This window comes from Zootoca vivipara, chromosome 5 (genome assembly GCF_965207765.1).
Source record: "Zootoca vivipara chromosome 5, rZooViv2.hap1.1, whole genome shotgun sequence".
NCBI lineage: Eukaryota > Metazoa > Chordata > Lepidosauria > Squamata > Lacertidae > Zootoca > Zootoca vivipara.
This window is the reverse complement of record NC_142588.1, coordinates 73,515,190-73,659,368: the sequence shown is the minus strand read 5'-3', so window position 1 is coordinate 73,659,368 and position 144,179 is coordinate 73,515,190. Positions and strand designations below refer to the sequence as shown.

General features: G+C 43.5%; 2 protein-coding genes and 4 long non-coding RNA genes across 10 annotated transcripts; 2 read left to right on the top strand and 4 right to left on the bottom strand.

The window, feature by feature from the left end:
* Positions 1-10,910: 10,910 nt before the first annotated feature.
* Positions 10,911-17,200, bottom strand: LOC148685733 (uncharacterized). The gene is made up of 2 exons (XR_015950027.1): positions 17,040-17,200; positions 10,911-12,287 (listed from the first exon to the last, which is right to left on the bottom strand). It is a non-coding gene; the product is annotated as an uncharacterized LOC148685733 (long non-coding RNA).
* Positions 17,201-62,603: 45,403 nt separating this feature from the next.
* Positions 62,604-80,161, bottom strand: LOC148685731 (uncharacterized). The gene is made up of 3 exons (XR_015950024.1): positions 80,060-80,161; positions 64,789-64,896; positions 62,604-63,521 (listed from the first exon to the last, which is right to left on the bottom strand). It is a non-coding gene; the product is annotated as an uncharacterized LOC148685731 (long non-coding RNA).
* On the bottom strand, positions 75,153-79,935 carry LOC148685732 (uncharacterized). Its single transcript, XR_015950025.1, has 2 exons — positions 78,427-79,935; positions 75,153-75,857 (listed from the first exon to the last, which is right to left on the bottom strand). It is a non-coding gene; the product is annotated as an uncharacterized LOC148685732 (long non-coding RNA).
* Positions 80,162-80,655: 494 nt separating the features above from the next.
* PFN2 (profilin 2) lies at positions 80,656-87,609 on the top strand. Its single transcript, XM_035133937.3, has 3 exons — positions 80,656-80,987; positions 83,942-84,134; positions 85,582-87,609. The coding sequence occupies exons 1-3, from the start codon at positions 80,856-80,858 to the stop codon at positions 85,677-85,679; spliced, it is 423 nt and encodes a 140-aa protein (XP_034989828.1). The 5' UTR covers positions 80,656-80,855; the 3' UTR covers positions 85,680-87,609.
* Positions 87,610-95,282: 7,673 nt separating this feature from the next.
* Positions 95,283-143,812, bottom strand: RNF13 (ring finger protein 13). Of its 5 annotated transcripts, XM_088669791.1 has the most exons (11): positions 143,667-143,812; positions 133,599-133,700; positions 129,471-129,597; positions 126,181-126,261; positions 122,120-122,245; positions 115,406-115,493; positions 113,385-113,472; positions 112,776-112,881; positions 108,467-108,560; positions 98,367-98,447; positions 95,283-96,751 (listed from the first exon to the last, which is right to left on the bottom strand). In XM_088669791.1, the coding sequence occupies exons 2-11, from the start codon at positions 133,688-133,690 to the stop codon at positions 96,381-96,383; spliced, it is 1,254 nt and encodes a 417-aa protein (XP_088525917.1). In that variant the 5' UTR covers positions 133,691-133,700; positions 143,667-143,812; the 3' UTR covers positions 95,283-96,380. The 5 variants fall into 5 exon arrangements, with proteins under 5 accessions (XP_088525917.1, XP_088525920.1, XP_088525919.1 ...); XM_088669794.1 differs by lacking the exon at positions 133,599-133,700 and having other exon boundaries at positions 143,205-143,812; XM_088669793.1 differs by lacking the exon at positions 133,599-133,700 and having other exon boundaries at positions 143,376-143,812.
* Positions 98,779-106,967, top strand: LOC148685730 (uncharacterized). The gene is made up of 4 exons (XR_015950026.1): positions 98,779-98,890; positions 103,837-103,935; positions 104,822-104,860; positions 106,475-106,967. It is a non-coding gene; the product is annotated as an uncharacterized LOC148685730 (long non-coding RNA).
* Positions 143,813-144,179: the final 367 nt, after the last annotated feature.

Genomic DNA, 144,179 nt, shown 5'->3' with positions numbered 1-144,179 from the left:
CCGCCCCCATCAGAGTTCTATGCCAGTCAGGCTGGAGGTGGGTTAACTCTTTGCCAGCTGGGCAGAAATAAACATTTTAAAAGTGCTTCAATTTGTCACATATCTCCCCCACCACAAAGACATTGCGTCGGCTTGCTCTTAACTAACTAGAGCAATGCCAAAGCAATGGGCTTGGGGTTAAAAATACTTCAAAGCATTCTATAACATTCATATTACAAAGTCAACTAAATTAACATCTCATAAACTTGTACACAGATAAACCATGTTTGGCATGTGTCAGACTATAATGCCTAAGCACAAATGTTCTGCTAGGGTTATTACCGTTTCATATAATAATTTGCACCATCCTATACCTCTCAAAAATACCTGGATAAGGCGTCCGCTATGATGTTTTCCTTCCCACTTATGTGCTTACCCTGTGTCTATTTTATGAGTTGCTAGGCTGATCCTCCCTGGGATGTTTGAGAAGATCTGAGCAAACTGAGCAAGGACTAATTTTAACTGCTCCTTTTGCTCTGGGGTCAGACTTTCATCGAATGACACCTCTGCTAGAGTTGTGCCCTTACTCAGCACTCCCCACCCAGTTAAATGAATTCCTTGTGTCACCTTCCCCTTTACTTGCAACACCAACTTATTTCGGTCAAAATAAGGCTTAAGTAAATTTACATGAAAGTTTTTACATCGGTTCCCTTCCCCATCTAACTCTACCAAATAGTTCACCGCCGATATCCTCTCGACCACTTTGAAGGGACCGTCCCACGACATCTCCAACTTCTTTCGACGTCTTGTTCTTAACACGAGCACACTGTCACCGGGCTGAAAAGATCTGTCTCTTGCGTGTGCATCATACCACTGCTTCTGTCGACGCTGTGCCTGCTGCAAGTTGTGAGCAGCTTGCTCCCGTAGCTCTTGAAGGTCGCTCTGCAGCTCCTGTAGATACGTCACAACATCAGGGCTGTCGATCTGCTCCTCCCCTGACCACGCTGCTTTCATCAAGTCTAGGGGTCCTCGTGGCTGTCGACCAAATAGGAGTTCAAAAGGACTGAACCCTGTGCTCTCCTGCGGCACTTCGCGATAACCAAATAGGAAGTGTTGCAGCCTCTCATCCCAGTCGTTAGGATGATTGATGGAATAGGTTTTTAGCATCCGGCTCAGGGTCGAATTAAATTTCTCCTTCAAGCCATTCGACTGTGGATGATAAGCCGTAGTTTTAACATGCTTAATCCCACAAAGGGTTAAAAGCTCTTCCATGGTCTTGGACGTGAAGGATGTCCCTAAATCTGTTATAATTTCCTTGGGGAATCCCAGCCTTAAGAACACCGACATGAGGGCTTTTGCTACAGTCTTTGAGTCAATGTCCTCTAGAGGTATTGCTTCTGGATAGCGCGTAGCATAATCCACTAGGCATAAAATAAACTTATTCCCCCTTTTTGTAACTCTGGAGATAGGCCCGAGGATGTCCACTCCTACTCTGGAAAAGGGCTCAGTAATTACGGGAATAGACTGTAACAAGCCTCGCGTTTTGTCCGCTCTTTTGCCTGCTTTTTGGCAGATCACACAGGACTTGCAATACTCTTTGATGTCCTTGCCCATCCCAGGCCAGTAAAATCTTACTTGGATTCTATCACTAGTCTTTCTAATGCCTAGATGCGCTGCTGAGGGTGTGTCGTGTGCCATTTGTAGCACTTGCAACCGGTAAGCTCTTGGCAACACTAACTGTTTCTTCCTTTCCCAAACAGCAGCAGTTTTCCTCCTCCTAGAAATTCTATACAGTCTTCCCTCAATGGTGGTAAATAAGCAGGGGTTCTCCACAGTTACTTCGGCATTAGGACTTTGTGCTTTACCCCACAGCTCTTTTATAGTTTCATCCTCTTTTTGATCACTCAAGAATTGGGCACCGTGCTCCTGGACCACTGGCACGCTAATCAGCCCTTCATCCTCACCAGGCTCTATGGGTGTCTCTATAACTGCAGGAGGATTACTCTCAGTGACTTGAGACTGTGACCTAGTTATCACTTGAATACGGTGCTTCTGACTAGCTAGGTCATTCCCTATTAAAAAGGGTACCTCCAATTCATTTAGGATTCCTACTCTCCACTTGCCACAAAATCCTTTGTAGGTAATATCAACTTCAGCTAATGGTACTTCAAAATGTGGGCCCCATATGCCTTTTAAACTATAGGACTGACCCTTGAGGTACTGCTCCTTTGGAACAAATTGTGATTTGACAAGTGAGACTTCTGCTCCTGTGTCCCTCAAACCTAAACAAGACTGACCATTTAATTCAATTGGCTCCATGTAATCTTGGTTGCACTCCTGCTCAGCCCTCCAGACCTGTAAGACCTTAGAAGTAGTCTCAGCTGGACTGTCCGCTTTCTCTGAGCCTTCTGTCTGAGGCGAGCTATTTTCCTGAGACTGCATTACCAGTTTTACTTGTTTAGCTGCAGAAGGTGTAGTTTGCGACTTAACCAGCAGGGGGCACCTGGCACGTACATGGCCCTCACGATTACAGAAAAAACAAGTGATTTTCTTAGAACCTGTCTTGTCAGAAACTGATTCCCTGACAGGAAAATTTTCTTGCCTGTCTTTATTTTCTCTGTTTCTCCATGGATTACCCTTCTGTGAGTGTTTTGGGAATGCTATTTCATTGAAATCTCCTTGTAGTTCGTCTAAGACCTCAGCAACCCGTGCCACAGTTTTCAGTTTTTTATCCCTCAAGAACCAACGTAAATTGCTAGGGATTTGCTTAAAAAATTGTTCTAAACAAATTAATTGTTTTAACTCATCAAAGTCCTTCACTCCACTCCCTTGAATCCATCTGTCAAGTAATTTATCTAAGCGGCTAGCTAGTTGGGCATAAGTCTCTTTATGTTCCTTTTTTGCCTCACGAAAAGCCTTTCTGCTTTGTTCAGCCGTGAGTCCACATCGAACCCTGACCCTTTGCTTAAATACTTGGTAACTTGACAGCTCTTCTTCCCTCAGGTCAGCATAAATTTCACTTAGTATCCCACAAATTTGAGGTCTTAAATAAAGCATCCAGTTCTCCTCAGGTATTTGAAATTCCACACAAACGCGTTCGAAGGTAAATAGAAACGATTCGACATTATCGTCTTTTCCAAATTTGGGAACCTTTTTAAATTAATTGCGATACTATCATTATTAACTGGGCTACTAGTTAATTCTGATCGCAAACGTATCTCTTCAAGCTTCATTCTGTCCTGTTCTAATTGAACCCTTAACCTCTCGGACTGCATTCTCTCCTCAGCTTCCATTCTAGCTTTTTCCCTCTCACTTTCAGCTTCAATCCTAGCTCTTTCTCTCTCACTTTCAATTCTAGCTTTTTCCCTCTCACTTTCAGCTTCAATCCTAGCTTTTTCTCTCTCACTTTCAATTCTAGCTTTTTCCCTCTCACTTTCAGCTGCTATCTTTTCCCTCTCAGCTTCAATTCGGGCCATCTCAATTCGTAGTTTCATCAGTTCTACCTCAGAACCTGGGCTTCCCTCAGCCCCTTCCGTTCTTTCATCTCCTTTTGCCTCTCTGGGTTTTCTTACGTGAGTCATTTTCCTCACAGGAAAATCCTGACAGACTCAAACCAAACTAGGCGCGTGAGCTTTGAATTTCGATCACGACGCTGCCACCAAAAATGTGACGACCCGTGTCCCACTCTACCTTACTATCACTGCGACACAGGAATCCAGAGGGGAAAACACCCACCCTCTGCTCCTGCCGCCTCAAAAATCAACCCCTTTTACTGATGGGTTTCTTAGTAAGGAGAGCCTTCCAGCTTGCGTGACCTGGTACCTTAAGAAACTCTAGGCTGTCCCACGGAATAACCCCTTTGCCTCCAGTAAAGGGTCTCCCTCAGTTGGATTCCCCCACTGTAGAAGTTTGCCCTAGGCACTCTGGCAACTTCTTGGCACCTCAGGTTACCCTTCTAAGCCTCCTCCGTGTAACTTCAGGACACAAACCACCACCTCCCTGCCTGAGGTGAAGTTGGCCCTCTCTTGAGTCACCACGGCTGTGAGTCCTGGTACCTCACTGGAAAAATACAGACGGACCTCTTGTTGGCAAAAACAGAGATGAAGTTTTATTGTGTTAAAAACATAAGTGATTCTTTAACGTGTCATTTATTAATTAGCTTTGTTCCAGTTGTACAAAATAAACTCAGTCAAACATTTAACTTTAAGTTTTCCTAGCCTCTTAACTGTCTTCATACAAGCCACCACATAACATCACACCACACCTTCCTCCCTTTCCCTCCTAACTCACCAAACCGACACTCCCTCCTTTCAAACCGGGCACAGTCCCGCCCCCATCAGAGTTCTATGCCAGTCAGGCTGGAGGTGGGTTAACTCTTTGCCAGCTGGGCAGAAATAAACATTTTAAAAGTGCTTCAATTTGTCACACTTGCTAAAACTTAAGTTACTAGCGTTGTCACTCTCCCGTGCTGAGTTGCATTCTTCAGGGTTTTATATCCCCATCCAGGGTCTCTAGAAGTTAAATCCCTGAGATATATCTTGTGTCTAGCAGAGATCCAGGTAAATGCATTCGCATAAACACTAAGGTATCCTGCAGTGCACGGCCTAACATTTCCCACACTGCAGCTGCTGAGGCAGAGTCCAACCTGCGGATAACATATTGTAAGGCAATTACGGTCACGGTCGTCCGTCCCCCCCCCCCCCCCGCTCACATTTCTCTTAAACCCAAAGATCAAGCACTCTTGCTCAGTTTTAAATCAATGGTGGGCGAGTGACAGGCACAGCCAATATAACACAATTGCCAGAGCAGTGCATTCAGCAATGTGTAACAAGGGAAGGGGGTGCAAAGATACCCCATGGTGATTCTGAGGTTGCTTCCAGTTTATTGAGCATTCATCCCGACTTGTTTGCAGAAAAGTTAGGTGATGTTGCGTTCAGAGGCATCTTTCCCATAGGGCCTAGTGGCTCGTTGCGCCAGGGCGCTGGCCTCTCGGGTGCCCCAGCGAGTGGGGGAGCTGCGTAGCTTTGCCGGTGGCCTCCCCTTTCCCTGCATGCCGCCAGATGGTTGGCGGGGCACAACAAGCCACTAAGCGCTATGGCTCCGCCACCTCCTCCTCTCTTTTGGCTGCAGGAATCCCCTCAACCGCTGCCCGCCGAGCCGCTGTCATCTGAGGGAGCAGCGGTGGCGGGAGTGGCTCCTGAGGGGCCTCCTCCACGTCACCGGTGCCCGCTGCCCCACCACCAGCACTCCCCGTGGCACAGGCGGCAGCGTGGCAACCGCCTCCTGCTCCTCGGGCTGCTGGGCATCAGCGAGAGCACTGGCAGCAGGCTGTCATTGTCAGGCAGTGGAGGAGGAGGCACCCCGGAGCTCCAGTGGTCTGGCCAGCTGCACAGCGACCACCACATTGGCGGCATCTTCTGTTTGCGGTGTCTCCCAGGGCTTCGAGGTGGTCCGTGAGTTCTAAATTTGGGGAAAGGGAGGGGGCGCCGGAGGGATCTTTGCACCACGGTGCTAGATGTGCTTAAGACGGCCCTGGTTGCGTCAAAGCAAGTGTCATCCAGCACTTCTCAAGCATTTCCCTTATCAGGAAAAGTCTGATGTTCTGGGAAAGCAGGCTTGTTATGCAAGAACTCCCAATCCACTATCACTGGGCAACCTGCGTTCCCTGGTGCATGCTTGAATCCTACCCCAAAATAGCAGGAAGCTGGAGGCACTCTTGATGTGCAAACCGAAGTATTATAGGTATCTCAATAATTTCATCTGTAAAAATGTTAGGCACTCTCTCTCCCCCCCCCCTGTTCCACACCCCATTTTTTGCTTTTGTGTTTTAAATTTACCACTCTCTTCTAAGTGCTGGAAACTCACTGAGAGTTTAGCTTGTCATGGTGATATTTGGAGAGGATAAAAGAAGGCAGATAATTAATAAAAGAAAGCTGGGCAAAAATGAGACGGTAGATGAACATGTTGAAAAACAAGCACTACGATATATCTGACACTTAGTGATTGCTTAGTATTGAATATGGTGGAACAGCTTACAAAAAAAAGGCTACAGTATTAATGGATTTTGTTGTTGTTAAAATGTATTATTGCCCAGGGTCAGGTAGAAGGCAGCATGGGTGGAGCAAAATTAATAAATCCATAGGTTGGTATCTGATACTAGCTGCTTTCACACAGCAGTTTATTCAGTTTCCCCGACTTTTCCATAACTCTTAATTTCTGCATTATACAGGCAACTCCCCATTTAAGAGTTCAAGCCACCTGCAAATGTGCACATACACATTGCCGCAAACCCAGAATTGGCTTAAAAAAATGGGCAAAAACGGCCCTTAAAGAGCATGAAAATTGCAAAAATAGCATGGAAGCATCATCTAGGAATCCTGCCAGCCTTTGCAAGTGCAATTCCAGGAGCCCTTGCACCAATCTTTGAGGCCTGTGGAGAGCTGGTATTTGAGCAAGAGGGTTTGGAGGCAGAAATTGTGGCATTTGCAGGCTTTTTCAATGGTGTTCCCAATATATGTGATTTCACTTAAACCTTGGAATGTAACCGCCACGTAATTGGGGAGTTGCCTGTATTTGAGCTTTCACACAATGTAAAAGCCACTTCTGGAACTCTAGTAGAACTTATCGGAAGTTTAGTACTCATTTCCATGTTGATTGCTTCCAGAAAAATCTGTTCACCCAGCAACATTTATTGTTCAATGGCCCATCTGCTGGCGTGAATGAAATTTAGCATGATATGCAGGTATATTGGACAAACAGCCACAGTTATTTAATGCAACAGGTACTGAACTTGGAAAGGTATGTTAGAAATCAGGACACAAGGGCTAGCGATGTAAGTGGGAGAACAATATTCCCCATGTCTGAATGCACCCTCAGTTATACTCAGATTAGACTCACTGAAATAAATGCATTTAGATTTGCCACGATTCTATCACATATAAGGGTGTGTGTGTGTGTGTGTGTGTATATATATATATATATATATATATATATATATATATATATAAACAAACACAATTTTTTATTATTAAAAAAACCCTATGCAAGCAGCAGTTGCATCCCCCTGCCCCCAGATTCTGAACATTAAAAAAAAAATACAGAAAGTGACTCCAGCAACACTATGATGACCTCGGCTCGGAACAAAGGAGGGTGTCCATCAAAGTGTTTGATGAGCCATCAGCTGTTCTTCTCCAGCAAGGGCTTATGAACTTGGGAGTTGAAATGTATACCCAAAGCTAAAATTACACACCGGTCCCTCTCGGAAAGCCTTTGAAAATTTAGTATGACATAGATTAATCTGTTTTGAAAAAGGTTGCCCGTTTCTAGAGAGGAAAGCCACTGGATATGAATCGACATGCCATCAGCTATCTCTGTGATTACCAAACTACAGGATTCTACTAAATATAGATTTAACCCAGTGCTGTTGTCAAGTTTGTTTCCTTCCTACAAAAGCAGGTGCTGCCCGGATAGAGGCAAGTTTCCTGTTTCTTTTTGTCACCACTTTCTCATGTGGTCCTTGCAGCTGCTGCAGATTAAAGGGTAGCGCAGATTGGCTTATGTGGCACAATTGCGCAGAGCCAGTTTACTGTAGCACACAAGAAGGGCTTGTTGAAAAGGAGGCTTTTCTTAATCTAATTTGAAAAAAGGGAGAGAGGGAGGGAAAAAATGTTAAGGAAGTAGAAGAAGTGAAAATGTCGGTTGCTAACTAGACTAGCCATAACACAACAAAGGAATAGACCAGAGCTGAGATCAATAACATTATATCTACTCAGGAATATATCTTTGGGCATGTGCCTAGATTCTGATACTTTCTGGGGAGGCCCTTCTGCCACCTTCACAGGCACACTTGGTAGGGACATGGGAGAGACTTTTGGAACTCCCTCCCTAGAGAAGTTAGATGGGCTCCCTCCTTGTCGTCCTTCCAGCGGCAAGTGAAGACCTTGCTCCAACAGGTTTTGGGGAACCGATTGCTTTAAATGAGGAGGTTGGTGCTGTGCTGTTTTTCTTGCCATTGCCTGTATGTTTTTTAATACCTCATATATAGCTATTAATGTTTATTTATTTTTTAAATGACCTTTTGTCTATATTTTTAGCTGTTCTTATTTCATCTCTAAGCCGCCTTGAGTCCCTATGAGGGGGAAAAGTGGGGTATAAATAAATATAAACATATAATAATAGTAATAGTAATGCAATAGTAATGATTGCAAGAAGAAGACTGGGAGTGAATGTGCTACCTTAGCTCGGCTCATCCCCACCCTGATTTACTTGTGTGGCCTTCCTGCATGACTTAGAACCCTGGAAGAACAGGGTTCTAAGTCACGCATAGAGACCACACCACTTAAAAATGTTGCCTGTTGCAGAAGCCACCTCTCCAGCTGATGGAAGCCGATGGGACTAGCAATGGACAGTCATATAGTCAAATATGTACGCTTCCTTTTTACATGACAGATTAGATTGATTGAAGAGGTTTTAAGTTCCCTAGCTTTCTGCAGCAAAGTTAAGGATATGCTTAAATCGCTTCTACAGAGGAACAATGCAACGGAAAAAGCACTTAACTATGCCTGGAGCATGAGATGGAATATATAAATTGTGGGAACCCACAAAATGCCCTCCTCGTGTGGGTCCTCTGCTAGCAAAGGCCACGCTGACCAGGGTCACAGGTGGTGGGGAGGGAAGGAGCAGCTGCTACCATCACGGCTATATCTCCTCTGCAACATTTCCCTTTGCTCCAAGGGAATAAATGGCAGCCATTCACTTTCCTGGGAGAAAAAAAGCTGGATACGCTTGAGAACAGTATCAGGATGGGGGCAAAACACGTCCTGTGGAGCCCTGATATCTAATTTGACCTTGGGAACCACAGCATCATGGGCTCCCATGCAAGGGTTCTAAAAGGGTGAATGATTTGTTCACAAAGCTACTCTTCCCTTTGGGTTTCATATTGAAATTCCATGGTTAGCCTACAGTTACATTTTCAAAATTAAAATTAAAACAAATAAATCAAAGTAGCAGAAACTATTAAAACAGGAGTCCATATATGTGGGGCCGTGGGAGCCGAGCACACATCCATTTTCAATGAAAGGTCAGGCCCCCCTCCAAGCTCTGCAGCCGCTGGCAGGCACACCGCAGAGCATCCACGCAACACGTCCGCATGCCCTGCAATTTGTGCGAGTGATGTCAGCACAGCGCAGGACATGGCGATGTCATGCACGCACATAGTGGGAGGGGGTGGCACATGCCGTGATGATGTCGTGCGACCCCAGGGCCCCTCAATCACCGGGGGGGGGGGGAAGGCCTGTATTGAAATATCAGGTTTTGCCAAGTAAGCAGCAGGCCTAGGTAAAGGGTAAAGGGACCCCTGACCATTAGGTCCAGTCGTGTCCGACTCTGGGGTTGCAGCGCTCATCTCGCATTATTGGCCAAGGGAGCCAGCGTACAGCTTCCAGGTCATGTGGCCAGCATGACAAAGCCACTTCTGGCGAACCAGAACAGCACACGGAAACCCCGTATACCTTTCCGCTGTAGCGGTACCTATTTATCTACTTGCACTTTGATGTGCTTTCGAACTGCTAGGTTGGCAGGAGCAGGGACCGAGCAACGGGACCTCACCCCATCGCAGGGATTCGAACCGCTGACCTTCTGATCGGCAAGCCCTAGGCTCAGTGGTTTAACCCACAGCACCACCTGCATCCCAGCAGCAGGCCTATTCTTCAGTTATTAATGTCATGGTGTCATGGGACAACTGACAATGTTTGACCAATCTACTGGCAATATTTTGATTAGTCAGTTAACCGGTGTACCAATTCCATCCATAATACCCAGTAAAAGTTACCCAGAGCTCTTTCAGGTGAGCTGCTTATTCATACTAAATGTGGTTGTTATCCTGCCATTATCTAGTGCCATTATCTTGTCTGTCCACAGAGATGTCTGCCCGCGATGCATGTTGTTGTGTGTGGTATGCATTTCTCTACAACTGGAGAGATTATTTCGATTTAGAAGCACCTCTGATCTTATTCACAGCGTTATTTATATACTGCAATTCTGCTAAACGATTACCTGAAGTGGCTGTCAAGAAATAACTAAAAACAAGAAAAAAAATTCAGTAATGGAATATTATCCACTAAGACTGTTCTTATCTTAAAGGAACCAGATTTTTATTTATTTTGTTTTGAACCACGAGAGCATGATTTAGATTGAACTGAATAACCTAATGCAGGCTTTCAAACAAAAAATATCTGTGAAGAATCTGCTTTCTTCCAGCCTGATCAGCAATTTGATCTTGCCTGCCATATCTGGGCTTCAGGCTGCTGCTTCCTGGGGCTTGGAATCTGTGTGTCTGGCTACATGGCTATGACTCATTTGGAAGGAATGAGACTGTTCATCTCCTATGTTTCACAGATGAGCCTTAATGCTTCAGGGTTCAGTCTGCTTCATAAGGCATTGATCCCACAACTGATTCTTCTTACTCTTATTGCTGTGGCCAGACAATTTTACATAGCATTTATTATTACTGTGTTTATTGCGACTATGGGGTTGCGGCGCTCATCTCGCTTTCAGGCTGAGGGAGCCAGTGTTTGTCCACAGACAGTTTTCCGGGTCATGTGGCCAGCATGACTAAACCACTACTGGCACAAGGAGGACCGTGACGAGTGCCAGAGCACATGGAAACGCTATTTACCTTCCCACCGCAGCAGTTCCTATTTATCTACTTGCACTGGCATGCTTTCGAACTGCTAGGTTGGCAGGAGCTGGGACAGAGCAACGGGAGCTCACCCCCCATCATGGGGATTCAAACCACCAACCTTCCGATCAGCAAGCCCAAGAGGCTCAGTGGTTTAGACCACAGCGCCACCCACGTCCCTGATAACAGTATTACATATTATGCTATTACATATCAATATCACATATTAATATTTCACACACACACACACTTATTTTTTTATTTTTTTGTTATAATATAATTTTATTAAAGTTTTCAATCACAAAATTTACAACAAATACATTGGGGAAAAATGAAAATAAAATAAAGATGAAACTTACATTCATTGTATGTTGCATTATTTCTTATATACCTTTTATACTTAATCTTAATGTACAATAGCTAAATAAGCTGTTAAGCTAATTTATTTTTGATAATTGGATAGAAAAAGTAAAGAATAGACATTGAAAATTTAAAAAATCATAGAGTAAAAAGAAAGAAAAAAGGTAATAATTTAGAAAAGACAAGTAAGAGGTATAGAAAAAAAGAAAGAGAAAAAATAAAAATAAAAATAATTAACAGCAAGCTTCTTTAAATCCTAGAACACTTCCACCGCTTTTGGCACAGTAATTTTATATTTTACTGTTTCTTTATACTGTCTCATAATAATATACTATCTTATATCGATAATAAGTAATCTGAAATTTTTTTATCTCTTGTGTTTCTTGTCCTGCAGGGTTATTCCAAACATAGCCATGTTTTATTTCCCAAGCCTATTTTCTTTAAGTAATTATTTAAGCATTCCCATTGTTTCTTAGTCTTGTCTTTCGGTTTTTGCCGTATTAAGTCTGTTAATTTAGCTAGCTCCAGGTATTCACATAGTCTATCCACACACTTTAAAAAAAAACAACCCAGTTTCTATATTTTTAGCTGTTCCTATTTTATCTGTAAGCAGCCTTGAAAAAGGTGGGCAATAATAAGTATATAATAAGTATATTGTATTTGAGACAACAAAAGGTTGACATCCAGACCACTGGGTCAATTCTACACAATAGGCTTTTATCTGCATTTGTTCCCTCAGCTTTCGGATGTAACTGCATTACTGTTAAATGTGAAAAACAATGATCTAAATAGCAGCCTCTCCCAATTTCAGGGCCACAGACATTGTTGGACTTCAACCCCCATCATTCTCAGCCAGCGTGGTCAATGGCAGCTGCATGATGGGAGCTGTAGTCCAACATTTGTCTTGTGGGCTTCTTAGAGGCATCTGATTGACCACTTTGGAAAAGTAGGTGCTGGAGTAGATGGGCCAGAAGATCATGCAGATAGTTCCTACTGACTTCAGTGAAATTTTGTTGGCATCCATCTGTTTTGGGAGACAATGAAAGTGTGCACCTTTGGGGGTGAAGTCAAACTGATGGACTGTTACAGCACTTGCCCTGGCCGCTGAGGCAGACATGGGAGAGACATGTTTTGTTGCAGCTGGGACAGGTGAAGGCATCCGGTTGTGCTGCTGCAAGTTTCTTCTCTCTGCTCTACCAGTGGTCATTCCTCTTCTGGTCACTGCTACGGATGCATGGCGTGACTGTCTGTCTCCAGGCACCGTGGTTGTCTGCAAGGGAACACAGTGGGGTTGATGTTGCCAACCTTCATGTCATGTCACGTTTGCAGCATAGCTGCCAATTACCCCGTTTCCCCCGGGAAACCCCTGTTTTTACTTACCTTTTCCCGGTGGCACCCTGTATCACTTCGTCTCCCGTTTTTTGCCATTATTTTCTCCTGCTGGTGGCCTTTTTTTTCTGATTTGCCATTCTATGGGCACAAAAAATGGCCGCCGCCGGCTTCAAAAGTCACATCTACGCATGACCGGAAGTGCATAGACGCGACTTCCGGTGTCGGCCATTTTTGGTGCCCATAGATGGGCGGGGCGACACCGGAAGTTGCGCCGACACACTTCTGGTCATGTGTAGAAGCTACTTTTGAAGCTGGCGGCGGCCATTTTTGGTGCCCATAGAAGGGCAAAGCGACACCGGAAGTTACGTCGACGCAACTTCCGGTGTCACACGGCTGCCGGTCCCAGATTCTGCAGTCCGGGACTTTGAAGGTAAGGTTTGCAGACATCTTTGTAATGCAGAGTTGGTCTGTCAACGGGCCTAGTACCTGAAGCCAGCTCCCTGTAGAGCATGTCCTTGGAGAGCCTGCCATCTTCCATCCTGTGGACATGACCAAGCTAGCGTAGATGTCACTGAGAAAGGAGTGCAAACACACTCGGAATGTAGACTTGGGAGAGCATATCTTTGGGACTCTGTCCTGCCATGTGATTCCCTAAATCCTCTGACGTAGCACATGTAGAAGATGTTGAGGCACCACTCCTGTCTGGTGTAAGTTGCCCATGTCTCACCACCATAAAGCAGAGTGCTCAGCACGCAAGCCTGATAGACATTCATTGCCAGAACATTAGCACCACATTCTCCCATACCCATTTGGAGATGCGAGCCATTGCTGTAGCTCCCAGGCAGCTGGGAGCCACCATTTTTATTTTCCACAATAACCCAGTGAGATAATTGCTGCAGAATTCCCATGCAAAGGCTCAGAAACATTACAGAGGCAGCACCATTTTATCCAGAAACTGATAGACTAACTTTGCCCAGCTTCTACATTCTGTGTCATCTATGAGCCAGAAATGTATTTTATCAGCCTTTCCCCCTTTACAATAGTTATACCGGTATAATAAAATATTCAGATACATTCATGCACACACAACCAACACAGATATGTAGCTCGGAAATATGATATATTATCTCAGTTTCTCACACCCTTTTGAAAACTACTTTTATTTTCTAACAAGTGAAAATATTGATAACAAATACCCCCACACTTTGGTTTGGTGTGTCTACAGAGGAGAGGGGGAAGGGGATTGCTTTATAGGATTTACTTGACTTGCAGAATTTTACTTGGCCATAGATGCTATAGATCAGGGGTCCCCAAACTACGGCCCCCGGGCCGGATGCAGCCCAATCGGCCTCCCAATCCGACCCGCGACGACCCCCGCTGCCGCCGCCCGCTCTTACGGCGCGCGGCGCGGCGACGATTTTAAAAATCGGCAAATAATCGCCGAAAATCCTTTGTGCGCATGCGTATGGGCCTCTCCCGACCCAGAAGAGGTCATTTCCGATGCACTTCCGGGTCGGGGGAGGCCCATACGCATGCGCACAAGCGATTTTCGGCGATTTTTCCCCGACCGTGTGCGTGTGCGCATGCACACGGGCGCGCACTCCCCCGCCCTCCGGCCCGCTGCGCGGTAAGTCTGGGGACCCCTGCTATAGATAATAGCTATAGGTATGCATCCCTGTCCTCTTTCTCACATCACAGAACTCATGTGGTATATTCAATTATTTGTTCCCCATAGCACCCCCAAGCTGGGAGACACCATTTTTACTTTTCAAAATAACCCAGAAGTAGAATTGCTCTGTGACATTGTGTTAAGTTAAAATGGTTGTTTCTAGACTCAGCTATGTGGAGGAGTCTAGAAACCACAATTTTAACTTAACATAATGTCACAGAGCAATGCTACTTCAGGGTTATTTTGAAAAGCAAAAATGGTGTCTCCTAGCTGCTGCCACCATCAGGTAACCTCACCACGACCCAATAATAATAATAATAATAATAGAAGAAGAAGAAGAAGAAGAAGAAGAAGAAGAAGAAGAAGAAGAAGAGGAGTTTGGATTTGATATCCCGCTTTATCACTACCCGAAGGAGTCTCAAAGCAGCTAACAATCTCCTTTTCCCTCCCTCCTTCACAACAAACACTCTGTGAGGTGAGTGGGGCTGAGAGACTTCAGAGAAGTGTGACTAGCCCAAGGTCACCCAGCAGCTGCATGTGGAGGAGCGGAGACGTGAACCTGGTTCCCCAGATTACAAGTCTACCGCTCTTAACCACTACACCACACTGGCTGGGATTCCCAATGACAAAAGAAGTTGAAGGAGGTAGGGATATGAGAAGCACTTTGCCACAGGCCCCCCATAAACTCATAGTTGAGCCTGAACCCACCCTTTAGTTCTTGTACTTGTCAGATGGTTGACCTTTGCAGTTGAACTTCTTGGTTTCTCTCATGGTAAGCTGGTCATGTCAGCTGGAGAACTATAAATCACTTGTATCTGTTCCTTTGTTGATATAACTGAGGGGAGGTGACATTTTGCTGCCATTACTGACAAGACAGAACAGCTTCAGCTTTTCCACTTCTCATAGCAACTCTTTCTTTTGCAGCCTAAATAATCCCTCCAAACAATTTGAGATTTATCTACCTAGTGACATTCAACATATGTTGTCTTGGAAAGTGCAAGATGTTGAGCAATAATGTGCCATTAAACACACACACACACACACACACACACACACACACACTTTCTCTTATCTCAGCTGCATTCATAGTTAACACACTCAATCCATGCAGTTGTATGGTCTCACAACTCTGCATTAAATTATGGTCTGCCATTTCCACTGCTGTGACTCCCAACCTGGGAAGCAGATTGGAGTCCAGACTAAATGAGGAGGAGGGAGCTAGATCAAAAGAACCAACAGCAAAAACCACAGAAGAACTAGACGCTGGGCTAAGCCAGAGCCTGTCTACCAAGAAATCCTCAAACAATTATCCCCAGAGACTCATGAATTCACTGCCTCCTCACCTGAGGCCTCAGCACCAACATAGGAAATGAGCCAGGGGGGGAACAATAGGCAGGAGATGGAGTGCTAGGCTCCAGCCCTTTTAAAGCTCATCTTTCTCTGGGGAAGAGACAATCCTTAAAAGAATAGAGTGGGCTGAGAGGGATAAACGGCTTCCTTTGGAGTCCAGGCCTTGTCAGAGCAAGTTGCTTCCTTGGAGCTCTCCAAGGTGCTGCTAGACTGCGGTGTCCACAGGAGACCTTGTGTACCCTGTAGAGTCCTGTTAAAAGCGAGGATTTAATGGCCACTAATCTGTGTAACTACTCCGGCCTTTCCCTGGTGGGTGTCTACATAAGATTACAAGAAATCTCACTAAAACAGAGATAGGAGCCATGATAGCGCCATGCTGTCCATCGCTGCACTTAAGGAAGAGAGTTCAGGGAGGTAATTGAACAATCCACCGAGGAATTCTCCCTACACAACCCCAATGAAATGAACAGAAGCTGTAGCTCTACAAAAAGGGTTTGTTTGTTTTTTACATACTGTGAAACTAAATCCAGAGAGAGTCTTCAGCTTTCACAAGAGGTTCCACATCTTCCTTTGCAGAGCACCATAAGGACTTCTTCCCTTCCACCCACAGTTCTTTGCACAATCTAGAGTTCTTTCCACTCCAACCTTTTGTCATCCATTAGTCACTGAATCATGAACTCTGGTTATTTATTTGGTTCATTACATTTGTATCCCACCTTTCCTCCAAGTAGCTAAATGGATCTATAAGCTCTTCCCGCCCTGCCCCCTGTTCACATTTTCCCCTCACAACAGCCCTGTGAGGTAGGTTAGGCTGAGAGATAGAGACTTGCTCACGGCCACACAGTGAGCTTGATGACTGAGCAGGGATTTGAACCTGGGCCTTTAGTTTACTGCAGTTTGAGCAAACTCTGTTATACAGAAGAACTAAGAGGTCACCACAATCATGGGCGTAGGCAGGGGGGCAGGAGGGGGCAGTTCCCCCCCTAGAAGCAGGGCCGCTGGCCAGCCTGCCCCACTGCCCGGTGATGTCTCCCTTCTCCCTGGCTGGCTGTGGGGCAGGTGGAGGGAAAGCCCCAGAGCCGCGCAAAATCTTTCTAAAAAGAAAATCTCCTCGCCCAACTGTACAGATTGTTTTAAATTTGATAGTAACAGGTTCTACGCAGCTTTTAAAAATACAAGGAGACTAATTAGCAGTCTGGAAAGCCAGAGTTTGCACCCAGATTTAATTCTGAGCTAGAAATATCTTTGCCGCATATTGCTCCGAATCCACAAACATCTTGCTTGTTAAAACTGAGCAGGTTTTGTTTTTGTTTTGCTCTGAAGTTAATTTACAATACCATGCTAGGATGCCAGCCTTCATTGCCTAATCAGATTCACATGAATCCTGCAGTCTTCTTATCTCTTTCTAGGCAAATACTCCCAGAAGATTCTCTCTCAATTAGATACAGGTCAGGTAGCATGAACTTCCTCCCACAGGACAAGCAGATCTTCCTGGAGGCGGTTGCTAAGAAATTCCACCTGGACTCTGCAGTCTTATCTTCACAAAGATATTTCTGCTAAGAGAAATCTTGTTGACCTAATGAGGAAGCAAACCTAATGAGCAAGCAAAAGAGCCTCGGTGTTTTTTGGGGTAGGTGGGAGGCGGAATATGCATGCTTCTTCTTTCTTTACCTGATAGCTGATGTCTTTGTATGATGATCTCGCATTTGCTGATCATTGCTCGGTGCCAGTGGGAATTCCTCAGCCTTGGCGAAGATCTGAGAGCAGCGTCAACCCCCCTCGATGTTGCACGCAGGTGAGAAGCACGTGATGCTCTTGTTACCAGGAAACGGCTTGAGGAAAGAAATAGCACCTGTTATTCGAAGCAGGTATTGTGATGCATCTGAAAGGTGTCTAAAGCTAGTCCACTGCCAACACTGAGCACCTGAACTTCAAAGTAACCCACCCACCCACATACAAAATCAATGGGCAAACACATAAAACAGATAGATGATTATATGTGTAACCAGCTACTATACCAGGCTGCTAACATATACTGTATGCTATAGCATATACCAAGTTATTGGAGCCCACGTGAACCAGAGGATGTCTCTAATTTGCATTATTTTATGTTGCACTGAATAAACATATTTTCACATAAAATATTATTTGTAACACGAATGCTTACGTCACTAGAGGAAAGTTGTGACCTTCTGAATGCTGATTACAATGCCCATCATTCTTGATCGTTGGCCATGCTGGTAGGGGCTGGCGGAAATTGCAACCCAGCAACGCCTGGGGAACCAGAGGTTCAAATATCTAAGAACTGTGATGTAGTCATTACACGTAGACTCACATAATAGGAAGGAACCTCAATGTTCGTCTACTCTGACCCCTACGACTGGGGAGCCTCAAGCTCTCCCCAGCTGATCCTGACTCAAGCACATAGCAAAACAAAACAAGAGAACAAGGCGAAAACAAGAGAGCCTCAGATCCAATCCAACAGGCGCTATTTTGCAAGATAGCATGATATAAAGCAGGCATCCCCAAACTTTGGCCCTCCAGATGTTTTGGACTACAATTCCCATCATCCCTGACCACTGGTCCTGTTAGCTAGGGTTCATGGGAGCTGTAGGCCAAAACATCTGGAGGGCCGCAGTTTGGGGATGCCTGATATAAAGCTTCTGGGTGGTAGGTCCCTTTTTTGTAGAATGCCCTCCCAAATGAAGTACATCTCTTTCCCTACATATTAACATTCAGGGTGAATTTTAAAGCATTCCTGTTCATTTGATTAAAGTTGTCCACTATGAGAGTATGTGACGTTTTGCATGTTTTTAAATGTTCTGAATATGTTTTGTTTTGGTTTTTTTTTAATTCTGTTGTTTTAGAACTTTTGCTTTTGCTGCCCTAGGCTACTTTGTCAGAAAGGCTGGATATCATTTTAATAAGTACATACATAAAATAACAGGGGTTTTTGCGGGGGGAAGTGCTTTTAGCTCCCATTTGAAAAATTCTGTGTTGGCAACCTTGGATAATCAAATTTTGCTTTTTGTCCTCACTGAACACTAGATGTCGCTCTGTTTTCATCTTTCCCCCATCCATTAGCGCATGGGTCTAATTATTATGCCAACACCTGCTACCACTGTTTCCTGCTCTGCTTGTCTCTTAAAGAATTCAATCCCCGGGGCTGTCAGCTTGACATATTTGGTGTCGCTATGTTCACTGCAAATTCCAAAGGAAATATGTTGATTCAGAGCATATTGCACGTCTTCCAACTGGATGTATTCCTGAAGGTTCTATTACATGACGTAATGGGTTTAGAGACCCAGCTACTGACATTCATTCAGTTAACGCAACTCTGTACAATCGTGGGTTCCAGGAGCTAGGAAGGCATGAAAGCAAGAACAAGATCAATGAGATGCTTTATTTCTTAATCACAGGATAAGTCGTTTGGATTTTCCTTCCTGGTTGCTTGCAGCATTCATTCTGCGCTGCTGGAGATTCTGTATAGTATCAGAGAATAAATAGCTCTCCGTCCTAAGCAGTTATTGAAATATGCTCTTGGTTTCAATTAATCAAGGTCAAAATGAATTATATTTATACATAGTATTGCCAGTATGCTCAAGGCAGTTTACATCAAACTGGCAAGAAATTAACAATAATATAAAAGCAACAAAAGCAGTCACTCCACAATGTATAGAACAACACAAGATGCAATTCATAGTCATATGTAAACACCAGGATATTAAACAACACTCCATTAAACCCTTGTTCAAAATATAAATTAAGCAAAAATGAAAAAAGTCAATCATATAACAAATCAGTTCATATTATTAGGTCATAATATTTCCCCAAACAAACAACTCTGCCCTAAACTCACTCACTGTGCAATCCTATAGATGTATACTCATAAATAAATTCCACTGAATGTATTTAGGCTTTGCTCATTTATTTATTTTTAGGTTGCATTTTGTCTTCTTTGTAGAAAGGTAGGGTATTTTGCCAACACCCAAAGTGGGAGAAGGGATCACCTGTCTCCTCTGGGATGTGACGTAAGAAATCTCTCTCTACACTAAGAATGGAGGAGAAATATGGTTCAGCTTCAATTTCAACGAGATTATCCCTAATTCAAACTTTACGAAAAAAAGAAGTGAAGCCAAACACAGCTACCCTTCGAAACTCACGCTTATCTGAATTTTGTCATGTGGTTCTTCAACCAAATAATGTGTACATAAATGTGTCTTTCAGGGGACCGTGTACCTAAGATGCACACAGTAGTGAAAATAATATACACCAAAAAATTATATTAGTGAAAGCTGTGTGCCAAAATATGCATATTTGGAGAAATCTGCATTAAAATGCTGGTGAATTTTTGTGAAGATTTGAAAAAAATCAACAAACTGATGCAGAAATGTGGAGAAAAGAACACTGGAAAAAATGATATGCCAAAATTGGCAGATGCATCTATCCTACACCATATGCTTAAGTGTATGCATTGTGAGAACACTGTAAAAATCAGAGAGAAGAGGAAATGCACCTTTTTTGTTGATGATTCCAAATGTCCACGCGTTGACTTTCTACCACAGCTGCTGTCGGGTAACTTTCATGCCAAACCCATCTTTTGCCAATCAGTTCCAGGGAAGGGAATAACATGAGCCATGCAGAGCTCTGTGTCTGCCTTTCCCCTGCAAAGCCTTCAGGGACTGAAGGAAAGTCCCAGGCTTCCCACCATGCAAGAAATAATTCAATTACTATTATTTGATGTACATCTTAATGCCCACAAGGATCATTAGCTTTCCATTTGATTTTCTGCACATTGTGACCATCATTCAGCTATTCAACCACCTAATTATTAAACTTTGCATATTAAAGAAAGGCACGCATCACCAGAGATGAGTATCATGGCTGAGCATGTATAGATTTCCATTTGTTTGTCGGGTGTGTCTCTTTATTTTTATTTATTTGATAAGGTTTGTGAGTCACTACCTTGCTAAAAAAAACAAAAACACCAACACACTAGTGTAATTCCCATAATGCATATAAAACATAAAAGAACAACATTAAACTGCCAATATCATAATGCCATTATATCCGTGGTGCAACCACATTTGGAAGTACAGTTCTGGTTGACTCACCTTCGAAAGGATATTGTAGAGTACCTGAAGGAATGTCTCCACCCCCATCGTTCTGCCTGGACACTGAGGTCCAGCACCTAGCGCCTTCTGGCAGTTCCCTTATTGCGAGAAGTGAGGTTACAGGGAACCAGGCAGAGGGCCTTCTTGGTAGTGGCACTCGCCCTGTGGAACACCCTCCCATCAGATGTCAAGGAAATAAACAACTATCTGACTTTTAGAAGACATCTAAAGGCAGCCCTGTTTAGTGAAGTTTTAAAAGTTTGATGTTCTATTGTGTTTTTAATATTCTGTTGGGAGCCGCCCAGAGTGGCTGGGGAAACCCAGCCAGATGGGCAGGGTATAAAATAAAATAGTAGTAGTAATAATAATAATAATAATAATAATAATAATAATAATAATAAAGGGGATTGAGCAACTCCCCTGTGAAGAAAGGTTGGAACATCTGAGGTGCTTCAGAAAATGCAGGTTAGAGGATATACAGTGGTACATCTGGTTAAGAACTTAATTTGTTCCAGAGGTCCGTTCTTAACCTGAAACTGTTCTTAACCTGAAGCACTTTAGCTAATGGGTGCTGCTGCTGCGCCGCCGGAGCACGATTTCGGTTCTCATCCTGAAGCAAAGTTGTTAACCTGAGGTACTATTTCTGGGTTAGCGGAGTTTGTAACCTGAAGCGTTTGTAACGTGAAGCGTTTGTAACCCGAGGTACCACTGTACAATGAAAGAGGTGTACAGTATAAACTTAAGAATGATGTGGAGAAAGTAGCTAGAACAATGCTTTCCTCACTCCATCATAACACTAGAACATGGGGACATCCAAGAAAGTTGAATTTTGGAAGATTCAGGAAAGGCAAAAGAAAGAACTTCTTATGCACACAGTGCATAAATAAACTTCCACAAGAGGCAGTAATGGCCACCAACTTGGATTACTTTAAAAGAGGAATATATACATACTGTACATTGTTTTATTTATATGCCCCCAAACTTTGCTAATTCCCCTCAGCTGGCTTTGCTCAACCATTTCCTGATAGATAACACAAACCTAACAAATTAATGCTTGCAAAGATTTGGGAACAAAAGGACACATTTACAATGGATTGGTTATGCCTTTATTTATGAAGAGAGCTACAAAGGATGCAGCAGAACCACAAAATTTCCAACTAACGTAGTTTTAAAAGACAATATGTTTATTTGTTTCCATAAGTGACTGGAATTTGTGTTGATCTAAGGGGTGCTAGCCTCAATCTCACCTTTTGGGGAACAGAGCAGGACGTTTTGCTTGTCTTGCTGCTCTTTGATGATCAGTAAAATGAAAATTATGGTGCTGGAGGAGACTCTTAAGAGTCCCATGGACTGCAAGAAGATCAAACCTATCCATTCTGAAGGAAATCAGCCCTGAGTGCTCACTGGAAGGACAGATCCTGAAGCTGAGGCTCCAATACTTTGGCCACCTCATGAGAAGAGAAGACTCCCTGGAAAAGACCCTGATGTTGGGAAAGATTGAGGGGACGACAGAGGACGAGGTGGTTGGACAGTGTTCTCGAAGCTACGGTACCAACATGAGTCTGACCAAACTGTGGGAGGCAGTGGAATACAGGCGTGCCTGGCATGCTCACGAAGAAAAAATTAAAAAAAAGTAATATATGGCCCCTCTTCTCTCCCCCACCTGTCTGCATGCTAAGCATTTTTACCTCTTGTTAATAAAAAATTGACTGGGCTGGAGAGCCAGCATAGGGCAAGATCAGTGGTGTGACTCCAGGCATTGGGACCAGGGTTTCCTGGAGTAGCTGTGGAGACTCACCCTTTGCCTCCAGCACAAAGGCAGGGGCTGCACACTCTGGCAGTATCAAAATGACACCCACGTTAGCCCCCAAACTATTTTTAAAAATTGCAAAATAAATCTTTTTAAAATTAACTTTTAAAATAACCACCATTATTAAAGCCATCCTTTATTTTACAAAGCACACCTCACTCATTTTAGACATAAAACGTTGGCACAACGTGCTAATCTTAAAAGAGCAGTTCATCTTACAACAATGGGGGGGGGAGGTAAAGAAAACAGACCTTTGAGGTTCTGGCACATCTTTAAGTGCCTTGTTCAGCCCAGAGGCATTCAACCCCAGAGCTTCAGCAACACTAAATAAAGGTATGTCACAATCTTTCGTCAGATCTCTCCTTCATTATATTTTACCAAAGATCACCTGACAGCAGCATGCAGACATGAAAGTCAAACTACGGTTGTAGGATAGATTTCGGAGGAAGTTGCCTGTGCCAACAAGCCAGGAGTTGGCCCACATTTCCACGCCAAAGTTAAATAATTAGAGGCCCTAAGGAGAGGAACTTTTTCCCCCTCCACATGAGCATATGGCAGGGATGCCACCCAAGAAGTAGCAATGCACTCCTGATACAAACTGGGCCAGCTAGTTTATCGCTGCTCTGTTGTTGCTATTTTGAGAGCTACAAAGAACTGGAAGGCCTCAGGAGTCTCTGTGCACGCTTTTGCAGAGTCGAAGGAGGATCCTTGAAAGATAGATCTGCAATAACCCCAGGGAGAAACTTGAACTGTAATGTGGGAAGAGCAGACTCCTGCAGGCCTGAAGCAGGGCAGGTGGCGCTAGTAAGAAAGATGGAAGCAGTATGCGAAGGCGATCAATACTACTCAGCAAAGAATAAGTGGAGAGCTAAAAAACAAAGGCACAAACTCGTGCTGCCGTTATGTGGGAGGGATGTCTCTTGCATACCTTTTAGCTTCCAAATTCTCTTTGGTTGTATACACACCATATGTGATTTAAGGCACCCTGGAAGCAAATGCAGAACTGCAATTCCCAGCTCACAGAACTACAATTCCCAGCTCTGTGAGGGGTAAACTACAGATCCCAGGAGTCTTTGGGGGGAGTCGTGCACTTTGAATGTGCGGTGTGTATGCAGTATAGAAAGAGTGGGGGGGGGAAAGCACAATCATAAGTAATCTTATGGTTTGTTTGGTTTTTAAAGTGCTTTTTATTGAATTTTTGTGACGACACATAAACACTCAAAACGTAAACAAAAAGAAAAGGAAAAACAAACTAAAAAGAAAACACACACAAAAAGAAATTACAAACATATACAGTGGTGCCTCGCTAGACGAATTTAATTCGTTCCACAGGTCTTTTCTTATAACGAAAAATTCGTCTAGTGAATCCCATAGGAATGCATTGAATTTTTTTGAATTTTTTTTGCCCATAGGAACGCATTAATTGAATTTCAATGCATTCCTATGGGAAACCGCGATTCGCTAGACAAATTTTTCATAAAACGCAACCTCCGCTAGAAAAAGCCTTTCATTAAGCGGAAATTTCGTTAAGCAGGGCATTCGTTAAGCGAGGCACCACTGTAACCATAAATCTGAAAGATCTTACAAACGGACGCATGTTATCTTCTTTTCTATTCCCGATTCTTATTCTGTTCTTATAGACTTCCTTCCTCATCTATGTGGTTCTACTCTTCCTTTCTTGATAAATTGCTTCTTTCTCTTATCATTACTATCTTTCTCCATATAATGTACTTGTAACCCTTATTTTGTTTTGCAAAAATTACTCAAAGCAAGTCCAGGTTTTTATTTGAGGACACTGCTTTTTAAGATACTCTTTATATATCACTCACTCTTTTTGGAATTTTAACTAAGACTGTCCCCTAATTGTATCTGTCATAAGTCATCTTATGGTTGTGAGGAAGGCTGGTGCTGGATTTCATAGTCACACCCATGACATGCATTTAAAGCACATGGCTTCTTCCCCTCCCCCAACTACTGGGAACAGTAGTTTACCACTCACAGAACTACAATTCCCAGCACCCTTAACAAACTAAACACCCCAGGATTCTTTGGAGGAAGCCATGTGTGTTAAATGCACGAGGGCTGACCTTATTCCGTGTTTCTTTTCTGCCTTCAAAAACCACTAATTTAGCACAATACATGATATAATGCCCATTCATATAATTTGCTTTCTATTTTATTTATTTGTAAATTTTGTTACCCTCTTTGCAATCCAGCCCACAGAGGGATCTCTGCTGGAGTGAACCGGCCCAGGTGAGGTAAACCTTGCCGACCCCTGAACCTTATGAGGAAGATGGGAAGATACATGGAGTAGCAGCAGTTCTATCTCCCATAACATCTCTTTCCACTCAAAAGGGAGAGCATAAGACCAGCCTAAGACTTTTTGTCGCTTGAGGCAGAGCAGAAAATCACACACACAAACACAAACACAGGCACACCGCATCCAAGGTCAGCCAAGTTATTTTGGCACTTAACACAGGAAATCTCTCAAGCTTCTCTCCTCCTCCCTGGCAGTAAATATACAGTAATAGTAAATAAATGACAATTTGCTGCCCTTTCAAGACAGCCAAAATCAACTGCCTGGGACAGTCTCCTCAGTCTGTCAAATGGAGGGGCTGGCTGTGTCTGGAATGAAGAACCAACACTGATATGATATGAAAGTCCTATAGCTGGACTTTCTACTTTTAAAGCAACTGTGAATCTGGGGAACAGCATTGAGGGAAAACAGTTTTCCCCAAATGTCATTTCTTTGCTTTTAATTGGCCATTGAAGCAGCTCTTAGCCTCACAGGGGGATGGTGGTGATAGAAGCACGTTTCCCCCCTTGGGAAGCTAATAACAGCTTTATTTTCGGTCAGGAAAACAGTGTGGGAGGAAAGGCTTGGGCAACCTCTCCTTCGTGCCAGATGCTTTTTTTCTTGTCATTGTTGTCATCATTTTCAAAGTATTATGGATCTCCCAAGCATGTCTCTTCTGGTTTTCAGCATATCTGTTAGTGTGATTGAACACACACCTAGCAAAAGTAGAACGAAGGTAAAGAAACCCACGTATCTTCCTGAGATCTATGGCTGACTGACCCTGGCATATGCAGCTAACTTAGATGCGTCAGATATACCATATAAAGGGTGATTCACAGCTCCGTTTCTAAGCACAGTTCTTCACTCCGATACGGAGAGCTGACAAGAGATAACGCTCTGAGATCAGCCGGAAGATAAAGTGTGATAAAAGGAGATAATGCCTACTAGGAATCCAGCACACATGTGCTTCTCAGTCAACATAGAAACATAGGAAGCAGGAGTGTTATTGTGGGTGTAATAAGGCAGCAATTTCTATTTTGTCCTGTATTCATCATAAGCAATGCTGTTTCCATTCCACTGCAGATCAGTTTCCACCAACTATGTTATATGCCATATTTCTGTTGCAATTATTGTGGCTGATGCAGAAAACTGCATTGAACTCCGTCTCCACCCCACCCCACCCCACCCCACCCCACCTCCATTGGCTGTTCCTCACAAGGAACTCCTGTGTGCAGTTCAACTGATGGGCAGAGGAGTTGCTCAACCCTGCAGAAAGCATTCATTGCAATGGAAGGGAAATCTCAAAATAATTTTTAACATTGTTAGCATGGGTGTAGACAGGGGGGGCAGGAGGGGGCAGCTGCCCCCCCCCTAGAAGCAAAAAATTATTGTATTTTACAGACCATAACCAATACTTTGCCCCTCCAAAAACTGAAGTGGAAAGGGCTTTGCTTTAGCAAGAGCAGCTCTCCACTTGCTGGGGGCGGGAACACAGCTGTAACAAAAACACATCAAATAAATAAAGCAAAGTGGCTACCGGTACTTAAGCAGTTAAGACAATGGAGCAGAATATCCCTTCAGGCAAGGTTCACCCTATTCACCCTATTGTTATTCAGTGGGAGTTGTTAATGAGCATTCAGGGATCGCATTAACAGTTCTATTGGCGATTTAATGAGGGTGCAGAGGATTCAATTTGACTAAGGTGGCTCTGCAAGGCTAAAAGGAAGTGAATAAGAGGGGGGGCTGTAGCTTTGATAGACACAGTGATGTTTATAAAAAGCAGTGGTGTTCCAGTCTGCCCCTCCTCCTGCATCTGTATACTGTAAATCAGGGGTGGCCACCTCCCAAGAGACTCTGATCTACTCACAGAGTTAAAAACTGGGAGTGATCTACCCCCTTTTGGGGGGTTCAGGTCAAAGCTGTTGAGTTTTTTTAAGGAAGGGAAGCCCTGTTTTGGGGGGTTTAGGTCAAACTTGTTGAGCTTCTTTTAGGAGGGAGGGAGGCCCATTTTTGTTTAGGGCTTCAGGTCATAGTTCAGCTTTTTATAGGGAGGAGGAAAATTTTGGGTGAGCTTTTTTAGGGGTGCCAGTGATCTAGCAGTGATCTACCACAGACATCCAGTGATCTACTGGTAGATCACAATCTACCTGTTGGACGTGCCTGCTGTAAATCAAGCAGAGAGAAAGCTGCTTACAAGGCTCCTGTACAGGTGTACCGGTATCTTCCTCTTGCTGCAGAGTTCTAGCATAACAGCGTCACCCAGAGGCACCCACAAATGTGAGTTATCCCTCTCTCTATTCCTTCCTTTCCTCCCTCTTCCATCCTCAATAAAATACGGGGGGGGGGAGATAAGCCCCACATAGAAAGCCCATCAACATGGGGGGGGGAATGACTCTTTAAAATACAGTATTTCATGGAATTGTACTCGTAAGGGACCACAAGGGTCATCTAGTCCAACCCCCTGCAATGCAGGAATTTTTCCCCAATGTGGGGCTTGAACCCACAACATGGTTGAAATATAATGCTGATATGCAGCAACGCCTCGGAGCTGTCGTGACTGCGGCCGTGCCTTCCCTCGCCCTCGCCCGCCCTGCCACCCCCTCTCCCCTGCCCAACCCTCCCATCATCTTGCTGCAGAGTTCCAGCTTCACAGCATCACCCAGAGGCACCCACAAATATGAGGTATCCCTCTCTCTATTATTCCTTCCTTCCCTCCCTCTTCCATCCTTAATAAAATACTGGGGGGGGGCAGATAAGCCCCACATAGAAAGCCCATCAACATGGGGGGGATGACTCTTTCAAATACGGTATTTACTAGTAATTGGGGGGGGGAGGCACCTAGGCCTCTAGGAGTTGGCTGCTATGCCTAGGAGTAGGACAATTCAAGAAAGCAGAATGATGCATATGCTATGGCAATATATCAATAGAATCATAGAATTGTAGTCGGAAGGGACCACAAGGGTCATCTAGTCCAACCCCCTGCAATGCAGGAATTTTTTCCTAAGGTGGGGCTTGAACCCACAACATGGTTGAAATATTATGCTGATATGCAGCAACGCCTCGGAGCCGTCGTGACTGCGGCCGTGCCTTCCCTCGCCCTCGCCCACCCTGTCACCCCCTCTTGCCTGCCCGACCCTCCCGTCCTCTCCAGCCAAGCAGGGTAGCCGCTGCCGTTGCCAGCCCCAGAAGCACAAGGTGGCCGCTGCCGCCACTGCCGCCACCACGATGTCATCAGGCCAGCTGGCCCTGTAGCCCCGCCCACGTTCCCACTTTGTGGCCCCGCCCCTGAATGATCATGGCTTGCCCCCCCCTAGTTTTGATCCTGGCTACGCCCTTGATTGTTAGTGTTTCCTTTTCTTTTGAAGGAGGGGTGTGTGTGTGTGTGTGTGTGTGTGTGTGTGTGTATTATAAATGAACACCAACTGGTATTTGTTTGACTGACTTCCATTGCAGACCACAGACACACATGCAAACTGGAGCAATTTCCACTTCCATGACAAATTACAGTGGAATTCTCTGACAGAATTCCTTTTGTGACACGTTACTAAACACAGGTCCAGGCTTTAAAGGTCTGTGTCCAAGCTCTCTCTCTCTCTCTCTCTCTCTCTCTCTCTCTCTCTCTCTCTCTCTCTCTCTCTCTCTGTGTGTGTGTGTGTGTGTGTGTGTGTGTGTGTGTGATGGCAGGGAAAGATCACATTTACAGAGTAGGCATTAAAGCTGTGAAATGGGCTAAAAGTACATCAAAAAAGTATTCAAAAGCTGAACAAAGAATGCTATGCCAAAACTGATCCTTGGACTAAGCGCTGTTTGTCCTTGGACTTGCCTTAAGATTACATCATTTACATCAGAGATGGGGGAATTGTGGCTCTCCATACTGTCACCAGCCCCTATGGCCAAAAGCCAGGGATCATTTGAGCTGAGGTCTAGCAAGTCCACAAGTCCCCCACCTCTAATTTACACTAAAGAATTCCCATTAATTTGTAGAAAATCATACCACAGAATTATTACTGTCCTCAACACTGCTTCATAGCAGATTCCTGGCTCAGACATTTGTCCTTTGAACTGAATTCGCCAACCCATCATTTCGCACTTTGCTCCCAATGTTTGCCAACAGCCACTTACTGATAGCACTGAAGATAATAGGATAATTTGTCTCACGCTTTGCCAGCTTACCACAGCCATTTCACAGCCCTGGCTTGTCAAATGATGGTAACAGTTATGTGAATAACAAGATGTGGTCACTGTTGGGCTTTTGCAACCAGACAGATTAATTCGACTGACCAAGTTGGGTGCTTAACCGCTGAGCTAAGGCCCTGCCCTGGTTGCAAATAATGCCATGTCGCAATTTCTGACGCAGGCAGAAGTCAGGCAAGAAAGTGGCACACAGCTCTAGAAACCTTTTCTCCAAGAAACTTCTATAACAGGAAATACCAAGAAGAGAAGCACTTGCTGGCATGTTTAACTCCCAGTTAAAATGCATATACCTGTATCATGAATGATCTACATCTTTTACTGGACGATGGCCCTTCCCTCGCATAGCTTGTGGGTGGTAAGGCCTCTACTTGCTGACAGATAGCACCCCAACCTAGGTTTGCCACCTTTGGTTGGGCAAAATAAAGGACAGGTTGGTGGTGGGGTTTGGGGGGCACACACAACCTCACAACATGAAATCCCCCCTTTGTGCGTTGGGGGGTCCTTGCATTCAGCCTCTTGCCTCCCTCTCCACCTAGTCCTGCTCTTCCCCTTGACTGACAGAGCAGGGGCCATGGCCAACTTGAGCCGCAGCTTCAGCCCCTTGCCCATGCTGACATAGGAAGAGATTCCAGCACAGAGGAGGAGGAGGAGGAGGAGGAGGAGGAGGAGGAGGAGGAGGAGGAGGAGGAGGAGGAGGAGGAGGGAGGAGAGGCTGCAAACCTACACCGTGCTAAACCAGCGGGTGGCAGCTTAGGAGCAAAACCAGCGAGAGGAAAGGAAGGAGGGGAAGAGGGAGGGAGAGCAGGTTGCTCCTTCCCCCTTCTCTCTATTGTCGCTCATGCCAATCCAGGCTCCTCTTGAGCTGTGCCAACAGCCATGCAACTGCCATTTTGAGCACAAATGTGAGAAAAAGGCATCCTTTCTAACGTCCAAATAGGACAGGAAACACTTTTGTCCAAAAACAGTACAATCCCATTTTTCTAAGGACGGGCGGCAACCATAACATCTCACCAGGAGCAACATATAGGCCATACCATATATATAAAGTTTGATGCTGCTCCAAATAATCATGGGAACTGTAGTTTATCCCTCTACAATTCTCAGCACCCCTAACAAATTACTGTTCCTAGGATTCTTTGGAAAAAGTCACGTGCTTAAAATTTATCCTGTGTACACAGACTCAAAGACCAGATCCTGCAGCAGTCCCAGATGCCAACTCTGTCCCTGTGTCTACTCTGGCAGCCCTATTAAAGGACCTAAAAAGGTCATTCACATTATCGTGAGTTCATTAACCTGCTCATCTTTTGATGTGGTGTATGCCAGCAATGCGCTTCCGCTTGTGCATAGGACAAACAGGCCAGTCTCTATGCAAAAGAATAAATGGGCACAAATCTGACATCAGACATGCCAATGCTTAAAAAAACACAACAACAACAACTGGTGGGGAAATATTCCAACCTCCCCTAATGTAAGAGAGGAACTTCAAACAGAAACTGCTTTGAGAAATTGCTGTATTGCAATTCACCAAGAGATTTAGTGCTGTCACCTGAGGCTTGAGCATGAGGCAACAGTAATTTTTGAATAGCCACTGTTAATGCAATTGTCACCATCTATATACTTCCTGTGTTTCCCCTCACCTCGTGTATATGTACTTGTAACTCAGGATAACTATCCATGCATTTGAAAAAGTCCACAAAACCTTGTGCTGTGATAAATTTGTCTTTAAGGTGCCCCGAGACCCTCTGGAAATGGATGTTTATGGTGTTTTATTTGCAAAGTTGTTCCTCCTATTTCAATGTGTTGTTGACCCTGAAGAACCTTGAGAAGAAGGTGACCTAACCATCTGAAACACAGATGAATATACCAAAAATAAAACACTTGTGCAAATTACATATTTGTTGCAACTTGGCATCAGGATGTTAAAAGGTGTAATCGTACTCTAATTGGTGTTCTTTTGGGGGGAGGGGAGATTGCTTCTCGGGTGAAATTAAAATGGGCATTTGCCAACACAGGGGCACATGAAGAAAAAGAAGTGTGACTTATTGCAAGAATGAGTGTGATATGAATATAGATAATATAGTATTGGCCTCTGTAGTATTAAGTATGTGCTATGTTGAAAGAGGGGGTTGTTTTTATTATGTCTTTTGGAAGGGAGCTTAGTATATTTAGCATGGTCTTCATGGATGTATTGAGCTGATATTCTTACATAACAGCTTAAGTGGCAAGAGTAAAAAACACATGTAAGGAATGAACTTGACAATGAGCCAGAAATCGTTTAAAGTTCTACCCCCAAATAAAAATAAACTGTTCATATGGCAGTTACAGTAACAACTTTTGGGTGCAATTCAGATATTTTTGAACTAATTCAATGAACTTCAATGAAGTGAACCAGTTCACTCTAAGCACTGCTTAAATCACACACACAAACATACACACACACAGTGTTATTAGTTGGAGAAGGGGAAAAGACAGAAGCTATGTATAGTTCTCTCTTCCCCCACCACACCCTCTTTCCCTGGGCCACACCCTTCACCAACCCTCATCCTTCTGGAAAATCTTTGCCTGTCTCCTTGAATTCTGATAATGACTCTTGCTTGCCTGGACGGGTGCCAGAAAGGGTTGCCTTGGTGTCTGTAGAACCTAGCCTACTGTACAAAAGTAAAGCTAAACTTTGTCTACATTGCTCCATTTCATCGACTGGCTGGACGTAGAGGAATGGTGGGAGGCACCAGCTGGGGACCTGCCAAGGGAAGAAGGCTCAGAGCCCAGGGAGTGGGGTTGGAACCATGATGAGTGGTCACAGGGAGAAGAGGGAGAAGATTGGGAGGAGGAGGTGAAGAGGTAACAGTGAGTGGGGAGAATCTGTGGCAGAGAGAAGTCCAGAATCAGAAGCGGAAGCAGGAGAGGAGGGAGGCCAAGAAGCAGAGATGAGTCAGGCTGGTGAAGAAGCTAGGATGTCCCCCACCCTCCTGCTGCAACCATCTCCCCTCCTCACTGGTCTCCCAGGATCAGGAGAGGTATGAAATGAGAGGAGCAGAGACAGGCATGCCAGCATAGCCTCAGATTGCTTGGGAAAGACCCGGGAAAGGAGGAGACAGGCATCTGTGGAAAGGCAGGGACCTTTAGTCTTGGCAACTAACTTCATGGGGGCAAGATCTGAGTTGCTGTGCTCATTCGGCCTGACACTCCTGTGCAGATCCTGTTTTGCTACTAAGGATTTAACCCCCCTCTTGCCCAGTGTGATTTACTGCTGGCGTGCACCTGTCGACGTGCCAGAAGCATCCCCTGTGGCCCTCATCCTGCATAAATGAGACTGAAGACCTCCACCTTTAAAATTTTTAAATTCAATAGAATGATCTTGGCTGTTAGATAGCAAGGGGGGAAACCCAATGTTAAATCATTGTGAGTTTCTTTATTCCTCCCTTTCAGTGGCTCTAGATTAAATCCATTCAGCTTTGAAGCGGACAGATGGGTTTTCTATCTTCCAGAACTGCAAACTCACTCTGCGTTCAGCAAATCAAGTTGTAATAGTTCTGCAGGAGCAGAGCAAGGCTTCTGTGGAGAAAACTTAGATGATAATTCTGTCGCTGATATATGAGGCAGAACAGAATCCGGCTCACTCTTGCGTTACACGACTTACATTCCTTTGCTACTCGTGATGACAAAGAGAAGGTCTTACCTATCCTTGCTACTGGAGCTAAATCAGAGTTGAACAGCACTGGACTTGTCATCATTATAGCCTCAGCTAAACGCCAATTGAAAAGATGCCGTAAAAAAAGGAACGTGATACAGCCATTCCTAGCCATTCTGGGCCTTTCATGTGCCCTTTGTATTGAGCCTTTGCCATGATTTGTGCTTGTGATGTTATTGTGGTGGTTATACGTGATCATGCTTTCAATATCATTTGCGCCTGCAAAAGTTTCAGGGCAGTCATATTGCTTCATTTGCAATAGGGGCAGTCCTGTATTGGAAAGGTGCTTTCCACTTATTTCTTCCCTATAGGCTGCATGCCCTAATTGCTTTTCTGCTGGCAAGCATACATCCCTGGTGTTGCCGGTGGTGGGGGGGGAGAGAGAGCAAGCGGTAAGGTAGCAGGCTTAATTTTGCTCCCTTGCCCTTCACCCAACACTTCCTCCTTTCAAATTGTGTCCTCCACACAAATACACACATGCCGTTTTGTTTTTAGCTTTTGGGGAGAACACCTGAGTTCGCAGATGTTTCGTTGGCCATAAGGGGTTGAATTTTCATGGATGAATTAATGCTGGAAGCCTCCACCAGTATTTTAGTTGAATACTATCATCAATCTCACCAGACACCCCATAAAACAATGAGATCACTGATGGCCGCTTCATAAAATAAAGCCACAGTGACTTAGCAGTGCTCTGTGTTGTGGAGATTAAAAATAAAATAAATCACCTCCTCCTTGCCCTGCCATTTTTTGACCCAAAATCTAGCACCTCAATGCTTATTCCATTTATTGCAGATTAACTGTTTTAAGTCATAAATTGCCTCGTATATTTGAAAATCTTCCAGAAACATACCATTATTTCTTTCCCCCTTGCTGTCTAATATTACTAGAATTAGAATCATTTGTTCTGAACATGTCAATAAAATACATGTTAATTCCATACACAAGAGTATTCATTAACGGGGGATGGTTCAGATTTTGGTTGTCCAGCCTTAAAATAAACCTGTTTTAAAGTTCCTTATAGTTCCAATAGAAAGGGGCTTCACTTCAGATTGCTGGCAGCCATCCAGTTTTCCTTTGAATGGTGCCACAGCCAGCAAAAAAATGGATCTGCAAAGTTCAGGCTACACTGATGTTATTTAATTTATGTGGACAATGCACTGGGAACATGAACCCACAAAAGTATGTGAACCACTAAGGAGAGCGTTCCATTTCAAGCAACACTTACAAAGAGGAGATGGAATAAAACCTTGATGTGCTCTCTTTCTGAAGGGCTGCTTGAATTGGAGAATCCCGTGAGGGTTCCTCCAGACTGATGTTGGGCTTTTGTTGGTGTGTTCTGCAATGTGTCATTAAGACAAGATGGTCCACATATCTTTCTGCTTAGTTAGTTGCTCCATAATGCTTCCCCGATGCTGTCAGGAGGTGTGCTCTTGCAGTACAGCCCAGAGAAAGCTCAGGACAAAACACTCCATGGCATATAAAGTTACAGGATTTCAGGCAGAAGTTATAGGACAGGCACTGATTGGTAATGAAGCCATATGTCTGCCCTGAAACTTTTTCAGGCGAGCATAATATTGAAAAAGAATGATTGTGTATAGCTGCCCTGATTCCACCATGAGCACAAAACATCATGGAGGGACCCTGGGAGTGGATTCATGGAGCAGTACCTCATTCAACATGTAAAATTAACCAGGTGTTGTTCCTCATTGTACCTCTCAGAAGAAAATATGTTGCAGTTCTATTGCCTCAGCTCTATTCCCTTTTACCATACTTATACAGTACCAACTGAATGATAATTTGAGGTCATTAGGACCCCCCCCCCCGCTTGTGAGGTGGACACACCCACATAGAAGTTCCAACACTTCCAAATCATCACTTGAAGTTTCCCTGGTGAAAGCGTTTCTCTTTGGACCACATGAACTGGCAAGAGACCAACATTTATTTATTTGCTTGCATCTTGAATTGTTTTGCATCCCAATTTTAGGAGCATATTCTTCCAAAGCTGCAAACATGATGAACTAAACAACGGCCAGTAACCAACGTAAAAATACACTTTAAACTTTTTGAAGGTGGAAACCCCTTAAAGTAGCCAGTTACGACAGCCAGCACACAAACAGCAGTCAACACAGCATAGTCGGAAAACACAATGTAGCACAATAAAAGCAGCCTCACCAATTCCACAGTTATTAAAATCAGTCCATAATCAATTCATAATACGCATACAAGTGGCAAAGAGATGGGTTCTTCAAATCTTATTTAAAAACCTGTAGGGATGGGGCTTATCCAATCTCTCTCAGGATCAAATTTCCACAAGTGTGGTGCCAACAATGAGAAGGTCCCATTCCATATATTTGCCAGCCAAATTGCTGCCACAGGTGGATACACAAGTTGTGTTTCGGAAGCAGGTCATTGTCATACACCACAGCGGGTGTCCTCAAGGACTAGGGTCCAAGTTACAGGAGATTAAAGACTTCACCATTGAGGACGGGTGCAGCACAGTACAAACAAACCAAGGTCCAGCTCAGAGAACCAGGCTATGTGCAAATGTGATCCAGAGTCAGGCAACAGTCCAGAGTCACTATCACAAGGAGTTCAGGCAAGGTGTGTCACGGTCCGGTCGGCGGGCGTCAGGACCAGAGGCAAGATGGAGGTGTAGAAGCAGGAACAGGTGCAGGGCTGAGGGTCCAGCAGCAGGCAGTCTCAGGGTCAAGGAGCAAGGCAGAGGCGAAGGTCTGGGAGTCAAGAAGCAAGGCGTCGGCAAGGCGAAGGTCCAAGGAGCAAGGAGCAAGGTGAAGGCTCAAGGAACAAGAAGCACGGCGAAGGTTCAAGGAACAAGAAGCAAGGCGAAGGTTCAAGGAACAAGAAGCAAGGCGAAGGTACAAGGCGTCGGCAAGGCAAGAGTCCACGGAGCAAGAAGAGCTGGTCTAATGTAAATACTGTCTGTTTAAGAGAAACAGGTGCCGGTGTTTCTGTTAATTGCCCACAGGCGTGGGCTCTGCTTCTTGTATATAAGGCTCTGCCAGAAAGTCTTCTGTATCTCTTAGTTAGATTTTTCAGTTTGATTCATCTCTAAGTAGATCACTCTCTCAGTTGTTCTCAGTTTAAGAGATTCCTTAGTTGAATCTTAGTATGATTGCTTAGTTATAATGCTAGAATGCTGTTAATTTTCGGGTAGTTTAATGGGAGGTCTGTGGGAGGTTTTGGAAAGTGGGTAGATAACATTGCTAAGAGAGCAAGCATTAATCTTTAGTTTAAAGTCTCTTTAGAGTCAGTTTGTTTTTCAGTTAAAGAAACCCAACTGTTTGTATTTTCATCTGCATACTTTTACAAGTGTGCAGCTAGTAAGGGGTTTCATATAAGGGAGATAATTCCCTACGCTCTTGGTGGTGCTTTCTTAGCCAGGTCAACTTCTGACTGCGTATACTCTGCGTGAAGCGTACTTTAAAGGGCCACTGTAAAACTGGGATATATGATTTAGGTTAAGCAGGTTTCAATATCCAGTTTTCTCCAATATTATTCTTATCATATATATATCCATATAGATATGGAATATATATCATATATATATATTCCAATAGTACCAGGGAGTGACAAGCACAGCTCCCACTCAAGAACAGATTGGTGAAACTGGGTTTGTAGACACACACTGCAAACACTCTAATGGGATGTGGCCCAAATTCAGGACAGTATCTTCTGGGTCTGAAATCGCACATGAGTGACCTACCCGAGATTATGGACCTGGGAAAAGTGCTTTTTCGGGCACGGCACCCAACAATGTGTGTTTTGGAGTACCCCACAAGATCACGGACCCCCCCCCAAAAAAAAACACCTGTATTTTTCAGGGTAAATCTCAGCCTGAAATTGAGCAAGAGTCAGGCTCCCAAAATGGCCGCCGTACTCTCACAGGAGAAAACAGAATGCAGGACACCTGGCTCACCCTCTGAGCCAGGACTCCATGGCTGGCACCAGGCCACAGCCAGACAATCATAAGACATGGGCAGGGCGGCAGGAGTGAAGGCATTTCTTCAAATAACCTGCTCCCAAGTTATTTAGGGCTTCAAAGATCATCTTCGGCGCTTTAAATTAGGCCCTGAGACACACTGTGGTAAGCATATCGGTGTAATATATGTCAGCCGTCTGGCACTAACATCTTTAAAAGCAGCTTCATAAGGAGTGCCTTGCTGTCACTAGTGCACAAACACTGCCCTTGTCAGACAGGGTCACAGTTGCATACCTGCCTCAACTCCTAAAACACACACACATGGACCAAAATACCAAGCACACCTGGAAAGTGGGGAGGGGGGAGGTCAGAAATGCTGGAACCGAACACGCTGAAATTGGAGTCGCCTGGACATCTGCCCTTAGTCATCCCAGCTGTCAGAAATACCCAGCTGGTGAGAGGGGACGTGTCACAATGCCTAGACAGTCATGTTTCCTAAAAATGAAATGTCTAATAAGGCACCAATGTGTGACGCATGCACAGGAGCTTTTGAGGGTGACCTGGTACTCACCAGCGGCCATACACATGCAAGTAAACGCAGTCTCCTTCACCCAATAAATGCTTTTCAAAGCAGTTAGTTGCCCAGCTCTGCAGTTGCAATCTGTGCTTTCCAAAGCGTCCAGCTTTCTCAGTTCTCTGGTTATTGTTTTGCAGCCTTTAGGGGCGTACATATCTTCTAAATAAAGACCACTTGTCACCACAGAGTCAGGTGTTCAGTAATGTACCAGAATAAGACCTTGGGGAATTCTGCCATGGATATAGAGACTGCCAGATCAAGCTTGTGTTTTGCTAGAGCCAAAAGATTAGAGGCAAAATTAAAAAGCAGAAACCATTGTTTATCTTCACACTGGTCAGAAGTATAAGACTGGAGAAGATATTTGGTGGTGCAGAGAGCTTGCAACGACTATTTGATCAGTGTTCAATATCTTCTGTTTGGACCTAGTATGCTGTTCCTGCATCTAAAATGTGGGAATGACTGTATGTCCCTAATTTCTTTCCATTGACCTGTCATTCCACTAAGACCCTGGTTTCACTCTGCCTGCCTTCAATTAAGCAAAACTGAGCTCTCCAACATTAATTCCAAAATCTGCATATGCTCCCCAGTACTGTACTTGCTCCTGCTATTACTTCTTTAAAATAATAATTAAAAAAATGCATCCAAGTGCATCATTGCTCTAATGGCACGTTTCCTGCAAAGTGCTCCCATACAACAATTGCTCTTACCCCACAATAATGCAAAATTGAAACAGGGGGAAGCAAACAGAATGTATTTCCTCCACTCTAATTCTGAAAACAAGAATCCAGGGTAGGGGAGCGGGGAGAGAGTATTGTTACCACTCTGTGAAAAACAACTGGGGAAAAACAACTGGAACCCCCAAAAGCAGACAGAAATTTGAACAGATAGAAATTCAAAACCATCCCTACTAAAATGCTCTTGATACATAATTTGGGAAGCCATCAGATCTACCTTTGATGAAGACAGATGGAGGTGTTGCTATATCTCTCACTTTGGCAGGTGTATGTCTTTATGCTTGAAGGGACTGCTATGCACTGTTGCATTGTCACAGAAAATTGATGCTGGCAGTAGCCTGAAAGTTGCCAAGGCAGCCTAAAAAGCTCTCTCCATTGCTTCTGAAGTGCAATTCCACAAACTGCCCACACCTTAACGCTGCTTCATACAACACACGTTTCCTACACAGACATGCATGCAGAAGCAGCCCTTCGCTCAATTATATACTTAACACAGGAAGCATGTGCTGAAGCAAAGGTCTCCTTCACACCTACCAGAGGACTTCGCACAAATAAGCCTTTAGGTGTGCGCAGTTATTTAGGGGGCTACTCCCCAATGGTCCAAAAGGGTGTGCAAAAGGGTATGTTTGGGTGTGGCTGGAAAGAGCAGGGCAACGGGTAAGTGTGGCTAAGCTCTCAGCCATTCGTTCATCCCACACTTTTCAGTGCATTTTCCTGCTAAAAAGTGTGTGTGTGTGTTTAATGTGCTACTAGGATCCCTTTAATCCACTTTAAATGCACACAACCAGAATTTCTGTGTGCCCTCGAATCTCTCCCACAAAATGCTGACAGTATGGAGGCACCCAGGTGTTTGCAGAATGAAGGCTTCCTGTCCTCTCCTCTCTCCAGCCGGGATGCTGTATTCTAAGCCAACTGAGGTTTCCAAGAGCTTCACAAAGGTTATGGACACATGACTGGCTTGGAATGCAACCAGGTCGTTCTTTTTCTCTGTTCAGATTAAGCTGGTTTGGGTGAAAATGCATTAAAATGCAATATTTCGTAATACAGGGTTATGGCTAATGTGTGCACGCCTCTCCCCAAGCTTGCAGCGGGCACACACAGGTTGCCAGTTGAACAGGAATGTGTGGACAGCTAAAGGCAGCTAAGTGTTGAGCGGAGGAGCATTACAATAGAAAGGTAACCCTGAGAGAGTTGCAAAAGAACCAGCACACTCATATTATGCAAAAACATTTCACCGCGTGGAAGGGCACTTAATGATCTTACAATGCTCTCTTCCGTTACAGAGAGTTCCTAGGCATTTTTGCAAACCATATGTGAAGATCACTTTATTAAGCTGTTTAACAGCATCTTGCAGAGTTTCTAAACCTGTAGCATCGCAAAGGAAGAGCAGCTTGCCTGATAATTGCGGGGAATTTGAAGAATGCTGGAGACATCTGGCCAGGACACAAAGATTAAGCAGCCTCCATTCTTCAGAAAAGTATCTTGGAATTAATCAGGATCAAAAAGGGGAAGGGAGGAGGTCTGCTTCACATTCTGTTGAGAAGATAGTTCCAGGGCCTCAATAATATATTTGGTTTGAGTTGAAGGCACAGTTGGGATGATGCAGTTGCACTGGTGAGGCTGCCAGATTGGTGGCGGTGGTCCAAACTGGTCTAATCAAACATTCGGGAGCTCATCACTGCTCAATCCCCATACAGGTAGCCCTGCTTCAACACATGTGTCACTACTGTCATAACAGTGGGCCTGGTATGTCTCACTTATGTTGGAAAAGGGTCCTTTGTTTTTATGATTTCAAGTTATGGCTACTCATGTAGGCAAGTGGAGTTTTGAAGTATAAAATCTAGATTGACCCGTTATAACATATTTGTACAGCTAAATCCATGCAGAAATATTAGGATTTAGTAGTAGTAGTAGTAGTAGTAGTAGTAGTAGAATTATTATTATTAGAATTTATATACCGCCCTATACCCGCAGGTCTCAGGGCGGTTCAAATAAAAATCAGGGTGGTTCACATAAAATAGGATTTGTCTCCTATCCATGACTTGTTCAATGACTATTTAAGTAATTCACTTGTTTATGAAATAAACTAGAAAAAATGCCCACAAAAATTAGGGTAAGGCAAGCAGAACAGAACTCCTGTCCCTTTCTCCTTTACAGATCCTATCTCCTACGTCCCAAGTCACCTTCTGGGGTCAGAACAGGAAGTTTTGTGTGACTAAGAGATTTAAGTTTTAACTGCCTTGCTATTTTGCAAGAGCAATAAACCAGTCGTTTCAAACCAACAGGCACTCAGATCTAGAGATTGGGCATTTGTCCATAGCAAGACATGACCAATAAGTCTAGCCTTTCAAGACACACACACACACACACACACAGGCTCTGGCATGTACCATAAGCCCATTTGGGGCGTCAGAGAGTTAAATTGTTGAAATCTCATTTTAAATCACGGTTGCAGAAAGGGTCAATGTCTACCCTTAACTATTGCATGCGGGGAATCCACGCTTGCTCTGTCATTGCCTAAAATAGTATACTCAGGACAGAGCAGACAACTGTAAAAATCCAGAGCAATGACTGCTGGTGGACAATCAATAAAGAGGTTGCTTCATGTCATTTGAAATGCCTTAGTTGCTGATAAAAAGACAGCTCACACTCTGAGTATTTAGCAGCCTTTAAAAACTTGCTTCCCTTTTCAAAGATTGTGATACATGAGCCTCTATTGGAGGAAAGGCAGGGTATAAATTTAAGAAACAAAATATAATAAATAAATACATTCCTGAAATCATACCCAAACCCCTGAATAGACTGCGGCTCCCATGAAACTCCATACAACACAACAGTTTTCATGAGTTGATGTCATTTATAAAAGTCAAATTGTTCCCTTTTGGGTACAGTGCTAATTCTCTAAGAAGCAATAAGCTTACAATTCATTCATGAGGCCTCATGTTAGAGATAGCCAATGTGCTGTCTTAGACTACAACTCCCATCATCCCTAAACCCTGGCCATATTGGCTGCTGGTGCCTCGAGTTGTTGTCCAACAGTGACTAGAGCAGGCATCCCCAAACTGCGGCCCTCCAGATGTTTTGGCCTACAACTCCCATGATCCCTAGCTAACAGGACCAGTGGTTGGGGAAGATGGGAATTGTAGTCCAAAACATCTGGAGGGCTGAAGTTTGGGGGTGCCTGGTCTAGAGGGCACTATGGTCCCATGAATTGTTGGAGGGAAGGTGGTCACTGTTTTGCACTGACCATCGTGCCAAAGTGTAGCATTCTGGGAATCCCTAAAGAATGGGGCCCCCAGATTCATACTCTGAAGGAAATAATCCCCTTAGGGACTTATGAGCATTGCATGCAGTGCTTGGCTTAACCAGCTTTACACGCTTGAAAAATTGGGGCTACTACCGTAAATCACAAACAGAAGCCAGCCCAGCCCAAGACATTTTGCTGCCCGAGGCAAAAGACAAGATGGCATCTCCCATTTCACATTCAAAAGCCAAATGAACCGGACTTACTTTCTACGCTGACAGTTTCCTCTGCAACACCTGAGGGAAGCCGGCTAATTACAGGGACACGGCATACGGTATACATAGTTCTGTCCTCCAGCAGAAGGGTATGGCCAGAAGACTTAAGAGAGTTCCCCCAGCATTTGATACCTGAAGCGGTTACTTCTTTGCCTAATGGTAGGGCCAGCCCTGAACAGAAATGCAAACCAAAGGAAATTGGAACACACTAGAACACAAGCAAGGTTTAACTAGAACAGGAAGTCCTCTTGGACATTAAATACTGTAAACTTTAAATATCAGCTACACTGGGTGGGTGGCGGAGGCATTGTGTCACGGTCCGGGCTGCTTACGAGCGAAGTCCCAACAAGGAGCGTCGGGCATACCTGCCAAGTTGCTGTCAGAGAAATAAGGGACCGGGCCGGAAATAGCAGACCGGAAATAGCGCTGCCGCCATTTTGGAACTGGGCGGCGCATGCTCAGAAGTGACTTTTGATGCTGCTTTGCCCAGTTCCAAAATGGCCACCGCGCCAGAAGTCGCACTGCAGCCATTTTGGAACTGGGCAGAGCAGCATCAAAAGTCACTTCTGAGCATGCTCCGCCCAGTTCCAAAATGGCCGTCGCGCCAGAATAAACCGGGGGGAAACAAAAAAAATCAGTTTTTTCAGCTAGGAACAGCTGGAAAAACGGGGATTTCCTGGGGAAAACGGGAGACTTGGCAGCTATGGTGTCGGGACCGGGGGCAAGATGGTAGGCACAAGCGTCCGAAGAGCAGAGGTCCAAGGGTCAAGAAGCACAAGGGAAGAAGTCAGTCCGAAGGTCAAAGCACAAAGTCACAGTCTGAGGGTCTAAGCACAAGTCACAGTCCGGGGGTCAGAGCACAAAGTCACAGTCAAAAGGTAAGGAGGCACATGGCGAGGCAGAGAGTATGTTGCTGTAGCAAAGAGCTGAGGGGAAATGCTGACCTTATATCCCCTGCTGGCTCTTGCCACTAGGTGCAGCAAGTACCAAGTGGCATCACCTGTGCGGCCACGCCTTGCCTCTCTGGAACAAGCCGAAGAGGATCCCAGTCCTGCAAAGCCCTACTGGTCCCAGGGCCCGGCTCCTGCACAAACTCCTGACACATTGGCAGAATCTGGATCATGACATATAGGGAGAGCTTTAACCCTTTCTTCACTTCCACCTAGGTCACAAGGTGTTACGGCTGGTTACCATCTTCTCCATTGGAAGTTGGAAGAGCGACTCTCTCTTTCACTTCTTCGTTCAGCTCTATTTTGCCCAGATATAATGTGTAGATGTGCTTTCCCTCTTTCTGCCTCTCTGATGGGGCAGGTGGGTGGGAGCTGATCTGGGAGAAGGGGGAGAAAAGTGACAAGAAAGGGTGGCACCCAGAACACGCTCTCAGAAATCCAAACGTGGCCACAGGCATAGAAAGGTTGGTGACGCCTGGGTTAGGAGGAGAGAGTGACTGGCTGAAGGTAAGTCAATAACTTATGAGGCTGCCACAGGGATTTGAACCAAAGATTCCCAGCTCTATGCCCAACAATCTAACTAGTTTCATATATTCGTTAACCGGAGTGTTTTTTCAGTTAATCGTCGTGTGTGTTGCTGAGGTAAACAAAAAGTGGTGCGGGCGGGTGGGGGAAGAGAGCAACACACAAAAGGGTATTCTTAGAAAGTTTTCTGAAGAGAGGAAAGGTGGAGAGATGAGAGTGGGAAGCAAAGAGCACCATCATGCTGAATTAGCTTCTGCATTCACTGATCCAAGACGACATAAACCCCAAAGGGACTGAAAAGAGGAGATGAGCAGACTTGGTGAGCAGCTTTTTTGTTAAAAAAAACCAACAACAACCCAGAGAGACACAGTGACCTCATTTCTGCCATAAAGAATGCTGCTTCGAATCTTGCTGCACAAAACAAAGACAGCCGACCTTGAGCATCCAAAGGTCGTGGTTCATATTGCCTTCGCAGAACGCCAGCAAGAAAACTCCGATTTTATTCCCTGTCAAATTGTAACTCGGAATACTTCCCTCCGCAACAAATGTAATTCATTCTGAAAGACCATATGCCAGTGTTCCCTGGCTGAGAACAGGGTTTCTTGTTCATGTCTGGGTAACAAATGCTGGAATTCTCAACAATAGATAGATATTTCCCAAGAGGATGTGCCCTGACTTGCTTGACCTTAGTGCGTTCATAAAATGCAAGACAGAGAGGACCCAATGTGGGTATACAGGAAGCAGAGATGAAACCCATACTGTAGTTCACAATGCACATCTATTAACCTATACAGAGAAAGCGTGCAAATCACTGCACCACATGAAAAAGGGCACACTTTTCTCAACATGGCGAAAACCCCAGCCCTACTAATAATTCCACTGCACTTTCTTATTGCAAAAAAAAGGGATGGGCCTGAGTAAAAAAAATAATAATGATGAAAATTCCCAGGAGGAAAAATCAATGACACAGAAAGATTGGTCATGAAGGAAGGCAAGTTGGGTCATGAATATCATGAGTCCAGACACCAGCTTGCAAAATCTTGTGGCTGACAGAGATCTAGGAATTCTTCTCAGCTATTTGTGCTATTTCCTATATATGTTATGGCACCTTTTTTGCACATTGCCCCCGATTAAGTTATGGGGTATGTTTTTAAATCACCTTCTTTGGGAATATGGGAAGAGGAGGGGAAGGGGGGAGGAGGAAGAGTTTGGATTTGATATCCCGCTTTATCACTACCCTAAGGAGTTCAAAGGGACGCGGATGGTGCTGTGGGTTAAACCACTGAGCTTGCCAATCAGAAGGTCGGTGGTTCGAATCCCCATGATGGGGTGAGCTCCCGTTGCTCAGTCCCAGCTCCTGCCAACCTAGCAGTTCGAAAGCACATCAAAGTGCAAGTAGATAAATAGGTACTGCTACAGTGGGAAGGTAAACAGCATTTCCGTGTGCAGCTCTGGTTCGCCAGAAGCGGCTTAGTCATGCTGGCCACATGATCCGGAAGCTGTACACCAGCTCCCTCGGCCAATAATGCAAGATGAGCGCCGCAACCCCAGAGTCAGTCATGGGTAGACCTAATATTCAGGGGTCCCTTTACCTTTAAGGAGTCTCAAAGCGGCTAACAATCTCCTTTCCCTTCCTCCCCCACAACAAACACCCTGTGAGGTGAGTGAGGCTGAGATACTTCAGAGAAGTGTGACTAGCCCAAGGTCACCCAGCAGCTGCATGGGAAGGAGTGGGGAATCGAACCCTGTTCACCAGATTATGAGTCCACTGCTCTTAACCACTACACCACACCAGCTCTCCTACACCACACTGGGAAGCTGCTTTATATCTGATCAGACCACCATCTAGCTCGATATTGCCTATTTTGACTGGCAGAAGCTTTCCAGGGTTTTAGGCAAGGATTTGTTCACCAGCTACCAAAGACTGAACCTGGGATCATCTGCATGCAAATTGTGTATGTGCTTTACTACCGGGCAACAGCCCCTCCTTGCTATTCTAAGTAACAGAGTTGAGAAGCAGCAGATTTTGTGAAACAATGATTTCTGCAGTGCCGAATAATGCTACTTGCATGTCCAACTGACATACATTTGTCATCCCCGACGCGGCAAATTCATACCCATTTCCCCTTCTGCCTTCATATCAAAACCACCCATACTTTGCAAATGTGTTTGCCAAAGAAAGCCATTTATTATCCTTGGCTCGAACACTGAAGGTTTGGGCAGCCAACATCCACATTAGTGAAATTGCTTTGCCGTGTTCGATGAACATACCCAAACGGAGACTCTTGTCATTTCTGCCAGTTATGTTGCTTTCCTTCTCTCTCAAGTGTCTAAGAAGCATAATGCATAGCACAGGCACCAGGAAATAGCACCAAAGCCTTTGCAGATACACTTGGGTTACATTCTTTAATCTTGACAGTTTTCTCTCCCAATGTAAGCATGTTTCTCATTTGTGGATTCTAGGTTGGTCTCAAGGCACAAGGGAACCAAGCGAGATGCAGCCTGCTCACCGGCTGACGTATGCATCACCCCCCTCAAGCGAGCATGCATAGATCTAGGGCAGTGTGTGTGTCACTAAAGAGAGAGGTGATTCACAGCCTTGTAGACACACTGCGTAACAATAGCCAGGCACTTACAATTCACCCACATGTATTAGAATTATAGTGAGAAGTACAGATTATATAGGGGATCATCTGCTGAGAAAGGGATTTAATCACCTAGTAAGACAGATGTAGCGGGTAAGCGGCCTTTTTCTTCTGGGCTGTTGCCTAGGTTTCAAAAAAAGGCTGCTTGCTTTTGATGCAATGCTCAGGCTGTGGGTTAGCTTGACATTTGAAGGGCAGATAGATCTCGTGGATGGAGGAAGCAATTGGCGTCCGGGGTGACAGATGTCTCTGGGAACAATCAGCTTGCTGCCCTTCTTTCAGATTTCAGTCTAAAATTGAGTCAACAGATCACAAGTAAAACACACAGAAAAGGAGGGAAGGTTTACATGCAGAGTAGTTCATGCTGAATTCATGGCTAAAGGGGATTTAATAAATATCCCCAAAAATGAGGGGGGTGGGCATTTGAAAGAGCTCCAATGTACTTCTGTGTAGTTGCATATAGACAGACACTGTGGTTATCCTGTTACTTATTGCAGAAACTGCACTGCTGCAGCATCAAGATCAGTTGATGATAAATTGATGGTGTTGACCTTTAAAGTCTCAAATGGCCTCAGCCCAGAATACCTGAAGAAGCATCTCCACCCACATTGTTCAGCCCGGACACTGAGGTCCGGCTCCAAGGGCCTTCTGTCAGTTCCCGCAATGTGAGAAGTGAAGTTACAGGCAACCAGGCAGAGGGCCTTCTCGGTAGTGGCACCCTCCCTGTGGAACAGCCTGCCATCAGATGTCAAGGAGATAAATAACAACTTTTAGAATACACCTGAAGGCAGCCCTGTATCAGGAGGTTTTTAATGTTTGATGTTTTATCATATTTTCATACGTGTAGGAACCCACCAGGAGTGGCTGGGGCAATGCAGCCAGATGGGCAGGGTATGAATAATAAGGTTATTCTTATTCTTAAATGACAGAAAATTCTCAAAGCATATTGTTTTAGTACGCTAATCAACCCCCTATGCAACACTTTCCTTTTTCTTTTTAATGTCAGAATGCTTTGCTGACAGTATTGTATCCATCTGGAACCTCCTTGTGACATAAGTCATTTTTATTTCCTTTTTAGAGAAAACCATCTTGAGTTACTCAGAGTTCACAGTTGAGATGAAATGAATGCAGGCCTCTTAAATTCAAAACTGCCACTAGGCCCCTCTAACATTTATTCAGCTAACTTCCAGTGATGAGCAATCTCCCAAAATTACTATTCCTTCTGGAAACTTTCTGCATATACAAGTTTCAGTTCCTGTTATGATATCAGCATCCAAATTTAACTTACATTAAGAACACAAGGGCGTAGGAGCCTGCTTACTCAGGTCAATGGCTCAACTATTCCAGCATCCTGTTCTCACAGTGGCCAACCAGATGCCTATGAGAAATCCCAAAGCTGGACCTGGGCACAAGAGGACTGCCCACATGCAAATCCCAACTGGTATTCCTTCTTCTCACACCATGTTGCATGAATCTAACTGAGCAGCAGTTGCTAAACCAACAGTTTGCTTTGGGACAAACAGGCCCTTGGCTAGCACTCATGTTCTTAGGCAACCAATAAAGCGGCAGGTAAAAAAAAGAGGACAGGTGATCCTGCACCTTTAACAGGTAAAGGTAAAGGACCCCTGGATGGTTAGGTCCAGTCAAATGCAACTATGGGGTGCGGCGCTCATCTTGCTTATCAGGGCAAGGGAGCCAGTGCTTTTCCAGAGAAAGATTTCCAGATCATGTGGCCAGCATGACTAAACAGCTTCAGGCGCAATGGAACACTGTGATGGAATCCAGAGTGCACAGAAACGCTGTTTACCTTCCCACCACAGCGGTACCTATTTATCTACTTGCACTGGTGTGCTTTCGAAATGCTAGGTTGGCAGGAGCTGGGACAGAGCAATGGGAGCTTACCCCAACGCGGGGATTCGAAACACCGACCTTCTGATTGGCTTAGACCACAGCGCCACCCACGTCCCCTGTACCTTTAATATTTGTGTGGAAAAGATAATTTCAGGAGTTTAAACAATTATTAAAGGTGCAAGAGTCCTGTCCTCTTTTCTATCTGGTCACTCTAAGTCAGGTGAATTTTCATTTCTTTATGGTATTTTCAACTGCCTATCACCCTATGGGTTTGGGGTGGTTTGGGACAATATACCACCAGGATACAAACTAGTAGCAAATGCCTGCTAGTCAATATGCCGACAAGTCAGGGGGAAGAAAGCTGGGCAACAAATAGCACTGCTGCTGATACCAAGACATCCAAGTAAGTTACAATATGGACCCATTATCCAGGGTTTGAGTAAAATAACAGAAATGATCGAACTGTGTTTATTGTAACAAACAGATATTACTCCAGTTTGCTTATCTGGTTCTTCTGCAAAGTGATTCCTTAGCAGTAGATAATAATACCCAGGTGCCAAGACCTTTGTGTAAAGAAATACCTTTTGGATAGTCATAGACAATGGACAAAATCCTTATGCTGGTTTGAGTGATTGATTAGGTTGAGCTATCTTTGCTTCTATGGTTTATTTATTTTTTCATTTTAACATGGCAGCAACACTTGGAATTATTACTGAGCAAGCTTGGCATTCTAACCAGCAGAGGGCAATAGTAACTCAATTCACTACCGGGCAAACAGGTCACTAGAGTGAAGGAAGAAGACAACTTTCGCTAGCTTAATAGTTCTGCAAAAGTTTGAATACTAACAAGTTGCACCCACGGAGCTTTGTCTGTATTCAGCTTTTAAGTGCACTTGGCAGAGCATCTTCAGAGAATGAATGCACATCCCAAGACCTGGCTACTCCTAGTTTTCTGATGCTGAATTTCATTCATGCTCTCCGTATCCCAGCTAATACACTTAATCAAGGATCCTTCCCTATAAAATATAACAGGGGCCTTAAGCTTGTACAGCTGGAAGAGTTTGTCCCCATCAGATCTGTGTGCATTTGATGAGCTGACATACGATTACTTGCACACCTTTGCTTAATTTCTTGGAATTAAATGTTTGTGTTATGGAACACTGACAGGGGCAATAGATGCAAAAGAGGTTGGAATGATCTCTGAAAGCCATATTGTGGCATCCCTCAAGGATCTATTCTGTCCCTCCCATTATGTTGTTCAATATTGACAGTGCTCTTTTTCTTTAAAAAAATGTTTAGGGGTACTCTCATTTTCCTACTCATATTGAAATACTGCCCCTCAGCGAGGCAAAACTTAGATTCACAAAATGTTTAGGCGTGTGTGTACCCCTGCATCTCCCCAGAAAAAAAGCACTGAATATTGATATGAAGCCACTGACAAAGAATGAGGAATTTGCTTTAAAAAAGAGAGAAAAGGGCGTTAATTAAAGATAAATCTGTAAAATAAGCAGTATGTAAAAGGGGATGGATTGGAATATATCTGAGAGAGTGGGAAACCTGTTTTGGGGGAAAAAATGTATTAAAATAATTTTGATTTGGTTTTGATGTGTTATAAATTTGAAAATGAATATAAATGAATTGGCAAAAGAGAGAGAGAGGTAAGAAGCCACTGACTGAGGTCATATGAGGATGTGGAGTTGGGTGTCGTCAAAATCATGATGGGATGAAACTAGAATTAGTTGGTTCTCCCTGCCTTACCAGTCTCAATGGGCACCGTCATCCCTGTTCGTAGTCACCACCGCTGTTTAAATTCCGGTGCAGTTTTCTAGACAGGGACATCTCTATAATTTTCTTTGCACTAGTCTGTTTGGGACTCTAGCCCAGCTGGGTTTATTTTCACAAGGATGTTCTATATTCAACTCAAATGGTTTGAAATTATTACTTTCATCTTAAGTTGTACGTATGTTGCCTTTTGGCAAACATGCCAGCTGCTGCGGCATAGAAACTGTTGAGCAATGGAAGGCGATACAACCAAGGTAGATTAGAAATGACGAACTTGACCATATCCCTTGCTAGGCATTGGAAGGGTGTCATTCATCACCCTTACTGCCTCTGTCTGCCACCTCTAATTGCTTAGTTAAATTAGAATAGCTCAGGCTCTCTTCATCTAACAGGGTGGGTTGCAACCCAGCAGCAGTCACTGGGGGGAGAATCTAATTTAACACCAGAGATCATGCCTATCTAATTCATTAATTTTCATAAAATTAAGTGCTTCACTAGCATGAAACAACTGAGAAGCATAACAGTGCTAATTAATGTAACATAAATTCATGGAACGTGTGCCCCATGGCTTATTCCTGGCATATCTGGAAGGTACTATCCTGAGAGCATTTCTCCACCTTCAAACCATGAGTGGTCCATGTCTGTTTGCTTTGGTTAATTACACAGCTTAGGTAATTACACTGGAAGTTATATCTCAGGTTCTCCCCCCACCCCACCCCACCCAAAAACCACCCTCTGTATTGAGAAATTGATGCAATGCTTGCTTGCTTAAATTTAAAGAGTAGATGATGAATCGTCTAAAACATCTGTAATCAGATGTTGGCCCTAAAAGTGCTCATACATGATTCGTCACATAATGTGTAACAAGCATTTCAAAATTCACTTTCAGTGTGATGACCACCATCAGATGGCATGTTTCAAAATAAAATGATCCGGACAAATTCATGGAAAATATGTCTATTAATAAATATGTCTATCAAAAACCAAATGGAGCCACTGTCATTGGTTTGTTCAGTAGCTCTGATTGCTTCAGAAAAGTATTGATACGTTGATCTCTCATAAAACATCAGCATACAGCAATATAAATATAAAATATCAGCATACAGCAATGTAAGAACCATTAGAAACAGTACTCAACAAGCGTTAAAATGACTGGATATCCAAGCATGTTTTCAGCAACTGCATAGGTGTAAAAAGAAACTCAAGAAGTGCTGGCAAGTCCAAAGTGATGTTGCCTGCTGAACCTCTGCTGAAAGAATGTTCCACAGCATGGGACTAGCAGGGGCACTGGGCTAGCCTCCCTAAATGTTCTGGTAAATTAGAGTACAGTCAAACCTCGGTTGTCGAACATAATCCGTTCCGGAAACCTGTTCGGCTTCCAAAATGTTCAGCAACCAAGGTGCGGCTTCTGATTGGTTGCAGGAGCTTCCTGCACTCAAGCGGAAGCTGCATTGGACATTCGGCTTCCAAAAAAATGTTTGAAAACCAGAACACTTCCTTCCTTCCGGGTTTTCAGTGTTTGGGAGCCAAAATGTTCCATAACAGAGGCATTTGGGAACCTAGATTTGACTGTATTAAAGTACAGTCGTACCTCTTAATTCATTCCAGAGGTGCTTTCTTAACCTGAAACTGTTCTAAACTAGAGGCGTGCTTTCGCTAATGGGGCCTCTTGTTGCTGCTGCGCCGCCAGCACAGGATTTCCGTTCTCATCCTGGGGCAAAGTTCTCAACTCGAGGTCACTCTTCCAGGTTAGCGGAGTTTGTAACCTGAAGCGTTTGTAACCTGAGGCGTTTGTAACTCAAGGTACCACTGTATTAAAGCCTGGCGCCTCCTTCGCAAAACCCAGGAAGCTTCTGCCCAGCTTAGGGAGAGAGGTGTGATGTTCCAACAGGGTCCAAGAGCCCTCCTGTCCCCTTCCCAAAACCCACCCAGCAGGGCTCCAGCATCCTGTCAGAGGCCCAGCTGAAGCCGGAGAACCAGTATAGATGGACCTTTGTTCTAATAAAGGGATTTTTGAATCAATTCTGCAACCATGTACCAATCTATTCATAGCCCTGCTGTGCAAACCCCACCCCACCCAGAAAGAATGCAAGATGAGTCAAGATGAAACATTTGCCGAAGTTTTTCATAGCGACTCCTCTCCACAACCCCACAAAATGGAACTACAGTGGTACCTCGGTTTAAGTACACAATTGGTTCCGGAAGTCTGTACTTAACCTGAAGCGTACTTAACCTGAAGTGAACTTTCCCATTGAAAGTAATGGAAAGTGGATTAATCCATTCCAGACGGGTTTGCAGAGTACTCAACCTGAAGCGTACTTAACCCGAAGTATGAGTGTAATTTGTTCTGGAAGTCCGTACTTAACCTGAAGCGTACTTAACCTGAAGCGAACTTTCCCATTGAAAGTAATGGAAAGTGGATTAATCCGTTCCAGACAGGTCCGCGGAGTACTTAAACTGAAAGTACTCAAACCGAAGCGTACTTAAACCGAGGTATGACTGTACAAAAGAACTGGCTGCTGGAAGTATCAAGCTTTGTTCATTTCTAAACTTGTAGCGATGAAAGAGCAAAGCCTTATATTATTATTATTATTGTTGTTGTTGTTATTATTATTATTATTATTTCTATACCTTTTGGCGCTGGCAGCGCTAAACACCTGGCAGAATCCAAAAGGACTGTTGAGGGTATATTTGGAGAAAGTGAAACATGCCGGCATAATGATCGTAGACGGCCCACATTCAGAGGGAGCCAGCGAACTCATGGATATGACTCCTGCTTATTTTGTATTCCAGGGCGCTTCCACCATTGGTTTGGGAAGCAATGTAGACACAATGTTAACCACAATCCACATCTACCCTGTGCCTACCCTGTTGCTTCTCATGTAATATTGTATTTTGATGTGTTTCCCCCACCAAACCAGCTTAGATTTGAATTGTGAAAAAGAACAGCCTGGTTGATAGTGAAGAATGAAGAATTGGGGGATGGGGTAAGAGAGATGTCACATAGGCACTATGTCGTCATCTGTTGCCTGACATTCATTCATTCATTCATTTTGTTTTGCTTTCTTTTCAGATGAGCAGCATTCCTGGCAACAGGACATAATTTCAGGTCTTCCAAAATGTCTAATATTGGAATTGTAAGCAGGTTTACTCTGGAGCCTCACTTAGCTCAATCCCTACATAGCTGCCAAGTTTTCCCTTTTCTCGCGAGGAAGCCTATTCAGCATAAGGGAAAATCCCTTTAAAAAGGGATAACTTGGCAGCTATGAATCCCTAGAAAGTATATTTAGGATTCCAGCATAAGGCTGGCGCTCTTGACTTGGGCAGGTGATAGAGATCTAGCCCGTTTCCCTACTCACATGGTTACAACTGCTCATTTTGAAGGCCAACAGGGCAAAAATCAGGGTTTTCGTGTGTGTTTGTTTGCATGCTTGTCTCAAGTCAAAAACAAAAATGAGCTCTTTTATTACAGGAGGGGAGAATGAAGGAGCTTCCAGACTAGCAGCGAGTACAGGTGTAAAGCAGGTTTTTTACTTATCAGACTTTCCATGATAAGGGAAAATCTAGATTAAGCAAAGAAAATGTATGGGCTGGTGTTTCTATGATGATGACAACATGTGGACCCTGGGGGGGGGGGAGAGAATCTTCCTGTCATGAGCAGCACTGAGCCCATAAAAAATTGCCCTGTAGAATCACTCTTGGTCTGCTTACCTCCATTAGGGACACATTTTCACATTTACTGAAAGTGCCACCGTACCCCTTTTGGTTTAGTGTTCAGACAGGTGCAGCAGCTTATAATGAGTTGTTTTATTGCTTGTATGGTCTGCTAGCGAGCTCCCTTCCATATGCTCATAGGGAACAAGCAGATCAACCAAGCAGGCAGAAAGAGGAGAAAACAACAGCAGGTCATTCTTCAAGCTCTTGTTTTGTTTCCTCTAAAGTAGTTTTCATTGAGCTTAATACTTAGTAGTAACATTAAACTGACCAGCTTGTAATTTTTACATTATCCAGCCAGCTTGGCTAGTCTCTCTCTCTTCTTTTCTGCCTCTAAATCCTTGCACCCAGCTCTGCTGCATCCCCAATGCAATTCTGTCACGGGCAGGAAAATAATCAAATATTGTACAGAAAAGAAAAACTCATGCTTCAAGAATCCACAGAATGATTGACAACAGCAAAGGATCAGTTTCAATCACTTTTGCCTACCTTTTTCTGGCATGTTGCGTAGAGCTATGACAGTTTGGAGGGAGGTGGACTTGACAAGCCTGTCATTAAACTATTGCACAACCATACACAGCGTAACCGGCTGCGCATAAATAATACTCTTCAATGTATATTTCACAGTATCAAAGGTTTTCTCATACAAAGTCAGCATGTAAAGACTGACAAAGTAAATGAAAGTCCCAATAAACCAGTTCATTCATAAAGTCCCAAATTAGAGCGGTTTCTAATCCATATATGCCCCTGTGTATTCAAAAGGCCCATAGAATCCAAATGAGAGCTTGCTGCAGTTCCACGACAAGGATTTCCAGAATAATCATCCTGTTTCACCCACTTGGGCTTCGTCAGTGGTACATGTTTCATATAATGTGTATCGAGATCACGGCTCTCATCACATAGTGGTTGCATGTGGATTAGAAACAGCTCTAATTTGGGACTTTTTGAATGAACTGGTTTATTCACTGGAGTGGATCTACATAGATATTAAAAAAACACTGTGAAAACAACAACAACAACAACAACAACAACAACAACAACAACAACAGCATTGTAATATATATATGGAATTTGCCATTAGCTCACCAGCGCCCTCTAGTGTATAATGTACTTGAAATATTATATTTGCAGCTGTATAGCTGAGTCCCTGATGTGGAGTAGTGGATCTGCTTCCTGAAAGAAGTGCCTCTTGCTAGCTTCCACCTGGGCTCTCTTTGTATATGTGTAAACAAAGCAAATATTGCAAAATGTTACAAGTCTCCCTACAAAACCTGGGTTTTGCTGTCCCTGGAGCATTTTGCCACTAACCAAAGCAAAGAGCATACCGCTCCATGAACCCTGTGTCACAGAATATAAAATCTAGTTTTCTCAACGCAACCAGTGCTAGAATCCGCAGCAAATGAGGAACTTGGCAACCTGAAAAGTAGGGAACAATCTGTCACAGAAGCTTTCATTAAATTAAATATTGACACTCTTAATACAACTGTATATCATTTAAAATTCAGTGATCTCATTTTCTTAATTCCTGCCTCTCAGCATGCTGTTTGCCAAAAATAGAAGTTGGCAGCCACAGAAATCAGAAAGCTTTTATAATTAAGGTTTAGAAAGCTCCTATCTAAGATCTTGGAAGCTGGGTTAAAGAAATATATATATACCAGCATTACGGGTATTTGAGAAGGATAAATATCCATTCCCATTCTGTGCAAACTCTAATACTGGGATTTGTTTGTTTTTAATGGATGGACTGTTAGACACCTACGGTCCATCACATTTCTCCAGTGTGGACCTGCAATGTAGCACCTTGGCCAAATCAGTTTTTTTTCCATTATTCTTACCCTGCAGGCTACAAGTCCTGAAAAACCCGCTTCCTGCCTTGCAGGCCTTTCCCCACCTGGGCTGGGAGAGTGGAGCCCTGACTGACTCCAGCTCATAGCTGCCAAGTTTTCCCTTTTCTCGCGAGGAAGCCTATTCAGCATAAGGGAAAATCCCTTTAAAAAAGGTTTAACTTGGCAGCTATGCTCCAGCTATCCTCCAGCTGAGGCTGCTGAGCAGACTCTTGGGCTGGGGTGTTGTTATGGGTTTTTGTTGGGGAGTGGGTTGTTGCTGCTATTGATATTATTCATAGAATCATAGAATCATAGAGTTGGAAGAGACCACAAGGGCCATCCAGTCCAACCCCCTGCCAAGCAGGAAACACCATTAAAGCATTCTTGACATATGGCTGTTAAGCCTCTGCTTAAAGACCTCCAAAGAAGGAGACTCCACCACACTTCTTGGCAGCAAATTCCATTGTCGAACAGCTCTTACTGTCAGGAAGTTTTTCCTAATGTTTAGGTGGAATCTTATTTCTTGTAGTTTGAATCCATTGCTCCGTGTCCGCTTTCCGGAGCAGCAGAAAACAACCTTTCACCCTCCTCTATATTCTTTTAATCTTTCTTTTAGTTATTATGATTTATGTGGAAATTGTTCAATTTGGTTATGCACTTTTTGCTGTTTTCTTTATGGTTCATGACTACTTTTGTTACGTTGTAATCATGTGGTTTTTATGTTGCAAACGTGTGGTCTTTTCCCATGCCTGCACACAACTGACTTTTCTGTTCTGCCCTCTTCATTTCTCTGCCTGTTCTAGGAGATCACCGGGGAGGGGAGCCGGGTGCTACATTTTCTATGGGGAGGAAGAAAAAGGGGAAAGCAAATTCTCAACTGTAGTACGTGGAGAAAGATTACCTACTGCAATGATGGAAACCTAGGAGAAATAGAAGTGCCCGGTTAATTGGGTTTTATTTGCTGTTTGTGACCTGGTTGCTAAGCTTTCTTATGGACCAGTTTTGATGGTTGTGGAGTAAGCATGTAGATCAGGCCCTCTTGACTACACAGTTAGTCTTCACTCAATTTGACACGCCCAAGCAAATGGTTTTTTTTAATAAAAAAAACCTCAGAAAAGAAGAAACACATCTCCCTCCTGGCACTTCAAACATTTATTAGAACCAATTTAAAATGAATAAAGATGCTCCAAAATCCTTAACACCCCTGGTGTCTGCTTAACTGAGAAAGAAAGAAAGAAAGAAAGAGAGAGAGAGAGAGAGAGAGAGAGAGAGAGAGAGAGAGAGAGAGAGAGAAAGAAAGAAAGAAAGAAAGAAAGAAAGAAAAAGAAAGAAAGACTGGGTTGCCAACCATTGCCCTATGATTTACAAATAAAAGACGATCCCATGCATGACTGGCAGTATTCCCCTCAGTGCAGAACTGCTACTTTTTCCCAATAAAGAGCAGCATGACGTGCTAAGACTGGAAAGTCACAAGGGAGTACTGTAAAATTTGAAGGGGCCGTAACACATGAGACCCACAGGAAAGGAAAAACTTGGCAAAGAGTAATGACTCACGAGGCAGACTGACTGATGTAATGAATACCATTAGTAAAATAAGTAGGTTAAAAAAATGCCATTTTTTAGTTTCTTTGGCTGGGCCTTTATGAGCTGCACAGTAGCCAGAAATTCAACAGGTGAAACAGTACAGCTCATTGCATCTCAATGCAAGGAAGACTGTACTTGTTGAACACAGGGCCAATATAACAAGCTTTGAATCACTCTCTGTCCTTGTAAATCAGAGAGGCAAGGCTGCAAAAACACCATACTTTCAAAGCAATCACCCCACCCAAGAATCCTAGGAACTGCTGTTTGTAGTTCTGATGGGGGGAAACTACAATCCCCAGAAACCTTGAGGACAGTTTTGAATATGCTTTGGATACTTGGTGTGTACACAGCCCAAGGCAGAATATTTAATTTGTATTGGTAAACCTTCTCCCTTTATTCTTTGTACAGTTTCTGCTGGCTCCATGACGAATCTTTTCTTCCCACCGAATGTTCTGTCCAAAGACTCTTGTAAAGTTTGCTCTAAAATGGACTCCGTTCAAAACCCTTTTGTCCTTCGGTAAAAAAACAAGTTATGGAGAGCAGATCTTGGCTGCTTTGCTTAATAGGTAGAAGTTTCTCTTGACCCAGAGAACACTCAATTAAATAACTCTGCTTGTTATTTAAAGCGGATCGCTGCTTTAAAAGAGAAGTTGTTTCTATTTGAGGGGAACATTCTCCTTTCAGGACCTTTTCTTCTAATTCTTTAGGCTCTGTTTGAACTCTGCTTACGTCGTTCTCTGGCAAACCTCGTGCCAGGATTGATTGTTCCTCCCACTCCAATGTAAATGCAAAGGGAAACCCAGCGAAGTTAATTGAGCTAAACTGGTCTAAACCTGGAGAAAGACAAATTACTGAGAGGTTTACTTGAGCAAGGAACAACCCTTCACTGTTGTTTCTTAAAATTGTGAAACGTAAATTATAGACTATGGTTTTACAGGAGAAAACAGGATTTGAGGGCTGGTAGATTCTATTCCTGGCCCAAGAAGAGGGTGTGTTCTCTAGGCAAAGCAAGGAGTTCCAGTTCTGAGAGGTCAGCTCTTCATCTCCAGAGTCCAACCTTTAGATTTATAGTCTTGTCTGTACATTGGGGTAGGAATAGAACTGCAACTGTTGACCAGCCCCTAACATTATGTACCCAACCTCTGACATCTGGGGTCAGCCAATGAAGGTGAATGGAAAGCGATTAAGAACAGAGAGAAGGTATGGTGAGCCAATGTGGTGCAGTGGTTAGAATGTTGGACTAGGACCTGGGAGACCAGGGTTCAAAACCCCACTGAGTCACGAATATCACCAGATGACCTTGGGCTAGTCACTTGCTCTAAGCCTAACCTACCTCACAGGGTTGTTGTGAGTGTAAAACGGGGAGGAGAGATATGTATGCCACTTCGAGCTCCTTGGAGGAAATGTGGAATATTATAAATGCAATAAGATAAATAAGCAAATGGAAGTTAATTCTGGGCTGCATCAATAGGAGTATAGCGTCTAGATCAAGGGAAGTAATAGTACCACTGTATTCTGCTCTGGTCAGACCTCACCTGGAGTACTGTGTCCAGTTCTGGGCACCACAGTTCAAGAAGGATACTGACAAGCTGGAACGTGTCCAGAAGAGGGCAACCAAAATGGTCAAAGGCTTGGAAACAATGCCTTACGAGGAACGGCTTAGGGAGCTGGGTATGTTTAGCCTGGAGAAGAGAAGGTTAAGGGGTGATATGATAGCCATGTTCAAATATATAAAAGGATGTCATATAGAGGAGGGTGAAAGGTTGTTTTCTGCTGCTCCAGAGAAGCAGACACGGAGCAATGGATTCAAACTACAGTACAAGAAAGAAGATTCCACCTAAACATTAGGAAGAACTTCCTGACAGTAAGAGCTGTTCGACAGTGGATTTTGCTGCCAAGAAGTGTGGTGGAGTCTCCTTCTTTGGAGGTCTTTAAGCGGAGGCTTGACAGGCATATGTCAAGAATGCTTTGATGGTGTTTCCTGCTTGGCAGGGGGTTGGACTGGATGGCCCTTGTGGTCTCTTCCAACTCTATGATTCTATGATTCTAAGTCATTCATCACACAGCACATAGTTCAGTATGGAATTAATACAAGATACGTTCACCAACTAAGGTGACTTTGAAACAGGACTGGACAAATTTACAGAGGATAAAGCTATCAATGGCTATCAGACATGATGGGTATCTACTATGTTTATCAGGAGCAGGGTACCAGTTGCTGGGGAAGAACAGCAGGAGAGGGCAATTGTCCTCATGTCTTAATATGAGTTGTCTTCCCATACGCATCTGGCTGGCCAATGTGCAATGCGGGGTGCTGGACTAGACAAGCTTTCAGCCTAATCAAGTAGGACCCTCAGGAAGGAGTTGAGTCAGATCAGAGGGTCACTTCACTCACAAGTCACACCTCGTCAAAGGAGAAGCTTTGAAGCCCTGTTCTGACTGTGCCTTACCTCATATGGAAATGCAGCATGAGCCCAGGAGATGGAGCTGCTTTTGGACTAGAACAGCAATAGAATCAGGAACCAATTAACTTCTGGAAAGAGAAGTGTCTGTTCGAGCCTGATCTGGAATATCTTAGATCAACATGCAGTCCCAAATGTGTGTGTCGCTGGTGGGCGCATTGTTTAATCTGGTGAAATAATCCCCTTTTCTCTCTTATCCCACTCCCAACCCTCTAAAACAGGCAATGCTTCCGTGTCCTATGGCTCCTCCCTTGAGACAGGAAGGAACTCTCCTTCCCAGAAGAGGTCAGGGAGGCGGTCCTTTTTGTGCGACACACAACTGTTTGGGTTGCTAGCTCCTGGAGAACAGGAATGTGTCTTTCCTTTCAGAACACAAGTAATAATTATTGACATTTTTTGAAGGAAGAAAAAAGCTGTTTGAATAATATGCTGGCACAATGTAGCTAGTGCTAGAATTTGTAAAAATTGAAAAAAGTTTCTTGTATTAAATCCTTTTTCTTGGAGAGCAAGGCCTCCAATGAAGCTGAATATTGGAAGATTCTGGATGGTTAGAAGTATTTTCTTTTGGGAATTATAGAGACAGAACTACCTAAATTGTATAGAAATTTATTTATGTATGCTACTCATAGCTGCCAAGCCTTCCGTTTTCCCCGGGAAATCCCCATTTTTCCAGCTGTTCCTAGCTGAAAAAACGGATTTTTTTGTTTTTTCCCGGTTTATTCTGGCGTGGTGGCCATTTTGGAACTGGGCGGAGCATGCTCAGAAGTGACTTTTGATGCTGCTTTGCTCAGTTCCAAAATGGCTGCAGTGCAACTTCTGGTGCGGCGGCCATTTTGGAACTGGGCAAAGCAGCATCAAAAGTCACTTCTGAGCATGCTCCGCCCAGTTCCAAAATGGCGGCAGCGCTACTTCCGGTCTGCTATTTCTGGCCGGTCCCTTATTTCTCTGAAAGCAACTTGGCAGGTATGATGCTACTACAGCAGCAAGAATACAGCTTGCCCAAAGATGGAAAGATGCAGAAGTCCCAGCAAAGGAAGAATGGATACAAAGACTTATGGAATATGCAGAAATGGTGAAACTCACTGGAAGAATAAGAAATCAAGATAACTTTTTATAAAAGAATGGGAAATGGTTTATTGAATATTTACAGATAAATTGCAAACAGATAAAAACATTTGTTACAGGTAGGTAGCCGTGTTGGTCTGACGTAGTCAAAACAAAAAATGAAAAAAATTCCTTCCAGTAGCACCTTAGAGACCAACTAAATTTGTCATAGGTATGAAGAAGTGTGCATGCACACAAAAGCTCATACCTATGACAAACTTAGTTGGTCTCTAAGGTGCTACTGGAAGGAATTTTTTAAATTTTTTGTTTAGATATAAACATTGGCAGGATTATTGTAATAACCTGCAGTTTCATAAAGTAGATAATTAAATGAGCAAAAAAATTTAAAAAACAAATTTAAGGAACCGCAGAGAGGGAAGACAGTCAAAAATTGAAATGTTAAATTGATTGTAAAACTAATGAAATGTATAAACTTGAAAAGTATTTTAAAAACGTTTTAAAAGAAAGCACTTTTTCACACAGTGAGTCATTAAACAATGGAACTCGCCAGCACAGGAGGCCACCAACTTGGATTACTTTAAAGGAGGATTAGACATTCATGGAAGATAAGGCCATCAATGGCCACTAGCCATGTTACTAGTTACAGGTAGGTAGCCGTGTTGGTCTGATGCAGTCAAAACAAAATAAAAGAATCCTTCCAGTAGCACCTTAGAGACCAACTAAGTTTGACATAGGTATGAGCTTTCGTGTGCATGCACACTTCTTCAGATATCTCTAAGGTGCTACTAGAAGGATTTTTTTATTTTGTTTTCACTAGCCATGTTGACTCTGCTCTGGCTCCAAAGTCGGAGGCAGTACTGTATCCTTCTGAATATCAGCTGCCGGAAACCACAGGAAGGGGGAAATGCTCTTGTGCTCAGATGCTTCCCGCCGGCTTCCCGCCGGCATCCAGTTGGCCACTTTTGAGTATAGGATGCTGAACTAGACGGGCCAACTGGCCTGATGCTGCAGGCTCTTCTTACAAGGGCCAGCCAAATGCCTGTGGAATTTTCCCTACTCCTCAGGGGAATGGGTGAGCCAGCAAGCAAATCCAGTTTGACCTTAGTTTTGTTTTTGCTTGCTGGCCTATCAAAATACCTACTATTTTGGGGGGGGGGGGCAAAGTTCTTTGAACAAGAGCAATGTCGTCATCTCAGATGGGACAGAGTTAATCTGATGCAGGTGTTTTTCCCCCCAGTCGACAGTGGGTTAACTAACATACCACTGAAAAACCAGAAGAATGGCAAAGGGGACAAAAAAGACTAGTTAAAAGTGGCCTAACATCATTCAACTGTCCCTGAATATATATGCAGGTATCTGTCAGGACAGTTATTGTTTGGTAAGCTGATAAATAGGCATGGGTGTACAGTATTAGTGTACAGATTGTTCCCTGTTTTTGATATTCAGGCTGTGAGTGCTATTGTTTACTTATCCAGAGCGCTGCCACTCACACAGACGAGGTATTTTCGCCAGGCGTGGCAGAACCTGAAGATTTTGCAGACCGCCCCCCCCAAAAAAAAACAGCTCAGGGAGGAACAAAAGTGTGCGGTGGCTACAGAATGTTGACTGCCTGGAAGAAAGTAAAAAACAAACAAACCTGGGTGATGGTGGCAGCAGAAATGTGGAATGGATAGAATCCTTAAAAGAAGCACTCCGCACTGCAACATTTTGTTGTAGTTCATTTGTATCCGAAGTCCATGAAGCTGACAACCCTGGCATTAATTTAATTCCCCATGGAACTGCTGGGGAAACAGCCCCATTTCATGCCTGCAACTATAACCCCCTTTTAATCCAGGAAGAGACTGACAATTCTCAAGTTTTCTCAAATGTACACCACAGGGTTTTCTCAAGCACCCACAACTTCTGATGTGGACTTCTCCTCATTGGCCAGCAGTTGATTGATGACCTCATCTGCCAATCACGTTTACCTTGATTAAAGAAGCATAAAATACAGCATTATATCTGTATGATTTATCACTCGTGCTTCGGCCAGAGGCTACCAACTGTTGAGCTGAGTCTTTTGTTATGCGAGGTTGTCCAATTCACAGGTTGCTGGACTAGACGGGCAGGTTGCTGGACTAGACGAGCATTCTTATGCTCTTTTGCTATTCTTATTTGTTCTTCCCTTGAAAATACGTCTGCTTTAAAAGAAACCCAAGCAAACCACCAGTGTAATATTGCTCAGTACAGATACCATGCCCTTTTCACCTTCTGCCTCACCCTTAGCTTAACTGGGAGGAAAACTGAAAGCTGACGTGTAAAAAGGAGTTTTCCACAAAAACCAAGCTTTTAGTTATAAGCTTCTTTCTTTAGACTTCTGCTGTTGCTACTGCTACTTCTACCTTGAGTGCTTATCTGGTGAATCCCTCCTGATTAACGTTACCTGATTTCATTTCAGTTCTATCCCTCCTTGCCCTGGAGAAAAACATCTTGGTGAGTTTGACATACACACAACTCTTCCACGTCTAGGATCAATGAGCTCAGTTGCTAAACATTGTACCCCTTGCAATAGATACTGATAGTGTTGCCAAGAAGAAAAAGAAGAAGAAACAAAAACCACCCAGTGTGGCCTATTCCCCCACTTTCCCTTTTAAATAGAGGTTTGCCCTGCAGAAAAAAAATCTGCCCAGGAAGCTTTTTGGTGGCACTGAGGTAAACGTTTATTGCTTGCTAATTACTGCAGATCAAACTGCTCTTAAAGGGACAGTTACAGTGGCCGGTTCGGAAGCTGACAGGGCTAAATGCTGAATGTGCACAACTGCAGCCAGGGATGCTCTGATAATTGAGATGCGCTGCACTTGGTGGGAGAGGGGAGAAAGCTTGAGACTAGTTAATGAGGCAACCAAGTTCCCATGGCATGAAATATATAGGCTTAGCCTGTCCTAAAACCAATTAGCAAATAAATGCAATGAGACATATTCACCATTCATGTTTAATATTGTCAGAATGAGGAATTAAAAGAGGCAAAACTATGGCCAGAAAAGAAACAATATGAAGCCTTAGTCCATAGCTGAGTTAGTTTCTCTTTTCTAAGCACGCTATCTTGGAAAAGCTGTTTCTAAACCCATGTTTGCCAAGAGATGGAAACTCTGAGGGTGGGCAGCTGCAGGACAGAATCAGCAAACCCCTCCCATGCTAATGTCATTGGCATTTCTCCCATGCTAATGTCCACCCCCACCCCCCATTTCCCCTGTCAGATTGGCTAACTTGAGAATTTTTGAGCCTGGCAGTGGCAAGGAAACAAAGTCAGTGCAAAGTGAGGGTGAGGTTCGGTGGCATTTGCAGGTGAGAGTCTGCAGATAGAGGAAGAATTAGGCATTATCTTCTTCCTGTTTATTTTGTCCTGCAAGTATCCCCCCCCCACCTTCACATTAGTCTTAGGAGTGAAACACCAGATTCCCCTCATCACATCTAGTTCCACATCAAATATTATGCTTTATATACTTTATGAATCTTGGTGAACCAGCACACATAAGCAACCTTTGGCACCAGTGGTGGTGCCAAAGGCAGATAGATGCCTTGATTCAAATCACAGGAGTCCTACTTTTAGTTCTCCTCCCACTTAACAATTTTTGGTCATTCTACAAGGAAAACATGAATGGAAATGTTTTATTGTATGCAAGCAGGTGAGATCAAGCTAGCATTGAACTGAACTACCGTAGATTAAAAACTGGTTTAGAACAAGGAGCCATCTTACAACACTATTCCAGAAACAGAAAGAATCAGCAGCACACACTGCAACAGATTTCCAGGGAACACGGTGATCACTCATTGCATTGCCAAGTCCTTCTTGAATTTTTTAGGATTTTGTTATGTTCTCTGAGAAAGGAGAAAATCTAAAAAGAAGAAACAGAAGAGGAGCAAAGTGAGCCAATTGTTTCATTTAGCAGAACATATTTAACATTTTCAGCAAGTTTTGTCACAGCACAGTGTTTGGCAGAGGACATTTTTGCTGTAGACAACCAAGCGACACATCCAGCTTCACCTGGTTACAGCATAACCTACTTAATAAGCTTCTATAAGATGAAAAATGGTCTTTCCTTACATTGTATCTTACATACCAAAATCTTGAACCTCCTCACAGATTCTGCATAGATTAAAATCAACAACCTGACAGTTGCACTCCTATAGCCACTTCCCTAGGAGTAAATCCAATTCAATTCAGTGGAACTTACTCCTCAGCAAACATATATGGGGTTACGTTGTGAAAAGGCCTATGTCTTAAAATAGCGACTGCCCATCTAAATAAGGTGACCAAAGGTTCAGGCAGAAAGTAATATAAATATAACCTGCAATTACAGATTACCAGAGATCATCTATAGCAGGGATGCCCAACCGGTCGACAGGTTGATCCCCAGGTGATAGTGGTAGATTGTGGTCGATCACAGGGTAACTTTCTTCCGCGGGGGGAAAGAGCATCTGGCCCCGCCCGCTCTTCCCACACGACCGCAAAAATGGAAGACAGGAGTTATGGCTGCCGTGTTTTCTACTTGGCAAGCGATTTATGTTGTGTGTGTCCCCCAAGAAGTGGCTTGCCCTCCTAAAAAAAGCTCAACAAGTTTGGGTCCCCCCCCCCAAAAAATGGGCAGATCACTTCTAGGTTTTTTTATCTGTGAGTAGATTGCAGTCTCTTGGGAGTTGGATGTCCCTGATCTATAGTATAGATGATGATGGATGATGATGATGATGATGATGATGATAATAATTTATTATTTATACCCCACCCATCTGGCTGGGTTCCCCCAGCCACTCTGGGCAGCTTCCAACAAAATATTAAAATACAGAAATCCATCAAACATTAAAAGCTTCCCTAAACAGGGCTGCCTTGAGATGCCTTCTAAAGATCTGGTAATTGTTGTTCTCTTTGACCTCTGGTGGGAGGGCATCCCACAGGGTGGGTGCCACTACCAAGAAGGCCCTCTGCCTGGTTCCCTGTAACTTGGCTTCTCGTAGCGAGGGAACCGCCAGAAGGCCCTCGGTGCTGGACCTCAGTGTCCGGGCTGAACAATGGGGGTGGAGACGCTCCTTCAGGTATACTGGACCGAGGCTGTTTAGGGCTTTAAAGGTCAGCACCAACACTTTGAATTGTGCTCGGAAACGTACTGGGAGCCAATGTAGATCTTTCAGGACCGGTGTTATGTGGTCTCGGCGGCCGCTCCCAGTCACCAGTCTAGCTGCCGCATTCTGGATTAACTGTAGTTTCCGGGTCACCTTCAAAGGTATGGTTATAGTCACAAACATATGCCAATGATGTCAAGAAATGATTAGTACCGGAAGTTGAACAAAATGCAGTCCCAATATATTACGTCATTCCACTAAGAGGAAGGTCTAATTTCCTGTTTCTAACATACATCTTAGTGATGTGCATCCTTTATATGAAACACCTAATTTATAAAGGGAGATCTCTTTACAGCAAGGAATACCAAATGATTTTCACATGCGGTTCCCAATTAAACAGTTGCTTTAAACTCCATGTCGCAATGTGGCATGAAACAGAAAAGGACTATGGAACTCCTTATCATCAAACAAGGCAAGAAGGATGAACCAGAGAATTATTTTATGGATCTTGCTGGATGGATTTACAGTATTGAATTGTCAACGTGAGATAACGTCTGATATTAACCGCAGGAGAGATATGTTTGCACCACTTTGGACGTTTTAAAGCTGTGGAATGAAAAGCAAATGAAACGCCCTTTTACTTCCTCGCTCCTATGCTTCCCCATAACACACGAAGTGGAACTGTCCCATCGCTTTGTGTGCAGAGGGTGTACAGTATCCACATCTCACCATGAAGGGCCGGGAGGGGAAGATACAAGGACCACTTCAGATGCCGAAAGTGAATCGCAGGGAGCAAGAAGTGGGGCAAGTGCTCTTCCTTCCCCTCCCACCAAGTTTCTGAATATCCAAAGCCGGGTTTCCCTTTTGCAGGTCTGAAACTTGGGCCAGTTGCTGTTCTCCTGCTTTATTTGGTTTGCCATTTTACTGCAGCACAGGATAAAACAGGGGGTGCTTCCTCCGACAGCAGTGCAAATATGAATATAAAAAAGCTGCCTTATACTGTCAGGTCATTGGTTCATTTGGTCAAGTACTATCTACTTGGAGGGCCTCCGGCAGGTTTTTCCAAGGACAACCCAGTGTGGTCTATTCCCCCTCTTTCCCTTTGATCCTTTTAACTGCAATGTCAGGGATTGAAACAGGGCCCTTTGGCATGCAAAACTTATGCATCATCACTGAGCTACGGCTGATAACTTGTTCCAGTATAATAAATAATAATAATAATAATAATAATAATAATAATAATAATAATAATATAAAGGGAAATTGAGAATTCAGGTGTGTTGAGAATGGATCTAACCAAAACATTAATCGGTAGAGCGTGAGACTCTCCTTGAGCTCATTGAAGAAGGTGGGATACAAATGCAATATTACATAAATACATACATACATGGGACTGGAACCATACCTAGGAATATGCCTTATTGAGTTTAGAAAGATTCCTCTCCCCCCCAGCCCAAGTAAACATGTACAGGACCAGCCTTAATAACAGCTTGGGGAGGATAATTTGCACAACAGGACCTTGAGCACTCAACAAATTGCTGGCTCAGGCACTCACTTTGGAGAAGATTGTGTGGGTGCAACATGTGCTCTCTATTATTAAGCTTCATTTTATTCTGGGCACTGGAGAATATACCTTGTGGTTTTCCTCCCAAGTACAGTCTTTTTTTGCAGGCTAGGTTTTAATAAAATGGGAAAGCAACAAGAAGGAAACAGGGCATCAGCAGCAGGCTACGTTTTCAATACTCCAGCAATTTGAACCATGCCTACAGCTGGGCTAGCTTTTGTCACTTGAAATTATATGCAACAATATACCTCTGCTCACTTTACTAGCACTTTCCACCCCTTCTGCATAGGAGGGGGACAGTGATTGAGCAGCACTCAACACCTGAGGAGCCATAAAAATGTATTGTTATTGTTGTTGTTTTATGCTGAACGCATGTTGGGAATGTTGACTGACTGATTAGAGGTGAATTGCTGGTTTCGGTGACGCTGAGCAGAACTGCATTAGCCATGGAAGATAAGCATAATGATCTGCAGAGCTGCTGCCTCAGAAATTCTGATTGGAATTTGACATTATCTTTGTTCAATAAAGCTTAATTACATATCCAAGAACACACTCACAGTGCCTTCCATTCACCGGAGGTATACAGCAAATGCCTCTCCTGATCATGGAGGGCCGAGGGAGAAAAAACCCAGTTAGGTGCCATGATGAACCAGGGAAGTGTATCACCTGAAGTGAAGTGAATTTCACACCCTCGCTGTTTGTTGGCAAAACCCTCCCAACTGCTCAAACAGAAGCAAGATGTGTGTGCCATTTGTCCCTGGTTTGAAAGCTCAGGCAAACGCAATGTATTTTATACAACTCTGGGCTGGTAAACACTAGAACCTTCCTGTTAAGGAAATATTTTGGTGCCACTTCATAATAACGTCCCTCCCTTCCTCTGCATCAGGGATGAGGACAGTGGTGATCTCCAGAAGTTGCACTTCAAACTCCCATCATGCCTGACCATGGGCTATATCAGGCTTCCTCAAACTCGGCCCTCCAGATGTTTTGAGACTACAATTCCCATCATCCCTGACCACTGGTCCTGCTAGCTAGGGATCATGGGAGTTGTAGGCCATGACTATATGCTGGCTGGAGCAGATGGGAGTCCAACACCACCTCGAGGGCCACAGGTTCTCCCTCCCTGTTCTCCATGGTTCCCCATCTACTGAAACCCTAATCAAGATTACATCTTCTACTAAGGAGTTAAAAGCAGCCATATGGGAAGACATCTCTAGAATTTTGGAGGCTCCTTAAAGGAACCCAGAGCAGCCATCTTTAAGACAAGAGACTGGAATATAGGAAGCTGTCTTGCACCAAGCTACATCAAGTTCAGTATCACCTACATTAATCTGGAGAGGCTTTCCAGGTTTCCAAAAAGGGGTCTTTTCCAGCCTAACCTGGAGTTGCAAAACTGACTTTTTGTATGCAAATTGAGAATTTTCTCATGCTACCCACTTCCTAGGTACTCCGTGTGAGAAGCACTGCCGCTGGGATAGATGGCCAAGCCTCTTCACTCTCTAGAATGGGCCCTAAACTTTGTTATAGTAGGTCAGGTAGAGAGATAATTGTGACTGGCACAAGATCACCTGTGTGCCTCATGGTGAGGATTAGAATCCATGTCTGCCCATGCAACCTCACACCAGCCCTCAAGGGTATGGCTCTCTTTGCCCTCTTTCACGGGATTGTTATTTGGCAATTTGAACCTGAGACATCCCTACCATCAAAATCAAGAATCTTATCTTGGGGCCAACATGCTTCTCTTGTTTTCGGTTTTGTTGATGGCCTCCTCAAAATAATGAGATTTGAAAATGATAAATGTGAAAGCGATTTTATAACTTTATTTATAACTGCCTATATGTTTTTCTGTGAGGTCTCAAAACCTTTTTTTTTTAAACAAAGAAAGAAAGAAACCCTAAGAATGTTGCTTTCTAGCAAGAGCCGATAGGCCATGAGTAGGTGTCTAGGCTAAGGCAGGAAGAGAGTAGACACATATGACTTGTCACTGTTAACAGTGTGTTCTGAATTATCATGGTTCCTACAAAAAATATTGCTCAGCGACACTGTTCAAAGAAACGGGAGATTTCCTCTAGCGATGGCATTGTTCAACAATGTATTGCGAAATGAATGTTGACAAGAGTCTCCGCTTTATTTTCATTACTTCTGCAGTTCTGTTGACATCAGCAAGGTTTCTGGGAGAGAAACCGACAACAGAATTTGACCCTAACAAAACACCTCCGCTTGGTAGGCACACAGTCGTGCTCCGATGCCTCCCATTTAAAACAACAATGTATCAAATATCTGAATGGATAAATTTGTGCGCCAGTTTCTCCTCTTTTCAGCAGAAGGCATTTAGTGCCACCACCAGCTACAACCTATTATGCATCTCAGTGCTCCCTTAAATGCACGCTCACCCAAACACACACAAAGTAATGATCAAAAAAGAGAAGCGTCTATCCTTTCCTCTGAATAGCCAAGAACAGGAGCCAGCCCTGTGCTTGTTTATTTCCAGCAGCAATAAAATTGGTGTTTTAGTTAACTCCTATGAAGCGCTCTGCAGTGTGCACATCCTGCCAAACGACGGTTCATATATTAGCTAATGTACTTTGCTCAACGGCAATCATGGCAATAATGTTCTGAATTCTGATTACCTCCATATGTACTTACTATGGACAATTGCTCATACCGAAGGCCCGTGGGCTGGATGCGGCCCGCGAGGCTCTTTTATGCGGTCCCCGGCGACCCCCGCTGCCGCCACCCACTCTTAACGGCGCGGCGTGGCTGCCCACTTCTGGGTGGCTGGAGCGTCGGAAACAGCTTGTGCGCATGTGCAAACGTCATTTCCGGCACACTTCCGGGTCGAAGGAGGCCTGTGCGCATGCACACAAGCTATTTCCGGTGCTCCTCCAACCCGGAAGTGTGCCGGAAATAGCGCGTGCGCACGCATATGGGCGCATACTACCATGTGCTCCCTTGCCCTCCGTGCGATCGGCATGGCAGGCAGCGGCCCAAAGCCGGGTAAGTTTGGGGGGGCCCTGATGTAGACCTTTTAATAAGCAAAATGCTTTAGCATCTACTGGTATCTCATTTTCAAAACCTTACAATTTGGTCGAGAGAGCGAGAGACTGCAAATGGGTGCTCTACACCAGTGTTTCTCAACCAGTGTGCCTCCAGATGTTTTGGGACTACAACTCCCATCATCCCTAGCTAGCAAGACCAGTGGTCAGGAATGATGGGAGTTGTAGTCCCAAAACATCTGGAGGCACACTGGTTGAGAAACACTGCTCTACACCACCGTTTCTCAACCGCTGTTCCGCGGCACACTAGTGTGCCGCGAGACGCTGGCTGGTGTGCCGTGACGTGCGGCGACGAGAAGGGCGATTTGCATTGTCACGTGCCTGGCGGCCGCCAATAAGCAGCGCTATCCCGCCGGAAAGCAATATTTCTCCTCCTCTTTCCCAAAGCTCAATGCAAACGAGCCTGGCGGCCGCCAATACACATCACTGACCCACCGGAAAGCAATATTTGGCAAGTGTTTCTTACAGTCATAATTATAATATAGGGCGGCACAGAGTTAAATTTTTTAACTTTTTTAATGGTGGTGTGCCTCGTGATTTTTTTCACGGAACAAGTGTGCCGTGGCCCAAAAAAGGTTGAGAAACACTGCTCTACACTACCCCCAGTAGGAGGTGGGTGGATGAATGGGGGGTCTCAGTTAAGAGAATCCTTTCTTGTTAGATGACGCATACAGTGAACAAGGGTCTATTTGCATCTATGACATGCCTGAATATGCATTCTCAGCAGGGCGAGAGAGAGAGAAAAGTACACTTTCAGCATAGGTACCCACCAGCCACCATCAAACTCTTCAAGAGAAAAGAGTCCTTTGGTTTAATTTGCCTGTATTAGTGTGCTTGTTTGCTCCAGTCTTTTGCTTGAACTCCAATATATCTAGATGGAATTGGGTACACAAGATCAGGGCACAATTCTGTTTTCCATGTCTGAACATCAACCCAAACCCCACCCATGTCTGATTTAAAGAGTAAGGGGACAGGTGCACAATAATTATATTGTAATGATATACCGGAATGAAGAATGGCATGCACATTCAGGACCCAATTCTATGCTTCAAGTTTTAACCCTGCTTTGATGCCCTCACATACTTTTAACGGAGTCAGGAAAGCTTTGACACACATACTGGCCAGATTTAAATGTAACAAAACAAACCATTCGCCATAATGAGCATGAACAGCCTCGAGTTCATACATTCTTTCCTATCCTCCTCCTGTGCATGTAAGAATAAGTCTAGAACAGGCATCCCCAAACTGCGGCCCTCCAGATGTTTTGGCCTACAAGTCCCATGATCCCTAGCTAACAGGACCAGTGGTCAGGGAAGATGGGAATTGTAGTCCAAAACATCTGGAGGGCCAAAGATTGGGGATGCCTGGTCTAGAAGCTGGTTTGTGGCAAACCATCACTTCTTGTTCAGACAAAAGGAGAAACTATGGTTTGCCACAAAGCCAGGAATGGGAACTTCTACCCTATTCTGTTCACGTGCAGGAAAAGTGGAGGAAAAGGTGTATGAGATTAAAGCTACTCATGCTCGTAAAACAAACTATGGTTTGCCATTGCACTTATAGCCGCTATAAAGCAAAATCTCCTTGGGCGTTGAGAAATAAAACTTGGGAAGTGTGTGCATCTGTTTTCTGAGATAAAAGATTGAAAGCACGTTGGGTGACGTCCAACTAAATCATGCTCAGAGGAGACCTATTCTGACTATGACTAACTCTTGATATCACTCACTGTAATGTGGTATCTGAAGAAAGCTTCTTAAACATTCCAATTTAATGTTTTTGTATTAGGTTTGGTGCAAGAGAGATGATTTCTTCCCCCAGGTTTGGCTTCCAGTCCTAGCGTAATAACCCTTAATTATGAAATTAGATGCGAGGAGAAATCCTGACGAGCATTAAAATACTGTCGGTCTTAATTCTTACATGGGATTACAACCACAACAAAGCAAAACCTTCCCGTAAACAACTACAGTCACTTGAATCGGTTTCAACCACCATATTTCTAAAAAAAAAACAAAACCACTTGTGGTAAAGAATAGATAGGAAACAGGAAACACAATGTGGTTTAGAAAGAAGTATTTAAAAGCATCGCTACAGCTCACACAGGAAATAACGAGGAAAAAAATTGAAAGTATGTTGGCTTAAAGGCAGGGGTGGGAAACCTCAAGACCACGGGCCAAATCAGCTCTTCCAAATGTCTTCTGGCTCCTTGGAAATTTTAACTATCCCCATTAATTTGGTATCACCATGTCATCAGTCAGTTTCTAACCTGTCTCCATGGGCCAATTTCCTCAAGGGTGGGGTTTCAAAGTGATATGGGAGGCTTGACTCAAGGGGGAGAGTTATAGTGGTAAAAAGCAGGGAGTCAAACTGTTTTTAAAACTTGATTCAATTCTGGCTCAGGTTCACCAGCATTTCTAAACTCTGTGATTCCGTCCTGTGCAGTTGTTTTGCATCAGTTCAGTTTAAAAGGGTTCACTGTCGGTATTGATCAGCTGATCAGGACCCACTCACCTGCATACTCTCTCTCTCTCTCACTCACTCACTCTCTCACACACAATATATATATAATTGCAGTGTGACTATTAGAACATAAATACAGGGATATTTAATGCAGGGAAATGGTTGCTTTCTTCCCCAAACACATGCATCCATACAAGAACTTTATGAAGTTCATTCTCCAAACATACTTTTTACATTGACTTCCATCACAGAAAAATATATACATTATTTTTAGCTTACTTCAGGCATCTTTTATTTGTTGGCTTCTACCAGCTGCACTGGCTCCTGTGGAATACAGGATCAGATTTAAGGTGATGGTTTTGACCTTTAAAGCCCTATGCAGCCTAGGACCCTCGTACCTACGGGACCGCCTCTCCTGGTATGCCCCACGGAGGACCTTAAGGTGCACAAATAACAACATTTTGGAGATCCCGAGACATAAGGTGGCTAGATTGGTCTCAACTAGGGCCAGGGCCTTTTCAGTACTGACCCGACTTGGTGGAACGCTCTCTCACAGGAGACCAGGGCCCTGAGGGATTTGACATCTTTTCGCAGGGCCTGCAAGAACGCAAGGGCCCGTTCTGTCTGGCCTTTGGGCTGGACTCAGTCTGACCCCTATGTTCCCCCCCCTTATGGTTTTGATTTGGGCTACTTGAGTTGGGCTACTTTAAAATGAGGCTGCATTTTAAAATTTAAACTGTATTTTAACCCGTATTTTAATTTTTTCTTTTATATATTATTGTAATTTTACTGGTGTCAGCCGCCCTGAGCCCGGTTTTGACTGGGGAGGGCGGGGCAGAAATAAAAATAATGTTGTTGTTGTTGTTATTATTATAGATCTTTTCAATAGCCACCCTGTATAGTTCCAATCCTACCTACTCTCGGAAACAGAAAAGCAATTAAAACGGGGGGGGGGGGGAGCTGGAGAAAAGACAGCAGCTTTTTAAACTATGCATAGTTGGGTGCATAACACTGTTATGTGAGGGCTTATGGCAGAGGCATCGGCAACCTCCGGCCCATGGGCTGGATGCAGCCCACAGAGGCCGTTTATCGCGCTAAACCGGCAGAGCGCAGTGCGGAGACTCGCTGAGTGGTGCCGAAAATGGCATCTGCACACGCACAGATGCCAGAAACAGCGTCTGGGCATGCCCAGACACTGGAAATCGCTTCTGCGCATGTGCAGAAGTGATTTCTGGTGCCGCGCTGCCCATACCCAGAAGTTGGAAATCGCTTCTGCGCATGTCTGAGCATGCGCAGAAACGATTTTCAGCGCCCTGGAAATGGGCAGCACAGCACCGGAAATCGCTTCTGCGCAAGTCCAGAGTGTGTCTGGCCCACGGACCAGCGTCAGTGGTGATGATCCGGACCACGGCCAAAAACATTGCCGACGTCTGGCTTACAGGATTGGAATGCTTACACAGAAAAAGGGACCCACTTCTCTGAATGTTTTCTCATGATCCTGTATTCACCTTTCACAGAACTACAATTCCCAGCACCCTTAACAAACTACAGCTCCCACGATTCTTTTTTTGAGAAGGGACGTGTTTTAAATGTATAGTGTGGCTCTCCCCCTCCTGGCCTCTTTCCATATTAGTCAAAATAAATAAATAAATATGGTGGGCACACAGTCTTACTGTTTGTCCTCATACACCAGGTCAAAGCATAAGCAAGATACAGGACTATAATCCCCAAACTCTTATTTTTGCTCCTCCTCCTTGTTTGGCCTGCTTGCCTAATGTTAGAGAAGAGAAAGGCCCTATTCACCCCCCTCAAAAGACTCCTTTGGACTATTGGTGAAGCACTTATTTTGAACTGGTTACCAGGTTTTGTTCTGGGGGGGGGGGCTCAGCTCCAAGCTCAGGTTCAAAGCAACTCAACGAGTTCTGCGCCAGCTAAATGAAAAGGAGCAGGGTGGGAAGAGACAACCATCTGAACTGCTGTGTTTGATTTGACCTCCACGGTTGGCAGAATGACTAGAGAGAAAGAGAACCATAAGTTGCCAAGAGACCCCCGAAACTTCAAAGTTGGCCCTGCTGCTGGAATGAATTCCACTCAGCGCCACTTTTTAAAGTCAGGGGCCAGGGGCCAAGGGCCAATTCATGTATTCATTAGTTCCAGGGCCTGTAGAGACACATCCCACTTACCAGGGTTGGCACAAGACATTTTGGTACCTGAGGCGAACCACAAAATGGCACCCTTCCCCCACCAGGGAAAAAGGGGTGAATGAAGGTCTACAATGGGTTATCAATTCCTTGCCGGCCAGATCTGCTACACCTGTGGATCTTGCTGCTGGAGGCAAGGAGCTCACCTTGCCTCAGGTGGGGGAGCAGCCCTGCCATTCATACTGCTGACCCCCACTGGGGGTGCATAAGGATCTTTGGATAAGATCTGGCAGAGACCTGTAAGGGTTACAAATGTTGCATTGAAAGAAGGGAATCAGAAGTGCAGGTTGCTTCTGCTTCTAGAAGCTCCACAACTGGGAAATGTGTGAACTGGCTTTGAGCCTCAAGGGCATTTTGAAACAAAAGCTCTCCAGAAAGAAAACTGCTGCTGGAAATAAACAAGCACAGGGCTGGCTCCTGTTCTTGGCTATTCAGAGGAAAGGATAGACGCTTCTCTTTTTTGATCATTACTTTGTGTGTGTTTGGGTGAGCGTGCATTTAAGGGAGCACTGAGATGCATAAGTCATCATTCTTGCATGTGAATCCATGTGTGCAAAGATGAAAACATGAAACTGTCAAAAGTTCAAAACTGAGCACAGATCTGCGTGGTTGTTATTTTCTGTTAGCCTTGCTGGGCAATTTAAAATTGGCAACGAGGTTTCTTTATCTAAAATAGTTTCCCTAACCCTGGCTTAAAGGGACCATATCATTAAATGAAAAGCAGTAACCAAAACATCTCTGAAGAGTGTGGAATTTCCTGCATTCCTTTGTGTTAAGAGTCTCCGTATCAGTTGTTGGAATCTTTCAAACTAAATACTTTTTCAAGTAAAAGGAAAAGAAAAGAAAAAAGATCAGTTTGGAAAAACCCCACAGTGCCCTTCCAGAGTTAGAACACATGTGAAAAATTCAAGTTTGCAAAAATGGATACTGCCCCGATTCAAGTTTGCTTTTGAGCATCAATGACATTTTGAACATAGCTCATTGCACTGAACACATTGTTTTGGCACCATCACAAAAGCTACTTTGGGGAAAGTGCTCCTTTATCCTCCTCTCCCACTATAGACAAACACTTCTGTGCATTTTCTTCCAGGTCTGGCTTTCATTCTCCCTGAATTAGGTTACTTGAACAGCACATTTGCAAAAGCATGCTTTTATTTAAAGGCACTGTGGAAAGTTTTATATATATACACACACACAAAGGCTTTAATACATGGTCAGGAATTAAAACACCACAATTCCAAGTTGTTTTTTTAATGTACCCTAAATTACAACACAGCTACTATAAATGTATCTGTGGCACGGCCATGATTTAAAACTATGTTAATCTACACTTGAAACAAGTTTCCAAAAGTACAGCTCAAATAACTGTGTCAACGTTAGAAAGAAATCCTGAAGCACTGGCACCGATCCTGCCTCTTCCTCTACTCCTTCCATTTTTCTGCAGGATAGGCTCACATCACATTTTTAATGAATAATGCTTAGTTTTGCTCTCTCTGTGTGGTTGTCTTCACTCTCACCCTTTCCATTTTAGGCGACTCCTTGTTCAGGATTATAAATATCCTCATGGACTCCACAGGTCTGTGCATGAAATTTTGGGTCTCCCTCGGTTCTGCTTGTAGGTGGGATAGGATCTCTTGTCAATTCTGCTGCAGGGCACAGCTCTGTGGCAGCAGCTCCTGCCTCTGTCTGGCACCCTCTATCCGGGTGGGGTGGGGAGGCAGACAGACAGATAGATTACTGTCATGCCAGCTACACTTCAGGAGACAAGAGGATGAGTGAGACCCCTTCCAGCTGGCCTGTTGTGACCATTTGTTCCTAGCTTTGAGTGGTTTTTTTGTCCTGATGAAAAAGGCAAGACATAAATGACTAGCACTCGATCCAGTCGATTATGGATATGGGACCCAGAGGCCACAGGGCTCAACAGAGACTGCTTTATCCCAAGTCAGATAGTAGGTCAGTCTAGATCAGGCTTCCTCAACCTCGGCCCTCCATATGTTTTTGGCCTACAACTCTCATGATCCCTAGCTAGCAGGACCAGTGGTCAGGGATGATGGGAATAGTACTCTCAAAACATCTGGAGGGACGTGGTTGAGGAAGCCTGACCTAGATCAGCCACTCTTCAGAGGTTCATACATAAGTCTTTCCCGGCCCAATCAAGAGACACTAGGGACCAGAAGCCTTCTTTTCCCCATCTTCTCTCTCTCCCGGGAAGCGATGCAAGGAAGGGAGGCCCACACACCCCTCCCACGTCAAAATCTGGAGCCCTGCAGGTTACATATCCTCTGGAACATGAGCGACTTGCATGGCACATGGCAGGCGGACTGGATGAGGGTGCGTTAAGGGCTCAAGGACATCTAATTTCCCATAATGCCCCTTTGCGCTGCTTGTGTGCATACCCTGGTGAGCTTTTGGGACTCATCGGGGAGGGGGGGTAATGCAATGGTGCATTTGGCTTTGGCACTACGGTAGTAGCAGTCTGCCTTCACCCGCTCCTTCCTCTGCATTTCCTTCTCCTTGAATGTGAGAGAGCTGCTGCACGGCCACATCAACTTCTCCGGCAGTGAGGGTGAAAACAAAAGGGGCGAGGCGTCGTGGCACCTTGGGCCCAGACATTCCCACCCCCCAAACCATGCCTACGTGCCCCACATCTGACATGTGTAGGGCAGGTAAGAACATGGCTCCAAATAAAGAGTTGGGAGCTCAAAGTCAGCTCCTAATTGCTCCTTTTCAAGTGGGGCTCACTGGCAGCCCTGATCAGCTGACTGGCAGTGACAGCAAGCCCCAATCTGATCAACTGCACTGGGCATGTCTTCAACGCGCCTTGCCTGGATTTAAGCCATGCCTGCAAACAGACGTTCTTCCTTTGTTAGCAGCCTGGCAGTCTATGGAGGGAAAATGTCTACTTGCAGGTATGACTTGAATGCAAGCCACACCTGCAGACTGACTTCCAAAGGGCTTGCTGTGAGAGTACTGATTGGCAAAGGAACCACACTGGTGTGTCTGAGAGAAAACTACATAAGTGGTTTAAGCATCACTTCCTGTCTTGCTGCAGGATAGTAGAGCTTAAAACATTTTTTAAATAGGACAGGAAGATGTCTCTTTGGTAGGGATAATTTCTAGGACTAGTGAAAACAGCAAGTGAAGCGTCATCTATGCAAATGGTTCTCTTCATGTGCCACCTACCTTTGTTGGAGCTGGGCATTAATCCATAAACTACCAATACGAGATATCAGTTATCAATTTGTTAAATCTCAGTTGGGACATATTTATACAGTACTTGGTTGCCATAGGTCAGGGGCAGTTTGAGGCTGCCCTTTACTGTTATCATCTGGGCACATCCGTGTACATGCACCATGCTGCAAACACTAGATCTGAAGCGGGGCAAGTTGCTCAGTTTTAATGTGATCTACTAAACACTTGGATGCAGGTGGCGCTGTGGGTTAAACCACAGAGCCTAGGGCTTGCCGATCAGAAGGTCGGTGGTTCGAATCCCCGCAACGGGGTAAGCTCCCGTTGTTCGGTCCCTGCTCCTGCCAACCTAGCAGTTCGAAAGCACAAAGGGCAAGTAGATAAATAGGTACCGCTATGGCGGGAAGGTAAACGGCGTTTCTGTGCGCTGCTCTGGTTCACCAGAAGCAGTATAGTCATGCTGACCACATGACCCGGAAGTTCTATGCTGGCTCCCTTGCCCAGTAAAGCGAGATGAGCGCTGCAACCCCAGAGTCGTCTGTGACTGGACCTAATGGTCAGGGGTCCTTTTACCTTTTTACTAAACACTTATATGGATGGGAACAGGGTAGCCTGATGGCCATTTTTGGAAGCGGCACGTTCTCGGGGTTGCTGTCTCCTTTGCGTTTTCTCCCACTTTCTTACCTATTGGTTTGGAAAGCTAGGTTTTTTAAAAACAAATAACAAAACTCAGCTTTAAAATTCTGCTGTATGATGAGAAATTGCATAGAACACACCAAAGACGCTCATTTAAAAGCAGGTGGCTTACTACATGTAAATGCACTAATTGCACAATACTTGAAACAGATTTGTGAGATGCTGAGGAGGCACAGTTTAAGACATTTTGATGCTTTGAGCAAAACAACCAAGTGAGAAGCCTCACATGGTGGCAAAAATAAATGAATGAATGAAAGGATACCCTTTCACGGGTGCTGCCTGGGGTGAATTACCTCACATTGCCTAATAGTAAGATCAATCTAGAGATAGCACATAACTTTTAAAAATGAGGCAACAGCATCCCAGGTTAGCTGGAAAACACACCCAATAATGTTAACCTTACTTCCAGGAATGTGTGTGTGTGTGTGTGTGTGTGTGTGTGTGTGTGTGTGTGTATGGGGGCTGGCTGCAGTTACTCAGTGATGAATGAAATATCTCTACACATATTCAAAGGGTGCCTCACCTTATTATTCACATATTCAAGGGCATGTGAACCGCCACTGAATCTCTCTGCGCAGAGATGTGTGTGATTGCACTGAAAAACCAGGTTGGTTTCTGCTGTCACTTCAGCACTGTGATGGGAAAAGATTTAACAAGGAAGGTTCTCCCTTCTTGGCAATTCTCAAAGTTGCAGCCTGTGGAGGTTTGGGGACCAGTAACCAACATGTCAAATGGAACCTCTGCATGTCACAATGCTGGTTTAAATAGTATATGGATTCCACAACACACATCATTTCGATAAAGAGCTGAGGCTTGAAAGGACTCCTGTTAATTCCAATGGGCCTGACTGCCAAACAAGTACCACAGCATTAAAAGAGCAATCCAATTAGTCTATAAAGCAGCCTGCTCATTTCATTGAGGGCTATGGTCTTCTCTGGGATTACTTGAGAGTCGTCACTTGTGGAACTGCTCTGAAGAAAAATTGAGTCCAAGTGCAACAAAGAGTGACACACCCACAGCCACATTTTTTCAGTGAGGAAGTGGGAAAAGAAAGTTATAATTTCCTCTCAGGGAATTCAATGGATGCTCTTTTTCAAATGCAGGCATATAACAAAAACTGCATACAGTACATTTAAGTCTTACAAACATCCAGAATTCTGGGTTGTTTCTTATACAGACCGAAAAGTTTAACCTGCAGCAGAAAAGATAAAAGTACATGTGCCAAGCCTCTGCTCTCCTCACATCTAAGAGGTGCTGAAGGGAAGTAACACTCAAAACTTATTAAGCCTGCGACCCTTTCTCTTTTATTACATTATGGTCAGATAACCATCTGGTAATCCCAGCCAAGAATATGACAGAGGCTCCAATTTACAAACTACTTACTCTTGCAGCCATCTCCTTGAAATCTCTCAGAGATGAATCTAGATTCGGTGCCCAAGGCAGCAAACCCTAGAAGCTCTTGCTTGGAAGGAACTTTTTTAAAATTGAAATTAACTGAACTGAGTAGACATGTTTGGGATTTGCAGTGAAGGGCTGGGATCCTGACCTGAAGTTCAACTCTTCACTAAAACCAGTTAAAGCTAGGACATCAGCCTGCAGGGCAACTAACTTAGCAAAAGGTGGGGGGAATTCGGGAATTCTTCCGGTAGCCAGGAAGAAACGCCTTCTTTCTGCAGGACTCTAGGCAGCGGGATCCTTAGCAGGGCTGTGATCCTAACCCCACACATCTGGGAGTAAGCCCCATTAACTCCACAAAGCCTACTTCCCAGTAGACCGTGGTTAGGACTGCACTGTGTCACTAAACTTGAAAGAACTCCCAAGAAAACACGTGCAGCATCTCAGCCTGGATACCAGTCGCATGTGAATCACCAGAAATAACGATTCACACGTCTTGCCCCCTTCCCGCACCTCTCCTCTACCCCAACGCATACACTCCAGGCGGAAAAGCCAACAGGTGAAGCTTCACTCGCCTCCGCCACTGCACCGCCACGCAGGGAACAGCTGCAAAGCGTTGACTTTTGACTTGCCCCATCTATTAAAGAAAAAAAAAACTTAACGAAGCTTCAGCAGACCGCAAAATTAGGAGGGGGGCGCCTAGCATTTCTCACCTCTCTTCCCTCCCTCCTGCCCACACCCCCGCGGGCCCACGCACATACCCATGCTCTGCAGCTGCCACGATGCCTGAGCCCACCAGAGCAGCCACGGCGAAGAAGAAGAAGGCGCCAGCTGGTGTCCAGCAGCCCCCGCTAAGGATAGCAGCAGCAGCAGAACAGCCCCCTCCTCCCCCTCGTGCCTGGGTTTCAGCACGCGGCAGCGCAGCGTATCCCTCCGCCAGGAGGACCTACAATGCCAATAGGCGGCGGAAGCGGAGGGATCCTACCGCGAAGAGAAGCGTCCGCGGCATTGAGCGACCGGTGGAGGCGGCGGCGGCCACCCGCACTCTTTGGCTTGCCCTTCCCCCTCCTCCTCCCTCTCGACGCCTCCACACGCGCCGTTCGTCGCTGCGGGTCGGTTGGGCGCTGCCCAGTGGCCGCCTCCTCCCTCTTCCTCGCCTCCCTGTGGGGGAAGCTGCCATTTAATAATAATATAATAATAACGATAATAATAAAAGGAGAAAAGCGGGAGGGCGGCCATCGCGGCAGTGGTTGCCGCCGCAAGCGCCTCAGGTGGACCCACCCCCTCGGTCCCCTCCCCCGCCTGCCTTCTCCTCAACCGCCGCCGCCTTCGCGTCCGTCAGAGAGTCTCGTCCGCTGCGGGGCTGCTCTCCCTCTGCCTTTTCTCTCTCTCTCCGTCTCTCCGTGTGTCTCTTTCCCCCGCTTCCTCTCGTCCTCGCCTTCTTTCCCTCCTGCCCGCCTCGAGTCCCGGCTTCCTCTCGCTTCCCCCCTCCCTTTCCTTTCCTTCCTTCTTCCCTCCTTCCCCGCCAACCCCCCATCCGCCAGGCGCGAGCCGAAGATGGCAGGCTGGCAGAGCTACGTGGATAACCTGATGTGCGATGGCTGCTGCCAGGAGGCCGCCATTGTCGGCTACTGTGACGCCAAGTACGTCTGGGCAGCGACGGCCGGGGGCATCTTTCAGAGCATTACGGTAAGGACGGCCGGGGGGAGGTGGGGGGGTCCCGGTCACGGAGAGAAGCAAGTGGCGGGGTGGGGGTGGGGAGAGAGAAAGAGGGATGGATGGAAGGCCAACCCATGATTTGCAAACCCCCCCCCCCAAAAAAAAACACCGGGTGGGGATATTTCGGTCCTTGGAGGAGAAGGGATGGCGGGCGGGCGGGGGGTGTCGACCAGGCTTGGCCCTTGGGGGAGGAGGCGGATGAGCCCCACGGAGTTGCACCTAATCCCACGAGGGGCGGATTGCAAAGTGCAGCCTTTTTTTCTTTTTTTCATGCATAGCGCGCGCGCAGGCGAGGGAAGAAAAAGGAGCGCCGCGTGCGGCGGAGGCGACTCTCCTTTTCTCTCCCACAACTAGGGAGTGGGGAAAGGGGCTTTCTGTGTTTCCTGCATCTCTCCCTCTTCTTCCTCTTCCTCTACCACCCAACTAATGATAATATTTTTTCCCCATCTCTCATAATTATTATTATTTTATCTCTTGCCCTCCACCTTGGGCCAGTGGTGATGGGTGGGGAGCGGAGGCAAGGCGAGAAATCTGGGGGCGGGAGCGCCCTCGTGCAACACGCTTTCTGCCCTTTGCTTGCTTGCTCGCGTGTGTGTGTGTGTGCGTCCCCTGCCCCTTCCCAGCTTTGAGCCTCGGCCGTAGAGCCCCCCGCCCCCCCAAAAAAGAAACGGGGGTGCGAGAAAAGGGAATAGCAGGAGAGGCCCAGCTGGGTGAAGGTGTAAATGGCAGCGAGTTTCCCTCCTTGCGGTGTCTCCTCTCCTTCCCGCCCACCCGCAGCTTACGATGGCCGTAAAAGCGCCTTTAATGGGAAGAAAGCAGCAGCCCGCGCGTTAGGCCCCGGACATTGCTGTGCCTTTCCCCCCTCGGATCCAAGGCTCCTCTCCCAAGTAGTGATTTGAGGCAGTGGGAGAAAAGGGCCCTTTATCTGGTGGCTGGGCGGGCGAGGGAGGGAGGAGGGGGCAGGCTGGCGTTTTGAGATTCCCTGCTGCTGGGCTACCTTGCAGCTCGCCCTCCCTAGCCTCCAAGGCATGTGGGGCCAGGTTGGAACGGGAATGGCCCCAGGCTTCTCGGGGGACCATTTTGTATGCCAGGCTGCGGGGCTCCTTAATTGCCACGGCAATTGGGCTGGAGCAATAGCCGGCAATACGGCGGCGGGAGGAGTAGGAGGAGGGAAAAGGCCGGGCGCGGGGAAGGGAGGCGGTGATCTTGGAGAGGCTTTGCGTAGGATTCCCTCGTCTCTGGTCCGCACTGCTGGGGAGAGACTTGCGAATCCAGCGTAGGAGGCTTTTGTGAATCCATTCCTCGCCACTGGTTCCATGTTTTTTCACCTCCAAGATGGCGCACTGCCGCTGATTTTTTTTTAACCCCTCCTTTTCTCTTCTCTCCCGAGATATTAATCACCCCGTTTCTGCACTGCAGTCTTCGTATCTCCTCTGTTTTTTCCATCTCTCATCTTTCTCTTGCCATAAAGTTTTCTGGTCCTTCGAGATAAGAGTTTATAAAAAGAAGGGGAAAATTCCCGTGAGAAGGTTGTGTGCTTGCCTGCTTAACTCAACGATATGGTATCTGCAGACTGAGAGTGTTGAAATGTATATTGAAATTATATAGATTCCCCCTTTATTTACTAGTGCATTAGGTGTGCAATGTGATATTGCATTACAACAGGGGTGGTGGCTGGCTGGCTTTATCCTCTTCCACTCCAAAATGCCATTTTGGCTGGCTGCCTGTCTATGCAGGCAAATGTCATGAAAAGCGAGCTCCCTTATTCTAAACCGCACTCCTCGACCCTCTTGTCAGTGCCCCTTATTGGGAATAATATTGAGGGCTCTGTCAGCAGTATTAAAGCATGGCTTAGCCTTGTCCTGTATGTTGGAGGCATAGGAATGGGTTAAAAGAAGTGGTGCCCTTGGTAGCTGCTGAGCCAGTCTCTTTGCTGCTAAGATGTTTATGGGTAGAATCTTGGCTTATGCTTTAGGAATGGCTGGGGCCTGCTATGACTCTGCAGTTCTACTGGAACAAGATGCCTGTTCCATCATACAGTGCCGCGGGGGCATGTTTTCTTGCTGGACTGCCTTTTCCCATTTTACTATATGAATACACACACCTTCCACTATTCCTGAGAAAAGGAGCTAACATGTAGCCACCATGCTCTTGTTACTATGTTACACATTTTTTGGTATTTATATTGCAAATTGCTCTGCAATCATTGGATGAAGGGTGACATAAAAATTTAAATTTCAAAATTAATTAATTTCCCCCCTACTTGTCTAACATTGAGCTACCATACCCAGTTTTGAGGGTTCTGCAAAGCATGTGCATTTTCCACCTGAATGGCCTTAATAGCATTGGAGAAGCTGTAATGTAAACTTTGTAATCTGTGTGGGAAAGAACAGAAATGCACAGTGTTAGAAACAATAACCTTGACAACACTGTATTTTAAAAATATGGTTTAATAGCATCCCTGAAAGTTATTGACAGCCATGTAGCTATAAGTAATGGAGGTTATTCTGCATTTTGTGCCTATGTTGCATGTAGAACACACAGACCCCTTTGTGCTTCTGCCATAGTGCTTTAGTTATTTGGCACATTGCAGGGAGTGGTCCTGTAGACACCATGAAGCTCTAATATAACTTTTGCTGATCTTCTCTCCCATAGATGTATATGCACAATCTAAAATCAGGGTCTGATCATCAATTGCATACTTAATGAAAAACATATTTGAAGACTCTAGATGGGTACCCTCCTACTTTGTAGCACTCAGAACTACTTCATTAAAGTGTTGAACTTTAGAAGCTACAGTTGTTTCTGCCAGAGTTATGTTCTCTTTTTGCTATTACATTAGTACGTTCGGTGTGTACATTGACTCTTCAGAATCCAGGTATGAGAGCTTGCTCTAAAACTCTATGGACTTCTCTTTTTGACAGCCTGTAGAAATAGATATGATTGTAGGAAAAGACCGCGAGGGTTTCTTCACCAACGGTCTAACTCTGGGTGCAAAGAAGTGCTCTGTGATCAGAGATAGCCTCTATGTGGATGGTGACTGTACAATGGACATCAGGACAAAGAGCCAAGGTGGCGAGCCAACATATAATGTTGCTGTAGGCAGAGCTGGTCGAGGTAAGCTTGGAACTTTCACTAGTGTTTGATCTGGTGTTTTGTTTTCTGCTGCTTAAAAAACATGTAGGCTTTAAATTGTCTCAATTGGTGTATCCAACAAGATCAGGATTAGGTGACATTGGCTGTCAAAATAGCTTTGTGGAGAATAAGACCATATTCTTAAGACTAGGCACCCAGGATGTTAATGTTTTGGCATTCGAAATTGCTTCAGGTAGAATAAAAATGCAAGTTCAGGCTTCTAATTTTGGAGGTTATTTATTGTGCAGCAAAAGTATATAGCAAAGAGCACATGTACCTGGTTGCTTAGCTAAGTAGTTCATAGATGATTTATGCACATATCAGTTTCTAAATATGGACTATCTGTTGCTTTACATTCCCAAGACATCCTCAAGACTTCAGGATGCCAGTCCATGCAGACTTCTCATATAAACCTTCCACTAAATAAGAAATGCATGTTGGATGGTGTTCCAAAAGGAACTTCTAACAACCTGATCCTATACAACAGGTGTGGGGAACTTGTGGTCTTCCAGTTGGTTTTGGACTCCCAGCTCCCATACATCTTTGTCAACATGGCCAGTAGTAAGAGATGATGGGCGTTGTAGTGGGCAACAACTGAGTGCCACAGGTTTCCCACAAATGCTGCATTCTAGTTTATTAAAAACCCAGTGCTTAGGATTGTACTTTTTACTTTGCTATATGGTACTGATCATCATTCAGCTTGTTGAACTTCATATGCTCTAAAACTGCAGTAGTTTATCTATTTATGTAGGAGTAAGACCCATTAAATTATATAGAGTTTACTTCTGTGTTGACATCTATAGGATTGTGCTGTTTGATTTCTTTTTAAAAAATTAGATAAAATGTTGGACTAATTACAAGTTACTTTGAGGCGAATCAACTAGTATAGAAGTAGAAACATCAAAAGTGAGAGGACAGTGAGAATGTAAGATTGTTTTGCGCCCAGAACTAAAACACATTTTAGTGACACCTACTGGCATATAACAGTACATGCATTGCTAAAGGTCTTCAGGACTCTGCTGTTTTGGCATAAACACAATTGGATTCTTTTTGTACTGTGAACAACTTTTGACTTATGAACTACTAGAGCAAGTGAATATGATGCAATAGGTTCATTCCAGTTATTCCAATTCATATTACCCTACATCTGCTTTATTTACCTTGCAAGAAAATGTAGCCAAAGCTTCCTTACCCCACAGTATGCCCATGTGTCTCATTTAAAAAGCTTGGTCATATTAAATTAACATCTGCATCTGCTGAACATTCTTTTCAATTAAACAAGGTAAATGTTCAAAACAAGATAATAATGCAGGTAACTGTTCTGATATGCCAATATTTGAATATGCTTATTGTACTGCTTTATTAAAACTTGGAATATTTCCTTGTCTAACACACTGCTTTGTAAAACTTCTTTTCTTTTCTCTTTCAGTCTTGGTCTTTGTAATGGGCAAAGAAGGGGTCCATGGAGGCGGATTGAATAAGAAGGCATACTCAATGGCAAAATACTTGAGAGACTCTGGGTTCTAGTTGCTAGGCAGACTGTTAAGTATTAGGGGAAATTGCTATTAAACTTTCCTGGCCTCAAGCTACATTGTGGAAACTTTATTAGCAATGCAGGGTGATGGGGTATGAACCTGTGTCTCCTTTGTATCCCTCTATTGGTGGGGAAAGGTGTTATTCTTTCTTTAATTCTGTTCATCCTTGTTTCCTTGTGTACTCCAGCATTGGTTATGGCCATGGGAAAGGGAAGGTGTCCATGGAGGGACACTCAACAAGAAAGCTTATGAACTGGCTTTATACCTGAGGAGGCCTGATGTCTAAGCAGCCTCTCCCCATCCACATAGCAACTGTTTTCATCACCACCTCTTGTGTTAAAAGTACTACCAGCCTATAGATGGCGGTTTTATTTACACATTTCCCTATTGTCATGGCTCCAGTTACCCTTTTTTGTTTGTATGTTAATCACTGTTGTACCCATGTTCTGTATCTGGCACCATCTATTGCAACACAAAAGATGATATGCATGATACGTTGAAGCCTTGGGAGGGAATCATGCCAAGTCCAGGCGTTACTTTTCTTAGCAATTAGTGTGACATTGAGAGCTAAACCAATTTAAATTAAACTAAATAAGGTGCCGATTGTACAATCCAGATTGATCAATGCCTCCTCAGCACTTTGAGCATTTACACAGCTCATTAGTCTTCCTTTTGTAGAGCATGGTTGGGAGGGAAAAAGTGCATGCATATCTCTACTTTCCTCCCCCTTGTCCTTACCTTTAATTCACTCTACTTTTTTGTTTGCTTCCATCTCTATCTATATATATACATTTTTAAATACAGTGCCTGGTTTGTTTAACCAATTTGCTGCTTGAAAGCTGTCACAAGTGTTGCTTTAGTTTTGTTGTTGCTCTTCTGTGTAGACTTGCAAAACTCTTCATGGTGTCTGAAGCGCATCCTGCTTTTAAAAGGGTAACTGCAAAACTATGAAAAGGTGCCGATGCTCTTCTCCCCCTCCCCTTCACCACCATCCCCATCTTGAATGAATCCCCAGGGACATTCCATCACCGCAATAGCTCAGGCACGTAATTTTGTTTTTGTTTTTGCCAGCTCCTGTTCTGTAGTTGAAATGTAAAAAGGCTGCCATCATGGACTTTAGATATCCCAGTGTAACCATCTGGAGTGTGTCCGGTTTCATTTTTTCATAGGACCAATTTGATTTGCAGCTTGGGTTTTTATATGAAACTGCATTGTCATTGTCAACAAACTACCACCTTCAGCTATACACCTATAGCCTAGTCTGAGATCAGTCTGTCAGATCATCAACTGAGAAATAAGATTTGCTGCTCTGATATCAGTGTATGTTTTGAAGGTTGGTAGTTGTAAGATAAAACGGTCCAAACGGATACCATTTCAAATCTAATTTTCATTTGGCCTGATATACCCTTGCTGCAGAAATTGTGGAGTGAACTGCCTTGTGCACTAGTCATCCGAAACATGTGTAACCAAATTGTCAGTTTGAGCACAGTACTAACTTGTATGTCCATTTAAAAGAGAACTGCAGAACTCTGTATACAAAAGAGAAAATGGAGGATGGTCTTGGTTGGAATAACTGAGTTGGCTGTCTTGTGATGAATTTTTAATGTATTCTGTGCCATACTAATGTTTTAAAAAATGAACTGTTGCTATTGTGAGATGGATTTTAACTGACAAGAAAGATTTCTTCTGAATGGCACTACTTTAGGGACACTAGTATTTGCTTCTATTGTTCGGGCCTTTGTGGATAATGTACAGACTTAAAACAAATTCTTGTTGCTGATTTGTCCATTTATTTCCCTGCACTTTGTTACATCTGGGATACAGTCTAACTCATCTGATTTAATATGCATTTCAAAAAATGCCATAACTATTAAACACCTTGTTTACAGACAGATGAAATAAATTTATTCCAACCAAATAAAGTATGAGTTAGTGTGTTATGTGGCTCTGATCTGCCCCCCCTGCCCCCACCCCTTATGAAGGCATGTCATATTGCAGTGCCCTTGTGACGACCTGACTGTGTTAAGGGTGGGTTTAATGTTGTATTACATTTACATGGGTCATGTCTTTTATTAATAAAGAGCAGTCCATTCATTGTAATTGAGTCACTCTGGTGTAAAATTTGAGTATAGTTCTTTATGGAGCTGAACCTATAAAGATTACTGCTTGAACTATAAAACTGTTGCACTAGCTTTTAGTAATAAAATGAGACATTCCTATACCAGTTAAGATGCATTTGTGGGAGTGGGGCACCCTGAGGCAATACCTCTGGTACTATACAAAAACTTGTCTTAAACAAGGTTATTTTTAGAGACTGAGTATAGCCTAGGATGGTGTTGCTCTGCTGAATTCTGCTTCTGTTACAAATGAGAGAACTATGGTCTTGCACCCCTCAAGCTATTCCTTCTTAAAGGATGTTCCATTTTTTAAAAGTAAAATTATGTAGATTTCCCCCTTTCTCTTATTGCTTCCCCCAAATTGCTGAAGGCTACTATAGATATATTTCCACTGCGGCAAGCACTTAATGGTATTTAGCCTGTATGTCTCTTCAGTCTAAGTGGTTATGATAGCTGCATGTGGAGATCCTTTCCTCTTGTAGCCAGCAGCTCATAGTTTGGAAGGGAGAATTAAGAGTTGCACATGGAATCACCATATTGCAGTCCTATAGGGATATGGCACTTAGAGATTGTAAATAATGTTTGTTTCCAGAGCAGAAGAGTAAATAATTGTAAATAATGTTTGTTTCCATAGGCAAGTGCTAAATTATCATTTGTGTTGTGTTACAACTTTTCTCTACCCCCATCTTCCTACATACTTTTCTCCATGGTGATTTGTCATATGCGTACCAAACATATGCGTACTGCCTAAGACTGCCATTACATATCCTGATCACAGCCTTTTGTGGCATGGAAAATCTGGAACCACTTCACAATGCATGTTACAGCTGGGTTAGGGAAATTGCCACAGCTTAAATATTCTTGAAATGGGCTTACGAATCAGCTACGTGATGTGCCTCCCCCCTTTTAAAGGCTGCTGCCTGATTAAGAACCTTAATTGACAGTTGTGCAAAATTTGCATATAAAAATAGTTCTGAAGTGGAAAGCATACTTTGTTTTTAGATATACACATGTGCTGTGGTAAGCATTATCATGAAAGTGGTATTGCTTCCTGAGGGGGGGGGATTTCTCAATATCAGGGAACCGTTTTAGCTAATTACTCTTAAATATTGCAGTCCTAGTTTAAAATCTTAGCTAAAGCTTTGTTTTAGAAAGTTCCTGGTGGTTTATATGAACTGTTTAATCACAAATGCTGTTTTTATGATAAGTTGAAATATGAGTGGTGGGAGGTGAGTCGGCATGGGAACAGCTGTAATACTCCCCCCTTCCTCAAGGATATGCATGAGCCCTTGCAATCCTTGTTTGTAGTTTGCCTGTCTTTTCAAGAAATGAGTGTTGAACTACTGTGTTGTTGTTGTTTTTTAAAAATCCCTACTACCGTAGTATGAAACTGCTTAACAGTCAGTTTATATATGTAGATCATTGCAACTTTATATAAATAGAAGCAGCATTGATGGGGTCTGATTTTGTCTAACTGATCAAAATGAGTTGATTCTTTTAAGCTGGGTGAAAGGTTGGTCTGGTGAAGAATAGAAGTTTTATACACACTTTTGTCTTTTAACTTCACTATCTTTATTCTGTTAATAGCATTCCCTTTATTGGCATTTTTAAATATTACTCACTCTTCCTTCATAAATATAAATAGATGATGACTTCAGTAGGTCTCAGATGTTTTCTTTTGTGCAAATGTTTCTCAGGGTATTCAGTGAAGTATATATGAACCAGGTAGTAGAGGCTCCAGCACTTTTGGAATTTCTTTCAGTGTTTTACATTATAGTCATACCTTGGAAGTCTAACGGAATCCGTTCCGGAAGTCCATTTGACTTCCAAAATGTTCAGAAAGCAAGGTGCAGCTTCTGATAGGTTGCAGGAAGCTCCTGCAGCCAATTGGAAGCTGCGTCAGACATTCGGGTTCGAAAGAATGTTCGCAAACTGGAACACTCACTTCCGGGTTTCCGGCATTTGGGATCCAATGCATGACTGTACAAATATTCTTTAGCTAGTCTTCTCCCCCCCAAAAAAATCTTCTTTTGCTTTTAGCTTGTGTGGAGGGACTGCAAAGTGTCCATCTGGGCTGGTGCTCCCTCACTCTCTTAAAAGAAGGTGAGGTGACCTGAGAGAGTGCTTGTGCTGCTGCTGCTTTGCCATAGCACCTAGAAAACACACACACACACATGTAAGCAAAGTAAAAAGGTAAAGGGACCCCTGACAGTTAAGTCCAGTCACGAATGACTCTGGGTTTGCAGCGCTCGTCTTGCTTTACAGGCTGAGGGATCTGGCGTTTGTCTGCAGACAGTTTTTCCGGGTCATGTGGTCATGACTAAGCCGCTTCTGGCGCAACGGAACACCAAAACCAGAGCAGTGCACGGAAACACGTTTACCTTCTCACCGGAGCGGTACCTATTTATCTACTTGCACTTTTGAGTGTGCTTTCGAACTGTTAGGTTGGCAGGAGCTGGGACTGAGCAATGGGAGCTCACCCCATCACAGGGATTCGAACCTTTTTTGGGGGGGGGGAGCTGACCAGGGATCTTGGCAGGTGGGTGGGCTGCAGAGGTAACAGGTGGCAGGTCTGGGTGGAAAGGCAAGCAGGGTGGCCCCTGCCACCTAAGACAGTTTCTCATTTCACCCCATGAAATGACTAACCCTGTTGCCCAGTGATCCTTGGGTCTTAACAAGAAGTTGTACATTGGAATTCTAATAGTTCTGATTCTGATTCTGTTATTGCGTATTGGTCAGCAATTGTGTTGACTGATTTGGAAATATGTAACTGGATGGTGCATCTATCGGTGGGTTGTTCAGGTTAATCTTGGATATTTCTGCATGCTTGAACATTCCTCTCCTTCCACACCCCTTTTACAAAACGTGGGCTAAATTGTGAACATTGGACATTCTGCCACCAGTCTGTTACTTCTACAGAATACATGCAAAAGTGTCTGGCTCTGATCCTCGTATTAAGGCGTGCTATAATTTTCACCCTGATACAAAAAGTGCTGAATGGTTCTGGATAGTGTTCCTAGGCTGCTGCAATATTGTAGTATGCAACATTTTTGCCTTCACTGTGGAACAGGTTATAAAATAGAAAGCTGTATCAAACTTTCTATTTCTGTTGAACTTGCTGTTGCTGTTGTATAGTATCAAAGATATTTTCTGTTCTCAATGAACTGCCATTTTCTTAAACTTGTTTGACTATTTATACTAAAGAAAATAAAATGGGATAGCTAATCAATAGCAAGGGGAAGGGTAGCAGCTCAGTGGTGGAACACCAGCGTTGTATGCAGAAGACCCCCCGTTTCAATCCCTGGTATCTCCAGATAAGGTTAGGAAAGACTTCTTTCTGGAATCTTGCAGAGCTGTTCCCAGTCATCATATAGTCATTTTTACGTTTAAATTTGCACTAAGCAGCCACCTCAGTACTTAAACAGTGGTTCGTAGAACTGCTGGTCAGCTGTCTCCATTTACCCTTTTCTCTGACGAAACAAATATGGAGGGAGGGAAGCCATTTGTGCACAATAATGCCTGGAGTGGAAGGGCTTGTGTGTGCATTTTAGCTAATGCATCTAATGACAGGGACCCCACCGTGCTGGCATATGACAGGCGTGACCTGACTGGCAGTCTGAGTGATGAACATTGAAAAGGGCAATTGGAGCAGCTTCTGTATGGTTGGTTTCTACATGTGAAAATGTGTGGGATAGGCCTCGCAGGATTGTAGCAAAGCAGCAACTTGGTAGTGAGTGAGAGCCTTGGAAATGACTGCAGAAGTCAAATCTGTATAGCACGAGGTGTTAAAGCCCCAGCTGTAGCACGTTTCATCATTCCTGTGTCAGCAATAGATTTGCCACTTACTGATCAATTTTCTGTAAGTTGAAGTGCTTGAAATGGCTCTTAAAAACCCCCTCAAGGGTCAGGACAGAGACCAAAAATTTTACTGCATTGCCATTGTGAAGAAGTCTGTAAGGGCAGTGAACAAGGACTGTATGCATGCATATGAGAGAGAGAGAGTGCAATCTTAGATCCATTTACCTAGAAGTAAGCTCCATTGACTAGATAATTGCTTCTGAGTCGTAATACTTTTTAACGTGAGTGTAACAAGGACCATGTGCAATTGTTTGTTGTGGGGAAAATGTTTAAAAGGCTGAAAGTGGCAAGAAGCTATGAGGCAGGGGACCTGCTCTACAACATTTTTAGTAGCTCTCCACGTGTACATTTAGTAGAAAAACTTGCTTTTGCAGCCACTCTACTACTCTTTGTTGCCGATCTCTCAAGAGTTAAAAACCACCATAACCCTAAGCATTCTTAAAAGTAGTTTTTGCTGTTCTGATCTTACATTCATTGTTTTCCTGGTTTTCTCTAGATCTTCAGTACCTGACTTTAGTCTGTATCAGCCATTGCTCTATACAGCACCACCTCCTGCAATCTTGCTCTCCTATAGCTAAAGGCTTGGTGCTGTTTTGCCATGTTTAGTATGCACCCTTTAAGTATGTGAATATCTACCATATTTTCTCCTGCACTTTTTGTGGTTTCTCATAGCTCATACTCTTTGACTGCATAGAGATCCTCTCAAAGAGTCAAAGCTAAAACTCCCTCCCTGCCCCTCCATCAAACCCTATTACAGTCCACCAACTATGTTGTACTAGCTGGTGTGTTCTGTTGAATATTCTACACATTCCCTTGGGGACAGTGGCTGCTGTCAAACCATTGGTGTATTATCTTCATTTAATGTAACTGATAAATAGCTTCTGGTGGGTGTATTCAAAGTATGCACCTTCAGTGATAAAGTAGATCAACATTCTCTCTAGTGCGTACACTTTAGTTTGATGCTTTGACTTCTGCTTATGGCTTATAAACATATCTCTACAGAGGGCACTTGCTGGATAAAAAGTGGTTTTCAGCTCATAGTTAAGCTGTCATGAGCAGGGGTCAGCAAACTTTTTCAGCAGGGGGCCGGTCCACTGTCAGACCTTGCAGGGGGCAAGGACTATATTGGGGGGGGGGGAACGAATTCCTATGCCCCACAAATAACCCAGAGATGCATTTTAAATGAAAACACACATTCTACTCATGTAAAAACACGCTGATTCCTGGACCGTCTGCGGGCCAGATTTAGAAGGCAAATGGGCCGGATCCGGCCCCCAGGCCTTAGTTTGCCTACCCATGGTCATGAGGAAGGAACCAGATTGATGGTTATTCAGCTCCTCATGCACTTCTGTTCCTGTCCTCATATGGGAGTCCTACGGTATGGTTTGCAATTTCCACTTAGGCAGCAACGGGGGCACAGAAAGATTGGGAAGACATATACAAGTTGGTAAAAGACTGCAAAAGCAGTTTCCCAAAATTGTAACCTGGCATAAAATATCTCATGAACCATGGCACTTACAGCTATGAATTTCGTCAAAGTTTTGATCTCATTAACAGCTAACATAATGAAACCTACCTGTAACTATAATGAAATGATGTAAATATTAGCCAGCACATGTGTAACACATAACAAACATTCCAAAATAAACTTTGGATCATCAGAGTTCCAGGAGCATCACATGTTGAATCACATGTAGCTGTCTGCTACTTTCATGTGCCTATATACCAGTAATAGCCAAAATGCATTGAACATAAGGATTTGAGAGTATGCACTCCAGAATAAGTTTTAAACCACCCAAACCTCTGTGAGGCTGCCCTCCTGAGTTAGTATTGAACCTCACCTGTGCCATTTGCCAAAATATGCTTTTTTAAAAAATGAATTGGGGATACAGTATGCTCCCCCACTGTAAGGTTTTTGCCACTCCAAATGACTCGCCCAAGGTCCAGGAAAGCATCCCATGCAAGACATTTGACCCAATGCAATGGTTGATGTAACCTGCACATGAACTGTTGAATTCCCCCCCCCCCCCGGTCTAAATGAAGGAGCTCTCAGTAATCACTTTACTATAGAACCTGTTAGAACCACTGGGCCAGGGAAGGTTGTTATTGGTTAACTTTATATCCCACCCTGCCTCCCAGAGGATCCCAGGGCGACAAACACACGAGTGATAAAACTAAGACATTTAAAAACATTTAAAAAGTTTATGTGCAGTGAAAGATGCAGTGCAGAGCTACTTGTGCCCTCCAGCTGTTTTGGACTACCCCTTTCATAATCCCTCACCATTGGCCACGCTGGCTGCAGCTGATAGGCATTATTGTCCAAAAACCTGGAAGGCATGTCAAGATGGGCTGCCACGAGTTTTCATGGTGAAGAAGCAGGTTCTAGTTTATGAATGTAAGTCTTTGAAATGCCACAAGACTTTTGAAATTAAGGGCTACAATCTATATTATTATTATTTTATTATTATTATTATTGCCCATTAGCTTTAATGGGGATACTGTGCACCGAAAGCTTTAGAACTTTAGTGATATCCTGCATTTTGTAAGCAGGTTGTGTGTGTGTGCATGTGTGCATGGATGGTGGGGGAGAAAAGAGTCCATCTAATGATTGTTGACTCATTTGTGTGTGTGTGTCCTCCCTCCTCACATCTAATTTTTCTCCAGTCACATTGAGTGACCTTTCCTCAGCTACCACAGTAACACAACTTGCATAAATGATTTCTTTTCCCAGCTGCTGTGAGACGACTACTGACAGCGTTTGCATTTCTTTTAAGTTGGCAGAGCCTTCCCTAATACAGGGTATTTGAATATGATGAGGGCATTGATGCACTCAGGCTAAAGAGAGACTTATATTTATGGGTTGTTTTTTTAAAAAATTGCACAATGCCTAACACAGAAACTGCAACAAGTAATTTAGAATTGGGCCTATTATAAGTGACAAACATACAGTTCATTTTCTTGGTTCTATATTGGTCACTGGACATGAAAAGCAAAAATGCTATTTCAATAGGGCTGTTTATTTCAACAGGCTTGCACAATAAATTATTGGTGTGTTGTGCCCTAAAATCTATTTGCTGCAATGTGAGTGAATACTTATGCATTCAACAGTTGAACTAGGTTAAATCTTCAGCAGGTAACATGGTTGATACCCACAAGCATTTCCCAAAAGTTTACTTTATTATACTGGCTGACAGCTCCCACGGACTGCAGCCTCTGCACCATTTCTTGCTTGAAAATAACACAGAACAGCTATGTGACACTCACTATAAACAGGGGGTGGAGACTCCAGATGTTGTTGAACTACTGCTCCATCACCCCTGAGCCCTGCCCATGATGGGAGTCTTAGTCCAGCAACACCTGGAAGGCCACAGTTTCTCCATTACTGTTGTAACTACTCAGAGAAATGGCAGCGTGTCTATTCCTGGAATGCTGCTGCCTGAATGCCACATAGTGGCGGGGAGGGGTTTTCTTACTGCATGAACACTGCCCCTCCCCCTGCAGATCCCCTGGGAAGACTGCTTTTGTGGTTCTATGTTCACAGCATTTCACTACATTTTGGTTCAACTGTAGTTTTTAAACACTCAAGTTATGTAGTTCTTTTACATACAGTAATAAAGTGGTTATTAAAGTGGAAAACATGTTTTATTAACATCCTTTCAAACTTTCCTATACAAGGCCATATAAAAAAAATCTCTGCAGTTTAATTATACAGAAGTGTGGCTACTTTCTACATAGTTACAACTGTATATAATTTATCTTTTTCCATGATATACTGTAAGTAGAATTCTGTTAGATATTTATAAGCACTCATTTTTCAAATCCAATACTTAGTTTTTCTATGTGCATAGTTGTAGCAGACTAATGGATCTTCAGATGCTCTGTATAGAGGTATATATCCTTTGAGAATCAATAGCGCGCACATAAAATTCAGTATTTCTATATGTGGTGTGGCCTGATGGTGCCTTTCTGCATTGGTCCCCACCCGTCTTAAGAATACACTGAGTTGCTTTTAGCGAAGTGTGCCGGATAAATACATTTGTATCCTGATTATTTTCCTCAGGAGATGTTTAAGCCTAAGTGATGCTGAAACTTCTTTCACTACTTCCAGCAGTTCTTGCAAGCACAATAAGATAATGGGAAGGGCAGGCAAATTGCTTTTCTATGGAGATCAAAGCCCATCTCCCTCATCTGTTGGAGAAGCTCCTGATAAATGAATACTAAAACGGACCTACCTTGTTCTTTCATTGAGTACTAACTGTTCTAGGAAAAGCCCTCACAGACACATACCCATATACTTTTTTTGGTTGGATTTGCAGGGTAGAACGTACCATACATGTAATAAATAACGTCAAAATAACCTCTGCTTACCTACACACTGTAAGCAAGAAAAAATATTTACTGTCTTGGCTAAATTCCATTTTAACAAGGTGCTGAAATAACATCTCTTTCTGTGTGCATTGTCGTCTCTAGTGATGGGAGTGCCCCTTGTTAGTCATTACCATTGTGAAGTCCAGTTAAAAAGCTTGTCTTCAAAAGACAAATGGGAACAAAACAACAACAAAGAAACCTGTAATGAGATTAAACTATATAGAACACTATATGAACAGCTGCTTCTACTGAAGCAACAGCAGGGTCACAATGTGCTTCCCTATGTATGTGTACATAAAAGTAGAGCTCTCTGGACAGAGGAGTTCAGTTAACACCATTTGTTCTGAAGTTCAAACGGTATTTGCCATTCTGTAATCCTGTTCATCATTGGGCTGTAGCTGGACTACTACACTCTCTTCAGTCATTCCATTCTCTGCATCACTACTGTCGATATCTTCATTGTCGTCGTCATCTTCGTCCTCATAGTCTGAAGACTCTGTCATATTCGGATGAGAATAGGACTCTGACAGCGCCCCAAAGGACTGAGTGCTGACGGAAGCAAGCGGCCTAAGCAAAGGAGTGTTCTCGGAGACTTCATTTTCTTCCTGACTGTCTGTTTCAGAGTCTGAATCTCCCTGGGAAGGGACCACTTTCTGTTTACAGACTGGGCATGTTTTCTTGGTTTTAGTCAACCAGGGATCCACACACTTGCAGTGGTATGCTATTTGGGGGGGAAAGAGAGAATCATTTAACTTTATCATTGGTTTTAGAAAGAGGGTGGTTTATATTTAATGATAAAACATACACAACACTGCCCAAAAAACCCTACCAGTTCTATAGCAGCTAGCTTAGTGGGGCCCACTTTTTTCCAAAATCAACCATGTGCTGGCTTAGGTGTTATCCTCAATGGAGGAACAGCAATAGAACATTTGTCAAGCTTCAATTAATTTTAAAAATAAGGGGCTACAGCTCAATAGTAGGACATTTACAAGAAGATGATCTCGGGTTCAAGTTTTGGCATCAATGGGTAAGACTGGGAGTATCTCATTTCTGAAATTCTGGAGAGCTGCTGCCAGTCTGTGGATAATACTGAACTGGATGGACCAAAGATCTGACTTGGTATAAGCTCCCTTGTACCAAATCAAATAATTGGTCCATCTAATTCAGCATTGCTGCTACTTTTAGAAGCCCTCTGGGAATCCCTGATTGTTCCTGTGCTTCTAGGTGGCACTGGGTATCAGGAAAATACTTTTGCCATACTGGTTGAAAGCACAAAGTGCTGTATAAAATTAAAAGTGAAAGTGGCCCTGCCTGCAGCTCTCAATCTAATCAAATGAATGTACTGCCCTCATTTAGATGTATACTTCAGCCTGTTACTTAGAAAAATTATTCTGGATTAAGGCAGACAATACACTGTCGCTCAGGTAGCAGAACTAATCAGGGAGGGAGCAAATTATGCAAACGCTACTTTCTAGCTGCAATCGAGGCATTGATGTGTGTAACACTTCCTAACTTTTAGCTGACCTACATGTTCAAATAAGTAAGAGTGCATAGATTTCCTCAGATTACCATTTCCAAATGCAAGTAGGAAATAGCATATTTGAATGTGGCTCCATTCTCATATTAAAAAGAAATCCCACCATACAGTAAACTAGCGTTGCTGGTGGCAGAATGTAGCATTTGTCTCACTGCATCTGACTGGCATTCCTAGTAGCAGACAGATTGTTACTGTGAGGTTCACCAGCAAGCACAAAAGGGTCCTTGCCTGGTTTGTAAATGGCAATATCTAGTAGCTAGAAGTATTCTGCTTCTGTGGACAGGAGTTCAATCTGGCTATTGCTGTTGGCCAGTGTTTTATGCACTCCTTGAATTTGCTACATGACTTTCCTGGCATGCCAGTTTTTTCATCCGAAAGGGTTTTTGACATGGGAGAGCAGTCAAACAGCATATGCATGATCTGGCTCCCACATTTGTCAGTGGTACAGACCCCACCTGCTGCTTTGGATAGTGTTGACTGCCATTAACACTGGGCTGGCTGAAAAGGTTGCCATTCCATCTGTGTTTCTGCGGCAGTCCGCTGAACAACTACTATTGTATTAGTCCGTTTTAGCACTTTAAACTATTCTCCTGCTTAACTCCACATACTAACCAACCTATCAGGTAGATGAAAGTAGGAAGGGGTTGTTTTTTCCAGATTTATTATATTAAGAAGTCCCAACAATACCCTTGTATTTCACTGTGAATCTTGGACCACTAAAAGGATCTGTTAACAAAAACACAGGTTTTGATTTGTTATTTGTTGTATTTTAACATCAAGCCCAAATGAAGTTACTTGCCATGAGAACAAGGAAGGATTCTGAGCTTGTCTCCATCCTCATATTCATCCAGGCAAATGGCACAAACATCATATTCATCTCCTGCAGCAGAAAAAAAATGGAATAAAAGTTGCATTACGAAAGTGGAAACTCAAGTATAAGATAGAAAACTGGCTCCACAGGGAATTTCTCCTCAATGCCGCAAGGCTGTTTTAGAATGCAGGACAATTAATTTGAAGAAATGTTGTCTCTCTTGTTTTTATTCTATTACTGTGTCTCATCTGTTCTTCATGTTAAGCTATTTACTGCTATTTTCTCACATTATTCTTACAGGGTCACTTTCCATAACATTTTAAAATACTGCTAAATGCAGGCTTCTCTCATAGAGTAATACTGAGAATGCTGAACCTTTGTATTGGAACCTCCAGAGAGTGCTGAAATCCCAGTATGAAATGGTGGAGCCACAGCCAGTCAGTATAATAATGAAGCAATGTTTTGAGTGGGTTTAAGGTAGCTTCCAGTGCTGCTACCCCAATTATGGTAAGGTAAGAAAAATGGGTGACGGTGGGCCCAAAACAGCAGAGAATAGCAGTCATAGAGTCCTGTTTTGAGATCTGCATAACACTAGGCTGCAATAAAACTAGAGCTCTTTTTCATTAGACTATGTTTCTGAGCTGCCTGTAATACCAAAATTATTTCTGATATTTTCACAGAAAGAGCAATGTATCATTTCTAGTCCTGGACAGAAGCTATAATTGTAGAGAGGTTCAGCAATCTAAGACACCTAATACATACACACACCAACAATATGATGAAAATACACAATTTGAAAGGGAAGATACCTATGGTGAATTTATGTTTGCTTAGATATTAATTTATCCTATTAGATTATTACCTTTGGAGTTACTAATTGTTAATGGGAATAGTTCTGATTCTTTTAACATAGTAAGACCAAGAAGTATGCATCCTTGTACCCCAAGCCAGCATTTGTTATAAATATCCAAGCTCAAGACACATGCACACAATTCCTCTATATACAGTAGTTCTCCTTTCCTTATTTATTTCAATTGATGGGCACCTGACAAATACATGCATGGACTTGTTCAGAAGCTTTGTGTGTGCATCAAAGTGCACTCAACACTTTGCATTGGGTGTGGTTTGGTATTTTGCAACGTTTTGTGTATCATTGGATGGAAACACCAAAGCACCATCCAGGAACTTGTCTGGCAATCGTAAAAAGGTTGCGGCAGTATGGCGTGCTAGCATGTACTGCTTCAAAAAAGAGAGAGCACTGGTTAGAATCAGAATTGTAGAGTTGGGAGGGACCATGAGGGTCACCACCTGCAATGCAGGGCTCTTTTGCCCAACGTGGTGCTTGAACCCACAACCCTGAGATTAATAATAATAATATTTTATTTGTACCCCGCCCATCTGGCTGAGTCTCCCCAGCCACTCTGGGCGGCTCCCAATCGAATATCAAAACAATACAGCAATAGCACAATTACAAAAGTCACAAACAATACATAAACCACATCAAAAAAATACACAACCGAATGTAAAACAATTTCCACATAAATCAAAATCTAAAACTAAGAATACAGCCTTAATAAAATGACATAGGTAAAAAATAACAGGATTTTTTAAAAAAGCAAAACAAAACGGAGCCCTCTCTGCCCAGCAGCAGCAGCAGCAGTTCTTATAGGCCTCAGGCCCCGTCCTGGGCCAGGTGGTGAGTGGCAGGACTGGGGCCTTCAGGCGCTGAGCAGGGGAGTCCTCCTGGCTGGTTAAGAGTCTCATGTTCCACCAACTAAGCTATCTGAGCAACACAAGCAGGGGCAGCAGCCCCTAGTAAACCTTATATTGCTAAATGCCTATACAGTTGAAGTGTTTTAAGATACTAACAATGGCAGCCATGGAAGTAAAATTACTAAGACATGAGGAGTTGTACAGCATTGTGAAGTCAAGCAGATGGGCCAGTAATGGACAGTAACAGGATAAAGGACAATCCCATTTGAAAGAATAACACAATTTCTAAATGACAGAATTGTACTTCTATTACTTTAGTTTATAACAGCCCCCCCCCCCTAACTGCGGTCCTCCAGATGTTTTGGCCTACAACTCCCATGATCCCTAGCTAACAGGACCAGTGATGGGGAAAGATGGGGATTGTAGTCTAAAACATTTGGAGGGCCGAAGTTTGGGGGTGCCTGGTTTATAATAACACAAACTACACAAATCACCCTTTTCCTCTGTCAGCATCCTTAATATGACTTCCCTGATAAACTATGTTCAACATTTCTTCTGGTTTAACTATACCAGTTTCTTCTGGTTTAACTAAACCAGTTATATGAACATATGGAATTCTTCCCAATCTTGCAACATAAGGTGTAGAATTTTCAGCCTACCCTAGGCACCTTCAAACACTACCTTCTCCCAAAATTAGTTGTAGGTCTCAAAACCATGAACCCCCTCAGAACCCCTTCCCTATTGACTCCAATGGACATGAATCCAACGGACATGATCAGTGTGTCTCTTCTTTTACTTGTACAGACAGAGCCTTCTGTTAAAAAAGGTGGGCATGCGATGGAGACACCTGGTGCAGAACTCAGCAGCCAGGCTGCTCACTGGGACAAAATTGTCTGGCCCAAATGCACTGGGACAAAATTGTCTGGCCCAAATGCACTGCCTACCAATTGGTTTCTAGGCCAAAGTCAAAGTACTGGCTTTGGCTTATAAAACCTGCAGCTCAGGATACTAACACTTCAGGGACTGCCTCTCAACACATGAACCAACCCAGAACCTATGTTCTTTATCTGAGACCCTTCTCAAAGTGCTCAATCCAAGCGAGGCACAGAGGATGGCAACACAAAAATGGGCCTCTCTGATTACCGAATGCTCTCTCCAAGGAGGTCCACCTGGCACCATCACTGTGTTTTTAGGTGCCAGGCAAAACATTCTTATTATCCCAGGCTTCTGTATCTTAATTTTTCTGTTCATCTTTTAACAGGGTGGGGTGGAGCTGGTTTTTTAAATTTATATATATATTAAGTTGTTTTATCCTTGTTTTTAGTGTTCATTTTTTGCAAGTCTCCTTGAGTTTCAAAAAAAGCAACTAACAACAGCAACGGCCTGACCACGTCTTCAGGCTCTACATCCTAAATGCTAAGAAATGCATCATATATAATAAAAGAAAGGTCTGATTCTACTGTGAGACAGGTGTAAGGCCATCCTTGCACAATACCCCTCATGCCAAATGCAAGCTACCAAGAACAGCCAAGAACTGTTGGCACAGAATTAAAGCAAAAATCCAGCGAAAGAATAGCTGGATCCCTCTCCCTTTCTAAAAAGTTTGACTAATTAGCCTCATCTGAATGCAAGGAATCACACAATGCTTTTCGGCAAGTAGAGTAGGCTGCAGTTGAAAGAAAACCCAGGAATGCCTAATACCAAGATTACAATCCTCTGGAGCTGCTGCTTTACTTCCCATCCAAATAAGTACCAGGAAAGCCCTGAAAGGTTAATCCTTTAACATCAACAGGGCTGAAGCTGTTGTTATTGGTGCTAATGGATTTTGCATTACTGTCCTGGGAAATCTTATCTAGCAACAATCAACCCATTTTTATTCCTCTTGCCAAATCTGACAAAGAGCCAATATGGGGCTAGAGTTGGCCATCACACAAGTTTCCCTCTGTAGGCAACATCAGGCTTGCTCTGTCTAGACGCCAGCATACTCAGAGCTACCACGTTTAAAGGAGCTTTGAAGAATAATTAAGACTGAAATGTGCCCTACTCCCCACCTCCCCCAACAGGCTTAGAGGTGTTTTTTTCCTTAGGTCTTCCTACGGGAAGTTGACACAGTATTATATCCAACTTATTAAACGGCATTAACAACCCATCTAAGACTACCAGTGCCTTGATGCTTTTGAACTGGGGAGGAGGTCACACTAAAAAATGTTGTGTTCCATAACAACATGCAATGGGGGGGGGGGCAAAGGGGTACAGCTCACTCATGTGTAAGCAAATATGCAAGGAGAAGCAGGGAGGGAGGGCACTGCCAAGTCATAATAGTTTTGAGGGTGAAGGTCTATAGCAGGAAGCTTCCTCCATCCCTCAAGACTGTGCCTGCCATTTAGAAGCCAACTCAATCCATGTTCTATTTTTTGTTGCCCTTTTCGTCACATTTTCCAGCTCTTCAGTATCGTTTTTGAGGTACATGACCAGAATGCTACCCAATATTGCAGCTCAACCATAGAGTCGAGTAACAGAATTATGCTACTGGAAGTTTCATTCTCAAATCTCTTTCCTGATGATGCGTCACAGGGAATTTTCTTTTTCACAGTTGTTGCACATTAGTTGCAGCAAGCAATCTACTACAATTCCAAGGTCTTATTCTTCCTGTCATGGTCAGTTCAGGACCCATTAACATTTCCTTGAAGTTACTATTTTTTGCCCCAACATATATCACTTAACCATTGCTTTTTCTGAATTGCATTTGTGATTTTAATGCCCATTTCAGCCAATTTGGAGAGATCCTTTTGGAGTTCCTTGCAATCATTCCCCCCCCCCTTATGACCTTGAACAATATGGTGTCATCAGCAAGCTTGGCCACCTTATAGATCACTTCTAACTCCAGACTATTTATGAACAAGTTAAAAAGCAGAGGTTCCCAAACTGATGCTTGGACGAGCCCACTTCTTACATCCCTCTGTTGTAAGAACTATCTATTCCTGCTCTCTGCTTCTTGCTCTTCAAGCAGTTACTGATCCATAACTTAGGAATCTTTGTTGAGAGACTGTATAGAAAGCATTTTGATAGTCTTAAGTATACATGCTGTACATGTGCTTGTTGACATTCTCAAATAACTTTTAAAAGGCTGGTTAGATGGGTCTTATTCTTGCATAGCTGCCAAGTTTTCCCTTTTCTCGCGAGGAAGCCTATTCAGCATAAGGGAAAATCCCTTTAAAAAAGGGATAACTTGGCAGCTATGTATTCTTGCAGAAGCAGTGCTGGAATTGCCCAGTGTGTTAATTTAGTAGATGTTTGGTCCCTGTGTTCTAGATGATGAATTATATGAAATAATAAATGCATGTATTCTGCACCTCTTACCTAGCAGATTAGGGAAATATAAAGTATGCAACCATTATTTGAGAATGGCCACCATGTGATTGTAATAGTATGCACTGGTTATAGGAGATGGGGAATTAATGCTAGCAAGTGGGATGAATGCTGAATCTGAGTTGAAACTTTTAACAGCTGATTTCACAGAACTTTTCTCACAAGCACATTACATTAGAAAGACAAGAGTACCGTTATCAAAATATGACTTCCATATATATGTGCTTTGATTTGTAAAACGAATGAATGAATGTGGCGGTCTACTAAGACCCATACCAAATCATGCCAGGAAGGGGGGGGGGCATTTGAGAACTGCTGGTCTAAGTGGAGATCTACTCTATTTTTCACACACACTCTCTACTCATTTCACCCTCAGGAAGTTAACATTTCGGACTGAAAAAGATATTTGAGGTTTCTCTGCCTTTTGCCATGATGGAAAAGAGCGGCCACCCGGGGCTTCATTTTTAAGATTCAGGTGCTCTTCCAAACCTGTGAAAGACTGAATGAATTGAATTAGCTGTGATTCTGCCTATCATGGAAGACCAGAATGAAGAGCTGTATGCTACTGTCTCCATCAATAATAGATTCAATACAGCACCCACTCAGTTGATTCCACAAAGGCCCCTTGATCAAATATTTATCACTTTTCCAGTGGTTTGTACAGTTAAACAATAATTTGGCAGTGTGTTTAGAGTATAAATGGACTGCACCTTAAATGTCACACATTGGAGAGCTCCAGTGTAATTAATTAGCACTAGCGGTTAGTAATAGCTTTTACAATAAAAAAATGTAGTTGTTTACAAGACTTCAGGAAAAGATGAGCAAGGGAAAGCAGCAGAATAATCCAAAAGCTTTCCTTGGAGTTACAGATGATTTCTGGGTTGTTGTCTTGCCTCCAAAAAACACAAATATCACAGTGTTGTAAAGACTAGTCTATTTGCTGTCTTAAATCAATTGGCATTGGAATTTATTTATTTTTATAGTAATTTGGAATGTGCTTTCCATTAGAAGAGTGCAAATATTCAAATAAAGTGGAAACAAATAAAAATAGTATGTGCCCGAGGACTTTCAGCTGGCACCCATCTCAGAAGCCTGTGGCTGTGTTCATGGGGACAGCTAATACAGCAGCTTATATGTGCCTGAAATTAGTACATAAAACAAGAACTGCCTGGAATCTAGCCATTACCTTGTGGCAGACCTGTCACTATGAAAGGAGTACTACTCTTGTCAATGGTTAGACAGGGAAGAGAGTTGTGCCCTCCAAATACCCTCGCAGCAGCTCTGGCTGTTTAGGGCCAAACTAGATGTGACATTGGGAAGTGTGTCATTGGATCTCCTGCAATTATTATTTCTTTTTTAAGTTTAAAGGTCATCTGATCAAGACTGCAGCACCAGGAGGGGTATGTAACACATTATTCTATGCCACATCTCTGATTAAAATCACAACACTCCAAAGCTACTATTTGCCATGTAGGGCAAAACTCACAAGTATTTACAGTGCTAGTACCGTTAAGTCTGCATTTGTCCTGTAGAGAGAAAAATACCATATGGGCACCTGTGTGGCAAATAGCTTTGTGGGACTAGTTTCATCAGGGGAGACAGGAGAAATATTCTCACCCACCCACCCACAAAGGCTGAGCATTTGCAGTGTGCCCCTCCATTGAGCCCCATGGATATTATTCTTCAGAAGTGCTTAGGAGAATGTGTTTCTTCCATGATAAGCAGTGTTATCCCACTCATATTTCAAGTGTTCATATGTGTGCCTCCAGCAATATAAAGTACCAGACAGATTTTTTTTAACCCGAAGAGCCTTACACCTTGTCTTCCTTCCCCCATTGCTTTCCTCCTCAGTCAATTCTTAGGCAAAGGGTTGACTTCCTATTCTAAGCACCCAGCAACAGCTTTAAAGATTTAACAGACTTGCCTGGCTGTCAAAACCAGCACTTACTCTAGAACTCAATTCTATATATAGACCTGTTCTACAGTTATATGTACAAACTCGTGACAGCAGTTTGAGGTTTTTTCTACAATCAAGTGACATATCAATTTTTGAAATAAATAAAAATAAATAAATATACGGTACACTTCTCAGAAAGAGGACTCTTTCATCTCCATGCCTCCCAATTTTTGGAAAAGTTATGTTCTCATGACATTTCTATACCACTTCACATTTTGAGGTACCTCCACATGGCAGCAAACACATTCAAGTTGATTCTAGTTGTGAGATCTCTGCTAATGAAGACAGTCAATTAAAAATTGGCAATAGGATGCCCTACCTTAGAGCAAAGGTTTGATCAGAGCAGTCTCCAGGTTTGAGGGGACCCTCAACATGGGGCTCCCTATGGCAATGTGGCCTCCTGAACATCAGTGGTTGGCCCTGCTGCTATTCATTTCCACCATGACACAGTGGCAGATGGGCACACATATAATGAGAGGACAATGACTGCACTCCTCTAAAGAGCACAAGGCAAGCTGCCATTATCAGCACCCACAATGCCCTGCAGTGAAATAGCATTATGGTGGGCAACTTTGAGCAACTGCAGTGGGGGCTGACTGGAAAACAAGGCCTGGGTCAGTAGAAGTCAGCCTCAGCAATGGTCCAAACATGCCACCTGCTGACATCAGCCTTGGATATGATATTGTGGCCTATTGGATCTCTTCCACTTTTATGAAGCAAAGCAAAAAATAGCAACATGCTTACTAAACACATAAATGGACACCATAATTCTTTATACCACACCCCTCCCAAGCTCCATAAGCAAGGCATACTGGCAAACCCAGTAATATAACATGCAATACAACAAGAAGAAAGTAATATTCCTTGCATATTTGTCCTCTTTAATTCATCTCCATCAGAAATCCTTATCAGCAAAAGAAATTAACACTCCTTTCTATTAAATTTTAAGACCGAGAAACAAAAATATTCACCAAAGATCAGCCTTGCAAAGGTAAAGCCTCGTTATTATTTTTTATAAGAAACTAACTTTGTATATGACACTGTGCACTCTTTTCAGCTGAACATCTGCTTTGCAAGGTCATCAATAATGGAAGACGGCAATCATGGGTGAACAGCAAATAGGGTGAAACTATGCCCCGAAATCCAAGCCCATGTGTAAGCCTCATATATTCTTCATGTTGCCAATGACAATGTAGTTATATTAATGTCAATGAAACCCTCAATTGTTTGCATGCTACAGGTTAAGGATGAAAGTCCAATGAATTAGGCAAAACATGTAGAGCAAAAACATTGGCAAAAAGATACATAACCTCCCTCCCCAAGAAATGAAGGGCTTCATATTGGTTCAATGAATGTCGAGTTGGGGAAAGGGTTGCAGATTGTGCCTGACAAATATAGTCATCACAGTTGTAATGGAAAGGAGGGACTGAAGGGAAACATGAGCCAATTCAAGTATAAGCCTTCTTTACTTAACAAATGATTTGTAAAACACATACAACAGTGCGTATACAATGATTAAACATATTTCCTCTTTTTTGAAAAGCAAAAAATCAAGACTCCAGTGTTCTCATGTGTCCAAACTATTAGGCTACATTAGCAGTCAGGTCATACTGCAACTGGCTCACACACAAATAACTGCTTATGCAAGCTACTCATGCAGACAATGCTCTGTGGGAGTCTGGGACTCGCAAGTGATCATGGGCGTGCTGCTGTAAGTCACAGACTCACGGAAGAGGAACCGTAATCACACAAAAGTTTCCTTTTTTAATATCACACTGCTCATGATCACCAAAGAAGCTCATGTGAATAGGCTACTTGCACAAGTTTTAATTTAATTTTTTTAATTAGTTTTAAAATACACAACACTGATCTGCAACCAACGAACTTGCCCAACCCACATAAACCAGTTGCTAGTATTAAGGTGATAATTATGTTATTCTTTCCTTTTTTCTCCAACAGTAATTCAACATAATGTGTAAGCAGAGGTGCTCCAATCTGTCTATACAGATGATCAGGAGTATAATTAGTATATACAAAATCCTGAAGATCATATTTGTAAAGATGCAGCTGGCAGAGTGTTTTTCAATCCTGTGCCATTGCATTTCCACCATATGGCATAAAACTTTTTGTCCTGTCCCCCACCCCAGTTGCTTATTTCCACTATGGCTATATGCCAGACAGCATTGCCACCACTTACAAAAACCTTAGTAAGTCCTTCATTCTAATGTCCTCATTTGGCCTGTCCAATATGGATAGGACACGGGTGGCACTGTGGTCTAAACCACCAAGCCTCTTAGGCATGCCGACTAGAAGGTTGGTGGTTTGAATCCATACAACAGGGTGAGCACCTATTGCTCTGTCCCAGCTCCTGCCAACCTAGCAATTCAAAAGCATGCCAGTGCAAGTAAATAGGTACTGCTGTGGTGGGAAGGTAAACAGTGTTTCTGTGTGCTTTGGCACTCGTCACAGTCCTCTGTGCGCCAGTAGCAGTTTAGTCATGCTGGCCACATGACTTGGAAAGCTGTCTGTGGACAAACGCTGGCTCCCTCATCCTGAAGTGAGAGATGGGCGCCACACCTCATAGTTGCCTTTGACTGGACTTAACCGTCCAGGGGTCCTTTACCTTTACCAATATGGATAATAGGGATAATTGCACTGTAATGTCTATTGGTTCATGTAGTAATTTAGCATTTCAGCACGCACACTGCCCTCACAAATTGTATCCTGTACAATTTTTTTAAAAGAAGTACCTTTTTCAGGTACTGATCTTTTTCAGTCCTGAGTGCCTTAACCAGAGAAGCTGGGGACAGAACACAATGTCTTTGTAATATCAACCATGTAATGCCATTCAATCTACATCAAACCTGCTCAGGTTTGAAAACTCAATGTAGAGTTCTTCATTGCAATCCTATAGCAGTCTGCACAGAAGCAAGCCCCACTGAATTCAATGGGACTTAGTCCATGGTAAATATGCATAAAATTGCAGCCTTGGTAAAATCTGTCGCTCTAATATGGCATAGATTATTCAATTCTAAAAAGTCACACTTACCTTTCTTGAACTTATGTACCGGAAGCTTCTTAAGCTGATCTTTTTGAAGCCGATTCCTTCTTGCTCTGTGTCTGTCCTGGACAAATTTTGTGATCTTGAAAGAGACAGAAATAGAAGACGGAAACTTTAAGAGTAATACACCACACAACTCAAGTCTCCTTTCATTCTGAGAACAGTCGTTCAAAAGAAGAAAGACAAAATCAGCCACATAGAAAACATGACTCAAGAGTGGGAATGAAAAACCTATGTACACATCCATATCCCCCACACCAACAGCTCCACAAGGTTATATTGCTTCATCTTCTCTGAAGTCGTTGTAGTGGCCACTGCTCAAGGCTACAATGAGCAAGACCAAAGCAGCTTTAGTATAGCTAGTGGACAAGTGACAAGCTCTACAGAAGTCTACCAAGTGCATTTAGAAGAACCAACAGGGTCACGCTTCCCAGTCTCCCTCCTACCATCAGACCAAAGCAATCTGGACCAAACCCAGGCTTGAAACCTGATTGATGTAGATCTACAAAATTACTATAATTTGAGAGTTCTGGGGTTGTACAGCAACCATCTGCTCAAGCACCTTGCCTAGTGAATGGTTATTACCCACTAGCCAAGCTGTTACTATCTTTTATGCCCAGGGATGACTTTTTCCAGGAGTGTTTGCACTCCTACCTCCTTTAATGCAGATGGGACTGACCCGCCCCCCTCAAAACAAAGCATTTATTTCTTGAATCAAGCGGGTCAGCTCTTACCTACACAATGTCATGTAGGAAAGAATGAACTTTGCCCATATCCTCAGGCCTCAACAAAATAATAGATCAGAACCAGATGCTCTCTGGATACATCACAGACTGAACTGTCTCAATAGTGGCTTCCAGGCTGCAGCTGATGTGAGCAATTCCACCCTTGAAGTGCATGTCTTATGAGGAGTCCTTCATATCTTCTGCTGGGTCAAAATGTTGGTGTTGTGTAGTGGTTACACTGTCAAATGAAGACCTGAGAGACCAGGGTTCAAATCTCCACTAGGCTATCTGGGTGACGTTGGGCCACTCACTCTTAGCCTAACTTACATTACAGGGTTGTTGGGATTAAAGGGGGCGGGGGGAAGAAACAATGTACAACACCTTGAGCTCCCAGATAAAATGGTGGGATAGAAATGCAATTTATTAAAAAAAACCAAAAAGGACCTAAAGCCACTCAAAAAAGCCCAGCTGCACAGCACTATGAAGATGAAATGGCAATAGAGAAATAATGACCCTTCACCATCATCACTGCCACAGAGCAGGTTCAACAAACAGCTCTCACCTGTGTTCCATCAGATTCATTGCAAGTTTGTATTCAAGCCATCTCCCCACCTGCTTTATAGCCTTTAGCTATGGTTGCAGGAAAATAGACCCACCATGCTGTGGCCAGATGCTACAAATGACTCTCTCGCTCCCATGTGCTTAGAGTTGCTATGCGCTGAGTGTTTAAGTGGCTACTTATACTGAAAATGAGAATGTGCACCCATCCTTTGTGGAAAGATGCCAAAGAGGAGGCTGGGAAACTGCCCTTCTCTGCTACATCTCATGCTCTGGGCTGAGCTGTGGCCATGGAAAAAAGTTATGAGATGGAGCCTGCATAATCTTAATGAAAGTTAAACCCTGGGTTTATCATCTTTGGGTATCACCTCCTCTTGCTTTGCCTCTTTTCTACAATTCAGACTGATACTACATTAGAGCAACTAGACATAGTACATAGCTGTGTATTCCACAGAAAAATTCTCCAGAGGTTTGCAATTCAGTGTCTTCCTTTAATTGCACATACAGTAAGCTTATCAAAGGCAGCGTCCCCAGGGATACAATTGTTTTTAAATAACATGTGGTGCTTCTTCCATAGGGAGTTTGAATTCCATTGTATCTGACCAGTTGTCTCCTAGCAGCACTGTTCTATGGCGTTACCCTTTGAGGTCAGCATTGTTTCTGGCTGTTGTTCTTTAATGTATGATAGAAGAACTGAAAGTGTTATTTCTAAAGTACAAACATCTTTGTCCATTCAACTTCAGGTGGCCAGCTCTGCTTCAAGAAATCCCCAGAAAGTTGAGGATTGTGCTTATCACTTACATCCAGTACACTCCCACCACTGGTTTGGGAAGTGGGGTACACATGACGTTATCCACAATCCAAATCTATCCTGTTGTTTCTTATTAAATACTGCATTTTGAAGTGTGTTTTTCCCAAACCTGCTTTGATCTGAATTGGAAAAAAGAATGACCTAGCTGCATTTTAAGCGAGTAAATGAGTACAGAGTCTACTTTTTTTCCTTCTAGATGAAATATTTTTTTTAAAAAAAAAACCCATGACATTGTAAAATAAAAAAGAAGATGATCTAAAGTATGTTCCTTTGTACAAGCAGATGTTTCCCCCACTGAAATGAACAAGAAGCCATGCATGGGTTACATATACCGTGCTTCTCCAAAAATAAGACACCGTCTTATATTTCTTTTTCCTTTAAAAAAAACCCCACGCACTAGGGCTTATTTTCAGGGGGTGTCTTATTTTTTTCCCCTCCTCCTGCCGCGGCCGGCATTGCTGCTGTGCCTATTACTAGGTCTTATTTTATATCCCTTGAATGCTTAAAAATCCTGCTACGGCTTATTTTATGGCTACGTCTTATTTTCGGAGAAACAGGGTATGTGTGAGCATCTGCACTCACATAATTCTCTTAACTGGGGATATGTTGTTTAGGCATTTTAAAAACCTATTTGTTTCTAGCATTTCACTGTTATTCTGGCATTAATTTCTAAGCTACCTCAGCAAGGCTAAAAAGGCAAGGATCCTTTACATTGTTTTTAAAATAAAGGCATAACTCATGAACATCTAACAAGAGCTGCAAGCACTTTAGGGACCACATGCAGCTTCTTTGGAAATTCTCTTTTGATGAAGGACAATTAGGAGAGTTGTGAAAGGTTCCTTCTTTTTTCCAAAATTACATACAAGGAAGACACTGAACCTGCAAGGAATCAATCTAATTAAAGCTTCTGTGTCTTCAACATAACAGCAGGAAAAAAAATCACTGGGTATAGCCTAAAACATGGTATCTCGGTCTTCAAAGAGTTTTATAAAAAAAAAGTTAGGTCTAAAATGAGTAAAAGAGTTTTGTCTCTGGAGCATCTGCTGTCATCTCATCCATGAAACTTGCAAATAAAGCATGGCATCAAAGTAGCATGCTTGTGTCCATTTCACCTGTAGTATAAAATACAGTCATACCTCAGGTTACAGACGCTTCAGGTTGTGTGTTTTCGGGTTGCGCACCGCGCCAAACCCGGAAGTACCGGAACGGGTTATTTTCTGGTTTCGGCGCTCACGCATGCACTGAAGCACTGAACTGCACTTTGCGCATGCAACCTGCATGTGCTCAGACGCGGCGCTGCGGGTTGCGAACATGCCTCTCGCATGGATCATGTTCACAACCCGAGCGTCCACTGTATACAACTCCAACTGGCTTTATGGAGAGATTGCCTCAGCAGTCAGATCTGCTTTGTCTCTTTTCTGTCCTCCCTCAGCAGTGATGTCAAGGGATGGGCAGGTAGGTGTAGTTTGGGGAAAATTCCTCGTGGGCCAAAGTGCACCCACTTATGGGTCATGACAGGCCCATGTGCTGGAGGTTCTCCATTTCTGCTCTACAGGATCAACTGCAATAACAATCCCTAAGTTCTAGAAGCTCACATGTCCTTGTTGTTCTGGGTTTCTAATTCTTTAACATTTTAATTTACCTATGTATGAACTTCCTCCAACCTACAGAGTCCCCCAAGTAAATCATTACTTTATTCTGGAGCAGCAGTGTTTCACTTCCAAAGTGATAAGCACTGAGTGGTGGGAGTGACAGCTTTGAATTTTGAGAAAGGCACCATGTAAACTTTCAGTAAGAAGGAAAGAAGGACATGCACTTTTGATCTCTTGTGGGCAGCAAAGCAGATGCATACAGAGAACCTCCCGACCCACACCAGCTTCCCTTTTCATATCAACAGATGCAGAACTTCATATTTGCAGCCCATTGCATACATATGAATACCCATTCCCACAGAATCTCTCATTGAACTGGTGTATACATATCGGGGGTCTCAATTGGCTGACAGCTTCAAATACATTTTTAGATATTTCTTAGTGTATGTCTTAAGAGCTTTAGTGTGCACACCACCATAAAGTCTGATTTCATTTAAAAGAAGAAGAAACACCCTATCAAGTAAGTCGTAGGCTAAACTGATTCCAGCAATACAACAGCAGTATGTTTATATCACTTGTGGAAGGGGAGCAGGAGAGGTGGTTATACTTACCATAAAAATAACAATAAGGATGAGACAGATTCCCACAATAATTAGAAATGGTATTAGGTAGTACTCCAAAGGAAGGCTGAACTCTGGGATTAACAGAATATGGCCTCTGTTAAAGGGGGAAAAAGGAGGATTGATTATGAAATTCATGATAAGGTAGCTGAATATAAATCACCCTTGCATATGTCCTATATCAGGGGTCAGCAAACTGTTTCAGCAGGGGGCTGGTCCACTGCTCCTCAGACCTTGTGGGGGGCCGGACTATATTTTGAAAAAGAAAAAGAACGAATACCTATGCCCCACAAATAACCCAGAGATGCATTTTAAATAAAAGGACACATTCTACTCATGTAAAAGCATGCTGATTCACGGATCGTCCACAGGTCAGATTTGGAAGGCAATTGGGCCGGATCCGGCCCCCAGGCCTTAGTTTGCCTACCCATGTCCTATATTCACATTCTTCCCGACAAAAAAAGGTTGTGCCACATTTTATTGAAATAATTAAATCTGAATCACACTTTATTGATTTAAAAATCCATTATGAAGTTTGAAAAATCACTAGATAATAACAGTTCACAACTAAAATAAAAGTAAATCTTTGCATACCCTTACCCTTTCTCATAGGTGAATTCTTTAAGAGACTTAGATGATGTTTCACCAATAAAGACAGATGGAATGTCAATCTTCTTTAAAACTTCAACTGTTTAAAGTCAGAACAGAAAGGGAGAAAAGATGAGCAACAATATACAGTTCATGAGTGCTTTATACTACTATATATGGGTATAGTACTAGTGACAATTGAATATAAGCAAATCACTGTGCAAAGGCACCTTTAATAAAACAATTGCTCATGTCTCTCTCTCTCTCTCTCTCTCTCTCTCTCTCTCTCTCTCTCTGTGTGTGTGTGTGTGTGTGTGTGAGAGAGAGAGAGAGAGAGAGAGAGAGTGAGAGAGAGAGAGAGTGAGTGAGTGAGTGAGTGAGAGAAAATCCATTTCCTTCATAAGTATTTCACATGGACACAGTAACATGTAAATGTTCCTTTGCCCACATGACCACATAAGAATGCATGTCCCCTCTGTTGTCTGGAATATCCTAGTGATAGCCTACATACAACTGTGCCTTGCAGTGGTTAATGAACATCCAGGTGTAACTGCTTCTGTGTGGACAGCCACAATAAGAAAGAACTTTCTGGTGGTGTGCAAGTGCAAGTAGGTACAGTGATTTCTGACCTTGATCAAAAGTGACTCCAAGATGCAGCAGGGAGGAGGCACAACAAACATGCCTCTCATGTTTCCTACCCCTCACCACCTCTATTACTTGTGAAATAGTGTGGTTTCATATCTTGCAAAAAGCTCTAATGTCATGTGCAAATACAAGTCTGCTGCTCACAACTACTTTTCTTGTTCCTATGCAGCCATTTTCCAATCACTTACAAAGCCACATTTTAGGAAAGCAAGATTTGATGATGTTATACGTACACCAAAAGCAGAGTTACGATCTAAGACAGAGTATCTTGTTCGTCCCTTGCTTCAATACTTCCAAATACCAACACAGTTGGGAGTGGTCGTAAGAAGTTTTGGAGCAAGGTGTCCAATGATACTCAACTCTTAATTCTCTGTAACATCCGAACTGGAAATGGCTGCCCAATACTGGACTGGTGTCTGGATGCAGTGGTAGGCTGAATGAGTCTGAATCCTGGAAAGACGGAGGTTCTGTGGGCAAGTGGTTCCCAGGTTTCTAAGATCTGCTCATTTTATTACTGTATGTCCATTACAGGCTATGCTAGTATGCCCTCTAGTGGTACTGCTAGTTGACTTACACCAGCTGTATGTACCTGCTCTGCAAGCTCATGGGCTTATAAGAGCAAAAGTATTGATCACTGCATAATGAAAGAGCATTAAATCCCCATTTATAGCAGCATGTCAGGGTGTGAGAGGTTCTAGTATTTGACAGAACCCCAGTTACAAAGAGCATTATGGGAAATGTAGGTGTCCTTCATGACCTTCACTAAAGCAAAACAGAACTGACATTCCAGGCCTAAAAATTTTAGCAGCATTTTTATTATGCATCTGCTGGAGCACTTTGGCTATGTAAAATGCTTGGTATTTGGCTTTGACAAGTTACTGTCTCTGAACTGGCATTCTTACTGCAGAAGCTGGATTCCACACTTTACACGTTTGTACTCTATAACCATCGTACTTTCAAGAAATTCATGTCAATTAATTCCCCCCGAGAACAACAACAAAAAGTTTTAAAAACATGAAAGGAGAAAAATAAGTTAGGGAAAGTGGCCCTCAGGAGAGCACAGCATTATAAATGGTATTGCAACAAAAATAGCATGTATTAATTATCTATCTATCTGTCTGTCTATCTATGGCATTTATATACCACCCAGTCTATTATGCCCCCTAGTCATACTAGATTAAAAGGATTCCAGTCCTTCTTAAGGAGGAGGAATAAACGTCTGACAGGCTTACAATACTCAAAACATTAGCAGGCCCAAAAATGTTACTTCCAATTGGCTGAGTTGGAAGTAAATGAATTTTCATTTGAACTGTATGCATTCTGAAGCTTCTGTTTTTGATTGTTGCAAAGAGTGGGAGAATGTCATCAAGCAAGATACCTGTACTTACTGTCTTGAGATCCCATGCTAATGAGGTCATCGGAATCAACATTGTGAACTATGGCTGCCTTATAGCCAGCTCTTTGTGCGTTCAGAACCTGTGAGCCAAAGAAAATGCCTGTCAACAAAAAAACTGCACAGAACTGAGACAATAACTCAGAATATTTTGTGCATAAGAACATTAGCAAATATTAAATATATTAGCAAGTCCCCTTTCATTCATGCATTCAAATTGCTCCATATTCCCTTCTCCCATTTTATCATCACTACAAGCTTGTGAAATAGGTAAGTTGGGCTGAAAGATAGTAACAGGCTCAATATCACCCAGTGAGTTTCACGAGTAAGTAGGGAATTTGAATTCTGGTCTCAGTCCAGCATTCTAATCACACCACCACACTGGAAGTATACTGTCCTTTGTGCACCACTGTTTAACAATGTTAATAATGTACACTATTCAGTGCCCTGGATTTCCAACTGAAGTTGACCAAGCATATAGTTTATACATCAATTTGTTAACTCTGTAGAATACTTCCAGGAACTTCGTGAGGTATGTTACACTGTCAACAGAATTTGGTGTCCTACTTTTATACTACTGCACTAAAAATAGCTAACAGTGATCCTAGTAACAGTCTGTTTCTGCATAATCATGCAAAAACGTTAGATTATTCTGTTAAGAGTTTTCCACTGGTGGAGGAAGGGAGGGGGAACTCCCTAATTTAATCACAGACATAACCAAATAAAATAAGCTGGTTAAAACATAAGCGTAACCAAACTATGGCTTAGCACAATTGTGTGAGGGTTCCTGGGGTCACCACTGAGTTCTTCCCACAGTTCACCTGCTGCTCCAAGCTCAGCTACAGTTAATTTAGCGTGTCATCCATACCCAGGCTCATGGTTTGGCTCGGGCAACATACTAAGACAAAGCATGGCTTAGCCTACAGCAGTGTAGCAGGTCCAGGGGAAGTGCAAAAAGCTGTAATGTCTTTCTTGGAAGCTTGCACATTCATGCTAAACCGCACACTCTCAAACTGTAGATTATTTCCTTCTCTATCATGTGCACAGTGATAAATGGGTTAAAAATCTCCCCAAGCCTCCTCAAAATCTAGTTGACGATATTCTAATTTTCTATTTTCCTTTCAGGGTTTTAAAATGCTCTCACAGCTCCATTGCATTATACTGCAAGTGGCAACTGATACCAAGGCTGACCCCAAATTCCATATCAAAACATGGCAGGCAATTCTGGTATGTTCAGTGAGGCTTGTGCCTCTAAGAGAGCAGAGGAATCTCTCTACACATGAAACCATCTCTCATTCTGAACCACGGCCACATAATGTGTCTCCATCACATCCTGCAAAATAGGGGAAAATGTGTTCTGGATAAACCACCCTCTCTTACTCAGCAGTTATAGCGACGTCTCTCACAAGGACAACACAGGTTAAATATATGCTGTACAGAGATGTGGTTGCTCTTGAAAAAGAAAAAGCTAGTGTGAGCCTAGGTTTATAGGCCAGCTATGTCATGGGATGCTGAAGGTGCCCATTAAACACCAGTGCAAGAGGGAGGAGGGAAAATAAGGGTATGGCCCTGTTTCCACCCCCAACAGTTTATTATTATGGTAAGCACTTGAGCCAGAGAGGAAAGATGCGTCATGAGGTTAGCACACTAACCTAATTCATACAGCGGGAGTGGAAAACCTTTTCCAGCCACAGAACCATGTTAACTTGTGGGCAACCTTCTGGAGGGTATCACTTATCAGTAGTGGACTGGACGGGAGGCAAAAGTGGGCAATTTGTATCCCGCAATGCAAAAAGGCAGAGGTTTCTACACTCCATCACCTCTCTCCATCCAGGCAAACAAGATATATTTTCACTATTGAAAGCCAATTCAAGGCAGCCAAGGAGCAGAACATGTGAGGGGTGTGGTCAGGGGAGTACAACCTGGGGAGACCCTAAGGGCTCCCGACCTTGGGGTTCTCCACCTCTGCTATACCACAAATAAAGCATTAAGGTTCAGGGCTGGCAGCCTGCCCAAACCATGAAGCCTTTATCATCATAAAGCACAGTGAAGGAAGCTTTCAGCAGTTTTTTGTGAGCCCTGAACAGCACTCCAAGGCTCCTGTTTCAATCTAGCTACAGCAGAAACAGAAGCACTCTTGGTAGGGGCTGGGGATAAGATTGGAACACTTTGTTGCAAGTCCTCACAAGTAAATACATAAACACAAAACTGAATTGCTTAGATTTTGTTGTCTAAACAACCATTTGATCTACCAGGCAGATATTCATGGATATTCATAACCTGCTGATCTACAAAAGAAGGAACGCACACAAAAGGAGCCAGCAAAATATGCCGAAAACTCAAAAGTTCACTTATTGTTTATTCAACTTAACTCCCAAATTTGTTTTCTGAATATTTCCTCTCAATAGATTGAAAGAGCTCTAAAACAACTTTGTGGAAATGTGCTGCCTTTAAAAAAAACAACGAATCATCCAGGTTTTCCATTCAGGAATCAGTATTGATTGCAGCTGTTTTCAGTCTATTGTTTCAGTTATTAGACACACCAGACTTTGGATGCCCAAGTTCTGTGTCATCCCCAATTGCCTGCTACTTATTCTATTAGTGGATAATTTACAACCTGCCTGGGGCTCAGTAGGCATTTCTCAAGCACAAATAACCCAACTCTCCTGGCAACTGTGCTCTGCAAAGTCAATAGCATTTCTTTAGGCGTGGGCTGTCTAACTGGATCCATCAGTAGAATCTGTCCTACATCGCCTCGTTTGTTACAGTAGGTTAGCCATACTGCACTTTTTACCACCAGGTCACAGCAATTATCTCCCCTAAAGGAAACTGGCATTTACATTCCTACAGCTCTTGTTGCTACAGGCATCCAAATCCTTTGGGAGATGCATAGGTTATACTTCTGGATGCTGCACAGAGAAAGGTGTCAACTGTTCCCACGGCTTGCTTTTCCACTGCAGCAAGAGATCAAATGAATGAGCTACAGGCAGTTCTCATTACTGCATTCAGCTGTGAAGTTTTGAGGAGAGATCTGTTCTATGTTGATGTCACAGGATCAGAAAGCACACAAGATATGCATTATACTTTTTCTGATTGGCATACCACAGAAGATTTTAAGTTGAGCTAATTGTAGGGTAAACTATTACAGGAATATATTATTCATTTTGTACAACACAGAATATTTTACCACAGCTATACAAAACACACAGGATTAGATCAACCCTCCATTCCAAGACAGGCTCCTTTCATTGAATGATGGCAACCGTTGGATGCAACTCACTGGCCCCATTTGGGCAAGCATTCATACTTAGCATAGTAAAGCTGAGATATTGGCAGAACTGGCACTTTTACAGGTGCCACATTGTACCTGCACTGCATCTATAAAAACTCAATCATTTAGTGGCAGCACTGACACTTTGGAATTCCCTGCCTATAGACCTTCACTGTATTATTTTCGGTGCCTGCTAAAGTCATTCTTATGTAGATGTGTCTATGCATATGTTTAGAAAGTTTGTATGAGTTTTGATTTGTTATAGTCTATTCTATTGTGGTTTTAACTTTCTGTATGCTTTAAATTATGGTTTTAAATTTTGTAGTGGTCATTTTATTGTTGTAAACCACTTTGATGCTTTTTCTACAATCAAGTGGTATATAAATTTAATGAAATAAATAAATATGAACATGCCTCACATAGCTTGGTGAGAAAGAGCTGGCACATTGGGACATCTCTATTAACTACAGCTTCCCATTAAGTCTGAACTAGGCATCAATGGGGAATGGTTTCCAAAAAAGCTAGAATATGAAGCCAACTTTAAAGCATGGCTTAATATTCTGGATAGTTTAGAAGCCATTAACCATCAATAACCAGTTTTGGTGCAGCAGGAAACTATTGTTAACTAACACTTCCTGGCTCATGAGAACGGAAGAACAAATCAACTGTGTGCGTGTGCAAGGCTCGTTCTAACGTAGCCGCTACTTACTAAGTACTTTCAAAATCAATTAACAAGTTTTCTTGCCCAAGTAACTGGAACAGTACAGACAATGATAATAGAAGAGGGGAAAATGTGCAGTGAGTCTATATGGGCTTTTTTGCAACTAAGTTTATTTATACACATTGGTTCTGTTTTAGGGAGATGTGCATGCACAACTTGGAGGATCACATAAAGCTTTGTGTGCTATGGTGTATGTAGTAGTACTATAATCCCAGAACATCTAGGTAATTTACCTAGGATTTTAAGCACTGAAAATTAAAAGGCAGTGGTTAGCCACTCCTGCTCAAGCGCAACATTTCAGGATTTGATTTGACAATGCTGTTTTGCTTTCCTGCTCTCACTTTCAGAGGTGACATTAGCAATTCAACATTATAGTATTCCGTTCTATCTAACAAAAGCAACCCTAAGGCTGTCAAAGCTCCTGCTGTAAAAATGCATGCCATTCCTTCATCTACTTGTGAAAATTTATTCCAAGATTGTTCCAGCTTCAAAGTGGTTTGCTCTTATAACAAAAACAAAAGGAGTATGGGAATCAGAAACCTATTGAATAATGAATAGCATGCCATAGTGTTAATGGCATTCAGCCCCAGAAGGGAAAGGATAATACTACACAAAACTAAAAGAAAGAAAGAAAAGTTACTTTTCTGCAAGACATTTATCTGCTGTCATTAAAGTAATTTTTTGTAAATTAGGATCAGCCTTCTCCTAATACATTTCATCTGTTGGAATTATAGCCACCAGTGTAGTACCAAATACAAAGTGTTTATTTCAGTTTAGATTATTTCTAGAATACTAAAATGCTTTAGTTTTCCATCTTGCAACTACAGGGATGGGCAGATGATAAAAAGAACAGGCACCCCCAAACTGCAGCCCTCTAGATGTTTTGGCCTACAACTCCCATGATCCCTAGCTAACAGGACCAGTGGTTGGGGAAGATGGGAATTGCAGTCCAAAACATCTGGAGGGCCAAAGTTTGGGGATGCCTGTCTAAGAATATGAGAAGAGCTCTGCTGTATCGGACGAAAGGTCCGCCCACTCTCAGCATCTGGTTCTCACCGTGGCCAACCAGATGCCTATGGGAAGCACACAAGCAGGACCAGAGTGCAAGAGCACTCTAAGCATGAGTGCTCCCCAGCAACTGGTGTTCAGAGGTATACTGCCTTAAACTGCATTCAATTGTGAACTAAGCAACAAAGTTTCATTCCATGTATCTTAAAGTGGAATCTTAAAAAAAAAAGTTGTGTTGAAATATTGTTTGCAATACACTAGCATAGCTCACTGATACTGTAGATAATGTTACATTTTATCTTTTATCGTAAACAGTGTTGTATACTGCCACACAATGGGGTGCTCTTCAGGTGTTTCTGAATTCTAATCCCTATCATCCCTTACCATTAGCCATGCTGCCTGGAGCTGAGGGGAGTTCGGAAACCAGAATATGGAGGGCGCCTCATTGGCTACAATAACATCCCTACAATGGCAGCATAACATCAGGTGACTTGGTTTTTAATCAGTGTATGCCAACAGTAAGTCATTTAACCGGACTGCTAGGGGCACTCCACTCAAATATGGTACTCTCGTTTATTTTTTCCATTTGGGTGTGCACAATTTTTCATTAGGTTCATTTTGTCAACTTTGTCTACAAAAAATATTAATGTAGTATTTCCACCCACACTCCCAATACTACGGATGAGGTGAAAGGTATACAATATTCAACAAAAATATTATATATATTATATAAGAACCTATCCAGATCAGACAGACATAAGAGAGGCGGACACGGAGCAATGGATTCAAACTTCAAGAAAGAAGATTCCACCTAAACATTAGGAAGAACTTCCTGACAGTAAGAGCTGTTCGGCAGTGGAATTTGCTACCAGGGAGTGTGGTGGAGTCTCCTTCTTTGGAGGTCTTTAAGCAGAGGCTTGACAGGCATATGTCAAGAATGCTTTGATGGTGTTTCCTGCTTGGCAGGGGGTTGGACTGGATGGCCCTTGTGGTCTCTTCCAACTCTAGGATTCTATGATTCTAAGAGGAAACTATTGTTTCCTGCTACATCAGGACTGGAGGATCTCTTTCAGTCCAAGGGCCACACTGCCTCATGAACAACTTCAAGGGGTCACATGCCAGTGGTGGGTGGAACAAGAACAACCAGATATAAGTCTTTCCTATGTACAGTAGGCTACACTCCATGAAGAATGCCCTCATAAATGTGCTTCCAGGGAAGTCATATGATCCTACCCTCTAATACAAGTCAACCCACCCCCACACCCCATAAAAAAACCCCAGCTCTGTCCTTCTTTACAGAACAGAAATGTGGGGTCCACAAGATCAACACTGATAACACTGATTTTGCTGAGGGTAAGTATCTGCATGCAATCTTTTTTTGACCCAAGTCACTTTGAGATTTTATTACAATCAAGTGGTATATAAATCTTGTGAAATAAAGAAAAATGGAGCCGATCAAAGTAAAGCACAAAATGTTACACTTTAAATGACATTCAGAACATTAATCAATGATGCAGAAAATGACTAAAAGAATATTTGTGTAGAACCCAAGCAACTACCACAAATGGTGAAAATTGGTAACACGTTCCTAAAGAAATGTGTATGTATACATCAGATCTGCACAGCTCTTTTTAAAAGAACAAACTTAAAGATTATTCTGAATCCTCAGAAACACTTTTCAGAATCCTTACATATGAGAAATTACCTACCTTTATATCAAAGTTGCAATCAAGTCTTCTGATTAATACAATGAATTCATGAGATGTGTTGTCCTTCGGTGGTGGAGGAGTTATGGGCTCACATGCATTCTCGGGTTTTGAATTTATTAGAAAACCCTGAAAGATATTTTCAAAAGCAAATCAATCAGTTCTCAGTCACAAAATGGCTGCATAAGTAGAAGCTACTTGCCTCTTAACGTTGAAATCCAATGCAAGTTGTGAAAATTCTTAACTCTGCAGCTAGTGAAAATAATTTTGACCAGATTGATACATGTAGCAGTGGTAGAACAGACTATACTATTTTAAGATGCTGCTGACAGCATCATATTTTCTCAATGCCCCTGTATTTATTTTAAAGACAATTCCTTTAACTAGAAAACTAGTATCCAGGAAATTGTTGTCCTCTCTCCATTTTATCCTCCTAAGAATGTTGTAAGGTAGGGAAAGGCTGAAGGACAGTGGCTGGCACAAGGTCAACCAGGGAAATTTGAACCCTGGTCTCCCAGGTCACAGTCCAATCCTCTAACCCTTACACGACATTGGCCCTCTCACGTATGCCTGTTTTTAGAAAGTTCTCGCCACAATGATTAGAAACACGGTAGAAGTTTATCATTCTCCGACACCAGGTAACGAAGGGTTTATAATTTAAATAAAGTAGTAAGGGGGGGCTTAAGTTCAGCAAAACCTAAAAATCATCAAAAGTCAAAGTATGGTTTAACTTGTAATGACAACTTGTCAAGTATGAAAGAGATATGTTTCAAGTACCACTTCACTTAGGCATTAATCCAACAAAGCACTTAAGAGTTTACTTCGTTTTAAACATGCTCACTGTCTCATGAAAGCTAAAGTTTAAAGTTAAGCATATGCTGAAGTGCTCTACTGGAGTGAAGCCTGCCAATTTCAGTGTTTTAAAAGCAGAACTCCACTAATGAAGCTTTCAGCTACTTTCATGGGCAGCATGATGGTAGGATTTTTATTGCAATCTGCATTTAAAACATGGCAGGTACTCGGTAACATTCATTTTTATTACCTTGTTCAAGCAAGCCTTTCAAATCTGGAATAATTGCTGGATTTTTAAAGGAATCACTTTCAAGTGATTCCCACCCTCCACCCCCACCCCAACAAAGGAAAGCCAGGAAATTAAATATTCAGAACACCCAAGGTCACTTAACAAGGATGAGCTATTTCGCCAAATAAATGTAACCAATCTTCTATATACACAGAACAAAGCAGCTGGAATTAAAAAAGAGCATGTCACAACTTTCTCTCTCTCCTCAACACAGGTTTAGGTGCAGAGTGAGGAATCTTCTCTTATTACCGTAGTGATTTGGTGACAGTAGCTATTGTGAATCAGTATATTAGGAACAGCATTATGGTTTTAGGAATAAAAAGCAAGGAGTGCATTTAGCCATGTTTGCACATTGTCTTCATTGTCCAGCAGTTCTGAAACAGTGTGACCAGAAAACTTTATGTACTCTAGTGCTAACATGGATCTCTTGCATGACTGTTTCCATAGTCACTTAAATGAAGTGGAAGCTTTACCTAGAGCAGGCATCCCCAAACTCGGCCATCCAGCTGTTTTTGGACTACAATTCCCATCATCCTTGACCACTGATCCTGTTAGCTAGGGATCCCAAAACAGCTGGAGGGCCGCATTTGGGGATGCCTGACTTAGAGCAAAGCAGATGGAGCCATCTCCTCTACCAATATGAACACCAACAGTGAGGAAGTTCCACGTGTGCATCAGAGCACCCACTTCCAAGTGTCACTACTTCAGCAAGCAACTGTTTCTGAGGATACCCTAAAAACCCCATTTTATTTACCTACTGTGCTTTGTATCAAGTTTCATATTCACTATAGGCTAACATACAATGGATACCTACAACCATATTTCCAAAAAGGAGGAACATATCTTCCAGGTGTATGACTATTTCATAATAGGGCAAGGAATTCCTATAAATTTGAATAGTTCTGTCCAGTCTGTTGTACATTCGGAAGTTCAGCTGCTCTCAATGAATTTAATATCAAATACATCTTACCGTTCCCCACTGCTTCCCAGTTTCCCACATTAATAGCAGAATTTTCTGTGTTGCTTTCCTGAACTGCAAATCTGAATAAAGACTGGCACTAAAGCAAATGCTCTGATATATGAAAAAAAAATGAATAGCATTTGGCACCTTGAGACACTGGATGCTGCTGCTTGCTGCAATTACATTTGCAGGCAGGGGAGGTAGACCTCAGAACAAACAATACTGTCTTTGAGGAGATGTACAAGTGAGTTCAATACTGCAACCTACTGCCCCCTGTTCTCTGCCCTAAGTCAAGAGTACCACAAATTCTGGAGAAGACAACATCAGCAGAGGAGACCCTATGGCCCTCAGATGCTGCTGGACTACAGGCTCCCCTTTCCAGGTGTACATATGATTGTGCTCATGTCTATCAAGAACAACCTGCTTCACGAGGATATATGGCCAGAACATGTGTCACCACAGTTCTAAACAACAGCTGAAATAAACTAAAGTATGATTTTCCTTGGTGCTTTCATAATTCGAATTGCCAGGGTTTGGGTGGGAGGCTACTACAGCTCTTAAACCAAATTGTCCCAAGAACATTGTTTGTCAGAATGTTTGTCAACCTATTTGCTAAGTTTTTGTATTTCGTAGAGGTCATTGAGCATACACATTCATTAAGGCTGTAAATGTTTAAAATCAACTGAAAGAAACACAAAAGATGACTCACACCCATTGTTGGACAATATCACATTGTCCAAGAATGTCTAACTAAAGAAAGTGTTCAAAATGCAGAAGTCACTTATATTTGACTGAGAAAGAGTCAGTGGCTACGGCAGAAACCCTTCAATCAAACTGCAAGAGATATTGGGGAATTGCAACAAGTGTACAATTGTTATGGGACAACCAAATAAGATAAGAACGGCAAGCATGCATTAAAATATAGTATGGTTATTTATGCTAAGGTTTGTTTTAGACAGGATCAAACGTGGCTGTTACGTTTTATCAGTTTTAAAGCTAACTAACTGATAACTTCGGCCAACATAATTTGAGGAATAGTTGCATATCAGGAGTATTATAAGCAAAAGCAGGAGCAATAAAAACATTTCCTAACAGGTTAATATTGTGCAGATTTCCTCAGGATTCAAACCCACTGAGTTAGTGTCAAGCAACTGTGCACAGGATGACCACAGGACAAGAAATAAAGCATGTGAAGTTAATAGGACACTTATTCTAGGCAGGTTTAGGTTTGGGTCCTTGATGAAAGGAAGACCTACTGTTTGCCACAGAAGGGAGGAAAGGTGGTTGCTCCAGAGGGAAGATCTAGAATCATTGGGTGAAAACTGCAGGGAAGCAGATTTTGATTAAGCATTAGTAGAAGCTTCCTAACTGTAGGAGATGTTTGGCAATGTAAGAGGCTGCCTTGGAAGGTGGTGGAATCGCTTTCATTTTCTGTCAGAGATGCTGCAGTTGTATCCTGCACTGCAGATCCAACATTGAGCAAGGGCAGACCTCCCACACTCCTTCCAACTCTGATTTTAGAGAGCCAGATTCTAGATTAGTATCATTCTAAAGCCAAGCATTAGTTTAAATGTTCTGGGCTCAGTCTTTTACTTGACTGCTCTCTAATAACATCTTCACATGGAAGTCCAGTGGTTGTTATAAATGCTTTTCTGCAGGTTTAACTAAGGGTTTATATCTCAAAGCTTTATTTCTCAACACCCTGTCCGTCAATTAATCACCAGGGATTATAAAAGTATTCATGAAATCCTCCACACTAGAAAGAAAAGTATTTGCATTGTCTTCTGTTGCTCTAGGCAACACTATCGGCAGAAAGTTCTTTCTTTCCTTTTCTTACTGTTGGGACACAGTCGTGCCTACCACCTTTTCCAGCTGAATTTGGATTAAGTCTGTCCTGCAGTTGCAAAATCCATAGAGCTAATTGAGACTAAGCTACATATTAAGAACTCACAAAGCACCATGTTAAATTTTATTTATTTGCTCCTATTCTGTTACTTGCTGCTCCAAGCTGTTGCTTCTTACCTTCAAGCCTTCCGTCGGGAGTCTGTAGCCAAATCTTGCTGGCAGGTCATCAAATGTTTGTGTAACATTTTCAAAATTAAACTAAAAACAAAAGGAAAGTGAAGGATTATATTATGTACTAAACTGGAGAGGGGACCATATAAAACCATTGTCATACTACTAAGAAATAAGATACCAATAGCAAAATGATTCATTTCTCAAAGTACAGTTCAACTGTCTCAACAACATCTTGTCATATGCCCCACATTGTGCCCAGGACCAGCCGCTGAAGTTCCTTTCTTCACCTAATGACCTGCTTCAGTTTCAGTTTATAACATAACTCAGCAATATTTTAATTCCCAAGGTTCTTCCACCTTCAATCATTTTTGCAATGAGTTAAATGCTGAACAACTCTTTGGATTTGTTCCAGTTCCTTACATTTCACTGTAAAGTCTACTTTTACTGTAAAAGGAATGCACAGTAACAAGCAAAGAGTGGTTTGCAAAATGTTTTAACATTAAAGTTTTTAATCCTAAATAGTCTTTGCTGATTTTTCTACAACAGAATAACACAACGAGCCTCTGGAAATTGTTACAAAGCAAAATCAAGACTATGTCTTTAATATGGACAAAACAGGCAAAGTGTGTTTTGAACTTAAATTAGACATTGTAGAATGCTTTCTTTATGGCAGTTCAGAGTCTACAACCGTCAGATTGCAGAAAACCCCTAAAATTATCTGCATTCTTTTGCCTGAGCTCTTTCTACACTTCTGACCATAGTAAAAAAAAGAAAGAAAGGCCATTTTAAATCCAATTAAGTAAAATAAAAGTTATGTTTTCAACATATTGCAAGGAAGAAAATGCACCATTTGTGAAAACTGAACTAGAGCCAACTAGAGCCAAGTGTGTTTGTGATAGTGAATCCTTGTCATAAGCGGAGGACTTCCTGGTCAAAAGAAATAAGGGACTCTCTTATTAAATACAGATTCCTGGGTTGACTGCAGGCTTAATGCAGATGTGGGAAGAGAATGGAGAATTTTCTAGGAGAGAATAGCTACAGTATCAGAGAAAAAACACTTTTGTAAGAAGCTAGTAAAAGGGGGATAAGGGAAAAACAGAGGGGAAGGAGTAAGTTCTGCAATTGCACATTATGGCTGGCAAAGAAGATTTCTTTTTTTATATAAATCAAGACACTACAGCTCAAGCTTGCATGACAGTAATGTTATATCCAGTCCTGTAAGCCTGGATGACCTATGAGGGAAGAAAGCTTTATTGGAGTGTATATGTTAGGGAGAAAGCAATGAGAGATTCCCACTCCCCTCTTTCTCAGTACAAGAACTAAGAGCATTCCAATGAAGTTGATTGGTAGGAGTTTCAAGACTGACAAAAGAATGGACGTTTCACATTCATGAATTTCTTGCCACAAGTAAATGGAGTGCAATGGTCATACAAAGGGAAGTTTTGGAGACTGTAGATTAGAGAACACTTAGAAATGGCCAAAAGCAGCGACCACCATCATGTTAAACCATAGTTTGTTTTAAACTATGCTTTAATGTGAACAAGCAACATATTGTTTATACCGTATATTAAAACTTATATCCTTCCTTCATCACAAGAGCCCAGTGTGAATTGCAAACACACAGAACAAGGTAATAAAACCAATAGTAGCAACAGTTCTTACTACACAAGCCAATCTTGCAGCTTTAAAAGGCCTGTTCAAAAACACACGGATTCAGGAGGTGCCTGAAGATATAGAATGTTGGTGCCAAAGTAACCTCCAGAGGAAGTATGTTCCAGAACCATGGTGTTACTGCTGAGAAGGCTCTCCGACAGGTCAGTGACCCCCAGATTCTACTTAAACCAGCTGTGCTTCCACAGGAATTCTCGTGCCCCAGGCTGGATGGTATAGGGAGAGGCATTCTGCCAGTAACCAGGTCGCTAACCATTTAGGGCTTTATATATCAGAACCTTGAATTCACATTAAACCATTGTTTAACATAAACTATGATTGAATTGAGATGCAAACTGGGCCCCTGATTAGAACTGATCAGCCCCAACAGACTGCTAGGCCACTACACACAGTAACTTTATCAAATGGAAACAGCAGATCAAAAGCAATATATCACCCATGCAGGCATTCATACGGCAATTCCTCTTTGCATTGGAGACATTTTACTATCTTCTATGCTAAATAATGCATGTTTACAAGTTCTAAGTGAAGACCATTGCAAGTAGATGAACTAATGTAGCGAAGTCCCTTAATTAATAGCAGGCATCCCCAAACTTCGGCCCTCCAGATGTTTTGGACTACAATTCCCATCATCCCTGACCACTGGTCCTATTAGCTGGGGATCATGGGAGTTGTAGGCCAAAACATCTGGAGGGCCGCAGTTTGGGGGTGCCTGATTAAGAGTTTTACTATCTTAAAATAAGCGTAAATCGCCTAACCCCATACTCATAAGCAAGCATGTGAAACAAAACAGGAAATGCATACAAATTTGCATTTTTTGCACCCACTGCTTGTGACCTATTTCTGCCACATCCCAAATCAGTTTCCACCCATTTTAAAAAAGGTAAAGGACCCCTGACAGTTAAGTCCAGTTGTGAACAACTCTGGGGTTGCGGCGCTCATCTCGCTTTATAGGCCGAGGGAGCCAACATTTGCCCACAGACAGTTTTTCTGGGTCATGTGGCCAGCATGACTAAGCCGCTTCTGGTGATGAAACCAGAGCAGCACACAAAAACGCTGTTTACCTTCCCGCCAGAGCGGTACCTATTTATCTATTTGCACTTTGACGTGCTTTCGAACTGCTAGGTTGGCAGGAGCTGGGACCGAGCAATGGGAGCTCACCCCCTGGCGAGGATTCGAACCACCAACCTTCCGATTGGCAAGCCCTAGGTTCAGTGGTTTAGACCACAGCACCACCCGCGTCCTTATTACCTAAAAGCTAGCTCAGATTTTTCAAATATATTCCTATGTCATTTTAAGGGTTGAGAGCCCCTTGGATCCTCTGACAACCTCATTGTCTCTTTAGGAATGCTTTACACACACATGGTGTAATTTAATGCTGCACTATGATGAACACTCCATCTGCACAAGTATTTCAGCTTGCCATATGGAACAAGCCCCCCTTTCATCTCCCCATGCATTGCTGTGATGCTTATCCAGCCCCTCTCTCAGCCAATTTTGGGGTGCATTGGGGGGGGGAGCCCTGCTGTACAAGCAAAAGTCCTTGTTCAGTGCTTCTGCTGATGGGGGCCCATTGGGTGAATCCCAACCGCAGAAAAAAAAATTGTTTAAATAATACTTACGGCTAAAATATCTGCTTCCACAGGCAATAGGTTTAAGAAAGCAAACAGCTGAACTGTGAGAATGGTGTAGATTTGAGTGGCCGACAACATTAACATTCCTATTGACAGCAGCATTTTAATTAAATTCCTGCAAGACAAAAACAAAGAAAGTCAAGACTGGCAGAAGGCATTAACACTCTGATCCAATAAATACACATAGCTGCTACTGCGCATAAAGTGACTTAAGCATGTGCAACTCAATCAAGGATTTGGCAGCTCTTCTGTCAGATTCTCCCTCACCCAACCCCAAAAGATTGTTCTGTTCATCAGGCACACAGGTTTGCTCGGATGAAATGCTCAGATAGAAAGCATGTTGTACTTTATCCTACCCCATTCTGCATTTTCCTCATCTTCAATACATACACTTTCTGCTCTGTGGCTTCATATCACAGAGTTATATCATACTCGGGGATGGGTGCAGTGACAAGCAGCAGAGGAGTGCCGTTCTGTCCCCTGAGTTAATGCAAAGTGCTAATCCCAATCCCAATGCAAAGATGCTTGCTAGCGCAGCAGACACTAAGCTGCACCCCAAACATTGTTCTACCAGTCCAATGGCTTATAGAATCAAGATCATAAGCAGAGTCAGTCACCCAAGGACTATGCTGAACTATTTTGCTTTATTAATATGCAAGAATAACTTATTTTGAATTTCAACTCCTTTATTATTTACTTAGAATTGCTAAAAGTTGCTAAGGAGTTGTACCAGACTTTGGGCAGGTAGGTGAGACAATTGTTCTCTGCACACGAAGCGCAATGGCTTCTAAAACAAATCTGAGTCATTTACAAGTTCTAACAATCAAGTGACACACACTCCTCCACCCTTCTGCTTTCATTTACATTAATGGTTTCAGTCTTCCAAACACTGATTTATTAATTGAAATCTACTTGTACTAATAGAATTAGAAGGCACCACTAAACCATACTGAAATTGAAATGCTCACTTACAATCTGCTTCACACCTGAAAACCTGAATACTGTACTTGATTACCACAAGTCATTGCAGAATTGAAGTAAAGTTGGTTAACCTGCTGCAATCTGAGAGCCAATATAAATGCCCCTACATGTATGATTTGAACTTACCAAATTGTGGAACACAAAATGTATTGAAGAAAAAAAGTGTGATCCTCATAACTAGCCACACTGTGGCAGCTAGAGCTTGTGCTAACTTCCAGATGCTAGCCTAGTACACAGAAGCAGTCACATGCAGGCCAACAGAGCACACCCAAGTCTTGAATTTTAGCACATCCTTCAGGGACTACAGGCTCTTGCTTAATTGGATTGTGCCTCACACAAGTGAAAAATTCCAAAAACAGGTGATGGATCCAAAGGTAAACTTCACTGGGTTTTATTATGGTCTCACTCTTGATTCACATTAGAGAAACTGAATGCACACATTAGAGAAACTGAATGCACACAAATTCCAACATTTCTGATTGGATACATAGGTGCTTTTGAGTTTTAAATGTTTTTATTATTTAAAATATTTCTAAACCACCCTTTATCCAAATGGAATTTACACAACCTAGGTCCAGGAACCACCTAATCTCTTATATACCTGTTTGATCACCATCTTTTCTGAGGGAATCACTGCTAGTGGTACCCCATGGCTTAGATGTACAGCCAGTATCCACAAGTGGCCATGTGTTCAGTAATTTGTGGAATTTCCTTCCAGTTGAGGTCAAATAGATTGCCCCCCCAGTTAAACATCCGATACTCAGTGAATACTTTTTAATTCCAGCAGGCCTATAAACTGAATAATTTTATAATTTTACGCATTTTAGTCTTAATGTTTTGCAGTTTCTATATGCCACTTAAGAGACAACTATGATTAAGTGATATAAAATCATTCAAATAAGTAAGATTAAAACAATTAAAAACATCAATAAATCATGGGCGTAGGTGGGGGTGCAGGAGGGGGCAGTTGCCCCCCCCAGGTGGCCAGCCTGCCCCGCTGCCCGCCGCCGCCCGGTGCCGTCTTCCTTCTCCCTGGCTGGCTGTGGGGCGGGTGGAGGGAAAGCCCCAGAGCCGCGCAAAGTGTTTGGCTGGCTTTCCCTCCGCCCGCCCCACAGCCAGCCAGGGAGAAGGGACGTCTCCCTTCTCCATTGCTGGCTGTGGGGCGGGTGGAGGGAAAGCCAGCTTTCCCTCCACCCGCCCTGGCGATCGCGGAGGGGGACGAGGGGATCAGAACAGCTGATCCTGGCGCCCCCTCGCCTCTGCCGGTTGCGGAGGGGGAGGAGGGGGTCAGAACAGCCCGATTTGGGCTGATCCTGGTGCCCCCTTGCCCCTGCCAGTTGTGGAGGGGGAGGAGGGGGTCGGAGCAGCCCGATTTCGGGCTGATCCTGGCGCCCCCTCGCCCCTGAACGACCATGGCTTTCCTTGCCCCACTGTGGCCCCTCCCCCCATGCCTTGCCCCCCCTTGCCCCTTGCCCCCCTAATTTTGATCCTGGCTACGTCCCTGCAATAAATTAAAGCTTGGAGGCAGCAATAAACAACTGTTAAATGAATAAAAGAAAACCCTAAAATGCCAGGGTAAACAGAAATGTTTAATTTGTGACTGCAAGGACTAATATTAGCACTAGCTGTACTTCTTTGGGGAGGGCATTCCAATTTGGGACACTATAATTAACTTCAGGGACGCGGGTGGTGCTGTGGGTTAAACCACAGAGCCTAGGGCTTGCCGATCAGAAGGTCGGCGGTTCGAATCCCCGCAACGGGGTGAGCTCCCGTTGCTTGGTCCCTGCTCCTGCCAACCTACCGTAGCAGTTTGAAAGCACATCAAACTGCAAGTAGATAAATAGGTACTGCTCCAATGGGAAGGTAAACAGCGTTTCTGTGCGCTGCTCTGGTTCGCCAGAAGCGGCTTAGTCATGCTGGCCACATGACCCGGAAGCTGTATGCCAGCTCCCTCAGCCAATAAAGCGAGATGAGCTCTGCAACCCCAGAGTTGTCCGCAACTGGACCTAATGGTCAGGGGTCCCTTTACCTTTAACTTCACAGATGTCATTTGCCTCTGGTGTTCTGTTCTGCCTTAATTCTCCCACAAAATAAACTGGTCATTGGTGGAATAGGTTCTTTGCTTCCTTGGAAGATGATGAGACACTCTTCATCAGTGAGAAGAATAGCAATGACTGTCAAATTTTCAGTTGCAGGAAACTGCAGAAATTTACTCAGCTCCCACTTTCAGGCTTCCCGCAGACATCTGGATGGCCATGATGAGAACAGGATGCTGGACTAGATGGGACACTAGCCTAATCTTGCAGGATCTTCTTATGTTAAGCTTCCCTGAAGAGTACTTTGCCCACAATCTTCCCCTATAATGCAAAGTCACAGAGGTACACTGGACATTTGAGGGGGGGCTGTTAAAACACACTGTATGAATTGTGGAAATATTAGCAGAGCCCCACCGTCCCTGATTTTCAAGAGGTGTCTGGAATCATCAACACTGCCTAACTATCCACTTGGCAAGAGATGGCAGTTGAGAGTTTTAGAAGTACAGTACTATGCTGGGTTGGAATGCATAGTTAATAGCTTTAATTTCTTATCATTTCTTATTAATGTTCAAAGGCAAAGTCTGACTTTCAGGAAGAAGTTACACTGAGAGGTTGAATCATTCACACAATACATACCAGTACTCACTTTTCTGGCTCTCGTTTAACTATTTCCCCAAAACTAATTTCAGGCCAGAATCTACTGTTCAATAATGCAAAGATCCTTTAGAGGCATTAACCACCTCAAATACTACAGTGTCCATTATCCTTACACTTCACCAAGTCCAGAGAGCCCTGGCTTTTGAAAGCCAAAAATCTGCATTTCCCACTGTGGAAAAATCTCTTTGGAAATGGGACAGAGTCATCACATACATGAAGTATTGCACCAGAAATAGGTAAGGTAAAAAGGTAAAGGACCCCTGGACTGTTAAGTCCAGTCAAAGGTGACTTTGGGGTGCAACATTCATCTCTGCTTGCAGGCCGAGGGAGCTGGTGTTTTTCCGCAGACAGCTTTCCGGGTCATGTAGCCAGCATGACTAAACTGCTTCTGGCACAATGGGGCACCGTGATGGAAGACAGAGTACAAGGAAATGCTGTTTACCTTCCCGCCGCAGCAGTACCTATTTGCTCCACGACACACCTGTTAGCACCCATGGCTGCTGAAGTCCCAACCTCAGCTGTCATCAATAGCATCACAGCAGACCTGAAATGGACAGTTTGTGAATTCAATCTGATTGGCCCATCTGAACCTCACTTCCTTTCCATCATCTTCCCTTAAGTTTACTATCCAGCAGTAGCTTAACAGATCTCCTAGCCCTGAGACAACTGTCATTCATTCACAGAACAAATTGCCAGGTCACTGATCTTGCCACCTTATTTCTTCCTATACTGTTGCAATTCATCTTTTAAAGTAGGGCAAGCTTCTTCACTTTTGACAGTTATCAACTATCAGATGCAACCCATTTTCAAGACCCCGTTGCCTCTGAAACAAAAATCAAGCCTAATTAATATTCTGAAAGAGCCCCAAAGCATTCCCCTTCTCCAATAATCATTTTCACATACTTTTGTAGGTTACTTTTCTGAAACCTAGTCCAGTTACAGAATATAATTGAGGCTGTAGCCAGATGTGCTTCCTCATGAAATGCTGAACACAAACAAAGTCAATAGTTTAATGACTCCACTTTACATGAAGTCCCATTTTTAAAAACCACTTACATGGTTTATAAATGCTTTTAAATACATAAAACTGACAGATCTCTGAAGGTTCTGAACTAACTTGTAGAGCATGAGAAAAAAAAGGGTAAACAGAAATCACAAGAACTTTGACTGCAGAAAAACTGCTTTCTGTATTAAGGAATATATGCTATTGCAAGTGTCTGGGTAATCTGATGATGTGTTCCTATTCCAGTAAAAGAAAGAAATAGATGCAAGGAACAAGAAAATAAAAGACTATAAGGACTTCATGAACGTGACAGCTCCAACTTCCCATTTTACAAATGCTACCATTCATTTTGAAAACAAAGGTAGCTTTTAATGTTTATTAGTTTTGGAAACCAAAGTATAGAATATTCTCCAACACAAATCTTGCAGCAGGAATGAGGAACTTCAGGACTGGGGACCTTCTATGCACTGGCGGAGGAAGAGGAGTGTAGGGGGAGCGCCCTTGGCAGCACGACCCCGGCAGGGCACCATCGTGGCTGCCCCACCCCGCGCACTGGGCACCCCACCCCCAAGACGTGCGCCAGCCCCGCCCCATCTGCTCTACGCGCCCCCCCCCAAAGTTCCGAAGCATGAAGCTCCGCCACTGCTTCTATCTCTCCACAGCCCACAAGACTTACTGGCCCTTTTCTGCTCCCTCCTCCAGTTTTTTGGCCTGGCTGGAATACGACCTTCAACTGCTTGCCTAGATGGGGAGATGCATACATACAAAACTCGTGACTTGTGTGACTGGACTACAAAGATAAGAATCGTATTCGTTGTACCACCACCACTGGCATGTGGCCCCCAAAATGTTGCCTACTAGGGAAAGTGGCACTCAGGTTGATAAACAATTCTCAACCCATCTTTCAATAACACAGCAGCATAGAAGAGTTCCTATCCTATTGGAAATATGAAAGATATATTAAAGATGTACAGGTAAAAGAAATACTGCCAATATTTCAATGGGACTCTATAAGTCTAAGTTGATTTTCTTGCTAAATAAATGAGAGAAAAAGCCACAGCAATTTCACCTGTGGAAGATATCTGCTATCTTTGGTCTCAAACTAAAGAAGAAGCAGCCCACATTTTACTTTAAAAACAAAAATCAAATTTGGGACAGAAAAGAAGTTGGGATATCTATTAGCTTCACTGGTGGTAGGGAAAAATGGGCTGTGCCTGCAAATTTTAATTTGCAATTACTATTTTAATAAACCAACCTTCAAATATACTGATTAAAACTGGAGAGGTCCAGTAGGAATAGCTTTAAAAACTCATTTTGGATCTTTTTTCATATTTATTAAAAATGCAAGCATGCCTTTTTAAAACCTCAAAGGTGGCTAATAACCAAAAGCAAGAACATTAGAATAAATAAGAACATCTCAGCAATTTAAAACAAGCTATATCTATAATCCATAAAACCACCAAAACTCTCAGACAAGGTCAGTCCTCAATAATTCAATGGTATAGCTTTTACTATATTTTGTAGGAAAGCAAGCATCTTTATGATATGTGGGAGAGTAGTCCTATCCTTGAGTATGAATAGCACTTTACAAAGCATAAAAGTCAAATTCCTGCCCAAAGGAGCAACAATCTAAAATACAACACCAAGGAGACAGAGTATGATAGAGGCAGTGTAAACAGCGGGAGAGTATGTATTATTTGCATTATATATACTTCAGGTTAGTTACAGTGGGATATGTAGACTACAGGGTATATCAAACGTTCGTGGAAAAGCGAGTTTTTGAGAAAAGATTAGAGTTAGCAAGTGGCATCACCATCAGGAAGGCCAGCTGAAGGTTGGAAAATATTCTCTCCCCTACAACCACACCTCCTTTTTCCAATTAGTTCCCCTCCCCATCCAGCTCTATACAGTACAGTATTGGCTTGTTCTCACTACCCTTACTGGGCACTTTTTTGTTGGGGCAGGGGGAAGTTTAGAAACTTGACACTCCACTTTACACCCAAATAGAGCAGCCAATGCCTAATTTTTGAGAGCAGGGCTTTATTGTCCTCCATAGGAATAATAACTCACTTCTTATATGGGAGAAAATAAAAGGCACATACTCATTAACACTTAACCTATCCCCTAACCCAATGCCTAGACCAGGCATCCCCAACCTTCGGGCCTCCAGATAATTTGGACTACAATTCCCATCATCCCTGACCACTGGTCCTGTTAGCTAGGGATCATGGGAGTTGTAGGCCAAAACATCTGGAGGGCCGCAGGTTGGGGATGCCTGGCCTAGACCAAGAGCAGGCTCTCCTTCCTCTTGATTGTAATCCAGATGGAAGCCTGTTTACCCTGCCCTAGAGGACTAAAAACAGACCAATCCCTTGTCTACATAGTCTCATTCTGACTGCACAGACATTTCCTGACTCCCGCTTCAATATGACTCAATGTGACTTAGTGAGCACCTGCCAGGGATATTTGAATCCAGGTATTGGAGCATGTTTCTGTTCACTGGGTCAGGCACCTTCCACCTGAAAGGAAAGGTGGGCCAAGTATTTTGGTCCTATCTTTTCCACCCCAAGACTTAAGTGCACCAATGGAAGGGACATTGTGCAATATTCGTGAAACTACAGGAACTGCATCTACAAGCCGCCTAAATACAGAGGTGCCGTATTTTGCTTCCCAGTACACCTCTCCCTAAGGCACAGCAATAGAAATACTGTGCCTACACCCCATTTAGAAGGCCAGATAGCTTCACGATACCCACACAGAAGCCAAGTTACAATTCTCCTGAAATTAGAGCAAAGCAAGAAGTCTGCAATTTAGGTTAAGATATGATGAAAGCAACTGGAAGATCAGGCTGCTCAAACCCATAACTAGGGGAACAGCTTAATCATTTTGCTCTCAGAATTTTCCTGAGCACCTGTGAAAACACAGGAAGCTGCCCCTTATACAAAGTCAGATCATTGGTCCATCAACTCAGTACTCTCCAGCAACTGAGAATCAGATGTCAAGGGTTTCAAGACAGTGGACGTTCCCAACCCTATTAAAAGTTCCAAGTTCCAAGAATCGTTCTTACCAAGGAACAATTATGTGTGACACAAGGGAACACAGGTCTTCAGTTTGTTGGGGACTCAGTAATGGAGGTTCATATTTGAGGCTAAGAATTGCCCACACCTCTAGTGCAATTTACCGGTATATCTTTAAGGGATTGATCTTTACTGACCTCCTCTTCAAATGATTTTTATGTAAGATAAAAGCCCTGCCCATATCCCACACTCTCCTGGTTCATGTTAGGCTGCTTCAGGGTTGCCTACTGAACAGGTAACAAAGCAATAGGGTGGACTGTTGGGGAGATGGAAGTGCTATGGGCCTTGAATCCTTGCTTCAGGCAATATATACACCAATTCACTGTTTCCCAAACTGGTCCAATGTACTTAAATGCAGCTTGGAGCTCTAGCTAGAAAACTTGTAGCTTCAATCTGCCAAGTCAGAAGATCAGTTGACTCACAAGCTCCAGTATAGGGACATTTCTCTTTTTAGAAGTTACGTAGTTGAATAAAAGATCCAATCTCAGTTCTCCAAGTGCCTGATACCGTAGCTGTTTCAGAAACCTTTTCTCTTCCTGCGCATCTGATGGGTGAGCCTTAATCTGTTTCTCAGATTCTGTCTTTTTATCCTTCAGTCTCCCACAGAGTGCTTTTCCAGATTGGAATTCCCTGCTCTTCTAGAAAGTGACAGTCCTCTCACGCTGTTGACCAACTCCCTGAGACCCAAGTGCCTACGACGGGAAATAGATCATAGCTGGGAAGGGATCTTCCTTGGTTTGGTCAATGTTCCATTAACACATAAGGAGGAGGAGCTAGTCACCCAAAACACATTTAACAGTAGAAATAACACTGAAGCTTATTTTTTTGAGAAACACATCAGCTATACTACTTATCTAATAGAAGTAGTTTAATCTGGAAAGTATGAAAAGAGCATATCCAGAACTTCTTTACTTTTGCTCTTACAGATTTAGTTGAAAACAAAGTGATACTGAACAGGTGACCTACTGTGTGAGAGACCTGTGGCTTCTTCACCATTTACACAGACACAATCCATATGTAAATATACAGTGGTACCTCTACTTACGAATTTAATGCGTTCCGAACGCACATTCCTAAGTCGAAAAAAAAATTGTAAGTCGAATCCCATAGGAATGCATTGGGAGAAAAAATTTGTAAGTCGAAGCAGCCCTATCTAAAAATTCGTAAGTAGAAAAAATCCTATCTAAACCGCATCCAAGATGGCGGACGGAGCTCCATTCGTAAGTAGAAACATTCGTAAGTAGAGGTACCACTGTACTGACTGCTTTATCAGGCAACACAAGTTGATCAGCAGTGTGTTGAACTAACAGCAGTCTACCAAGCACGTCCCTGGCAATTTGTAAGAACTAAGAGCTCAGTGCTCTCTGAATTCTAAAGTGCATTAAATGTCAATAAAAATCAAAGTATCTTCTCAGTACAGTGGTACCTTCAGGTTACAGACTCCGCTAATCTAGAAATAGTACCTCAGGTTAAGAACTTTGCTTCAGGATGAGAACAGAAATCGCGTGGCGGCAGCGGGAGGCCCCATTAGCTAAAGTGGTACCTCAGGTTAAGAACAGTTTCAGGTTAAGAACGAACCTCCAGAATGAATTAAGTTCTTAACCCGAGGTACCACTGTATCACATTTCCATCTAAGTACCGTGTTTCCCCCTTTTTAAGACGTAGTCATAATATAAGCCATGGCAGGATTTGAAAGCTTTTGTAAAATTTAAGCCATACCCTGAAAATAAGCCATGCCGCCGCCTGCCAGCGCTGGGCATGGGAGAGAGCAGGAGACTGATCAGCCACTGCGGCATCGCGCTGCCAGAGACTCGCAGCCACTGAGGAGCTCGCGGCACTGGGGCTTGAGGGCGGCTCTCGCCTTGCCGCCCTTTCTCCCGCTCCCGGGGGAGACGCGGCTTCCATCCCCCGTTGCCAAGGAAATGGCCCAGGGGAGAGACGCCAGAGCGGAGGTGCCGCCCGGCTGTTGCCACCGCCGAAAACGGCAATGCTTAGGGCCGCCTCCTCCTCGCGCGAGATGAAGTAAGGCCCCTCGAGCGGTCCAGGGCTCGCTTCCGAATGCGCAGGGATAGGGCTGCGCCATTAAACTGCTTGCAAACTCCTTGGAAAAAAGAAACGTGTCCTGCAGAGCCCAGATCAAGGAGGTGGCCTGCGGGGTTGTCGCCGCTCAGCACCGCGCAGAGCGCCGGATTAAGGAGCCGGTCTGCAGAGTCGGCGCCCAGCAGCGCGGCGCTGGATTGGGGAGGCGGTGCTTCGTGCGGAGCTGCTGGGCACCGACCCTGCAGACCGGCTCCTCGATCCGGTGCTCTGGGCGGTGCTTCTGGGCGCCGACCCGGCAGGCCACCGGATCGAGGAGCCGGTCTGCAGGGTCGGCGCCCAGCAGCTCCGCACGAAGCACCGCCTCCCCAATCCAGCGCCGCGCTGCTGGGCACCGACTCTGCAGACCAGCTCCTTAATCCGGCGCTCTGCGCGGTGCTGAGCGGCGACAACCCCGCAGGCCACCTCCTTGATCTGGGCTCTGCAGGACACGTTTCTTTTTTCCAAGGAGTTTGCAAGCAGTTTAATGGCGCAGCCCTATCCCTGCGCATTCGGAAGCGAGCCCTGGACCGCTCGAGGGGCCTTACTTCATCTCGCGCGAGGAGGAGGCGGCCCTAAGCATTGCCGTTTTCGGCGGTGGCAACAGCCGGGCGGCCCCTCCGCTCTGGCGTCTCTCCCCTGGGCCATTTCCTTGGCAACGGGGGATGGAAGCCGTGTCTCCCCCTGGAGCGGGAGAAAGGGCGGCAAGGCGAGAGCCGCCCTCAAGCCCCAGTGCCGCGAGCTCCTCAGTGGCTGCGAGTCTCTGGCAGCGCGATGCCGCAGTGGCTGATCAGTCTCCTGCTCTCTCCGATGCCCAGTGCCAGCGCAGCTGGGCGCCAACCCGGCAGGCCGCCTCCAGCAGCAGCAACGTGGCAGAAGGAGAAGGAGGCTTGCTGCACGTCCTGAGCCCTGAGTCCGTGGGACCCAGCAGCAGCAACGTGTACAGTATTTTTTTTTTTTAAAAAAAGACACCCCCCGAAAATAAGCCATAGGCTTGTTTTCTTGGGTAAAATAAATATAAGACGGTGTCTTAAAATGTGGGAAACACGGTAACAGCAATGCCAGGTGATTGGAAAGGACTATATTCATTCTCTAGCAAAGAAAGGATGCAGTGAGACTAATATGAGCCCATTTCGTTAGAAACATATGTAGTCTACTGTTGTTTATTATTCGTAACAGTTAACATCCTGCCTTTCTGAAAATGAAATGTAATGAAATGAAAAGAACGGATAACACCAAAGAGACCAGTACGTTATCATAGAATCTCAGATGTTAGAAACTCAGATATATACCGTAATCTAATCACCAAATTGCACCTTAAACCTGGGTTCCAGTAGACACAATGGAATGTTTAGGTACCACGGTTCCCCCCCCCCAAATGGGATTTATCATAATCATTCTTCATGTCATTTCTATAAAGAACAAATCTCAAAGCAGTTTACAACACATTAAAACAATCCAGAATAAAACAATTTCAAGCTTTAAGGAAAATATTTCAGATCCTTCTCTACGTGACATTATGCCTTTCCCAGTCGCCAACCTGGCATCCAGAGATCTCCACATGGTCGCAATTTGACCAATGCCAGGAGCAAAACACGCCTGGCTAATTTCTAGCACTGCATAGAATCAGAATTGTAGAGTTGGAAGGGACCACAAGGGTAATATAGTCCAACTCCCTGCAATGCAGGAATCTTTTGCCCAACGGGTCTTGTACCCATGACCCTGAGATTAAGAGCTGCATGCTCTATCAACCGAGCTATTTCTTCCTGTTGGTTCAAATTGCTAAAATGTGGCCAGAAGCAATTATTTTACAAAGACAGCGTACAGAAAGTTAATATAATTTGGTTTATGTCTCCTACCCCTAGCAGGTTTTGAATCCTATTCTATTGCTTACAAATTCTGTAATTCATTTTCTAAACTAAGAATTCAAAATTATTCTGATTATATTCTTACCATGGTGATTTCTTATGGTAATTATCTTGAATAAGTCCCTCCTACTGGGGGACAGCTGAAGTCTGATATTCAGCAGATGATTTCTTCAAGGCTTTGAGTTCTTATCAAGGCAATTACCATTTGGGAATTAGAAAAACAGAACAGCAGGGCCCACTCCAATGGCTCAGGCTGCCTTTTGACTCCTCCAAGAACTAGCACCAGTGTTTCTTTGCTTTCATCTTCCCACACCATATCTTTACCACATGTGTTATCTCTAATGCTGCAGGCCTGTGTGCAGCATTTAATTAAGTAAACTTTAGGCACTTTATCAATGAATGTTTTTAAAGCCTATTTCCAAAATAAGCTGCACAATCAAATGATGTTTTTAGGATATGCCACTACAATGTCTGTTTCAGCTATATCAGTGCCACCAGCAAATTTCAAATTGAACAGAAAAATCTGCTGAGCCAGCAGCTATGTGCCACAGCACAGAAACAAAAGCAGCTATGATATAGCCTTCAGTGGCCACATAGTAGGATCCCTGTGTTTAAGATAATCATAACATCACAATAACATCACAAATAAGGCTCTTTAATTTATCCAATGACCTGATAAAGGGAGAGGTTGGTGCAATCACTACCAGTATAAGCAGCCAATATATTATTGGTTGTAACATCTCACAGCTACTACTATCTACTACTACTACTATAATAGTACAGTCAGGTGCAGGAAGCACCCAAACAGTAAGTACCGTATATTGCGGCGTATAAGATGACTGGGCGTATAAGACGACCCCCAACTTTTCCAGTTAAAATATAGAGTTTGGGATATACTCACTGTATAAGAAATACGACCCGGCGTATAAGACGGCCCCTGACTTTTGAGAAGATTTTCCTGGGTTAAAAAGTAGTCTTATACGCAGGAATATACTGTATATAAAATAGAGGTTTTTAGTAGCAAAATTACAATGCAATTCTGAGTAGAATGGGAACTGCTTCCAGGGTGCAGTCTTAGCTGCTAAACAGCAAAAACTCAGGACAAGTGACAAAATCAGAAGTCATCTTGTCCCAGTACAGCCAGCACATTAGTAAATGGTAAAGCCCAATGTCTTAGTGCATTTGTAAAACTACCAACCCAAGTAAGCCTACAACACACTTGTAAAGGCATACTCAGCTTTTACCAGATTTCCAGGAAGCTTGATGGTTGCAGAGGAGTCACTTTAAAATGCTTCCCCACCTATCCTTGCTGTCCAAAGAGGGCATTCCTGGCTACACAGAGGAAGGAAAAGCCCTCATAAATTGGTCCCAAGCCATTTATGACCTATCTCTAGCAGATAACAGGATGTGAAGGTAAACACTGCAGTATAATCCTATCATCTATTAGGCTGCACATCAATTTGGATGCACTCAACGCTAGCTAATGTTCCCTGAAGTCATCAAGGGAAGCCTCACAAAGTATTACACAATTATGGAACACACCTCAGCCTTGAGCATGGACACTCATACATATACAATGCAAGCTTAGACCACTAGCACCAGAATCAGGCCATGTGGGTGAGATTTTGGGGGGTACACCTACCCAACATGCTGGAAACAAATGACATTTACAGCAGGCGGAGGAAGAGACCCATACTGAATTTCTAACCCACTTCATGATTCAGTACGACCAAAGCACAGAACCAGGCAGCAAACCAGACTCGCACAGCTGAGTGCCGCGCAAGCAGTGGCTAACCCATGTCTGCTCCCCCATTTAGCAACGCCTAAGAGGAGTGTGCAGGATATACAGTATACATCCCTGCGCCTCCTCTCAACCCCAACCGAGGCTCTGAAAAACCCAAGTCGTGTCATCACAAGCACCGGCTACATCACAAAACCCAGCTGACAAAACCACACGCCGCCACCGCGCGCCCAGTTCCACCCCCCATTAAGAACCAAGGCAAATGCAGCACACCTTTACATACCTGGCACGGTGCCGCCGCGTTAAAAAAAGGGGGGAAACGATTTTAAGGCCGGCGCATCAGACGCTCTTTTGCGGAGACGAGCGTCTCGAAACTCGACGCAAAGCGCAAAAAAAGAAGAAGAGGGAAACGAGGAGTTGAAAGTAAGGCCTTAAAAAGTGAAGTGCAACTTGCCAACTTGGCTCCTCCCGATTCCTGGGTTGTCAACACGCGCCCGCCCTTCGCCCCATTCAGACGTGCGCGTGACGCGTTTCTTTTTTTCCCCTCGCGAAAGTGGGCTCTCGCTGGATCAGGTAGGGGAGGGGGGAAAGAGGCGGCAAAGGCCCGCGCCGTGAAAGGCGAGAGGGTCCGTTGGGCTCTCCGAACGACCCCGCGCAGCAGACGCCGGAGCCGGCAGAGCCCCGAGTCTCCGGCGCCCGCTTCCTCTCAGCCCGGCAGTGGCGGCGGCGGCCGCCTCTCGCTTACCCGGTATCCGGAGGCAGAAGCCGGCGAGGGGCGAGTGGGGTTTGCCCAGGGAAGGACGAGCTTCAGGCGGAATCCATGGTCTAAAGACCCCTCTCTCTCAACCCCTCACAGTCAGACGAAGCAGCGGCGGAAATCCCGCCCCGGGCGAAGAACGCGCCCACGCATAGGCGGAGATGGAGAAGCGGGCGGCGGGGATTGGCCGCTCTCGGATGCCCGTCGCAGGGGGGCGGGCGGTGTTTTGCGCACGGATGCTCGCACGTGACGGCTGCCGGAGAGGGGCGGGGCCCTCGAGGAGGAGGGAGGAGGGAGGATGCGGCGTCTGGTCCTGGCAGGAGGCGAAATGGGAGTGAGGGCGGGTGGCCTCAGGAGAGAATGTATTAAAGCAAAATGATGGCATAAAATATACTTAGGCCATACGATATTATGTGCTGGAATGAACCAGTTGCAAGCGATAGCAGAGCCTTTGAGCATGTGCAGAGTGGTTTTTGGTTTGGTTTTGCCCTCGTGAAGACA

Coding starts and splice junctions, on each gene's coding strand:
- RNF13 (XM_088669791.1), bottom strand. CDS start 133,690: ATGCTATTGATGACAGCTGAGGTTGGGACTTCAGCAGCCATGGGTGCT. Junction 129,598..133,598: donor GGTACTGCTGCGGCGGGAAG/GTAAACAGCATT, acceptor TTTGTCTTGCAG/GAATTTAATTAAAATGCTGC. Junction 126,262..129,470: donor TGGAAGCAGATATTTTAGCC/GTAAGTATTATT, acceptor TTTTGTTTTTAG/TTTAATTTTGAAAATGTTAC.
- PFN2 (XM_035133937.3), top strand. CDS start 80,856: ATGGCAGGCTGGCAGAGCTACGTGGATAACCTGATGTGCGATGGCTGC. Junction 80,988..83,941: donor GCATCTTTCAGAGCATTACG/GTAAGGACGGCC, acceptor TCTTTTTGACAG/CCTGTAGAAATAGATATGAT. Junction 84,135..85,581: donor TGTAGGCAGAGCTGGTCGAG/GTAAGCTTGGAA, acceptor TTTCTCTTTCAG/TCTTGGTCTTTGTAATGGGC.